Source organism: Tachypleus tridentatus, chromosome 13, assembly GCF_004210375.1.
Source record: "Tachypleus tridentatus isolate NWPU-2018 chromosome 13, ASM421037v1, whole genome shotgun sequence".
Taxonomy (NCBI): Eukaryota; Metazoa; Arthropoda; class Merostomata; order Xiphosura; family Limulidae; genus Tachypleus; species Tachypleus tridentatus.
In genome coordinates, this window is record NC_134837.1 from 165,344,493 (window position 1) to 165,488,671 (window position 144,179).

Below are 144,179 nucleotides of genomic sequence, written 5' to 3' on the forward strand. Positions count from 1 at the left end.
TTTTTAACAGATGAATAAATGTTCAGATTTATTTTATAACAATCGTCAACAATGAAGTATAACTAGAGATCGGTACAAGTTAGGGGCTGTATCTCGTTCAGCGGTTTTACTGGTTTGTACAACAGTGATGACACCTTAACTGCTGACAGGTGAAAGCAAATTCTGGTTTCTTCTGCTATTTACTGAGGAAAACGACTCATCGGGTGGGGATTCATCTCTTAGCAAGGCAATCATATCAAGTACACAGCATCTGTAGTGAAACGAAATGTTACTGGTAAGAAGAACAACGAACACTGACAACTATGGTTTGACCTGCATAAGATCCTCATATGAACATTATTAAGGTTGTAAGGGTTATGAGAAAACTGAGAAGGTCAAAAGGTGACCAAACATCTTAACTGTAATACAGGACGTTTGTAACAATATTCCACAACCCTCAGTACAAATTGTTTGCCTTTTTTGTTGTAATTTCTGTAGTAATGTTTTGTACAACTAAATTCGCTCTTTGCTTCTAATGCGTGCTTTTGTATCGCTTGTTTCCATAGTTATTTTCATTACTATAAATCCCAAATAAACAAGATGTGAATATATTGGAGTTAAAGTTAAGATTCATAATATCGGCTATTTAAAACACCTGACTGATTAGAAATAACCATCACTGCATTTTATCCATTAGTACAAAAAGAATTGGTATGTTCGAAAATCTTGGTTTTTAACCGCTGCAACAATCAACTGGAACTTGTGTGACTAAGTAACTGATTGGTGCTGATTGTTGTAACATATAGAACTGTTGTGACTGTGTATTTTAAATGGTAACTGCTGCAACACATATTACTGATATGGTTACACATTTTTAGATGCCATTCCTTGTTGGAGGTATAACTGATGTGACTGTATATTCGGAGTACTTATCATTACAACATACTGAACTGGCGTGACTATATATGTTAGGTGCTAATCACTACAGTACGTAGTACTGAAGTGATTTATACAATTTGGTTGCTAATCCTTGAAAGCGACAGAACTGACATAACTGTGTATTTAGTTACTAATTGCTACTAAGGGTAGAACTAAAGACTCTGTTACTTTGGTTTTTGACCATTTCTGCTGATATTGGCGTGACTATTTACGTACTAAGAGTTATCCACTGCAGCACATAGGAATTGTTTGTTTTTAATTTCGCGCAAAGCTACACGAGGGCTATCTGCGCTTGCCGTCCCTAATTTTGTAACGTAAGACGAGAGGGAAGGCAGCTAGTCATCACCACCCATCGCCAGCTCTTGGGCTACTTTTGTACCAACGAATAGTGAGATTGACCGTCACTTTATAACGCCCCCATGGTTAAAAGGACGAGCATGTTTGGTGCGACGGAGATTCGAACCCGCGATCCTCCGATTACGAGTCGAACGCCTTAACCACCTGGCCATGCCAAGCCCCAGCACATAGGATTAAAGTACTTTGAGTTTTGTCCATTACGAATATCATAACCGGAGTGACTGTACATAAACATACATATGTATTTGACGGTAACCACTTCAACACTGCTACACTTTGTTAGAAATTTGCTTGTGTATATATTACGTTTAACTACTTGTGTTAGAAGAATAACAAGCTTGGTTAATAATAAGGTAAGATATGAGCTAATAGTGTTCTAAAAAAATTGTGTGACGTCGATAGAAAATACAATATCTGACGAATAAACCATATCAAAGTCAAATATCTTATTGAGATCATATTTGTTTGTTTTTTTTAATTTTGCACAAAGCTACTCGAGGGCTATCTGTGCTAGCCATCCCTAATTTAGCAGTGTAAGGCTATAGGGAAGGCAGCTAGTCATCACTGTCCACCGCCAACTCTTGGGCTACTCTTTTACCAACGAATAGTGGGACTGACCATCACATTATAACGCCCCCAAGGATAGCTAGCCATTCCTAATTTAGCAGTGTAAGACTAGAGGGAAGGCAGCTAGTCATCACCATCCACCGCCAACTCTTGGGCTACTCTTTTACCAACGAATAGTGGGACTGACCATCACATTATAACGCCCCCAAGGATAGGGAGGGCGAGCATTTTTGACGCGATTGAGATCATATGAATCATATATACTGAAGATAATGTATATAAACGTATCAAAATAATTCGTTCAATTCGTGGAAGCTATTTACTAAGAGGTAAGAATGGTACATACTTTCAGAATAAGTATGTTTCTTTGTTGCTAAGCCCAAAGCTAGACAATGGGTTATCTGTGCAGTGCCATATTTATTGAAGTCTGATTTTTAGCGTTATAAGTCCTGAGACTTACTGTTGAATCACCGGGAGGTATTTCAGAATAAAAGTTTTTGTACAATGAAAATATTATTTATTTTCCATTCAAAATGCCAGTGTGTTAACATTTCTTATATGCTGAAAATGATATTTCTATTTCTGTTATGTAGGATTACAAGGGAATATTTGTTGGTTTTGTTTTTGAATTTCGCGAAGAGCTACAAGAGGGCTATCTGCGCTAGTAGTACCTAATTTAGCAATGTAAGACTACAGAAAAGGCAGCTAGTCATCATCATGCACCGCTAACTCTTGGGCTACTTTTTTACCAATGAATAGTGCGATTGAAAGTCACATATAACACCCTCACGGCTGAAAGAGCAAGCATGTTTGGTGTGATGGAAATTCGAATCCGGGACCAATACATTATGATTCAAGCTCCCTAATCACCTGGCCATACCTGGCATACAAGGGAATATTAAATCCTATCCTTTTAAATGAAGTTATAGAAAAAGTATATAGCTTCAACCCGTCAAAGAATACTGTGTGTAAAATGCAAAGCCAAGGCCTGCCAAAAATAAAAAATAAGGAAGAAAGACAAAAGACAAAGGTAAAACCATAACGTTCACTGACTGAAATAGGCATTGGTTAAATAAACAGAGCTGAAAAGGAAATGGTATAAAGTTCTCTGCCAAACGAGGTGATGCCTAACATTGCTTCCTTCAATAAAAAATACAAAATTACGGTCCGAAATTATGTGTAGCATGTAACAAATATGAATAAATTATACTTATGAAAAGACATTATTATGAGGTCAGTTAAACTTTTTGAACATTGCATTATTTATCTGGCCAGGATAGCATTGAAAGTCCCCTTTTAACGGTAATAACTTAATCAGAACATAAAAAGTAATGGGATCACATCGCAAACAAAAGCTAAGTTTTGGGGCCGTAAGAGGTTTCAGCTTCAATTAGATAATTAAACACGGTTTCGTGTGAGAATTTGTTTCAATGTGTTATTTTTTTCACATTTGAGTGTCTAAACAAATTAAGTGTGAAAACTTAATCTTCGGTTCTGAGCTGTAAAATTTAATCAGTTTTAGTTATATATATATATATATATACAATGAAAAAAAGGAAAACAGCGTCATATTTGTTTGTTTTTTTAATTTCACGTAAAGCTGCACAAGGGTTGTATGCCCATGGCCGTCCTTAGTTTAGCAGTGTAAAACTAGAGAGGAGGTAGCTAGTCATCACCACCCACCGCCAACTCTTGGGTTATTCTTTTACAAGCAAATAATGGGATTGACCATACATTATAACGCCCCCACGGCTGAAAGAACGAGAATGTTAGGGGTGATAGAGATTCTAACTCGCGGCCCTTACATTACAAGTCGAGCGCCCAAACTACCAGATCATGCCACGCAATTAAACATCAATTTGCTCTATCTCCTAAACTCAAAAGCTTGTGTGTAAGAATCATAAGATTCAGAAATAATCTTTCCAAATTTAGATTTGCTGAGCAGAAGAAGGGCGATTATTCAATTGTACCTCCATTTACGGCCCGACACGGCCAAGCGCGTTGATGCGTTCGACTCGTAATCCGAGAGTCGCGGGTTCACAGATAGCCCTCGAGTAGCTTTGCGCGTAATTCATAAACAAAAACAAAACCTCAATTTACATATCGACTCTAATAGCCAATCTAAGATTACCCCGCTGGTACAGTGGTAAGTCTGTGGAATTATAACGATAAATGTAGGGTTTAGTTCTCCTCGGTAGATTCGCAGATATCCCGATATAGATTTACTAAGAGAAAAAACACCCACAATAGTTCTTTTTTAAAGAGATAATCAGAGAATATTACGAAATAAATAACTTCTATAGTTCACAAAATAGTAGTTATAGTTCGAATCTAACAAGAAGTTAATTTAATAATTATCATTAAGGTGTTTTATTTTATGAGCTTATAATTATAGTGACAAAACTAATCGAATTGTTGTTTTTTTAAGAGATGGATATCTTCCCACGGTTTTGTTCACTTGTTATCGAGTAAAATCCAATATTATTTGGAAACCCTCAAATGACTTTGTTTCTGTAAGAAAAATTATTCCAAAAAAATGTTAGTTTTAAATAGAAATGCATAACGATTTTTTAAAAAATTCTTTTTTAGAATAATTTAAAAAATAACTTTTGATGCGACAAAACTCAGGTAGTTATAGAAGTTGTAAGGCTGAGTGTGGCGTAGTGGTTAGTGTGGCAGGTTTAAGGTCCAAAGCTCAAAACGCAATAACGCTAAATACGTTCTCTTGCTTTCAGTTGTGAGCGCGTTGAATCGAAACCTTCGAAACATGTTAACACACAAAAAATATTTTTCACTATTTTCTAAATATCTTCTTCTCAGTATTTCACTAGAAACTCTTTTCCGCCTTACGCATTTTTATAACATGCATCTCGTGTGCATATTTTACATGTGAAATAAATTTAACTTTAATACAAGGCTTATTTGAAGATAGTATTTTTTGAAGACAAGAAATCTCTCCTCGGCAAGACTGGAGATTTATAATGCTAAAAATCGGATCTCGATACTTGTAATGGGCACAGCATAGATTTCATGCACGAAACCAGGAAGAACGGGAGTTTTTTGTTTTTTTTTTCTTTTAGCAAAGCCACATCGAGCTATCTGCTGAGCCCATCCAAGGGAATCAAATCCATGATTTTAGCGTTGTATATCCGTAGACTTACGACTGCACTAGCGGGATCAGAAAGGACGGTTCAGCTGAAACCCACATTTTTGTTAAGACAAAAATTCATGCCTATATACTTACTGCGTAAATGCCAACAGTATTTAACGTTTCAGGTGTTTGTTGATTTTATATGGACAGCCATGCAATTGTTCAAGCCATATTTCATATAAACGTGGATCCAGGTTTCATCTCATGGTACCTACTTTTTACAAATTTTTCTGGTGGTGGTTTTGGGAAATGCCTCTAGTACACCCTAGCATTAGCATGCAAAGTATACTAGTTGTACTTTGTACTTCACAAGTTAATTCTAAATTATTTTAAACCAACTAAATCGTTTGTGCACACATGCATAGTTGACGTCTACAAAGTTATAAATAGGCAGGTGCAAAACAAAGTACTAATGCAGGTGTGCGAGAATAAAAAAGAAAACCTATATAACTCTTGGAGTCTATAAATGGAAATAACAGGCTGTGTTGTTTAATGGTCACAATCTCATACAACAATGCACGCTTCGCAAGGCCTGTCGATAAAACAAACATAGCGTGCACATAGTGACGTTTGGTAGCCACGTGACAAAGATTTCATACATCCAATTAAAATGACTTACAAGTGCTTAATACACAGTTCCGTGTATTTCGTATATTTTGGTTTACTTGGAAATAACTATTTCGATTTCTTACTTCTTGTAGTGTTTGCTCGGAAATCAATTTATAAAGTTAGAAGAACTGATAACTTTCTTTTAAGGCAACTCAACAAGTGACCGATGAAAAACTCACGGTAAAACGAGAGGATAATTCAATCGCAAATTATTGATCAAACTACTACATACCCGCAACCGACTCTAGAATTTCAGTGTAAATAAAAACCTGAGACCAAACATTCAAACCGTGAAGAACTATGATAAGAATTTACTTTATACGAATAGTGCATTAACTCTAGCCTAACAACTGACTCTGAAACGCAAAACGCAACTGAGCCTGCGCAACTGAAGACATATATAGTTTATACGTCACTAGAGTACAAGCAACCTAAATCAACAAACTAGTACCCATTTAGTGAATACTAACATGCCTAGTCAGTGAGAGAGCACAAGCATCTGTCAGTATTCATATTCCTCAAAAATCTGGGTGGAGGAATCAGCACATGCTTGTATAGATCATTCACTGTTATAAGAAATAGTACGTCTATGAACTACAAAGAAATAGTACGTTTATGAACTACAAAGAAATAGTACGTTTATGAACTACAAAGAAATAGTACGTTTATGAACTACAAAGAAATAGTATGTCTATGAACTATAAAGAAATAGTATGTCTATGAACTATAAAGAAATAGTATGTCTATGAACTACAAAGAAATAGTATGTCTATGAACTATAAAGAAATAGTATGTCTATGAACTACAAAGAAATAGTACGTCTATGAACTACAAAGAAATAGTATATCTATGAACTATAAAGAGCAGCTTGTTGTCCAGAGATCAGTATCTGACTGAAGAATGGTCTTTAAAATTTGCAGATTCCGAAGACTGCTTATAAAAAGGTCTTTCTTTACGTTTCTAGTGTTGGTTTTAGTTTATTTTTTTGTTTCAGTGGGAGTTCTGTTGACTCGCAGCCTCACGCCAAAACCACCACTAGCCTATCAACTTTCGACAGGACGTCAAATTACTAAACTACGAAAGAATTACAAACTGTTGTTGAATGTGCAATCGGGATTTCAATACAATCCATTATTTCGTTCTTTTCAGAATTTACATCCATGTAAAATACCCAAATTGAGGTATCCTCCTGGACCAATCACAGCACTAGCATCCTTTCCAGGATCTGGAAACACTTGGATCCGATATCTAGTTCAACAGTCCACTGGTAAGTTAGTTTGGTTGTTTCTTGTTTTTAATACAATGTTTGCAGCATTCGGTCTCAAATTTGTTTCAGCAAGCTTACGGTCATTACCTTTTAACATACGATTACCAAGTTTCAAATAAAAAGCTATTGAAACGACAGTAGACAGTTAGAAGATACGTTACGAAACCTTGTTTACAACTTTCATAGATTAATAATTGACGTCATCGAGTTATTACTGTTATTAATATTAAAATGGATAATAATCTAATTAGAATCGCGATATTAAAGACGAGAGTACATGTTTCATTAGATTAGTTTCTATTATGGCTTACAACATGTCATTACGTGATGACGAGAAACCCACTTGAAGTAAAAATGTATCCCAGGACGGCTAGTATGGGTATTAACACTTTTATTAATGAAGCTTTATTAGTAAAAGTATTAATGTCCCCCAGTGGCTCAGCGCTATGTTTGCGGACTTACAACGCTAAAAACTGGGTTTCGATACCCGTGATGGGCAGAGCACAGATAGCCCATTGTGCACCTTTGTGCTTAATTCAAAACAACAACAAAATTGTTAATACCCATGCCTGCCGTTCTGAGATACAACATGTTATTCCATTGCGCAAACTGTATCAATAATTTGGTTATTAAATGTACGTTACACATATATTAGTTTATTTGAAAAATATACACGGTTCACATATTTATAGTCATGATATTAGTGCTATAAATCAGTTATATACTAAAACAATTTCTTATTGAAAAGGAAGTAACGGAATATATATTAATATTAAAGTAGTTAGTTAGTAATTACTAATAGCAGTTTGAGATTATATCACTTCATCGCTGTTTGTTTGGTTCTAAAAACAAGAAGAAAGCAGACGAATAAAGGTAAAAGTAAATTCAGACCTAACTCAGTAATATATGTATGTTCGTACACACTTATGTGTAATATATACATAATGATGTACTTAGTTTGGGTAAATAATTAACACATCCGACATAATTAGGCGAAGTTATATACAAAACGAAATATCAAGATGTGTATATATATATATATTATTATTTTTTTTATTTCAAGCAACTTTATATGTAGTGTGGTTTTCTTAAACATAGTTACCGTATATTTTGTCACCCGGGCAACGTAATGTTGACGTCAATTAGTCAATGAACTCATTTAAATATAGGGGAAGCAAAACAATCCAGTGATTTCTAATAGTTACATAATGAAACATTATTTTAGATGTTTAGAATATTCAATATACAACATAAGTACATAAACACACGTGACTAATTTATTACGTGTAATACTGGATCCTAATGATTAAGTTGTTAAATAAGCCGCTGTTTTCTCTGTGATATCATTTTTGTTGTAAGTTTAAGGTTTAAGTTAATTAAACACCTGCAAGGATGTTTTAAAAGTATATGTTCAATGATATGGATATGAATTTTCGTTCTTTACGACTTTCACTCTGTGAACCAAAGGCTTGTTTATCTGTTTCAACGAAAATCTACACGAATTCAATATCTGCAATATCGAACCAACAACTTTTACGTTATAGGCCTTCAAGCTAAGCCACCAATGAACGGAATGAAAAGAATAACCATATGACGAAATATGTCGTGCCTTCTTTACAAGAATGTACCGGAACAGGTAGGGTAAATTGCCTCGTGTAGGGGCTCAATTGCACAACTCAGGTCAACCTCAAACTTATAACTACCCGCCTTTGCGTTCAAAGCCACTGGACCACTCTGCCCCAAAGAAATATGAGTCTTATTTCAAATTCATGTAAGCTGTTTTAGTGGAACTTTGGTATCTTCAGTTGTTTAATTTTTCGTTGTATACTTTATAGCCCATTAACAAGTTTGTATTTTCTCAAGAAAAAATAGCTGTTCTAACACCACATTTAGAATTAAGCACGTTTTTACACAAACATAACATATTAAATGGCTCGTCATTTTTAATTGAATGTTTTTTAATTTTATTTTTCTATTCAATCCTTCAGGATACTTTACTGGTAGTATTTATGGTGATTCAGCTTTAGCTATGACTGGTTTCCATGCAGAACGAATAAGTAATGGTTCTGTCATCTTGGTAAAAACTCATGAGTGGGGTGAAACCGGGCGAAGAAAATTCCATAAAGCAATACTACTCGTTCGGGAACCGAGTAGGGCTTTATTAGCAGAGTTTAACAGAAGATTTGGAGGCCATCTTGGCTATGCTCCCCAAAGAATGTTTTTTAAAAGTCAGAAAAAAGGTAAGCTTGAAGATTATTTTAAAATCTTGTAAAAACACAAATAAAAGTATTTTTAGACAAGTATTTTTTGACGCATGTTGGATTAGTCACTTGTGAGACAAAATATTAATCGATAATCACATTATTTTATTTCGCATTTTCGTTTAAAAAAACAAGAACTAATTGCTAATCAGTTTTTGTCTTTAGGTAAAGTGTTCAACTGAATGCAAACTTTAAATAGCTGATTACCTGGTTGAAAATTAAGATGCAAAAAATATCTATATTACAATTTTACTAAATTATAACATATTATAACGATTATAGGAAAAGACATTCACTTAGAGATGAAAGAAAATAAGTATTTATACGTTTTTGTGTGTATCATTGTATGAAAACTGAAGTAATCTCAGGATCACTGACTTCTTTCAGCAAGAAACACTAACTCTCTAACAAAATGTTAGCTACAACATGTTGACATGATTGAATTGAGGGGAAAGATGAACACAAGTTTCACAAAAAAAACCTGTATCTCAGAATGGCTGATATGGGTATTAACACTTTTATTAATAAGCAGAGAACAACATTTCGACCTTGCTAGGCCATCTTTAGCTGAAAAAAGAGAGTTCGCAACTCACAGTTGCTGGACTCATGTTTTAGGGACGAGAGTATAAACGGGTAAGGGACTGTAGAAGGCGTTGCAGTTGGATGTTAGGTTATTAGAAATTCGCAGAAAAATCACCCATACTGGATTATACATTCCCTGGGACTCAACACATGAAACAAAACAAAAATTAAACATATTAAGAAACCAAATAAACACAGCCACAAAACTATGTTCACCTGATATAATTAACGATGAAATCAACAAAATAAAACAACACTTCATCAACATCAACAAACTTCCTCAAACAAACCGTGGAAAAAATTATACACGCACACCTAGACCAACAACAAACAAACAATAATAAATTCCAAGATACAACAAACTACAAAACCTTATACTGCTGCATACAATATTTTCCCGACATCAGAGAAAAAATAACCAACATTTGAAATAAACTTATAACAGAACACAACATTCCAATAAACACCAAATTTATTCAAAAACCAAATATAAAACTAAAGCCCATACTATGTAGAAACTACGCTGACAAACACAACATCAACATAATTTGTAAAATACAATGCAACAACTGCCAAAACTTCTATATTGGAGAAACAAGCAGAAAAATTGAAACTAGATTCAAAGAACACAAAAACACTTTCACGTGTTTTTGAACACTGCAAATCAAATAAACACAACATAACCATAGAAAACTCCCAGCTATTAAGTAGGGAAAGAAATATAAACAAACGCAAAATCAAAGAAGCCGTACTTATACAGCAACTAAAACCAAAATTAAGCCAATATAAAGGAAGATCTTTATACCTATACTAATTAATAACCTGACATCCAACTGCAACGCCCCTTACAGTCCCGTACCTATTTATACTTTCGTCTCTAAGACAAGCGTCCGGCAACGGTCAATTGCAAACTCTTTTTGACAATCTGAAGATGATGCAGGAAGGTCAAAACGTTGTTCTCTGCTTATGAATAAATGTGTTAACACCCATACCAGCCTTCTGAGGTATATTTTTATTTCAAGTGGGTTTCTCGCCATCAAGAAAAACAAAACCTTCAACTGCTCTTAAAACACACCACACACACAAAACAACACAAACGATTCATCTTAGTTAGATGTGCGCACAAAGACGAAAATCAGCTGTATAACTCTCTGAACAGAGAAATGTCTGTGTAAGATGAGGATCTGCTTAAGATTCGCCAAAGAATGTTCAAGGATTGAAATCCCCGTTCATTTACCATAGAGATGTATTTGATGAGAGAGTGGTAAGAATTGGAGAGATCGTGAGGAGTAATGGTAGAAAAAGTAACTGGTAATAGGATAATAACATTTACACCAGTGGGAGAGAAGTTGGAAAGCATTGAGAGCAAAGTGAGAGATAAGAAATGTGAAAGAACTGATACATGTTGATGGTTACTGGAGTATATTTTGTTTTGTTTTTGTTTTAGTTTGAATTGTTTTGAATTTAGCGCAAAGGTACACTTGGGCTATCTTCACTAGCCGTTCTTAATTTAGCAGTGTAAGACTAGAGGGAAGGTAGCTAGTCATCACCAACTACCCTCTACTCTTGGATTACTCTTTTACCAACGAATAATGGGATTGGCCATCACATTATAACGTCCCCCGACTGTTTGGTGTGACGGGGATTCGAACTCGCGACCCTCAGATTACGAGTGGAGCGCCTTAACCACCTGGCCATGCCGGGCCTTCTTTTGTTTAGATCTTGGCTTTTTAGTTTATTGGAGTTACTTGATTGTGGAGGATCCTCATCTATGATGACTAACTTGATAAGTTTCTAAGCCTAACTTCAATAGTCTTAAGTGGGGAAGCTGCTTCGGATTAAGTACTTTTCCGCTTTTAAAGGTCACTAAACCTGAGAAAAACAATTACTATATATATATTTAGATAGGATCAAATCTGTCTGAGCTTTTGCCAACCACATCACCTGGTCACCCTATTAACAAAAACAGGAAATACCAATGTGACCAGAGAATTAATTAGAAGAAATTTAAAGAAATTCTCCAATGAAAACTTCCTTTGGTTAGTTCAGGAAAATCAAAAGAAATGATGCTGGAGAAAAATACGATTTACCCAATAATAAGGTGAAATCGGTCTAAAGCCAATAATATGCACCATATTTGTTTGTTTAAAGTTAAACGCAGACCTATACAATGGGCTATCTGTGTTCTGCCCACTAGCAGTATTAAAACTCGATTTATAGCGTTATAAGCCCGTAAACATATTGCTGTGTCACTGTGGAGGCCATTCATTGTAAGTTCAATATGTGCTGCTCTTCAGCGACACAGCAGTATATCTGCGAACTCTCACCGCTATAAAGTGGGTTTCGATACCCTTGTCAGGCAGAGAACATATAGCCCATTGTGTAGCTCTGTGCTTAATTTAAAACAAAAAAATTAATATGTGTACCAAATGCATATAATTGCAAAACATTTGAAATATTTTTGTGAAACAGGAAATCTTCGCTCTTCTAAACCAAATCGGAAAATAAACACCTAATTTATTTTATCATGCTGCATCATTAGTTTTATGTTGCTTATTTGAAGCTTTAGATACAGATATAAATATTTTCTTTTGTTATAAATCGTATTACAAATACAGCATCTTGCTAAATACATTCATCTGAATATATGCATTTCTCAAGTACCTTCAGTAAAGTGGAAGTAATACTATTATTAATCCGTGATGACGAGAAAACTCCATTTGTAGAGAAAAATATATCAGCCCATAGCAGCCGTTTTTACACATATAATACTATTATTATTTCATGAGTAAAGTAAACGTACCTTAAAATTAATTATTCATGCAAGCTCCATCTAGTGAGTATTTAACGGTTTCAATGTTGAATAGAAGTACATCATTTGATATCAATATTATAATGCAAAATTTAAAGAGTTACAGACTGGCAAGCTCATGCTATGTAGTTGCAAATAAATGCACATATGCAGATTTTTTTAGAAGCGTGTGGGTCTGTTATCATTATTATATTGTTTTTCTGAGGTATATATATCCAGAATATCAGTCCAATGTTTCAGTCACGCACATAATGGTGCCATAGCTTCCTAGTTACAGTAAGAACTTATTACGAATAAACATGAAATTAATGGCCTCTGTATAAGGCTAGTTTCGCTATAACATCAATAAGTTTTTAAACCACCTAACTTAAATTTACGCTTATCTTTTATTAAGGACTAGTGTAGCGTTCTCCAGTTGTTCTGATTCCGTTAGAATAGTGTGTAGTTAGTGTAAAAACAGGAGTATTCGTCAGATAGTAAATTAGAAAGCAGTGCCTATTTTCTCTGCCTTTAACTGAGTCTTTACAAAAGCAAGAAACTGTATATAAGCTTGTAAACAATCACAACCTATATTAAACAACAACTAGAGTAGAGTTAGATTAAAACATCACTCACGCACGCACTCGTGTGTGAGAGACACTTATTCGTGCTCTCTCACCAATACAGTTTAACTGACAAATACTCAACCAGTATCGTGAAACACTAATACTACGGGAGTCAGTGGTACCTTTGACCAATATTCTGTAATTAATCAAGCACAAGCCACAAGCAACCAGGTGAGTAGACGACGAATGAAATGAATGGCATATCGCCATTCCAACTCCAGTTGAAATTATGGCTTACATTACATTTAGAATTTAGTCTCACTAATTTGTACTTATAATTATGAATATAATCAACATAATAAGTTCATGATTTCTTGTCCGTGATAACGAGAAACCCACTTGAAGTAAAAATGTATCCGTTAGACAGCTGGTATGGGTATTAGCACCTTAATTAAAATAAAGTACAGAACAACGTCTCAACCTGAAGATGACCTACGAAAATTGAAACGTTGTTCTGTATTTTATTTTAATACCCATACCAGCCGTCCAATGGATACCTGATCGTTTCCTGATTGCCATTTAAAATCACTCTTTAAATCAGATGGCTAATCTAATTTATTGCTTGGGAATTATAAGCTTCAAAACCAAATCTCTGATTTTGTAATATGATCTGGGATTAGGTCAGATAAATAAACTATTATTAATATTTACTAAATCCACTTGTGTTCAGAAATATGCAATCGACTAATTATTTATATAAACAGTTATACTAAATCTTATATATAAGAAAATTGATTAAATAATTCCAGATCAACCAAAACGAGACAACTGTAAATTTATTTTATATACAAATATTTTAATATATATGTTATATTACTGACGAATTATTTTACATGTTATGCAGATTAACCTTTTTCTCGTATTCTTCTAGAAATTATTTTAGTTTTTCCTGCTTTTTTACGCAGAATGGCAGACGTTTTTGGAAAAACAGATAAAAGTGTGGAAGGAACTCACGCTTGACTGGTTGAAGTTTAATGGGCCACTCCATATAGTAAGATATGAGGAACTGGTAGAACACGTGAAAGACAATCTGTTAAAACTTATCGAATTCTTAAACGTCACTGTATCCAACGCTACTTTAAGTTGTGTTTTGGAAAACAAAGAGGGATTCTTCAAACGTAAGGAACGGATGCAAAAACTGGAAATATTTGATACGTCATTAAAGAGAATGATAGATAAAAACGAAGATATAGTGGAAAAGGCGATATGGCTCTATCGCCACGGGCTACAGGAGGATGTAGACAAGTTAGATGCAGAAGTAACCAAGTAACTAATTTCATATTCAAAAACAGAGTAGAAGTTGGAAAATTAAACACAGTGTGACTTAGTTGATTTTATTTAGCAGTTTGTTTAGAATTAAGCACAAAACAAAGCTACACAATGGGCTATCTGTGCTCTGCCCACCACAGGTATCGAAACCCGGTTTCTAGTGGTGTGACTCGGCAGACATATCGCTGTGCCACTGAGGGGAGGAAAAGGCAGTCAAAACGCAGGACTGCTATTTACGGTTCATTCTGTAGTATTGTTTATAAGAAATACCTTATACTAGAATTAGCAGGTGTTACTCAAAGAACTGATTACCTATCTATTACTATTGTCAATGTAAAATTCGTCTCCAACTTATCTTGAATAAACTAAAAGTCATCAACAGTTATAAAGAAAGAATATAACTATGTAAATAGATAGACATGGAGATGATTAAAAGCTTGAATTTATTTACCACAATATTGTGCTAAACGTCAGTGCAACTTTATCATCGTATTAAAAAACGTATGAAATATGAAAAATATTACATCTCTGTTATTTGTGCAAATTAATGCGATCCAACAGATATAAATACAAACTGACTTAATGTAAATGCTGCTAACTGGTAACTTTACATCATTGAAACTCTACAAACATCGAATACAAGACAAAACAGATGGGTAACAAGGAAAAAATAAATGGATTAAAAAGTTAGAAATATATCCAAAATTACTCCTTTGTAACTTAAAATACTAATTTTCTTAGGAAGCAGATTCATGAATTTCTCCTGCCAACCATTCGCAATATTTGTTCAAAAACTAACTTTTAAGAATAAAAATAGATAAAAGAAAGAAGGAGTTATCTACATCTGGTATCATGTCTGAAGCTTAAACCAATTACATACGTCTGCAATGGTTTTATTGTCTTGAAAATTTTATATTTTTTTACTGTAATTTCTGCATGCTGAATCCGAAAATGATATCCATTTTTCTGCAACACATACAGACTATTCACAAAGCGTAATAGGTACTTTTATGTAAATGAATCATTTTTATTGAAATCGGGACACATTTTATTATGGTTAAAATGTTGGCAACCACTGACGATAGATTTTTTTTAACCAATCGCGAGAGTCCTATTGATCGTTCTAGAACCAACGAGAAATACACCGCAATCTGTAAACGGTTAACAGGCTGCATGATGTGTCGTTTCTGGAAAGTATTTGTTTGTGCGCGCACTTTGACATTATTGTTTGATTTTCAATAGTATTTATATCCGTCGCTATAACAACAAGAAATCGTGTAAATAACCCAAACATATTTTGTTATATTTGTGGTAAATTTCTTGTAAAAAAACAAAGGCAAAACATTCCAAAATTCGACCAAGTCACAGACAGTCTTGAGGTCTAGAAAAAGCACTTCGAAGATTAAAAATCAGTTATGGTAATCGTGTGACTCGATGATTTGCATATTCAAAATCTTTATAACATAACGCACTCCCCATTGTTTGTCAATACATATTTTGATTAGTTATTCTCGCTACGAATGTGAAGTTTTGACATTCACGAAATTTCATAGCATATACCTAAATATTGATCACAGAAAAAAAGAAATATATTTCGCAAATCTCCTATATACACTGCTGCCCAAAATCTTAAGGCCAATGAACATAAAGAAAAAATATGCATTTTGTGTTGTTAGACTCAACCACTTATTTGAGTAGAGCTTTGAAAGATGAAAATAACAAAAGGGAAAATAAAAATAAAAAAAACTTCTAAGCATTTAATAGGGAAAATGTGAACACTATGAAATTAGCCTAAATAACAGCTGGTCAAAAGTTTAAGACCATACCAAAAAGAACTCCTAAACAGGGTAGGTATGCCCAACAAGAGGTATCAGTAGTGAGTTGCACGGCCGTCATTGTGAATAACTGCAAACATTCGCTTTGGCACGGTCGATATAAGCCTTTGCAGAAGGCTAGCTGGAATGTTATTCCAAGTGGTGAAGATGGCTTCACGAAGATCATGCACTGTTTGGAATTGACGTCCATTTCTATAAACTTCCCTTGCCATCCACCCCCAAATATTTTCAATGGGGTTCAGTTTGGGGGAATACGCTGGATGGTCCAAAAGAATCACGTTATTCGCCATGAAAAAGTCCTTTGTCCTGCGGACATTGTGGATTGCAGCGTTGTCCTGCTGAAAGATCCAATCATTTCCGCACATGCGAGGGCCTTCAGTCAATAAGGTTGCTCTCTCCAACATGCCAATGTAGCCAGCTGCTGTTTGACGCCCCTGTGTAGCCTGAAACTCCATTGTTCCATGGAAGGACAAATCACCCTAGATCATGATGAAACCTTCTCCACTGTGTCGTATAGAAAATGTCTCCGGTGGGATATTCTTATCGTGCCAGTAACGTTGGAAGCCATCTGGACCATCCAGGTTAAATTTTTTTTCATCAGAGAACGAAACCTTCTTCCACATTTTACGTATCATGTTTGGTGCTTCTCAGCAAAGTTTAACTGAGCTGTTTCGTGGTGTGGAAGGAGGCGTGGCCTTTGAAGACGTTTACGGTTTTTAAAGCCTTTTTCTCGTTGATGCCGTCTTAATGTTTTTGAGCTGCATTCTGCGTCCGTAACGGCCTTAATCTGGTTCGACGATCGGCTGGTGTCTTGCCAGACAACTCGTCGAATCCTTCTGCTCAACGCCGGCGAATTTTTCTTGGGCCGACCACTTGAAATTCTCGTTCCGTATCCCTAAGGGTCTTTTAAGAAATTTGCAACAGTTTTACTCTGCTAAATCTCACCAGCGATGGTACGTTGTGAGAGATCTTGCTTTTGCAGCTCGACAATTCTGCCACGTTCAAACTCTGTCAACTTTTAAGCCTTTGCCATGTTTTTACCCAATGTAACACAGGAGATGTCAGTGGGAGATGTTGACAACGCTAATGTTTGAACACAAATGACTAAATTTCGTTACGTGTTTGCCGGGTAACGCTTCGTTTCAGTATGGTCTTAAACTTTTGACCAGCTAGTATTTAGGCGAATTTCATAGTGTTCACATTTTCCCTGATAAATACTGAAAAGTTTTTTATTTTTATTTTCCATTTTCTTATTTTCATCGTTCGAAGCTCTACTTAAATAAGTGGTTGAGTCTAAGAACGCAAAATGCATATTTTTTCTTTATGTTCATTGGCCTTAAGATTTTGGCCGGCAGTGTATGTGGAGGAAATATATATAAGTGACAGCAGGTGCTTATTTTATTGATATATATATATACATATACACACACACACACCAGGTTATGTGTTTTTTTTTTAATAACCGTTATCACAGAGGGTTATTCAATATGAAATTCACATCTTAATGTTGCTTTTGTTGTTGTTTCGTAAATTTTACCTGCAGATTGTGAAGTGAAAGCGATCTGACGATAAATATAAAGTGTATTTTTGGTAGGTGATAATTTTGTATTTTATTAATTATTATGTAAAGTATTACATATTATAATTTATCTCGAACGAGTCTCCGATTTATTATGTTACGTATGTTAACGTATTAAGATTTCAAATAGACGAAAATTTTAATTTTAATTTTGAAGTTAATTGAATGTCAGTTTGTAGCAAATTTATGGTATCTGCCAACAAGATTGAGGCCCGGCATGGCCAAGCGTGTTAAGGCGTGGGACTCGTAATCTGAGGGTCGCGAGTTCGCATCCCGGTCGCGCCAAACATGCTCGTCCTTTCAGCCGTGGGGGCGTTATAATGTAACGGTCAATCCCATTTACTATTCGTTGGTAAAAGAGTAGCCCAAGAGTTGGCGGTGGGTGGTGATGACTAGCTGCCTTCCCTCTAGTCTTACACTCCTAAATTAGGGACGGCTAGAACAGATAACCCTCGAGTAGCTTTGTGCGAAATTCAAAAACAAACAAACAAAAAAACAAATTTTCTTAATACAAATATATTGTGAAATGCAACCCACAACACAACTTATAAAAACAATTATTGTAAATAGTTATTACAAATAATAATTTATATACAAAAATATCCAGTCTTTTAACTAGTCTGCAACTGAAAAGTCCCCCCCTAGTACAGCGGTAAGTCTACGGATTTACAACGTTAAAATCAGGGGTTCGATTCCCCTCGGTGGACTCAGCAGATAGCCCCATGTGGCTTTGCTATATGAAAACACGCAACTGAACATTTTATCGACGGTCCAGGTCTACGCAAGCAAATGAATTCTGAGTTGATATTGTTACACTTCGCTTAAGCTAGCGAGATGTCTATTCTTGCTGGCCTCACGCCGCTTACAAGCTAACCAACTTTTTACTGACGAAGATATTTAATGTCCTCGTAGAATTACTAACGTTCGAAGTTAATTCACTAAAGCTAAACGGTGTGTAATATTCGAAATCTATACACGTTCACGGTCAAATATACATCTTTAGTTTTTTGATTAATAAACGTTTATCACAATCACAATTATAGCTTTCGAGGATTATAGTATACTTACTGTAAGAACCCAACAGTATTATTCAAACTGTCTTTGGTGTGTAGATTTATAAACTTTAAGACGATTTTCTCGAAAGTTCACTTGGGAACAATACTGGCAATCACTAGTATTACATACACACCTAGTACATTGCAATACTTCTTGTCATTGTTGGGATTTTGATCTTATAAACAAGGGAGGATGAGGTTCACTTGGGCCTCTTCCTCCTTTCTGTACTATTGTTTTGTTTCCTGTTTAATGTTCTTGATGATGTTATATAAGGGTCGAAATAAACGGCACTTGCTCTGACCCCTTTCAGGGCTAATATCCATGTAGGTGTCTTCATTAGCACTCTTGTGTTGCGTATAACATTTTTAATTTTCGATTTTGAAATGTCTTTTACTTAAATGTTGTTGTTGTTGATTGGAATTAAGCAGAAAGCTACGCAATGGGCTATTTGTTCTCTGCTCACCACAGGTATAGAAACCCGGTTTTTAGCGTTGTAAGTCCGCAGACATACCGCTGAGCCACTGGGGGGTTTTACTTAACGAACAGTTCGGTATATACAGATACCACATTTTACTAGTTCTCGACTGACACAAAAACATTTTACATATAAAAACGTATTTGAAATGTTATGATGTTAGTCCAAAACATGTGGGTTTTATTGTCTAGTAATAGTTAGCCTTATTAGATGACTATTTTTAAAATATATATTAACAGGAGAGAGGTACTTAGGTCTACTTTCATCATGTATGTAGTAGCGATCAAGTTCACATAGTAGTTCGTTTTTTTGCCAATTTTTTGAAAGTAATTTAGAGAATTACGCAAGAGTCTATTGGCTACGGTTTGTATATTTCGTATAAGCTTTAATGATGTACTGCGAGAGACGTTTTAAACTGCAATAATTATTGAGTTTGTGTTCATTGTATTTTAATTATGTGTTTAGGTGCTATTTTTCACCAGGCTGGATATGCTTATTCTATGATGTGTCGTATGTATGTTCTGTAGAGTTTTGTTATATTGTCTCGTGTATCCAGAATTGTTTTGAGTCGATTTTGTTGAAGTTGTGAATAAAAACTGTCCCAGCTGTCTTGTTTTAGTTGTCGTACTTCATTTCTTAGTGCGTTTATTTGTGTTTTTAAAGCGAGTTCTCTACTTTGTATGAATTGTCTGGGTAGCCTTTCTCTATCTTTTATCATTTATATTATTTCTGTATGAGGTTGCCATTATGTTGGGTATGGTATAATTAGCTGCATTTTTTAGGCACTCAATGATTGTATAACAATAAGTATCTGTTATGCGTTGTTTACTGTTTCTTTCAGTAGAATGTTGTCTAGGATATTTGTGTGGGGATGAGACTGAAGAAACACCAAACAGGTAAATGGTCACTGTAAGTATCTTGACCTACTTGAAAATTTATAAATGTTCGACTCATTGTACTATTTGTTTGTTTTTGTATTTTGCGAAAAGCTACACGAGGGCTATCTGTGCTAGCCGTCCCTAATTTAGTACTGTAAGACTAGAGGGTAGGAAACTAGTCATCACCACCCACTACCAACTCCTGGACTACTCTTTTACCAACGAACAGTGGGATTGTCCGTCACATATAACGCCCACATGGCTGAAAGGGTGAGCACGTTCAGTGTGACGGGAATCGAATCTGCGACCTTCAGACTAACTACAAGTCGAGCACCCTAACCACCTGGCCGTGCAAGGCCCCCATATTGTATGATTATATTCTACGAACATCGATGTAGATCGAATATATCACTGATGCCATATGTGTGTGAAATATGTGTCGAAGTGGCTTCGTTAAATAACACATTGTTTGTATCTAATACGTGTTTGTATATAATTCTACCATTCGCATTTCTTGATTTACAGTTAAAGATATGACGCTTACTGTTAAAATCACCAGTTATTATTATATTGTGGTTATGATTACTTATAAAAAGATTTTAATGTCTAGCTTTTTATTGAGCAGTATAATTTTGCTACCGTAACAATGGTTGAATTTTCGGTTTGTACATCTATGATAATACATTCATTCGAGGAAGTTTTTGAATCATTTCAGATCTTTATAACGTAATAGTGAATTTATTGAGGTCATTATTATTTGTTCGACCTCTATTAATCATTGAGTAGCTTTTTATTTTAAATCTATGTATTACATATAAACATGTTTTACTAATTACAAATACATTTGGTTTAAAGCTTTTGGTTGTATCTTCAATCTCGTGTTTCTTGGAATCAATTGCACCCTGGATATTAAATTTATTTATTTTGTAAGCTAGTAATTGATGAAATCATGAGTGGGAGTTATTATTTTTATTAGTATTTCTATGCTATTCTTTGTTTTATTTGATTTTGTGTATTCTGTAACTATGCTTGTTAGAGAGTTTTGAATTTTCTCTTCATTTGGTTGTATTATTTTAGTTGGTTTTTCTATAGTTGTTGTGGGGTTTTCCATCCATGTTGGGGCCCGGCATGGCCTAGTGCGTAAGGCGTGCGACTCGTAATCCGAGGGTCGCGGGTTCGCGCCCGCGTCGCGCTAAACATGCTCGCCCTCCCAGCCGTGGGGGTGTATAATGTGACGGTCAATCCCACTATTCGTTGGTAAAGAGTAGCCCAAGAGTTGGCGGTGGGTGGTGATGACTAGCTGCCTTCCTTCAAGTCTTACACTGCTAAATTAGGGACGGCTAGCACAGATAGCCCTCGAGTAGCTTTGTGCGAAATTTCCAAACAAACAAACAAACCATCTCTGTTTTTTGTGTGCATTCGTCCTTTTCAATTGTTGTAGTGTTCTTGACTGCTATGGCGTAGACGGTTGTTTTTCGAAGCTGTGGTGTTGGTAGTAGTGGTTTGTTTTGTTTGTTTGTGGTGTTCGTGATTGTTTTCCGTGTTCTGATTTTTTTTTATTTCATATATTCTAGATCTAATGGTGTTATGTTTTTGACATTCCTCATAGTTTGCTGTGTGTTATTCGCCACAGTTCCAGCATTTAGGTTCAGGGTGCTCTTTTTTTACATCTTGTGGCAATACTCACACATCGCAGTAGTGCCTGGCAAACTGCTGAGACATGCGGAAATCTTTCACAATGGTAACACTGGGCTACCACAATGGAGGGTGTTTTAGTTTTTTCAACTGCATATTGTTGATACCACATAATGATACCAATAATAATAATAACAAATTCTTGTCTTGTGTATTGTCAGATTCTACTATTACTAAATTTGAGGGATTTTGTTATGTGTGATATAATTCTCTCTATTTTGGTAAACTTGATTCCTTGTTGTATTAGTGTTTTTTTTGTTGTTGTCTGTGTCTATGGAGTAGTGCACTCTCTTGATCACAAAAGATCAGAGGCTGTAACCTTGCTCCTGAGAAATGTATTGCAATCTGACCAGTTTTAAAAGCATCTGCAGGCGATGTTTTAGTAATCTGTTGAGGTAAGCGAACTAGCAGGCTGCCCCTGAGTAGACGTTTGATGCCCATTATAGATGCATTTGGTTTACAAATGTGGATTGTCTTTACTATTTGTGGTTACTTGCATGTGGTTGGTACTACTGTTATATTTTATTGTTCCTTGCTTGGTTTTCAAGTCTTTTTTGTTTGTTTTTTGGATTTAAATCATGTTAATTCTTCAGTGTCATCGGGCTGTGATGGTTTTTCAACATCGTTTTGTGTGTCTGTGCTTGGTTGAATGTTCAGAGTTTCTAATATTACCAGCTTCTTTTGGTGTTTTTTCCGGGAATTCTTGTTCATCGACATGCATGGCCCCAGCCGCGTTGTCGATGATTACGTTTGGATTCGGCGGGAGTTTACAATTGTTTTTTCTTTTGTTGTCTTTTCCATAGGTACTAGTTTTATCTTAGTGGTTAAGTCTTCTTTTACAAGGAGCAAAAGGGCCCGGCGTAGCTAGGTGGTTAAGCCGTGCGACTCGTAAACTGAGGGTCGCGAGTTCGCATCCCGGTCGCGCCAAACATGCTCGTCATTTCAGCCGTGGGGGCGTTATAATGTAACGGTCAATCCCACTATTCGTTGGTAAAAGAGTAGCCCAAGAGTTGGCGGTGGGTGGTGATGACTAGCTGCCTTCCCTCTAGTCTTACACTCCTAAATTAGGGACGGCTAGCACAGATAGCCCTCTAGTAGCTTTGTGCGAAATTCAAAAACAAACAAACAAGGAGCAAAAGAGTTCTTAATTGATTACAACTTTACGGGTTTGATTACCTAAACTAGGCTTACTTTTTCCCGAGGGTGTAGCAAAACACGTCGTGTCGTGAGTTGGTTGTTTTGTTGGGCATGTTGTTAAGGCTGATGAATCCTTTCTTTTTTTCATCCTTTGACAGTAGATATTCCCACAAAGGAAAGTCGACTCAATATGATTCAACTTTTGGATTTATGTTGTTGCTGATTTAGTTGTGCGTGAAATTTGGTTGACGCCGTATATGGGTAAGTCCAGCGAGGATGAGTAGCTTTTGCGGGAAGTCTGCAGTTGTCGTTAGCTGTTCCATCGTCGACATGGAAAGCGAACTAATACGCTCGATAATCTACAAATTTAGAGAACAGGTGGGACTTTCGCAATACACATTTAACAGTATAAGCCACACACATTTCTAAAAATATACGTATAACTAAAATAAACATCAATATTAAAATAAATACATAGTAGTAAATCCGTTACGAGAGATAACTCTGCAATGTATGCAACTCGTTTTGTTTTATAAAATAAACTGTATAAAAAAAATTCTCTTAAATAATATGTATATACAAGTTTTGCATTTAGCATTCGATTTGCTCTAACCCAGCGTGGCCCATTAATTAGTGTGCTGGACTGTTGATCTGAGGGTCTAAAATTCGTCTTTCGTTGCCGCAAAATAATAGATCTCCAAATTTCAGAGACGTAGTTGCATCATAAGAGTAGCAGTAAAATCCCAAATTTTGTGCTTTATGCAGTGTATCAACCCTAAATCAAAGACGTCCAGTGCAGATAAACCTTTGAAAGATATCAGATCAATCAATTTATCTAATTATAGATACTATGACAAAAAAATGAAAAGAAAAAATAATGTTGAACACAAGTACTAAAGAACAGACACTGATAAATATAGCGTAACTGGTCAACTGATTTGACTCTATAAAACAAATGAAAAAGCATGTCTGTGTATAAACTTATCTTCGACAACTAAGAAATTAAAACTTTTCTTAATGACAAGAAACCCACTTGAAATAAAAATGTATCTCAGAACGGCTGGTATGTGTATTTACACTTTTGTTGATAAGGAGAGAACAACGTTTCGACCTTCGTAGGTCATCTTCAGGTTAAGAAAGAGAGAGTTTGCAACTGACCGTTGCCGGACACATGTCTTAGGGACGAGAGTATAAAAGGGTACAGGATTGTAGGGGCGTTGCAGTTGAATGTTAGATTATTAATTAGTATGGATATAAAGATGTTCCTTTATATTGGTTTAATTTTGGTTTTAATTGCTGTATAAGTAGGTCTTCTTTGACTTTGCGTTTGTTTATATTTGTTTCCCTACTTAGTATCTTGGAGTTTACTGTGGTTATGTTGTGTTTATTTGATTTGCATGTTCAAAAACGTCTGAAGATGTTTTTTGTGTTTTTTTTAATCTAGTTTCCATTTTTCTGCTTATTTCTCCCACATAGTAGTTGTGGCAGTTGTTGCATTGTATTTTGTAAATTATGTTGATGTTGTGTTTGTCAGTGTAATTTTTACAGAGTATGAACTTTAGTTTTGTACCTAGTTTTTGAATAAATTTGGTGTTTACTGGAATGTTGTGTTTTGTTAAATTTTTTCGCTGATGTCAGGAACATATGGTATGCGGTAGTATGTAGTTTGTTTGTTGTTGGTCTAGGTGCGTGCTTATAATGTTTTCACGGTTTTTTGAGGAAATTTGTTGAAGTTAATGAAGTGTTGTTTCATTTTGTTGATTTTATAATTAATTTTATCAGGTGAACATAGTTTTGTGGCTGTGTTCATTTAGTTTCTTAATATGTTGAATTTTTGTTTTGTTTCATGTATAATGAACGTATAATCAAGTGTGGGTGATTCTTTTGCGGATTTCTGTTTTGAATTGTGTTTCATTGATACACATCACCAGCAACCAATTACCAACCTTTATAGAATTCACTACCACGAAAACTCACTTTATATTCAATAACCTAAACTACCTACACATAAATGGCCTTAGTATGGGGAATCCTGTGTCACCAGTTCTAGCCAGCATTTTTGTGACACAGGCTGAATCTCAAGCAATCAATTCAGCCTTACACCCACCACTATACTGATGCAGGTATATTGATGATACAGTTGCTGTATTCACATCTACAGAACACGCACTTAGTTTTTTTCAGTCAGATTAACTCGATACACCCCAACATTAAGTTCACCTGTGAACAGGAGAAAACTAACCAACTAGCATTTCTTAACCTTAAGATCATTAAAACTGATACACAGTTCTAGGACCCTCCCTATTTTCTTGCTACAGATCAAAGGGAAGGCAGTAAGTCGACAGAGTCTACCGCCAATACTTGGCTACTCTTTTACCAACATGTATGGCGCTGAGTTTTAATTATATGATTTAAGCGTGGTAATTTTTAACAACGTTTAAAAAATACAGCAAATGTTCCAAAAAAATGATGCTAAAGAAGGTTTACAGAAACAGTCAGAAGAAGTCAAAGAGAAAAACAACATTTATTGTGGTTGCCATAAGTTACGAAATTCTTGATTTGGCGTTTATCGTGTATCAAAGTTAACACATCACAACTGCGTTAGAAAATATATGTGGTTACTTGAAACCACACGTACAACTGAGCGTACACTGATTACATAATGAGAAGAACGTATTATGACTTTGTGAGATTTGGAATGAAGGCAAACTTTATTTTTACTTTTCTGATAAAAGCAGTAATTATTAATATATAAATCTTATATTTCATTATGCTGTCCACCCAACTATTAGAAGAACTCACATATCAGTTGGTAGGCAAAAGATTTACTTTTGAGAATCAGCTTCTTTTTATTTTCATTTTTATCTGTTTTTGTATTTGGTGAAAAACGACTACCTGTGGCTGAGTGCAGATAAAGAATGTGATAGTTTCAGTTGTGGTCTTGAGAACTCAGATACGCAACTATTTTTTTAAAGTATTAATTTTAATTTATAAGTAAATGTTTCGAATAGAAGTCAAGTATGATAAGCAGTGAAAACTCACTGTTCGCTCTTTTGTATATTTCTATTTATAGCAACGTTATCTTTCTGCCTTCATCCCTAATTTTGAATTACTGACGAGTTGAAAAGCAGCAGTCAACCTACCAAGAACGTTAAGGGATTGAATGTCACCCAAAGCCTAAAGTTCAGATATGTTTGTGGATTACCGCACGGATTCGAATTGGGCTTGTTAACTCCGGAATCCAGATCTCTACGATGGGCTAACCGGGGTTCAATTTCTGAATGAATCTTATTTCTCAAGATACTTTTCACACTGAGGTGATTTTACATTTCATATTTTGTGTTGTACCCTAAGTGTCGTTCTCTATACACACACAATTTCGTTTCGCAAAGAAAAGTTAATAGAAATAAGTAATATTTAATACTGTTTTTCAGCACCAGTTTTTAAACAGAATGATACTTCAAATAAAAAATTAAAAACATATTTACTTGTTCATGTTTACTGAATTACTTTGGCAGTTTTTTTCTTTGAATGTATCGGTAATGAATTCTCCAGGCAGCTGTGCAACTCATTAAAAACAGTTCTTTTCTGCATCATTTATATCCATTGTACTTACAAGTCGAGAGCAATTTAACAAAAGATATATCGTAAATCGCTGTGTTGTTAGAACGCGTGTTTAGAAGTTGAACTAAAACAGGTGTTTAAACACCGCGACATCTATTAGTTATTTTCTGAGATATTCTTAATGGCATACGGCGATTTCCAACTGCGTGATTTTGTTTTGAATTTCTCGCAAAGCTACAGGAGGGCTATCTACGCTACCCGTCCCTAATTTAGCAGTGTAAGACTTGAAGGAAGGCAGCTAGTCATCACCACCCACCGCCAACTCTTGGGCTACTCTTTTACCAACGAATAATTGCATTGACCGTCACATTATAACGCTCTCACAGCTAAAAGAGCGAACATGTTTGGTGTGACAGAGATTTGAACCCGCCACCCTCAGATTATGAGTCGAGGGGCTTAACCACCTGGCCTTGAACTTTGGAAGCAAAACTTAACAAAATCAGAAAGACCAGCATTCACAAATGCATCCTTATCCTCGTAATACAGTATATTTCAAGAAAGAATGTTATTAAGGTGAGTGAAATGGAATATAAAGTATAACACATATACATTTCACAATATCAGCATCAGACTTCCACATGAAAAAGATGTACTGGAGCATTCTACATTGAAACTTGCTAATGTCCAAGAGAGTAATTTTCTGTATTAATAGATTTATTTAAAATGACAAACACTTTACAGGGAATTTTTGGGCATATCAGAACCACTTCTTGGAGCGTTTACATTTACAGAAAATGTCTGTAGGCTCATGGATCATTATTATAAACAGTATGAATCTTTTTTTATCTTTGACCCTTGTAAATTAAAAAGAAAGACATGAACATTAAGTCTATTTCGTTTGTTTTGTTGTCGTTGTTGTCACAAGGTGTCATTGAGAAAAATGCCATCGTAATAGAAAGGATTTTCAGGCTAATAACTCCAATTATATGAAAAAAATTAAGTTTTTATCAGTATCAAATTAGAAAAAAAGAACGAATCCTAAATCTATCTGTGGAGAATTTTTGCAAGGTATCATTGTACAAAAATTCTCATTTGAATTGACGGGAACATGAGGGAACTTCAGAATAAAATATAAATTTTTCTAATGTTCAGGTTTTGATCTTACGAAATCGAAAATTGAAACGAAGATATAAGTAAAAAAAAAAGAAAGAAATATATCCTGAGCTTATTGACAAGATATAAAGGACAGACACTACTGTAGATGTCGCTGTTGTTCAGTCTTTACAAATTTCATTACCTTCTCTACAAACAAGACCAAGTCTTTCATTAATCTAGTTTTTTCTGCTATTATTTTAACATTTTATCAGCTTTCACCAATTTATCTATATTATATATAATCGTAATTGTGCTATTATAATTATTATCGTTAATAATTTTATTGATTTAAATGTAATTAAAAGTCTATATATTAACACTGTGTTTCATTTGCCATCATTGTTACTTTTCAAAACGTTTTCAGACAATTCTTATTATTATACGTAAAATACGATACGTGTTGTTAAGACATTTTCCAAATAGACAGGGTCTCATCATGTAGTGAGATACCACAACTTCATTTCTGGCAGGATGGACACTATCTATTACAGAGAACAAAGTAGCGAGAATAAGCCAATGAATGACTTTGTAGACCACATTTTTATGCTAAAATTGTATAAAACATATTAAACGAAAAATTTATATGTTAAGAAAAGCGCAAAATAATTGATATACCTTCATGTTTTATACACAATCACTATCTGGCTTTCTTGGAGCTTCAGGGAGGTTGCGAGCACCGAAGTAAGGGGGTGGTGCAGGACGAAGCCCTCAAACCAATAGAAAATGCTTGGTTGTCCTCAGTAGAAAGAAGGTGCGCCGAGGTTCTTCGTTGATTTTAGATAGGTAAATGTGGTAACTCATGTTGATGCCGTTTCTTTAGTGTAAAAAGATGAATGTTTGGAGGCAGTAGTAGGTTTCTGTTGGTAAAATGCCGTGAATCTGGTATCTGAATACTGGAAAGTCAAGCTGGATAAAGAGAGCATGATTAAAACTACATTTAGCACAAGCGGTTGTGTGAATTTTGCATCATGTCATTTGTTTTGTGTAATGCACCAGCTGCTTACTAGCAGCTAATGAAGCATCCACTCAAGAGATCACAATGAAGAAACACCTGGTCGACGTCGATGGGGTTTAATACTGGTCCACTTTCAAGTTCACATCTGAAAACCTGAATGTACTGTTATAGATTTGAAGCTTAAACCAGGAAAATGTTTGCTTACGTGCAAAGATGTGGAGTTTATCAGTATCACTGGGGGAAGAAATAAAGTCTTAATGGATCTAACTAAATTAACCACAGTGACTAGATTGGGCTCGACCTGTGATAAAGCAAGAAGTCATCAGTTTTCTTGAATTCATGTCAAATTACTAATAATGTGTGATCCACATCTCAAAGACAGCGGGAATACGATCAAGCATTCTTATCTCTTATATTTATTTTGATGGATGCTCCACTGCTGGTATATTCAAGTGAAGACTGGGTTTTTATTGTACGCTGACACTAGCTACAATGGAGTAAGAGTCGTGTTATCTCAGTTTTCGGATAGAGTAGAACAAGAGATTGCATTCCAACGTTGTACACTTATGGCTCCCGAATGCAGATACTGTATAATGAATAAAAAGCTGTTTGCATCAGTTATTTTCACAAAACACTATTGTCACTACTTGAAATGATATTACAAGAATACTATTGATCAGCAGGGGTAACAGAGACCAACATAGTCATTAGGTAACTAGTTAAGTGTCCAGTTTCTCTGAACACGTTCTTTGGGTGAAGTTCAAAGTGATTACATATTTAGCCTGCAGATTTAAGGTGTCACTTGAGCATAATGACTCATTTATCCTATGCACTCAGCTGAACTTTTGCCCAGTTAGAACACAGTCAGCCATTATGTTTGTATTAAGACATTCAGCATTTAAAATAAATTTCCAGCCATGATTAGCCTCACTTTCAACCTTAAGCTACGTCATCACTTGTGCTATGCTGATGTTTTATAGTTTTCTTCATTTGTGACCTTGTGAGAGATACATTTCTATTTAACGTATAAAGCTTTCCATCTGCTACAGGATACCCAAGATTTTATTCACTGAAACTATTGAGAAGATGGAATATGCTGGTATACACTGATGTTTAATGCCACTAAACCCATGAATGAGGAAACATGACTGCTGAAGCTTCTAATATGAATTAGCTTTCAAAGTCATTGACTGGGTTAGTAATGATGTCTTTTAAAGCCACAGATTTCACACTGACTGATGATGACCTTGAAGGCACTGGGAGGACTAGAAAAATTTTCTAGTTAGGATTGGTGGATGTGACACCATCAAATCTGGAGGTACTTTGAATAGTTGTAAAATCTGTGATAAGCTGCAAATATTTTATTCTTAATGTTGAAATACTGATGCAAAAGTTAATATTTAATGAATTTAATAAAGAAAATCTAAATAAAATTATTAAAATATTCTGTGATAAATATAAAAAAGTAAAAATTAAGAAAACTTTACTAAAAGTTTCTGGTATTTCTCGTTGTTAATATGATCAAACTTAACAACTTAGCACTCTTTTTGTGTGAATAAACACTTTATCGCATATAAAGGCTTGTTTAGCGCCTGATAATTGGTAGTTACAATGGATTTAATGAGTGGTGGGCGGGAGTTCAATTTGTTAGTTCAGGTAACTGGTTAGAACTCTCTATACTAGTGTAATTTGTCTATTGGGCTACTAAATAGTGCCTTACCACCATAATGGGGACTGGACTGCCAACTTCAGGAAGTAAGTTTATCTTATTTACCCCCAAGTGGTGGTACCTTATTATCTTCTTCTTCTTTACTTTGGAGAACAGTCACCCTCCCCTAACTGTCTGAGGTAGTGAAGGGTGATGTAGATGTGGAACGTTGTGGTCTTTAGTACCCACGTTTCACTCTCACAATTTCTGTTTCTTTTATTTTTTTTTATTATTCATGAATTTCTTCACGAGATTGGGGAACAGAAGTTAAAAGTGTTAGACGGTGTATCCCCACCATTATGCGAGTCCTACTTCCTACGTCACCTCCAAAACCTTATATGCATTTTATACCCCATATAACAGGCTGCACCCTTCGGATCCTTTTGATTGGTGCAGCATTTTTTAATTTTAGTTGGGCTTGTTTTTGTTTATAATAAATTATTATTAGTCAGAGGTTTGAATTTGCTGTTTTTAACGCAGTTCTTCCTTTCCATTTTGTTTTATTTTACTTAAACTGTTGAGTATTACTGTTCTCTACAGATGTACCTATGTATATACATGCACATTTTAAATGCGCCTTTTTTCCTGTTTTGTTGTTACTAGTAGAACAAATTGGTATACATCGTCCATACTTTATATATTTAACAGGACACTGCTTGCCTATACACACGAACTAATCACAATTATTTATTTTTTTATATTTTAATGCATTGATAAATACACGATTTTTCTTTAAAAGGAAACGTTTTATTCATTTATTTATTTTCCAAGTATATTGTCTCATTTATATCTCATATATATAAAAAAAATTATACGTCAATGTTCTGATGTAACTTTTAAAATACTCCTTTCTAGAGAAAGCAATTTTATTATTGTTAAATAATATTATTTTAAGAGTTTTTAAAATTTGGTTTTCTTTCCTATTTACGTTTCATTATTAATTAGTATTTATTTTAGTACCCTTTCTCAAAGAGAACAGCGTGCCTCTGTATTTTTTATTTTTCTACGTTAATATGTATTGATACGTTATCTATTAAAGGGTTCTCTTTTTTATTATTTGTTAAAAGAATTGTTTTTTTTTTTATGTTTCACAAAGCTACAAGAGGGATATCTGCGCTAGCCGTCCCTAATTTTGTAACGTAAAAATCAAGGGAAGGCAGCTAGTCATCACCACTCATCGCCAACTCTTGCACCAACGAATAATGGGATTGACCTTCATATTGCAAGGTTACCACGGCTAAAATGGCGAGCATGTTTGGTGTGACAGGTATTCGAACCCGCGCTCCTCAGATTACGAGTCGAGCGGCTTAACCACCTGGCCATGCCGGGTCTTTTTAAAGATAGGTTATTTCCATGTAATGTTTTACTGTTAATATTGTATAATGTGTGTTTGTTTGGAATTTTGCACAAAGCTACTCGAAGGCTATCTAAACACGTGGCCAAGAAAGTAATTTAGATTGCTTTGTCTTATTTATTTGTTCTGAAAAGGAAATAGTATTTATTCTGCCCAAGAGAATATTAGAGCAACAAGTCGCTTCCACGTTTAGAACAATAGTGAGCGTAATATCCTTTTCTCGAAGATTCAACACTGTCTGTATGTTACAATCGAACAAAGATCACAAGGTGGCGTTATTGACTGTATAAAGAATCTGAACTAACTGAAAGTTCACAAATTATTATAATCCAACTGCGTTTTCTTAATTCAGCATTTTATCTGGACTTCTTTAAATGTAAACATACCTTAAAATCACTTTTAGTTCAAAGTCGATCCAGAAAGAAGGAAATCAGTAGACCTAATCACAATCCAGTAAACATGATTACATTTTCAAGGGCACAAATACATAATCAGAGATTTGATTTTCCGTTGTTACTAGCGGGTATAAATAATTAATTCCTCTTGGAAAAGCAGCTTCTAGTAAATAGTATATTTTCTATAAGTAAATTGTTCAGTAAACCCGAAGTTGTTGTTTTTTTTTTATATCAGGTTTTCTATGTGTAAACATTTGAGCATGTTCAAACGTTTACAGTTCTCAGGATGTTTTCAAGATGTGTCTTCACTTACTCACATACAAAAACATCTGGCAAGAGTTACTACTAATTAGGACAATGTTCTTGGTGCTTGAGACAAGTTCTTCAAATCACCGGTTACTTCAGACCCCCATCTTTTTGAATACTTAGCAATTACTATGTCATTAAAACCTATTTTTGCAGACTTCTCAGAGATTTCCAACTTCTTTATAATACAGCCACGTACATATTATAGCTTAATATTAAATGCGTGCAAGAATACCAAACGTGTAAGACTAGAGGGAAGGAAGCTAGTCGTCACCACCCACTGTCAACTCTTTGGCTGCTCTTTTACTCTACTCTTTAATCTTTTTACCCATCCATTGAACGTTTACTCACAGTCACGATCAATTAATTATTTTAAAAGAGCAAGTGGAAGGTAAAGAGAAAATACAAAATGTTCTTGTTATTCCCCTATATATTTCCGATATTCTTATAAACTGGCTATAGTTATTTCTTAACGTTTAACGCGAGCGAATCACCAGAAATCATACGTCTAAAATATCAGATAAATTATCCTGAATTGTATATTTTTCCTCCCATCCATATTATTTTTAATATGTCCATTTCGGCCTCAAAATCACATTTATAAAAATATAAAATAATAATAACAATTCAAATCTATCTTTTGTCTCCTACAAGTCACTAGCTATAAAGTATTTAATACTAGAAGTCGTTGGTTGATCTATCGTTGGATAATGAGAAGCAAAAATTTTACTTTTTGTTTGTTGTTTAGCGCAAAGCTTTATAATTGGCTGTTTGTGCCGTTTTCACCACAGGTATGGAAACCTGAGTTTTTAGTACTATGAGCCTTTCAGACTTACCGCTGAACCACTGAGTGGCAGCTACTTGTACGTACAGTATAATAAGTGACATGGTTTGAACTACGAAAACCGGTGAAACACAAGAACCCAATAGGTCTAAAATTTGGCCTTTTAAATGCAAGTTTCAAACTAATGTAGTTATTACTTTCTGAATTTGAATTTCAAAAAGTATAACGAGTCAAAGCCGTCTTTCTCTATTAAAATTGAATGTTAATTTTTGTCTTGATACTTGTTGCATTTGAGGACTGTTTGCTATTTATTAATCATAAAGCTATGCAATGGTCTCTTCTCACCACGGCTATAGAATCCTGATATTTAGCGTTACATGCCCTCAGAACAACTGGAGGAAGTGAATTATTTTAGGACTAACTGTGGCACGTTTTTAACTACAAGAGTTACAATCATATATTATTTCGACCATTAGTTACTCATTATAAATATTATATTCTGTCTTTTTCTCCATTTTATTTAAACAAAAGGGGCAAGCATGGCTTCTCATTTTGGATTCGTTGTCAGTGAGTTGCGTTCAAAGCTTGCCCGCGTCATGCTGTCGTGTCCTTGAGCTTTACCCTACTTCTAGTCTGCTCAGCTATATGATGGGTACCAGCTGGTAGCAGTTAGGGGGTTAACTTGAGCTAGACTGCCATGCCGTCGAAGTGGAATGGCTCACCATTCTCATCCACTTGTGACACTAGCCTTATAAAGGAGCTGCCAGTATTTAACTTTTAACTAATTTTATCGAAAGAGTAACCAGTTTATTACTTTAGATCGGTTATATGTTAAGAAAAATTTGCTCATTTATAATTTATTTATATAAATATATATTTAATGATTGAAAATTTTTATAATTTTCTATATGCTGATTAAAGGAGCAAATGTAATGAAATTTTATACATTATTTATTAATTAAAACAGCTTAGTAAGAAATCATAGTATATACTTTAAATACGACTTTTCGTTCTCGAAAATAAATAAGAGGCAGACGTAGTACATAGAACTCGGGGGATGTCTCAAAATTTTAGAATGAAAAAATGTTGCTTGTTTATTAGTAACGAGAACCTACACACAATGTACTATCTGAAGTATTTATATAAAATCTGGTTTATGAGCGTATCTAGAGGCATTTATATTCAGTACCACGTGGACATCCGAAACTATTGTATGGATCTTTCATATTATAGAGTAAAGTGTCAAAACCTTGCTTCTAAGCTGAGAGCCCGATAAATGATAGAAATAACTATCAGATTTCCAACTTCTTTACAATACAGCCACATAAATATTATAGCTTAATATCAAAGGCGTGTACGAATATCAGACGTTTAGAATGTTACTCCGCACGTGCACGGAAAGCAAGCACTGCACTTTAAGAATAAAATACACAAATTCAGATACAATTAATATATTATGGTTATGTAACCATAAACATTTGGAAACAAGCCTAAAAACACATAATATAAACAGCAAAGTTACTTAAAAGTTATTTAGAAACCGAGCACTAAAATCGAAGGTCATCTAAGGTTTATTCTGACAACTTTAACGGAAGCATATACAAATATTAACGTGAACGATGCGATAGCACTTAGATAGGTGAAGAGAGACTCAAACATTAGTTGTTGTTTTTTGTCAAACCTTACTTCTAAGCTGAGAGCCCGATAAATGATAGAAGTAACTGACATATTATATATGCAAAGGCACTAAACATACTAAGTTTACTGGGTGGAGGTAATCGTTTTACCCTTTTATCGAACATTTACTCACGGTCACGGTCAATGTATTATTTTGAAAGAGCAAGTGGAACGTAAAGTGAAAATATAACATATTGTTGTCATTTTCCTATATATTTTCAACTCTAGGTCAACCTAATAAAGCATCTATGTTCCAGTGACAGTCTTTATACATCATAACATTCACCAGCAGACATGAGTCACAACTGACTCGACACAAGTATAGTTACAAGTATCACCCACTCGCGCATTAAAAAAAATGAACACAATTCATTGACAAGCTTAATTAATACACGGACATTAACACGAAGAACAGTATATTTTTTACTTTAAAATATCATCAAACAGGGCAGGAAAACGGGTGTATGTTTTGCTAATAGAAAGCCACATGGGGTTATCTGTTGTGTCCACTGAGGGATATCGAACGCCTGACTTTAGCAGCGTAAATTCGAAGACTTGGCTCTGTCCCAGCAGGGTACCCTGCGGGAGAGACATCGCAGTAGTAATACTGTATACCATCAAGTAAAAACTACGTGTGTGCGTGTTTTTTTAAATACAAACTCACTTCCACACATAATTTACTGTTTAACTTAAAGTACTGACGTTCCTAATGCCAATATTATTAAATAAAGACTTAATGCCATTGAAAGTTGCAGCTAAAAATGTTAACTGTTAATTTCACATTTTGATTGTAACTTATTAAAAGTATTTAGTCACTATTGATGTTTATAAACTACTTTATGCTTAAAACGCTGAAGGAAAAGGGCGTTTTCTAAAACCCAACATACGACCCAATGTTTCTGTGTAACTCAAGATTGCTGTGTTCCAGGAATTTGTTTTACTTTGTAAGCCATATACATAACTGCTTTTTGCGAACTTGTAGTTCGCTTTGAATAATATAATCAAACTGTTAAAAGAACATCCAGTAATAAAAATAAATAAAGATCATTTTTGAGTTAGACAAGCACAACTTCTTTTAGAAACCGCCAGAAATATGCGGCATTATTTTACACTGAATTGTGTATGGTTTAAATCTACCTGGCGTTTACATAACGTAAACAGGCGCTTAGCTTTGTAAAGTTTGGAAATCAATTTCATATAAAACAGTTCGACAAGGTTTTTATAATTAATTAAATATTAAAACATTTGAATTCTACATAAGAAATTTTGAAACTTGTTCCACTTTACACTAAAAACATGTTTAACCTATCAAGATGAAACTTATGAAAAAATAGAAGTCCTGTGTTACCTGGATTATTTGGAATGTTTATCAACAAAATAGAAAGTCGGGCCATTAAAACAGTTTTACATTCTTCCATATACTGGTTTGGCCCGGCATGGCCAGGTAGTTAAAGCATTCGAATCCCCGTCGCACCAAACATGCTCGCCCTTTCAGCCGTGGGGACATTATAATGTTACGGTCAATCCCACTATTCGTTAGCAAAAGAGTAGCCCAAGAGTTGGCGGTGGGTGGCGATGGCTATCTGCCTTCCCTCTGGTCTTACACTGCTAAATTAGGGACGGCTAGCGCAGCTACCTCTTATGTAGCTTTGCGCAAACATCAAACCAAACCACACACTGGTTTAGATACATCGATGATGTATTTTATGAACCTGAAGACAACAACCATCAACAGTCATTTAAACAACATTCACTCTAACATCAAAATCACTCATGAAGAAGAAAATGAAAACCAGGTTTTAAATTAAGTAAACATAACATAAAGAAACTTCAACATTTTAAACAAGAAAACCTTCCACAAATCCAGTAATGATAACGATATAAAGTTGGACTCAACTCATTCAAGTCGTCAGAAGTTGACATATTATTATGTCAACACAGCATTCAACTTGTGCACTATCGGTAATTTTCAACATGAAGTAAAATAAATATCAGATACATTTACTAACAAATATCACTTCCCTTCACATATTGTCGCTGAAACCTTAACAAAAAATAAAAATATACTCAATAATAGAGAAAGAAAGGGAAAATACCATACATTCTATAAAGAAAACAAACTACACAAATTCAGATACACATACAATATCATGGTTATGTAACCATAATCATTTGGAAACAAGCATAAAAAACAGCAAAAATACTTAAAAGTTATTCAGAAACAGGGCATTAAAGTCAAAGGTCATTTAAGGTTTATTCCGACAACTTTAACGGGAAGAATCTACAAATATTAACGTGATCGATGCGATAGCACTTAGATAGGTGAAGAGAGACTCGAACATTGGGTTTGTCTGTTTTCGAATTTCGCGCTAGCCGTCCCTAATTTAGTAATGTAAGACAAGAGTGAAACAGCTTGTCATCACCACCCTCCACCGACTCTTGTGCTACTCTTTTACCAACGAATAGTGGAATTGACCGTCACTTTATAACGCCCCACGGCTGAAAGGGCGAGCATGTTTGGTGCGACGGGGAATCGAACCCGCAACCCTCGGATTACGAGTCGAGTGCCTTAACCACCTCACCATGCCAGGCTCTCGAAAAAAGGTCACACAAGCCATACGTGCATGAGTTGCTACCACGACATATTGTTCAAACACAACGTGTCTCAAACAGCGGTAGAATGACACGAGTATTTACACTATCTCTTACAATGACAAAGTATTGAAATCGGTAAACATAAAGCCTATGGATTTCTATTGTAATGTTGAAGTGGGTGCTGGAAAACTGTTGTATTCGTACACTAGATAGATTATGGAAACATCAAAAAGAATCGTGTGCTTTATATATGATATACTTATTGACAGAACCTTTTACGATGTAAACTGTGCTTCAGAAATATTGTCAAGACGCGTTGTAAGGTAGCGTTATAAAATCGTTTTAATACAATGCACTTAAGTCGAGCGCCCTAACCACCTGATAACCTATAGGGCCTGCAAACATTGAGACCAAAGAACATAACAATCCTCATCACACAACGAAATAATAAGCAATTAATAACTTTAAAATCTTATGCAATGAAAACAACTTTATTAGTAGAGAAGTAAAAGAAGCGTTAATTATCCGTGCCCTACAACATAATTAAACCAAAACACAAGTGTCACGCTGTATGCCTTCTAAACTTGAATAAATTTCTCGCTCAGTATGTTTTTACTATTTCACACATTAGACAACAGTTACCCGACTGATCGAAACCTTGTAAGTTAAACAAAAAATAAAACAATCCACTCAAAAACTGGTGTTTATATATATATTTTTCATTGTTTACAAATAAAAGTTATTCCCCCCTACAACTTTTATAATATGACACCGACAAACCTTACGCGCGAATAACGTTTTGTCATAATGGCATAACCAAGAAATCTTAATTGCATGTAGAAAGGTTGTATACAAATTAACCTTAAATTATATAGGTACAGTATTCCATTACTCTATTTACTAAAAATCTACAGTATTTTACTATTTCTTACACTTTATACATATTTGAAGTAAAAGGCTAGATCAGTGACTTTTTAGATTCAGACATAGCTCTTCCTAATTAATGGTGACATTTAATTGAAGGGACGGTAACTGCCTCTTGTAGAAACACAACTATATAGGGCGAGGTTTCAAAAGTCTTCCGTCTTCACGTTACTGTATGTCTGGTATTGTCGGTTTTCATAGTATTTTGTGTGGATTGTAGGGGAACGTTATCCAATCAAAGAATTGGCATTCCTAATTTAGAATTGCTGGTCAGCGAAGGGAAAAACCAATCAGTAACACTCGCCGCCTGATATGCGAATTCTCTTGAACAAATATTAAGATTGCTAAGAATTAACAAACCCCAATGGGTAGAAGTGTGGAGCGTGGTCAGCGATATGTCATGGGTTGAACTTTGACTATCTAACAAGTTAATATACACTCATACGTTATACTTTAATAATAAAACGTAACTATAAGTTGTGTACTCTTCGTTTTGCTTTGCTTATTAACGATGATGACTAACCACTAGATTTTACTCAGAGTCCATCTTAGTGACAAACCGCTAGAATATATCCAGGGACAATCTTAGACGCTAATTAGTTCAGTCTTTGTCGTGCCTTTTCAAGGAACATAGGGTCAATGTTTTCAAACTCCAGTAAGAAGTGGTACAGTTAGATGAGAATGTTGATACATTTCGACCTGGAAGGCATGCTAGTCCTGAGCAGTTAAAGTGGTACAAATGGGAGTGTTTTGACAAGGGAATAAGGCGGGTCAACCTTAAACTTGCAACTACTCTGTTTTTGAATTTCACGCAAAGCAACACGAGAACCATTCGATTATGAGTCGTAAACACCAAGCCACAATTTTTTACAGTTATCCATCAGACTCTGGTTTACGATTTAGTTCTTTTCTTCTTCCTCAGTTCAGTAATTTATCCACCATATTTTCTTTTGCTTTATCTGCCTGTGTTTTCTTCATCAAGGTGTTTTTCATACCATACACTTTGGTTGACAGCAACAGTTCCATTAGTTCAACACTGAAAATTCTCAACACTTTTCAGATAGTAACGACCAATTATATGACCAACTAGGACCTATAATTCATATTTTCCAATTCTTTGTTAATACTAAAGTCTCTTTCTACTGCAGTCTCGTCATGTGAGAGTATCAATAATTGTTTCACAGCTTAAGAAACTTTCCATTCTGTTCTCTACTTACAGGCGTACATTCAGTACTTTTACTGACTCTTGTTGAAATTGACAGATACGTCTTTTACAAACACAGGGACACCGTCAAGGAACAGCACACTGCTGCAAAAAAGTATCACAGCCCTTTTATTCAACCTTTAGGGCATTAACATATTTTCAACTCGGTAGAATAGCGGTATATTTGGACTTACAATGCTGGAAACCGGGTATCGATAATCGTCGAGGACAGAGTAAAGATAGTCTACTGTATAGTTTTTTTGCTTAATTGCAAACAAACAAGTTCAGTAAATTCTTAAATGTATCCATGCAGCTCTCAAATACGCTCGCCCTTCCAGCCGTGGGGGCGTTATAATGTGACGGTCAATCCCACTATTCGTTGGTAAAAGAGTAGCCCAAAAGTTGGCGGTGAGTGGTGATGAGTAGCTGCCTTCCCTCTAGTCTTACATTGCTAACTTAGGGACGGCTAGCACAGATAGCCCTTGAGTAACTTTGCGCGAAATTCAAAAACAAAACAAACTATTTTTCAGAAGTAATAGTTACTAGATTTAAGCATGGTGTGTTTTACTAAGAAGTACTAAAATGGACACTTGGCTTTCTGTATTTCATTGCAATATCAATTATTTTCTCTTTAAAATATTATTTGTTATATTTATTCTTGTCAGCCTTTTATTATTTGACTGTTTCAGTAGAATCTTTATAAACCTTCTCTTCTCACGAAAGGACTTAAGAATATGTATAGTTCATCACTTAAAAAACAGACATTTAATTTGCTGAGAAAAATAACTGCAATTATAATGAAATGTACTTAAAAAGGTGCAACTTTGTCGCAAAGAATGTCTCTGTAACACATGCTTTGCCCACTTCACGTAATTTGCTACCTGTATCATTAACTTTTTTAGTGTTCATCACCTGCAGATAACTCGGGACAGAAGATATTGATACCTCTAATACCACAAGTTTTTTTTTGCAGTTAATATACTTCAGAGGTATCAAAGAAATGTCAGTTATCGCCATTTAAAAGTCCTCTTTAAACTTGACAAGAGGTTATTTTCTAACCAGTAGCTCTTAGCTCATATGATCTAGCGTTAATGTGTTCTATGGTCAGTTAAGATTTGTTGTTTTACAGTTTCGTTGAATTTCCAATTGACGTTTAGACCATCTATACTTGTCACGCAACCTGTCATTTCTGTACAAAGAAAACCGTTGAAAGGTTACTGTACCTGTAGGCTGCAGAAACGTTTCCTGTAAGGAAAGACACATAGGATAAGAATAAATTAAATCCTTAATGTCATCTATATTCGCATGGAAACCTTAACAGTTCCATTGTATCATGGTAGCCATTTTTATTTAGATGGAGAACATTTCGCCTTACAACCACTCTGTTTTTCTTTATTAGGAGGTCTTTTGACTTTCATAAATTAAGTAGAGTCCAGTGATTTAGGTCAAGAACAAATAATAGTTCGACATTCTGGGGCTGAAGAAAGTGAACCTGAGCAGTCACTGGAAGAATTGGTGGGTCCAGAGATTGAAGTAGACCTTGACTTAATCTACTCTCTTACCCACAAAGGGCAAAAGATTTCATATAGTTGGAGAACGATTCTGTTGGAGGCAGGGAAACATCTGTCTGCACTTCCACTGTAGTAGAGAAATGGAGTGCAGCAATATATGCCCAAGATGGAGTGGAGGGCAATAACTTCCAAGCCTTGGAGTAAGAAATATTGTTTGCAATTTTAAACATTGCATCTCTTTTCTCTTCCATGCATTTGGGGCAAGATTGAAAGTAGGAGTTGAATCACTATAGTATAGTTAACAGCGTGTTTCCAATTTGCCTTACAACCGCTCTGTTTTTTTTTTTTTTTTTATTAGGAGGTCTTTGCCACCACAACGAGCATACGTTAAAGATCCACGACAAAAGGTTTTTGAATGTCTAAAGCACTGGCACTGAAAACATTGGATAAGTTTGGGAATATATTGCCGTACCTTACAATTTACGTATCCTGCCTTGATAGTGGCAATGTAAACACCACAATAAGTACATTTCTAGGTAGCATTACTCAGTCCTTCCGAGTGGAGATATGGCGCACTGCAGAAGCCCCGTGAGGATTTCAGACTCAGAAACATTCTTTAAAATCTCTTGCTACTATAACTCCTCTGAAATAATTCATACTTGCATGTGGACTAATCCCAATGTGTATTTCACCCATGGCCTTCAACTTCAAGAGGAATTCGGTGTGCTGTGGTGAAGATGTTTCCACTAAGATGTCTCCTGAACATAGCTTCTTTACTGACTTGGGGGAGCCAGCAAACATCTGCAATTTCCTTTGAATGAAAAGAGGAACATCTGCCCTAAATATTTCTCAGACAATGAATGTAAAATCAGAAATCAGTGTTGAGTCTGACTTTGATGGTAACTATATAACAGTTGCCCTGTCTATACATGGCTGTTTTCCGTAATGCTTTTCTTCTTTTCTTTCATGAATGGGAGTATCTATAATAAAATAAGAACATTTAAGTGCCCACTGTCCTCACCCACAATGGAGCTCTACAAGGTGATGCAAAGCAATGCAAAACAAGGATACTGCAGCAATGCCAGGGTTTCATGTGCACCATACCCAAACACCAGCATCAGACACAATATTCACAACACCTGCTGAGAGCATCTAACATTGTTACTTTGTTGACCCTAGCCCAAGTGGACCAGCCAAATAAACCAGGGCAGGTCACCCCAAGGCCATCTATCTATGGGAATTCAAGGCCAAAGTGGTGCTTCAAGGTTGGACCCCTCAACTACAAGGATTCTTTTCTCCCTTCATGGGTTGCCAAGTAAAGCAAACGTGTATGGATGTTTAGATCTCAGGAGGTAAACTGAAAGTACAGAACCTTTTTGGGAAAGTCCTCTCACTACAAACAGGAATTCACCTTGAGGGGAAGAAATGGTTTGAAATGAGAGGGGGCCCAGAAACTCTGCATCAAAGAGGAAAAGTGCAATGTGGATCATAACTTGAAGCAGAGGACTCAAAGCAGATCTCACAATCCAATGGGATAAATAATAGACTGAAGAATCTAAGTAAAAACTTCAATTTTTGTTTCATTGTTCTTGTGTTAATTTTATGATAATTAAGAAATATTGAAAAATTCTTAAGAATATGAAAAAGTCAAAATTTATTGTTTGGAGACAATTCAAGGTTCAGACTGATTGAAGAAAAACAATTTTTTGTTCATAAAGGAAAATCACAGCAGATACTTCGTATATTAAACTTTGTGAGTTACCACTTTTAAGTTCTTCAACTTGAATGCAACCATTACTAATAACTAGCAATACACTGATAAAATATTCAACAGAAACCTGTTATGAAAGACATGAGACAATTGATAGTCTGTAAACTGTATATAATTTGTTCTTGTACATCTAGAGTTTAATTTAGTATCTTCATTAATTTGTATAAACTTCTTCTAAGCTGAAACAAATACTCTGAAGAATAACTTACCAAGACATTCATAGTTGAAGTACCTGGTTTCAACTTTTTGGATGTTATCACTCCAAACTCTTATGAGAATGTTCATTTGTTCTTCTTACATCCTTTTATTAAGACTCTCAACATAGAGTTTCACACATAGTACAAAAGTACTATTTCTTCAGAACAAAGAAATATATGTATGCTTTCTTCTTCCATATTCATCCTTGAAAGTCTGATGATATGATCCTTCTATTATTCTTGAAGGGTTCAACCAAGAATACTTACAGTACATATATCTCCCACTTTATATTACATACACTTTGATCTTTATTCATAACAAAAATCATTAAAAGGCATCCTGATTTTGGTAAAGCCCTGTTGACCTGGCCATGAACACCAATGCTTTATATCTTTTGATATAGTTTTAAAATACAAAGTATTCTGAATGACAATCAGTACGAGTTAAATGATGATGCATTTCTAATTTATTATATTATAACATTTGTTTCTATTAAACATTTATTTCTGACAAAAAACAATAGGCAAATAAACTACTTTCTTAGTAAAATTTAACTTTTGAAATGTCTTGTGTTCCTTTACTGTAATTTGAGGAGGGTTTTACCAAATTCAAAATGTTTTTAAAAATTTCAGGATAAAACACACTGTCAAAATAAATGAATTTCTGGGACCCAGCTAAGATTCAGATTTTTCCAGGCCTATGAAATTATAACAAATATTAAAATAAATTCCTGGTATTTTTGTTCTAAATCTTTATAAGCACCTGTTTTGATTAATAACTCAAATATTTCAAAGTGTGTAAATGAATGTTAAGGTTTTTCCCTTAACTATTCTCCCAACAAAAAGATTCACACAAAGGGATTGGTAAAGCAAGAGCTTTATTATTCAGTTTCTTCATAAAGCATAAGAAGACGTTAAAAATAAATGTTAAAGCACACTAGGTATGTGTTCTATCATAATACTTAGTGAATATGGGCTTCAAAACCACTGTCAAATATTATTCTTGTTGATTAAAAAATTCAGGTGTGAAATTGTTTTTTTTAATTCTGAGTAATCATGTAGGATTTTTCATTAGTTTATTCTTTGACAATTAGTAAGGAATTTTATACTGCAACAACAAAATAATAATAATCCAATTATATTCTTAAAATTACATGAACATTTATATCAGCTCAAGATATGTAAAAACACAAAAAGAATTTCTATATTAACCCACACAGTTTTGACTTGTGAGAAACATTTAAAAATTTATTGACCACTGTTGAAAAAACAACAAAAAACAACAACAAAGAAATAAAGTAACTTCCCATTCAATCTAAAAATGAAAAGATCACATTATAGTGAAAATGAATGTAAAGTATAATTTATGAACACATATTAAACCAAATCACTTGAAAGGATAAGCTGAACCACAAAAAATTTTTAGTCCAACAATAATTAAACACTTTTCTTCAATATAATTAACTGGATTTATGGTGAAGTACATTAACTAAATGTAAAGCGCAATGCTTAATAACAAATCACATGAAAGTACAAGTTAAACCACAGAAGTTTTTACTTTAAATGTTCATCAAACAGTTTTTCATTTCAATTATTAGGGCTTGTGGTGAAGTATGTTATTACACTATGCTTTGTAGGAACTAGCCAAGTAATTATTTGACACCAGAATATAAACAAACATTTGTGTCACACAAAAACTGATTATGAAAGCTAAATATCACAGATATATTTGCAGATATTATTCAAATGGATATGATAAAATCTGGTAATAACTTCATGTCAAAAATATTTAGATTACAGTATAATCAAATAATGTACAGAAGTTAAAGAATTCTTACCCTGTTCTAAGTAATTTTTAGTGCTGTGTATTAACAGTGTTCACAACTAGCATTAGTGTAACTTCAAATATTCTAACCACTGTAAAATACATTAACAAAATAGTTTAATATGTGATTAGAAATAATAACAAAAATTTATTAAAACCTGCATACCATATGCTTCACCATAAATACAATTTTGCTAACCTTAGCTCATAGGGCCCATGAGCAAGAAAACCAGTTACTATTTTTGTGAGGAGCTTGTAGAAATTGCAAAGACATTTTTAGTGTATAGAAAAAACAGAACACAAAAACAAGGGAAGAAGTGACTATAAAAGTTCTAAAATTTTTCAATAGGAACCACTCAAAACAATAATGTTTTGCACAAAATAAAACATCTCTAGATAACAGAACAGAACACTGCTACTTTATATACATGTATAAGAAAATCTACTTACAGTGTAATTGTTAAGATTCCAATACAGATCCTTCTGATAAGAACACAACATCTGGATAATAAAACCTAAAATCTGCAACACTTAATTCTTGCAAGCTGTGTTAACCCTTTTTAACTAATCAAGCATGAAATAGAGATCCTTTTATTCTTATAATAAAAACCAATGGATATCAACATATAAGAGGAAATTACAATCAAAATTACATTCTCATGTGATTTGTGTATAGCTGTTAATACACTCAAGATTTCTTTTTTAACATGTTGATTACCAGTTCCTATTTATTTTCTTATAAGCTTATTATCCCTCTGCCTTTATTTCAAGTGGATTTTAACTATCTGTTTAATACCATAAAAACACAGAATGTAAATATTTAAAAATACATCATAAAATCTCAGTTTCATTTTGTACAGAGAAGTCAAGATTACAAACTGACAGCTTTTCCAGTACTATTAACTTCAGGGTTAACACTATCTTAAAACTATTCTAACAAACACTGTAACAGATATGTATATTTAATAAACAATTGCAATACAATAATATATATAGAACAAAGCAGAATAGCATATATCTTATAAAATTTACTAACAGTAAAAATGGCTTATTTGTATTTCTAAAAAAAAAAAAAAAAAAAAAAAAAAAACACTAAAAAATTCTGAACCCTGAACTACTACAAATGTAATCCATCTATTTTGCAGTCTATTTAAATAACCATTTTATAAAACATAATACAAAGATGCTAACCTTATCTGAAAATAGTTGCATACCTAATTACAAGCCACCCATGTTAATGAAACTCTTATAACATGCTACCTGTTTCTTGGACATGAACCACCAATTAGTAAAATTTATCATGAAACTTCATGACCTTAGTTGTACTTCTAGTTTTACAATACTAATAATAGTTTTTGCTACTCAACAGTGCATTTTTTTTATTCATGTAATATATCCAAGTTTTACTACAGCACTTACTTGTTCCAACTGCAAGAACAGTTTAAACAACAATCTATTTTCTCATAACATTTTCTCCATATAGAAAGCTTTTTTTCTTGTTGTTATTGTTGAAAACTGTCCTTTAATTAAATACTTAAAACTGTAAACAAATTAACTCACCATACATTTCTTTTATTATTCAAGTTTTTGAGAGCCATTTACTTTCATTTGAAACCAACTTCCATCAAGAGAGTAAAAAACATACATTTAAAGTATTGATAAATGCTACTTCTCCATCTAAACTATAAACAATCCTTTCTGTAAATGGGTTTAGGAACTTCTTTTAACAATGAAAGTTAAAATTTTTTTTTGTAAAAATGGAGACTTTCAAATGATGGCACAACTTTTAAAACCTAAATTAAAACTTGTTTTTACTAAAAGTATTTTTAAAAACTTCAACTTTAAAATTCAGTTCCAAGATATACTTGCATGTAAATGTAAAAACAAACAAGAAAAAAGCAGGAGCATATGGATGTTTTAACACTAGCTCCCACTATAGTAAAATACCTTCTGTCTACAGATAATTACTACTTATTAATTTATACACAGATTCTACTCTAAAATTCTGCTCAAATAGCAAAATATGTACAATGTGTGTGTGTGTATGTGCATATACATTATATACATACATAAACACACACACAATGGATGATAACCTTTTAACTGTATTCTACCAGTAAAATGTACAAGTACTACAATGATATTTCCTGGACTGAAATCCTTGTTTTCTCTTTCAGCTCATCAGGTATCAAACTATTTAAGGTTAGTTTCAAAATGTATTTCTAAATTCTTGTGAAGAAAGAAAAAAGAAACTACTTGTAGACAACTTCTGCATTACAATGGCAATAAGTATGTAGTACAGAACTGTGAGCACTACTATATGCATAATATTGGATACTTCATTAAGTTATCATTCACGTGATTTATTTCACACTATATCTGCAAACTGTACTTGGTTAACCTTCCCTTAAATCTAATAATCATATTTACAAATTTGTATACACGATCATTCCTAGACTAGGATACTTAAAACCACAGAAATGGAAATTTGCTAATAATTAATATTTAAGTATAAAATATTAACTGCCACATGAAGATTTCTGGAGAAAACACAATAAGGATAAAACTTGATTATTAAAATAATTAGTGTTGGCTTGGTTCTAACCTAAGAATATGTATAGTACATAAATATAATTAACATTTCAGAACTATATTAATTACAAGAACAAACATTTAAGCAAAGAAGCCAGAAAAGGAAATGAACTCCAATTACTCTTAACAAATTTTACTTATTAAGCCTATTTTTATAAAATATTATGATTTACTCTCAATTAAGTACATACAATCTAGTAATTGTACTCACATTCATGTTTCATTAATAAATCACTTAAAAATATTTCTACTGACAGGTACATAATGTAAACTTTTAACATGTACAAACTTCTTACATGAACAAATCTGAAGTAATTTATGTGATGTTTTTGGAATTTCATTCTACAACTTCATCAAGAAGTGATGATTCTTACCAATTTTAAGTTAACAATTCAGAGATGGAAATAAATGGTGTTGCATCACAATTAGAGGTAGAACACTGTATACAAGTGATGAATACTTAGATATATATGGCTGGCTACAAAATAGATTCAATTATGATTTCTTTCTGCTCTGAAACTCTTGTAAGTTGAATTATCATGTACAAAATATGCTACATCTCACAGGAAAGGAGATGTATCACTTATCTAATTCTACCAGTGATAGTACTTTGTGACTTAAGGACAAAATGTGATTGAATTGTGCTGCAACAAGATTTTCACCCATCATGCCATGAAAATTAACTAATATTTTATATTTTGTAATGGAAAAATGTCAGGCAGTGTTAATTGTTCCCATGAATATGGCTGAAGTACAGCAGCACTAATGGGAAGGATGTTGACTCTATATAGTGCCAACTTTGTTCAAAACAGAAAGAAATATTAAAATTGTGGGGCATAAAGAACTTCTAGGATTCATTCATTAAAGAAATACAAGGAGCTGCTTTAAAAAAGGACGGTGTTGTAAAGCACTCCAAACTAGAATGCCATATCTGAACACAGGAAATACAAAGCAGACCACAGCCTGTTAAAGATATTTTAAAAACACCACTACTAGGCAATGCATGGCACATTGGAGGGTAGCAGAACAGGCAATGTGTTTCTTATTTGACAGAAGTCTACAAATACTTGCAAAAGAAGAAACACCCTTTCCAAAGGTGTGAAAAATCTGTAAGTTTGTAAAAGAAACTGAGTAGATACAAGTACCATTTACAATAACAGACAAGGATGCAAAAATTTACAAAGACAATTGGTGAAATCCTGAAAGAGAATTTTATAAAAGAAACGTTTTTTCCTCTCCTCGATGGATCACCTGATGTTGCTACTCGTGATGTATCAATAGACAAGATTGTACTTTTTTAAAACAAACCAAAAAACAGCATACTGGGGTATGTTAATTTTTTGAACCTACATTATTTATTGACATGTGTATTTTTATTATCATTAGAGAAAAATATTATGTAGCATATTTTCAAAACTATACAACCTTTTAGTTCAGTACTGTACATCTGAGTAAACATACGTGTTTTTTTCAGATTATAGGACATGAAATCTGCTATCACAGAATGGTTACTACAAAGCAGTACTTGAAACTTGTAAGGAGCTAGAATTACAAAAGAAACAGATTGACTTGTTAGTTGATGGTGCTGCAGTGAATTTAAACACGAGAAAGAAGAATCCATTGCTTATAGCTATTCACTGACTTAATCACTGATAAGTTGTTCATTCAAGACAGACTTTAAAAATGGCAGCATTTCTTAATTTACAGTTATGTTTAAATTTCTGTTTTATAGTTTAGAGACTGCTGATAGAAGCACTCAAAGAGATATCCTCTGATGAAGTGATGGATGTTTTGACAGATTTTTTTTCTGTCTATACCAGAGGAGCCTCAAAACATTTTAAGAACTGACAGAATTAGGGGGCATTGTAGAAAAAAAAAAGAGTAGAAAATCTGTTATGTTCATGGCATATGATAGTTGGAACACAAACACAATGCAACTGAAGTTAACTTCTGATCTCACAATGTCATAGTGCAGGACTTAGAAAAGACAGCTGAAACCAACTGCAGAGAGGAATGAGAGTAAAATGGGTTTTAAAGATGCTAACAACTTTAAAGCTTATTTTGCATTTAATGTTCTTTGATGAAATCCTCTTTCAACTGACAAGATTATTTCTAACCTTGCAAAGAAACTGTTGATTTCTCATATGCTTTGCTTTCTGTTGTAGTTACACTTGCAGAACTAAACTGTACAGTAAAGGTGGTAATTCTGCAGGCAAAGAACAGCAATTGTAGTCATAGGAAAATGTGGGAATGATAAAACAGGGGTGGAAGATACAGCACTTACTCTTACAAATGCCACAGGTGGCATCAAATTCTTTAAGTTGCCCAAAAATGTGTACGTCTAAAATGTTTTTGAAATGCATCACAAAAACTCAGACTTAATGAAAATTTGACATCCAGTTTTGAACTGTTTGAAAGGGATAGGACTCACAGCATGCATAATAATTCAGATGAATTATTGGTGTTTGGTAAAACTGAGCATTTTATGTGACCAATGTTCTTAACTTTCAAGCGTACATGTAAATGTTAAAAGTTTCTGAATGGAATGAAGTTAAGTAATTCAGCTGTAGGAGTCTTGAGGCATCTACTAAAAACCGAATTCTGGAAAATGGTAATTTACATGTACAAACTGCATTTTCCAAATTTAAATTTACTAGTACTTTTATTAATACTAGTACCAATAATAATACTGATGTTTATTGTAACTTTATAACAATCCTTCTCAGTCATGTAGCATGTTAAAATTAACTGGAAAATAGATTAGGGGAAATATCTATTCAGAATCAAACTGGAGGGCCTCTACCATAAGGTGATTAATTCTGATTCAGTCATAGATTTTTTGCTTTGTCATTTAAACAACCTTATAGAAAGAAAGAATTTTGGTTCTCAAAGAAATTCCTCAAAAGAGAAAATTAATAATTTTACATTTTCATATTAGTTCAGATTAAGAATACTACAAGAAGGGTTTCAAAAGTATAATTGTTGTATACTAATCATAATATTACACTTTTTTTCAGTCTTAATGCACCAGTTTTGTATATATTAAATGTTGGCAAAAAAACAAGAATTTGTAGCAATAAGAGATCATATTTTTGTAGAATATTATGCAGGTTTTTGTCATGAGACAGTTAAAATGAATAACTGAGAAAATCTATTTTCAAGAAGTACTCACTACAGATAATAGTCCTCCAATGACATGTTATCATGTAAAGAATGTGGTGACTACAAGCAATATATCATTTATAGTAGTAGTTAAATATCCAAGTAGCATTTAAAATTATCTTTAATCCTTTAATCACTGGAATGCATATGATAAGCCAATAGCAAAATGTTGCATTATTAACCTTACATATTTCAGAAAAGTAAAGGGTTTACATTTAAACATATACGAAAACCATAAGGGGAATGTTGGTGTTAATTTCATGTAGTATATTTCACAGTCATAAATGTTTTTTTCTTAAAATGGAGGACAACAATAGCATATTATTGTCCTCAGTGAATGACAGGCAGGTTATTTATCTGGAAAGAGTTTGCTGACATGTAGCAAATGTGCTGTTACACATATACATTTCAAAACAGTTTGATTTTAAGAATGTAAAGCAAGTGAATCTTTTTAGTTTGAGTTCAACTGTTTTGTACCTACAATAGCAGTGTGTATTTTTTGATTAACATTAAATTTAGCTGTTTTAAAAAACAGCAAGTGACATGAAATAATTATAACAAATGTCAAATATTGTTTTAGAAATAGATCTTCTAATGTTTGATGTACAAATTGCTTCATTTATGGAATTTGGTGATGCAAGATTTGATTAATGTAGAAAATACATACAGAAATTGCTATACGAAAAAAATCCATCCCTTTAATTTCAAAATAACAGGATCAAAATCAGAATTTTAGCTTATAAGTATGGCCACCAGTAATAGTTTGTCCTGATCTTATATCTAAACATGAATTCAGGACCAAGATATTAATTCCTTGGTATCTGAACTGATATTATAAAACCTTGCATAAATCTTACAGTCACAATAATGACTTTTACTTTGAAATAATTAGGAATATCAATGAAAAATCTCTCGTTTTAACCACAGGTGTCTACAAATATCATAACTGTCATTTTAGACACATACATTATAGAATATTTGCTAATTTTATACAACTAAAACTAATTCTTGTACTTCTAACAATCTGGGTTTATCCACAATTCCAATATAGTACCTTTCGATCACATACTAATATTGTACAAGTAAGCAAGTATTTAATGCATTAAAAACAGAAATTCTCTCAGTATTAACAAATCCACAAAGATTTTACATTTATGTACTTTAAAACTCGAGTCTTTCTAATAAAAACTGCATATCACGTGATGCCTCTTCTTAGTAATAAAATGCATATATGGAATCTTAAAACTTCCCTGAAATGTAAATTTTCACATTTCAAATGTGCATGTACATGGACAAGTACATAAAGTAATAATTTTTTTCTTTAATAAACATACGAAGTTAAAGACCTGAAATTATAAATCAGTTAGTAAACCATCTTTACTGTTTTGTTTTATTTGAAGACTAATAAAAACAAACTTGTAATTATTCACTTTACAGTTTAGGAAGCTGGAAGCACCAACTTTAGTATCATTCAGTAAAGAGAATCACATAAAATAAATCCCTGTAATAATGTAACACATCTGTCTATGTGCATCCTTAAACTTTATTATTATTTTTAATCACTCTGACAGGAATTCTAAAAATTTCTTTTTCAAACTTGTGCATTTTTTTAAAGTAGTAAGTAACAAGAGCTTCTTTGTAGTTTTATAAAACATGAAATTTGTATTTACAGGAAATTTGAACTAAATGCTGCAACTGAACAAAATGCATGTTTAATAGCAAGTAACATAAATAAAGATGATGCAACAATTGCAAATGTTCTCTCAATTCTTATACTAATATCTTTTAATTCCAAAACATACTTCATATACACATATTTCTCATTATTAATGTAGCTGATAAATTTCTAACTTTAAAACATGCTACATTTCATAATTTTTACCAATACCAAGTAGAATCTCCAGCAAAAGAGGGGAAAAAAATTGTATCTTCTAAAAACATTATTACTACCAAATAAAACACTGGGTGATGTTTTAATCTGAATCCAACACTTCAACAACAAACATTTATGAGATTCAAATAACTTTTAACTATATTCCATAACAACAATTTTCAAAAACAAAACCTTCTGGGCGATGATAATCTTACATACAGGTTTTCATTGTCATTTCCTTTAAAAGGAACCATAATCAAATCCATATATAGCATCATAACAAACTTTTGTATGTATACAAAAAGCTAGTACAATACAAACTGCATTCTCCACATACATTCAATTTTCTATGATGTATTAAACATACCTCTGATTTTAAAAGAGCAAATAACATCAAAAAGCTGCCTTGTTTACTCAAAAAGATTATCAGAGAAACTAAAATAATTATATATACTGTACATACAAAGTTACTGTATAGAAAGTCCACCATAAACATGCACACACACACACACACATATATATATACATACATACATAAAATTCTGACACTGGCTTTTTCTCACCGGTTTTCACGTATCACTTGTATCAACCTTGCTGTAGTACAACAGTTTTTCACTGTTTCAATTTTAAAACGTTGCCAGTACCAACCTGGATGATACTACACACCTGAACTTCCAGTTTAAGGTGTTATCACAGTTCCCACAAAAGCACCAATACCTGTAACTAACATTTTCAAACAAAATCTAACTTGTCCAAGCCAATGTACAAACAAATTTTATTAATATGTTTTTCACCAACATAAAATACAAAGTAACAAAAAGCCAGTAAACACATTCAATATGTACTGTAGAAATGAAGATTCAGAATTTCCACAATGAAAAATAATGTTGTTCTGATCACAACTATAACCTAAACTGCAGTCTACATTATGAGAACACCATAAAGTATGAGCAGGTTGAGTGAGAAATAACTATGCTACCCTTATATTTCAGTTTTTCCAAACTATCAACTTGCATATTAAACCAATAGTCAATTAAAATATAATTATAAAACACTGAGATTTCTATTTAATTAGTAATTTAGAAAAGATGTTACCAGGTTTAAGGTAAGTGTTCTGCATTCAAACTCACCAGTACATTGTTGAATATGTAACATCAACTTTGTTATTTTCTTCAATCAAGTAGCTGTGAAAAGTCTGGGCTAGTTGATGGGTGGAAATGATCTTCTGACAAGTGCTGACTTGACATCCCAGGTGTGTCAGTGTTTCGTTTGTCATCTGAGAGAGGACTTCCCAAGCTGTTATGAAGGGTCATCATATTTGAGCTGAAAAGAGCAAGACGTGAAAGGGGTGTGTGGTGTTGAGAGACAGGATTATAAGAACCTACTGCTGATGTGACCTGGAAGTTACCATAGTGTCTCTGATACCCATGTGAGAGCCACCTTGAGGAATGAGCAAGTGGGGCTGGAACTGGAGTAGGTGGAGCAGAATTAAAGGGCCGGCAGTCCTGTTCAGAGAACTGCATCTGGCCAGATGTGTCACAAGGAGATGAGCTCTTGATGCGCATCATTTGAGAATTATTGATTGGAGGGCTGTGCATCATAGGATTGATCATATATTCTGAGTGGGGTACAACTGATGGAGAAGACTGGTGGGAATACACAGATGGAGGATGGCTTAACACATCAGGAGGTGAAGGACTTGCCAAGGAAGGGAGATGAATTGATGATGTTCCATTCACCATTCCCACAGCAGAAGAATTTACCGATGCTTGAGAGAGAGATGAGCTTCGAGAAGGAATAGATTGGGAATGCGATTCTGGTGTTTCTTTGGAGATGGCCTGAAGAGGGCTAGGAGATGGTCTTGGTGGACAAGTCTGTGTTTGAGAAGACTTACCAAGATCAATGGGATTTACAGAAGAGGACTGAGTTTGAGGAGATCCAGGAACTGGAGGAGCAGGAGAATCGTGGAAAGAATAAGAAGACAATTGGTTTTGGTTTGTCTCAGAGCACTGAAGAACAGGGCGAGGTCCATTAGAGCAAGAACGTGAACCTCCACGAGAACTATAACGACGTGATGGCAGTTGACCTGTATGACGTTGCACATGTGTCTTCAAGTTTCCTTTTTGTGAAAAAGTCTTTCCACATATAGTGCAAGGAAAGTGGTCATCCTTGTTATGTGTTCTCATGTGGGTATGCATATTCCCACGTTGTGAGAAACATTTCCCACAAACTCTACAAGAAAAAGGCTTTTCTTTAGTGTGTACACTTCGTACATGCGTCTTCAGGTTTCCTTTCTGGGTAAATGATTTACCACAGGAAACACAAGAGTAATCTTTTTCTCCTGTGTGAATTTTCATGTGTGTATCCACATTGCCTTTCTGGGTGAATTTTTTCCCACAGACCTGGCAGGTATAAGGTTTTTCTCCTGTATGGATCATCATGTGAGTCTTTAAATTCCCTTTCTGGGTAAAGTACTTGTGGCAGACAGGACACACAAACTGTTTAGTTGGGAGATGTCGAGGTCGGCTGGGTTGTTGTAAGTGGGTAGAGGAGTTGACTTGGCTTTCCCGAGACCCTTCAAGCAAGGATGGTGGAGAAAGAAGGGTAACAGGAGCTTGCTGGGGAAGGCTGGAGCTCTGTATAGCAGAATTAGGTGATTGTGGTGTTGATGACAGTTGAGAAAGCTGTTTTCGTTCAGATGGAGCACTTAATGGTCGGCTGATGCCGGGGTCATTAGTTATGTTGCATGAACTGTTACTGCTACAAGCCCCATCAGATTTCAGACTACTGTATAGAGAAAAATACTGCTGGCAAATCTCGCAAGGATAGGGTTTATCCTTTGCATCTGGATGAGGGCACTTTGGAAAATTCTCATTAAATGATGAAATTTTTTCTATATAGCTAGATGCTGCAGCTAACTGAGAAATACCTGTCCCAAAATGAAGAGGATTTTTCTTAAGGAAAAGATCAGTTAGACTTGCTTGGTATCCTGGAGGCCAACTTTTGTGACCAAGTGAAGCAGAGGTCACCCAAGGGTAAGTACTATTTTCCATTGTGCTGGAAGGATGATCGTTATTCATGAACAAAAAAAAGTTTGTAACTATTGTGTGAGGTGTGTTGAATAAATGAGGAGTCTTTATGTTTGTTCCGTTGAATTTTCAGTACTTACTTTGTAATTGGGTGAAGGTTTGTAATAACTTAATGGTACCAAGAAGTCCACCATGGTCAAGAGATCAGAATCTAGAGAGAATAAATGCATGGGAAATATTTTAGAAAAAAAGAAATTCTGAAATAATAAAAGTAAAATTAGTAGATCATTGTATACAATCATTTATATTGTTTTAAATAAATGTTAAAATTTGTGACCAATTTGTATGTTCTCATGTAAAAAAGAAACAAGTCATTTTAAGTTTAACACAACTGTATTTTTAAATTCTTGATTTTTTTACTGAAAACTTCAATTAAAAAAATTATCTCCATCTTTTCTATTAGCCAACCCAAACAAACAATTTTCAGTCAAGCACATGCAACTAATGATTTAAATCACTTACATATTTTTGTCGCTGGCAAAAACAAAACAAAAAAGCCAAAATTCAGAGTAGATTATTTAACATATTCTTAAGATATGACAACTTGTATAGGATGACACAGGATATAGGATGTTGTACAGCACTAAAATTTTAAGTCCTGTGTCCATGTTTTTGAAACATGAAATATATGATCATATTCAAACAATATCACAACACTTCCTAACAAGATTAGTGAAATTCTATCAAATTAGTAAAACATGATTTAGAAACACCATTCTGGGAATGGGACTTGAAAACATCACACACATACAATTATGGCAGATATTTAGGAATAAGATTAATATTTCTAATGAAACATTAATCCCCTGGGGTGCTCAAAGACTAAACAGTCCTCCTTCAATCCTGCACATGGTAGGAACTGAAAAAAAGAATCATAACTGAATGATTAGACATTAGGGTCATGGTTTAATGAGTATAATTTTAGTCTGGGAGGCATGGCAGATGACAGAGTAGGTGAAGCGAATCCCCGACTGAAGTGGAAACAAGACAACACTAGAAGAGGCGACGAGAAGCAGGCTGTATAAAATATGAACGATACATCAAACTCAAACAGGCCTATTCAGGGCTGGTCATGGATCGAAGTGCCCTAGTAGGGATATATAAATCTAATGCCTAAGATTTAGGTGTGGGGAAAAGGTGAATACCCCGAGAAAACCCACTTTCACTAGATGGTACTGAATAAAGCCTGCCTAGTGCCCTTGAGATGAGCTAGTCCTGGGAAGTGAATTATACCTGAAACGAGACTGAAAAAGACAGATTGCAAGAGTTATGATGTGTTGGACTGATTCAAAATAAAGTTGTATGGGGATAAGTATTTACACCAAAATTTAGGAGTTGCTGCTATGTTCTTCAAGTCAGAGGTGAGTGAGTTGCAATGAGTGGATTTTTTTGTAAATATATAATATGGTTTTAGATCTGCATCTGTGGGTATAGTGACTAATTTTACAAAGGTATGAGATTCTGGTTAAGACTTTCTTCATAATATTATTGAAATGAGAATTCCAAGTAAGTTTTATGTTGATTGTTAGTCCAAGGAATTTAGTGGTATTAGAGAAGAAGATAGGGGTGTTATAAAGACTGAGTTTGGCAAGTTTTATGCATTTTAATCTCTTGTCTGTGGTAGAGGATTATAGCTTGGGTTTTAGAGGAATTAAGTGTAACTTTCCATTTATTGCACCAGTGAATGATCGTATCTAATGCTTCTTGTACTTTCTTAACTGCTAGTAGGGGGTCCCATGAAGTGCACCATAAAACAATGTCATCGGCATACTGTGAAGCGTGAGATAGTGATGTATTCGGCTGTGGTAGGTCATTAACAAAGAGCGTATAGAGTAGGGGACTGAGGACTGCTCCCTGTGGGACACCTGCATTAAAGGTGAATAACTGAGATAGGTTTGAAATGATTCTGACTTTGGCCGTACAGTTTTCTAGAAAGTTGGAAATCCATCTGATGAAAGTGGGAGGTATTTTGAACTTTATGAGTTTGTATTTTAAACCGTTGTGTCAGACTGTGTTGAAAACTTTTTGTACATCTAAGAATATAGTGAGTGTAGCTTGAGTTTGTTGAACCCCATAAAACTTGTTTCTATAAGCTGTACAAGGTGATGTGTAGTCTGTGTTCTGAATATTGGATAGAATATTTTCGTTTTCTAATTTCCAAAGCAATCTTGTTGTGATAATTTTTCCCAATAATTTGCCAATACAGTTTAATAAACTAATTGGTCTGAAATCACTAGGGTGTTGCAAGTGAGACCCTTTCTTGGGGATTAGGGTAATGATAGCTGATTTCCATGCGCTTGGTAAATAACCAGAGAGGAAGGAGAGGTTAAACAGGTTAGTAAGGTGAAGAGAAGTTCATTGGATGCATTTTTTAGTATTATGTTTGGGATGCAATCTTCCCCTGGGGTTTTGTTTTTAAATTTTCTTATATTTGTCTTGATCTCTGTCGTAGAGATTAGGGTTGTTATACCATTAGTGGTGTGGATATGAGTAAGGTCGACTGGGAAGTTGAGTAAAAAAAGTTTGCTATTGTCTGTGATGATTGTGTTTACTTTGGTCTCGTGGTGTTCGTTAAAGTTTGTGTGTAATGGAGTACAAAATGTGTGCTGCAAGTATTTGGCAAATACGTCAATTTTTTCCTTGTCACTGTTAGTGGTAGCGTTATCATATGTAATTTTGCCAGTGTCAGAGTTTTCGCAGCATATATTCTTAGATGTTTTTCAGAAGGCAGCTGAGTTAGGTTTGAGATAATCAAGTTTATTACAGAAGTTGTTCCAGTTTTATTTTTGCTGTATTCTTATAAAATGTTCTATATGGTTTTTGACATGGTTTATTTGTGGTTTAAGTAATGGATTGCGTGTAGCGATGTATTCACAACAAAGATTTCTTCTTGTAATAATAAGAAAGTGAATTTCGGGGGTTAGATTCCAGATGTTAGGTGTGTTTTGTGTTGGGATTACGTGCTATATTGAGTTTGTTATGAAGTTTGAAATTTTTTAATGATAACATTCTATTTCGTCTTTAGTGTTTGGGAAACATCACTGTGATATGTGGCTTATATATCATCCTCTAAGTTTGCTTTATAATAAGACAATCTGGGGCAACAGCATCACACCTATGTACACTGTAGACTGATTTAACAAAGTTCACAAATAAACTTTAAACCAACAGAAAGACACTTTGTGCTCCACATTGGCAGCTGCCACATGACCAGGACAAGTGAAAGCCTCACATAGACAAGTACATGCAATTACAAACCTTCAAATAAAGATAAGAAGACACATTATATAATTTTGTTAAACTATCATTTGACAAGCACACATTAAAATTGAAAACATAAAATGGCACCTGATTATCCTTCAGAACAAGTTATCTTAACTTTTGTGATGTATCCATACTGGTACCATCACTTCAAACATGTTCCATTATTTCATATAGAAGTTCTTTTTAATTTTATATTAAACTATTTTATGATGTAGTGAAGCATTATGTGATGAAAGAAACTGTAAAAATGTACAGCAAAATTGGTTCTCATAGAACCAATGGTGTGAAATATCAATAAAAATATATTTCAAATATAACACTAATCAGGATTCACACCTCAATGCTTGGAGTTTGTCATCAGAAGTACTTACAAAAGAAGTCAGTGTGTACGAAAAATATTAACAAAAGCACATTTTTAATATAGCCGTAACCTTTCTGTACAGTTGCTTTCTGACCAACAGGTAAAGTCACTCCCTCTCTGAGAACACTTTTATTCCACTGTTCATAGTTAACTTCTTTTATGTTTGCATGTTGTTGTTTTTTAAAAGGTATATACAAGTACATCATTACTTACATTATCATTCATAAAATGCTTTATTTAATAAAACGCAAATTTTAGTTTTATTAGTTATGGATAAACAAGTAAAAATGTTTGTAAATCTCTTCTTTTTAAATATGTTTTACTAGGTTTACCTAGCAACATCAGGTGGAAGGAGGTTTTAAACATTTTTACTTATTTACAAATAAACAAAGAAAAATTTTGTTTTCCAACTTTTTCCTATAAATTATAATTTAACAGTTATAAATCTGTGGAAAATTAGCAATAGTTATACTCTTATTTACCTGTTTCACATTGTGAATACCTTAGGAGTTTTTTCAAGGTTTGTTTAAAACGTGTTTGTAGTTGAATATAAGTGTCATTTTTTCTGATGAGGGTGAAATATATCATCATCAAAAAACTGGAATAAATTTTTTCCTCATTTATAACTGTGATGTCAGATAAAAGTACACCCCCTTTCAAATAAATACAACTGAAGTACTTCTCAACTGGCAACTTATCCTGGTATAATGGTACTAATTTCTTAAATAGCCAGTAACTGTGAAATACATAGCCATTAGAAATATTATGTTTTTCAAATTTTAGTTGTCAAAAACATACAAGATGTTGTGTATTTTAAATTCATATTTATGTACATAACATACACTGTTAAATATGTATTGCAAAAATCCCTCATTTGCTGAAGCTGTAGAAATTTCTTGTGTATGAGAATCAACACGTTTACATAAATACTGGTGTATTCTCTGTACTGTTGTGAAAGCTTAAATTTCTAGAAACTCTCTTCATACCTATAAATATAACCATCACACACCAAGAGAGAGTATATATTGGTTTGCTATAGTTGATGTACTATAAACCTTGGAAGCTACAACTCTGATTATTGCTTATTAGGATCATTAGATATTTGACTAGAAATGTATATAAATTTTGAACATTAAAAACTGTTTAACTTCAGAGGATTCACACTGGATGCCAACATACTTACGAAGATGTTATATAGCTTCAGTGGCAAGGAACTCGATGTGTGATAGGCAAAAAAATACAAAGAGAGCTAGTTAGCTGTCTGTTAAGTGACTTATACCTAAACTAACTCAAAATTAACAAGCTCCTCGTGACCACTCGATAAGACAAAAGAAGTTCCAGACCGGAATAAAGACTCAGTGTTGTTTTCACATTTGTACACCTTTTGTATATGGAACATTATTTGTAATAACTGTTATTGTAAATTGTACTACTATTTGTATAGTAAAATATATTTGTATTAAAAAAACTGTATATATCAATCTTGTTGGCAAGTATCATAAAATAGTTATATATCATCATTTATTTAGCTTCTAAATTTAAACTACCATCTAAAATTATCCTATTACACCATTAAGCAAAGATCAAATACTTGAAGAGTATCATGTGCAAGAAAAGATTAGAGGAAACTAGTTGATTTTATCCTGACAAAAGGCAGGCACCGAGTTTCACTGGTTGCCTTGGTAACACCACTTCTGAACATGCATTGATCTTTCTGAACATGCATTGATCTGTATACTAAGATTGGAAAATGGCTTTGATCTATGTGTCAATGAACTACTGTTTATTCTAAGAATTCTCACAACATTGTTAGATTACTTGGGTACCTATCAGTATATTTTAATGTGGGAAACACTTTCATTTCTGTAAATACAGTGCAATTTTAATGTAATTTTGTTCATCATAAAGCATTGTGGACTCCACTTGTCTTATTTGGATTCTTGACGAGTCCTTTCAGCAATGAAAAATTTCAACACATTTCACAAACAATCAATTATTTCATCTACTCAAATAAATAAGACAGCTAAGAATGTAATATTCTAACATAAAAGCAACTTAGCTGGTAAAGGATTACCCAACAGGTAAAGGCAGAAGTTAGTTTTTAGGTGAAAATTTGCTACTTATCTGAAAACTTTGTAGTAAAATAATCTTATCAGACATTTACATGGGCAATTTAAAATGAGCAAAAAAATCCCTCATTCTAGTGTAATATGATTATATTTAAAACAATTCTGTGTTGTACTAAAGCTATACATGCTTATAGAGGCCTGCAAAGCAGTCATTAGTCACATAACTTGAAATTTAATTAAGCTAAAAATACTACAACATTATTTTAACATCTTTACTTGCCTTTTCATCCTTTTCAAATAATTATTTCAAAATTTCCAAACATTTTAACCAGGTAAAATTTTAAGGAGATGTACTAATGGAATTTTCAGTGTCAAGTAAGAAATATTAGTCAAACATGGGAATTTAAAGAAAGTTAAAAACAACAATGAATACTTTGATTTGATAAAATATACTGTGTGTTATAAGATGCTTGAAAATACATTACACTGTCTGAATTGTTCTTCCTAAAAGTGCATTACATTTTATAAACATTGTAAACACCTATCATAGTGTAATACGAGAGAGAACAAAACAACAACAGAGAAGTCAATTTATTTCTCAATTAATACTTCTGTATATGTATTTCAGTTGGATCATGATACAGCTAGCTGCAATATCTGCTTCAACATATATTTTTGTCTGTAGTACAAACTATGATAATGTAATGTCTAGTTATTCAGTAAATGCACATTCACATTTAGTATCAATAGAAGAAAGTAACCTTCACACGTTGAAATTTTACTTACATTATCATTGAACTACAAATGTGGGCCTTTCCAGGTGTCTCTATAATACAATACCAAGTTTTAACTTATTGCTTACTACTGAAGAAACTATCAGCAATAACTTCTGCTATTGGAAAAAAATGTTATACTTGCATTTAAAAAAACTTAAAGTATGCATTCACAAATGTTTCATCTAAGCTATTGGATGAAACACTTGCAGCATTTCTGAGCATTTCAAATGCTTCAAGTATTGAAGAAATATGTGTGGTAAGGAAAAGTGCAACATTCTCACAGAAGTGTAAATAAAATATAAAATGACCCTTGAACAAGAAAATATATGTGCTGAGAAATGTTTTTTTTTTTATTTTTTTATGCTATCTACAAATTATGTTACTGAGATCATGAAAGCCTCATTAGAAAGACCAGAATCAGATCATTATCTAGACTGGTACTGCTACAGCAGTGAGAAGGCTACAGGATATATTTACATTATTAAACACAAAATTGCCACAAAAGGAATAAGTTGGAACTTTGATGCAGTCTACATATCAAAAGTGTGTGTAAGGATACTAGGAGAAACACTGCTGATTTACCTACTTTATCTATAACCAATTAATAAGTGGTTTTGGTTCTGGTTTTGTGAATTACAAAATGATCAGAGAAAACAACCAATTAAATGTCAGGTCAACTTGAGGGTAGTTGTGTACACCATATGGAAGATCGTAAGCATACCAGAAAGTTTGTATAAAAATCCATGTTTGATGTTAGAAAGGCAGAATGAAGAAAAAAAAACAGATCGATCAAGAAGCAGTTGAGTACCAGCAACTGAAGATATTCTGAGGCCTTCAAGAAGAAAAACCAAGACTACCCTTATGATAAACCTGCACAACGTTTCTGGCCAAAGCTCTCTACATAATTTACCGACATCTTTCCTAGAACTGAATAACATGGTTGAGATTTGGTCAAATCAATATAGTGTAACTGATGAGTAAATGTTATTTCAAGTATAATTAAGGCATGTATTGTCAGTTATATCAAGGGAGTTTGTTAGTTTATTTCTAGATATTTGACAAGTTAATTTTATAAAATATTGCAATAAAATATACAAGTATTTCAATGTTTGAATTTTAGTCTCAGAGTCAGATTCTTTCACTGTAACTATAAATTTCCTTGAGTTGTGTGCTTCACTGCATTTTTCAACTTAGTACCAAGTAAAATGCTAGTGCATTGAATAACTAGTAGCAACATAATATTTCACAGTAAAAAGTTACCAGATAAAGTAAAAAGTTAAATCCTGTTACAAAAAAATGGTCATCAATTATATGTTGTCTTAACACCTAGTTTTATAAAACATTTCCAACCTTGTTATTCAATTAGTTTGGTATTGTAACCACTTAATATGCTAATCACAGTACAATTCCATTGTTAGTTTAATCCAGAGAGTATCAAGCATTTTGTGAACTAAATGATATTTCTGGATATTACTAGAATTTGTGATACATCTCTTACACAAGACCAAAAGAATAGCAAAATCACTATTTAAAAAAGCCTTCAGAAGTTGATTGATTTTACCAAAAATTTCTATCTTTGTTAGATAGAAAATGGTATACAATTTTTAAGAAAACAATATGCATTTGTTTCACTATTAAGATGAGAATGAAGGAAAAATTTTCTTCAAAAACTCTGTAAAGTCAAAATAATTAAAAATTATTTAAAGCAGTCAGCATATATTAATCTTATGCACAATTTCTAGAAAGAAATTAAAAATATTACGTAATAAAGCATTTATAAATACCTGAAAGTTTTTTGTTATTTGTCAATTTTGATGGCAAAAAAACCCAAATGTTATGACAGATAAAAAAAAGTTATCATGACTACAGTTAGATAAATTTTGATACTTCAATCCATTTGGTAGAGCTATTGTACTTTTCTGAACTGTACAGGTTACTTTAGTATTATGAGAAAAAAATTTAGTGTAATAAATCAATATCTGTTTTTTGAAATAGAAACATTTTAGCTATGAAAAGAGAAAGAAATAAAGAGCCCCTTAACAAAGTATGTATTCCTATAACACTAAGTAAAGAAACCTTTTCCATAGAATTTGACATAATATTTGCATGTTCCAACTGGCTAACAAATCAACCAGGATTAGCACTTAAAATTTGAGCCCAAATTCTATGTAACCAATTCCTCCAGCTCTTTGAAATTTATGTTTAAACGTAGCTAAATATTACAAAAACTTTATGTCCTAGATGACAACACAATTCAGGTTTTGGTTGTTGCTGGTTGTGAAAAGGATTGCTACTGTTTGACAAAAAGAGTTGGATTATTTATGCAAATAAATGGCAATGCTGTTGATAGTGGCAAGTAAAATAAAATATTAGGTTGAACCTACAAAAATACTGAAAGTTTAAAGTGGTTATAATTTCCTTATACATGTCATTGGTGAGGCCATATTTGGAGTATTGTGTTTAGTCTTGGGCTCCTTTACTTTAGGAGTTATGGAAAATGTTCAGAAGAAGGCTACTTGACTAATACCTGGAAGAGAAAATCATATGGAAATTGGTTAAGACCTCTGGAATAATTTTCACTCGTAAAAAGAAGAGTAAGAGGGGATTTAATTCAGGTGTTTAAGAATGTTAGGGGTATAGACAGTGTTGTTGCATCTTTTTTTTTTCAGGACTAAGAAACATAAGAATATATGTTGTCAGAATTGAAGTCAGCTTTACTTTTCTGATAGGGTGGTTATCTTTGGAATGGGCTGTCTTTAGATGTGGTGGATGCAACTGATATACATGCTAACGATAATTGCTGGCCTTGACTGTTATATTTTTATGTTTACTTTATTGGACTGAAAGGACTACATGGACCAACAGGTCCCTTGTTGTTTTTAACTTGTATTAAAAATATCCTTAAAAAACAAACTTTAATTAAATATATTTCAAAATAATTATCTTTAAGTTCAAAGGGAAAATAAGGATAACTTAAAAATGTTATATCATCACATTATATGCAAGTTCGAAAAATCTGGAAATCATTTGTACAAAATTTGTTGCACATCCACAATTAAGTCAACATACAAACACAGAGTTAAAAATAGCAAACAGTTCTCTCTCTCTTTCTCTCTCTTTGATTTACTTGTACCTAAATTAGTACACGTATGTTACATATGTTAAATTATGCATACCATTTAACAGATAAAACTTAACTTGCATGATTACTGGTGGGCAACATTAACTGATTGATAATTCATTTTATGAACAAAATCATTCCATATTATCACTTTTCCCAGTTCATCATATGTTGGAAGATTTCATACAGTTTATAGAATGTAAAGCTGTAATTATCATAACTCAATGGCATCATTCTAAGCACACCCATTTTAATTACTGTGGAGATGTAAGCAGCCTTTCTGAAAAATTATTTAAGATGTATCTTATTCTACTCCAACTTTTAACATGTGAAAATTTACTGTATATTAATTTGGCATATGTAAAGAAAAATAAAATGGGTAACAAACAAGACACCTTTCTCACATGATAAACTTTTTTCATACTACTATTATTATTTAGTTGAGAAACATTATTTAAAACAGACTCCTTTTACAAACCTTTAGCATCCATATATCATGAGGAGAACCAAAGATCTTTATACACATCACTGTTTTATTTACTATTGGGAGTATGAATTATAATACATATTTTAAAATTAAAGTTAAAATGAAATTTGTTTTATTTAATATGACTGAAAGTATTTTTCTTACTACCAGAAAGCATGAGCAATGTAGAGAGTCAAAGTTTAAAGGTCTGTGTCCTAAAGATTTTGATGATTATGCACACATGCATTTATATAAATGAACGTACTTTCATGTTCCAATAAAGTTTTGATACAAGAATGTGTTTGTTTATTATAAGATTCAAAACATTTGACACTCGATGAATCACGTGAAGTAAAAAATCAGAGGAAGCTTATATCAAAACGGCCTCTTTTGTGTTTTTATACGTCCCTTAAAGACTGAGATGATTACTGATGATTGGGACAGCATTTAGTTAGGTAAGTTTGTTTTGTTAAAGCAAAGCAACGTGTTGAACTACTTGTTGTGTCCGCTATAGGGACTTGAACCCTGGATTCAAACATTGCAAATCCATAAACTCACCCCTGTCCTATAAGGGGACTGAAAAGCCAACATACTGAAAGAAGATGGAGAAAAATGAAATCTAAACTCACTCCAGGACATCAAGGATCACCGACACAGCTCACAGAATCAAGCACATCTCCCCAACTCACTATGAATAATATCACTGACAGGGACCTCTAACTTTTGTGCAAAGCTAGACATCAGAGGCGAGATAGAAAAGCCATGATTTGCTTCAATGCTGGAAGTAATAATCCAAGAATTCATACCATAAATGGGCTTACCAATTATAATTATTATTATTTATTTACTTTTATGAAAACCAACTCGGTGAAATGGAGAACATTCACAGTATTTCTGAATGATTGTAGTAAAGGAAAAACTTGTAGTCATGCTCTTTTGAGAAAAAGTGATAACATTACCTGAATGATGTGCTTAAACACAGTACAGTACAAGAATAGAGAGCAGACTGAGATAGGTGGAAAGCATCTCAAGAGAAATATTGCCAAGGGCAATTAAGTTGGGTACAAAAGATTGGAACAAACAAGAAAGAATCAGGTGCTTAAATGGACTAAAAATAAACTGATATTGAATAAACAGTTACGAATGTAATGAGAGGTGTGTTTTGGAAGCACTAGCTTTCAATTAGTCTATTACTTTCATACCTTGTAATACTAAATGGTTAAGCTTAACCTTGAATTAATACAAAATAATGAAGAAAAATCATATTTGTAATGCTTCACTTACTTGGATAAATAAAATAACATAAAACAAGAATAATTGGAACATTCACATTTCCTAACCTGAAAAGCATTTCCAAAAATATATCAACTGACACTGTCAATATTTCTATTTCTTTGCCCATCTAAATATCCGTTTGTTCCAGCATTTTATACTCCACTTGAATATCCTTGGCAAACTCTAACTTGCAAAATTATCCACTAATGTTAATGATCCCTTTAAGTATTGTATACAAGTTCCTTATTCGTATAAGAATCGCTTTTTTGAGACTTACACCAACTCTTAGCAGAGAAAGAGAGAGTATCAGCTGAGGTAAATATTAGAAATACATCTTTAGTTTAAGAAAAGGTTAACTTCTAAAACATACTACCTGCCAACATTATAGCCAAAACCTCACATTCAGAAGGTGGAGGGTGTGGTGCAGACTTCCATACAGAGAGCTTATCACTGAACCATGGTAAGAATGGTACACAAGAGGAGAAACCACATTACATCAATAACAAGTACACTCTTCACCTTGAAATTGGTTTCTCTAACAACAGTAGAATAAAATCTGAGTAATCAACATTATAGACCAGCCCCAACCAGATATCCAAGGTTCACAACTTGGAGATGGAATTAAGGGGTCTTGGTCCCTATATCCCACTTTGGTAGCTGTGGCAACTGGACTGCAATGTTTATATATATATATATATATATATATATATTATACACATACAATTTTGATTGGATTCCATTTTTTAGCCAGATTGGTGTGTTTCAAACCACTGAAACAACAATGAGAAAGTAAGTGAAAGGCAACACCTCAGGCTTGGAATAATAGGATCATGTATGCCTCACTCAACCAAAGGAACAGAACTCATCTGGTCTAGAATTATGAACATTCATTCTTACTCTCCAACTGGAAAAGAACTCCTCCTGGAATTATGGAGAGGACTTGGTTCACTTCTCAACCTTCACCTTAGATGGACCATTTCACATTTTGAATTACAAAGTGATAGTAGACCTTCTTCCATAAATATACTAAATCATCATAGAGCAAGAAGAAAAGCCAGGAACACCCCAAGTGAATAGTGTTAAATCTGAAAATATCAACATCTGGGAAAAACATAAAGGGACATTCATAGGAGGGTCCCCAACTTTGCTCTCTTCTCCAAGAGCGGAGAAACACAGTGAAGAAAATGTCGCTGTCCACTCTCCCAGTGACTGTAAACCAGGTATGGTAAAGATTCCCTAGCTCTACTTCTAGAATATGGGGGGTTAAGCACATTGGGAAGTCTTGAGGAACAGTAAAACAGATGAACCAAGTTTCCTAAATTTTTCAAAGCAAACGTACCTGATTTATTCAATATAATGATTGGCATGGAGGGACATGGTCCTATTTAGCTTTACAAGTGGCAGTCCATGAAAATACCATCAAAAGGTGCCTGTGTGGTCTTATGGAACACCCCATTTCTACAAAGCCTGTTGCAGCCTGTAGTAGTTGTAATGAAAGTGGTTACTAGTGCAGAATTAGTATGACATAGCATATCTGTCTGGGCAAAACTTATCACAGAAGGATAACATGAGAAGTAAAGAGATCATATGATGGAGAAAGTTATCCCATGTTAAAATCTAACAATGTGGTCAAAATAACTACATTGCATAGCTGAAATTCATCAGGAGAGGAAAGTGCCAGATCATGCAAGCTGTTGTTGTCATCTGGCATTTTACAATGCAAAGCAACCAGGCAATCTGCACCAAACACTAGCAAAAACAAATAACAGTGAAAATATTATAAAATGTAAAGGGAAATTAAATTAAAATAAAAACAGTGGCCCAATGTCAGATAAAATTTTAAATACAATTAAAAAGGCTACTGGTTCTTAAAAATTAAGAATATTTGTAAGGTGGACAGTGTCACCATCCCCAATAATATTTTACAATGTCAGGGGCAAGCCTATGGTAAAAACATGTCTAATGTGGTCTCATTACAACCATGAGCAATGGGACCACATTAGACATGTTTTTACCATAGGCTTGCCCCTGACATTGTAAAATATTATTGGGGATGGTGACACTGTCCACCTTACAAATATTCTTAATTTTTAAGAACCAGTAGCCTTTGTGATTTGAGTGTCACAAAGACCACACATTAGTGTATCAGTCCCAGATAAAAGAAAACAATGAGTTAAAAAACTATGACAAATGCATAGCCTAGCCAAGAAAACTTCCTCCTTCCAATCCTTACTGAAGCAAGATAGAAAAAGAGTAAAAAAAAAGGTTTTATCTGGAAAAGCTTGTTATCGCGTTGCTCACTTCAAGTCAATCGCCAACTGGCATAGAGCCAAACACTGAATATAGGACTGTAGTCCATGTATGGGACAGGCACAGTTGTGATTGCATCTGAGCAGACAGACTCAGTGCAGTGTCAGTGAACTTGTTCCCATGAATACCAGCATGGCTTGGTATCAAGAAAAACTGGATAGAAATAGATGAGAAAGAGAAATAAGCCAGTCAGTTCTGAATATTGATGAGAATGAGGCAAGAACTGATGTGAAGAGATTCCAGGACCAGTAGAAAGCTAAGAGAGTTGGTGCAAATAGTACAGTTCGTATACTGCATAACTTCAATGTGATCCAGAGAAAAAAAAAAGGTGTAATATTCACCAGTGAACACAAAAACTGTAGAGGAGATCCTGTGTGCAACAACCAAATCACAACAAACCATGGCAGAGCCCAGAGAGTCACGTGATTTTAAACCATCTATATAAATGCAAATGGAAGGATGGTTCGAAAGATGTTTGACAAGTAGAAGATGGCACTTTCAATTGGGAATATCTGCTTTCTTCATATGGCTCAAAGAAAAAAGTCACAGTTAGGGATGGTAATAACCCATGGTGAGATGGGCTGACCTGTGGACACAACAACATCCAAGGACAGACCAAATTCAGCCAACTGATATGAAGGCCAAAAGGAACAATGACAGACTGTCTATTCTAAGAAAGCATGGCCAATGGAGGAAGGAAAACACAACCCCAGGTTGGATGTTGTGGTATGGATCAAAGTCTTGAAGCATACAATAAAGACAACTGCAAATGGTTGAGGTGTGAGGTTCATGAGATTGTGTACAAACTCTGGACTGGAGAAGTGCAGAAAGCCCCCTGATGATAAACTAGGTCCCGCATCTTCAAGGCTGAGGTCCTGGCAGAACCATAGACCAGAGACCCACAGTCCAGTTTCGATGAAATAAGAGTGTGATATATTTTTAGTACAGAATATTCATCCACTCCTCAAGAAGTGAAAGAGAGAACATGGAGAATGTTCAGTGCTCTTGTATATTTGACTCGTAGCTGCTTAATTTGTGGTATAAAGGTCAGTTTATGATTGAAGATAAGCCCCAAGAACTTTGCCTCAGGATCCATGGGAAGCACAACTTCACTGACACAGAGGTCAGATCAGGGTGAATACCTCTTGGTGGCAAAAGTGCATGAAAATGGTTTTAGAGAGAGAAGTTAAAACCATTTGCTGTGGTCCACTTCAAAAATTGATTGAGGGTAGTCTGTCGCTGCTGCTCAATAAATCTCATGTTCGACAATTGACACAAGATGTAGAAGTCATTAACATAAAATACTCAGGATACAGCCCTAAGGGAGTCTAAATTCCTGCAGGAAAGAATGGGAAAGTATTGAACCCACATGAACTTGGAATTGCCTGCCCATTAAAAACTTTTTGATAATAATGGGCAAATGACCACACAACCCAAATCAGTGGAGGTCTTGGAAAATGCCATACCTCCACATAGTATCATAAGCCTTCTCAAAGTTAAAGAATAATGACAAAAGATGTTGCCTGAGAAAGGCTTCTCTGATCAATGTTTCAATTCAAATCAGATGGTATATGGTGGAGCACTGTTGTCGAAACTCATGCTGGGTGTAAGAGAGGAGGTTATTTGATTTGAAGAAACAAGATGAGCATTAACTATCTACTAAGATCTTACATAGACAGCTCATCAAAGCAACTGGACAACAGTTTGAAGGAATCTTGGGATCCCTTCATGGGCTTGGAAAAAGGAAAGACAATAGTCAAATGCCAAACATCAGGAAAAGCATTCTCCTGCCAGATCTAGTTAAAAACAACCAGAAGAGAAACAGAGAGAAGGCACGGCATCTCAAAGTGAATATCAGGTCTGACTGATGTACTGTCAAATTGTTGAAGAGCAAGTTTGAGTTCCATCAGAGTAAAGAGGTTATTAAAGTCATAGAGACAATCAGCCCAAAAGGATAGAGGCAATCACTTTGCCTGAGACTTCACGGCTAAAAAAGGTGGGGGTGAAGTAGAAATGATAGATGCATGAGAAAAGCTTTTACCAAGAGTACTGGCAATGCTCTAGGCCTCAGCAACTTCGTGACCGTCAGAGAGCAAGATTGAAAGGGGAGCAGAAGTATACTGCTCACTGACCTTTCCAATCTTGTCCCATGTGACTTTGGAATTGGTGGAGTCAACTGAGCCCTACTTAGGTATGTGTTGAAAAAAACCAGATTGACATGGTATTGAGTTGGTGATGAAATAGATTTTCCCACCTTCAGAGAAGAATTTGGGCATATTGCCTTGCTATGTGACAAGATGATGCCAGTTGTCCACACAATGATGTGTGCAAAGGCTCCAGGGATGCAGGTGATGAGACAAACCTTGAACAACTCTGCAGAAGACATAAGGTGTTGAAGAAATCTGCAGGATGATTCTGTTATTGAAACGTGGAGATACTGTCAGTAATATCAAACATGGCCATACAAAGCCCTGGTGAAAGTGCTATCTTAGGTTGAGAAAAGATTCCTTCATAAAATGAGGATCAAAAAATTGATTGAGCCAGGAAAGATCAACTGGATGCCACTCTTTTGTGTTATTTGGTACAATGAATGAATTGGAATAAAATTCAAGAATAATGGGATCAAACCTCTTTACTGCACTTTTGGTCAAGGATTCTTTTATGGGCTCAGAAAGAAACTCTACTCACAAAGGATCTGTTTAAGGAATAAAAAGCAACAGCTGACAAGGAAAATGGAGGAGGCAGAAGAAAATGAATGACAAATCCTGATGCCAGAACATGGAGTGCCCATGGATCCATGATGAAAGAACTCACAATGTTCAGAAAATGATGTAATCATGCTACCACCACTGCCCCAGGAATACCAATATTGGCAGTTCATCCTAGCAAATGATCCTTGAAGATAAAGAAGGACAAAAACATCAAAGGACTAAAGTCAGGTGGTCAGGAAACATAACATGATGGGTAAACACTCAAACTACTAGCAGGAGCTAAAGAAATGCAAGAGTCCAACAACAATAATGAGGAATATAAACTGGTGGCATCAATCTGTGATTCCAATGTCCCTGAAACTCCAGCAAACAACACGGGACAGAGTAATAGGAGCCTCCCATAATTCCTTGAAGCCAACAGAAGTAAAAGAACACCCTCCAATAAGGTATCTCTACCCAATATATCCCAGTAACAGATAAGACAGAAAATCAAAGAACTGAAGAAAATGCTCTGACCAATGAGGAAATCAGCAAGATCTATCTTATTATCAAATTACTGTGAGGAGCAAAGATAGGCTTCAGACAAAATCTGGATTGAAGATAAACACTTACAAAAAGTCTTGAGAGTAGAAGACATATGTTTAAAGTGCTCACAGGTTCCATTCTGGAACCCCAAAAGTCCAATACAGGGTTCAGTTGTTGGGAATCTAAATATAACACTTCTTGATAGTGATAAGCTAAGGCATGCTGTTCAGATAAACATGGAGGACAAGATATGGCTATTCTAGCATGTAACCAAGCAGAAAAATCTCCCAGCATTAACAGCACTAGGAGAAAGAACTAAGTAGTCACTTGCTGTCCTTTCTACCAAGAAGAAAGGAGTCAAAGGTAACCATGAAAATGCACAAAACCTCACAAACCCTATTAACAACTGAAGAAAAAGAGCTGGAGGTGGGTGATTGAAACTGTCCTCTTTCAAGGCCGACCTGTAAAGGAAGGAGCCAGAAGAAGCAAGTCTAAAGTTCTCCCCAGCTAATCCTGGGTCATTTGCAAAAGTTACCTCAGAGCCTCAAGGATAGACATCCTGTGACACATGCCTTTACTTCACAATGGATCATATCTGGGATAGCCTCAACTGAGAGTGGCCCCTCCCTAGCTGCTGAGAAATGACAGATAACAGATGTAGAATAGGTTAGGTATGGTTAGACTCCATAGTAGAAACATTTGCTCTAGAATTCAAGACAGGTGAAGAAATACACATTTTTTCAAGCAAATAATAAATATAAATGAAAATATAACTGCAGAAAAAAATGTTAACAATCACAACACTTATAAAAAACCTGTGCCAAACATTTATTCAAAGAGAAATTATGTTCTCTGAATAAAGTGCTTACATACAGCATTTAGATAAAAGGTGCATTGATGATGGTCAAGAATTTTGATAAATTATGCATATGGCATTCAAGGGGGATAAAAAGGCTAGAACAAAAGCATGTTTAATACTTAGATAGGCATAGTAGTAGAAACGCTGAAGATCAAGAAATAGCTATAGTATGTTTTCGAAAACTAATTTTAATTAGTTTATTATTTTCATGACATTACTTAATTTAATTATAATTTTGATTAACCAAATATTTTACCTGACACAAGTCAATGTAATTGATGCTCACAGCAGTCAGTTAATTTAATAATGGAGTTAACTACCCAGCTTTACTTTCATGCTCTGACATCAGCTATATCAACTGTCTAGTTCCCCCATAAGGTCAAAATCTGCAATGAAATGTCAACACATTTTCAGTCTTGAGGCACTCATCTCCTAAACATTCCAAATTTTTCAACACTGAAATGCTTAGAGTCATTACCAAAGTTGCAACAGAAGTCCATAGTCCACTTATTCCAACCATCAACTTTCTTGAAATACTTAAGGAATAGTAACATGAAGTATTTCATATCTTTTACTTGTGGCTTCTAGACTTATTGCCAGTAGTTTCTTTTTATGAAAATTTCATCAGGATTTAGGAATTTGAAATATCCAAGGATTTTTACCTCAGTCATTTTCCTTACCAAGAAGACCAAAGATAATGGTATTCTGAGAAATCTCACCAAAATCTTATTCAAAGAGAATATTAATCCCTTTAAATTACAAATACCTACAGAAATATAGCTCCTCTTCTTATTGCTAACTTTAATCTTAATAAAGAATTATTCACTAAAACATCATCAAATTTTAAATCTGGTCTTCTATATCCAAATACAGTTCCAACAAACACAAGAACTACATGTACCATGAAACCAAGCAAGCTACATTAGTATCACAATTACAATTAGACAAGATTTCACATGCAACATTTAAGCATAAACACCACTACCACTTGATCTAACTAATATTTCAAAATTTATCAGTGGACAATCTTGCCATAAGATATGCCCTTTATTAGAATCAGCAAACTAACAAATTACACATACAAGTAAAATAACAAGACTAAATATTCAAATATTAAAAAAATATATTTGATTACAGAAGTTTACTTTCACTGCTCCTAACTATACAACTATCCCAATCAGTTACTTCCTTTGGTAAAATTTTTGTGACTTTCATCACATTATATTCAATTCAAATTTCTTTTCAGTCAAAATTTCTTTGTTATAATTTTCTACATGAGGTGGTATGCATACTGTTGGATTGAATTCAAACTGTTTTTGATGTATTAGTAGATGGAGATATAGGGCAGTAACTAAATTTCATCATATTCAATGATAATTTTAAGAATGAAGGTGTGACCTTTAATGACTAAATGGCTTTTTTTTCTTGTTCATAAACTTGTATGAAAATATTTTCATCCACAAATAATCATAAGCAGTTTCTAAGACATAATCAAATGATAAATGAAATGTAATCATAGTAGCATACCAAGCAAAACTTATCATTAGAAAATATAAGTTGAAATCACATTTACCCTAATTATCATTTCTGGAAATTACACAAAAGTAAAAAACAAGAACCAATTTAAGTTTAACATATAAACATGTACTAAATATTTGAGATTACCACCTATGCCGTAAATGTAATGCTGATTTATAAGGTTTCATACTCTTAACTTTTATAGCCTGGGTAATTATAATAAGCACTGCTGGCAGTATTACTAAGTACACCCATAATAGAGGTAATAAATAATGGTATTGAAATTGATAGTAATATTTGTATTTTAAAATGAAGATTTCACTTTTTTTACAGTATCCTTAGATACAAATATATATATTTTTAGCTGATGTTTCTACGCTTTTACAAATAATAACTGACAAAAGTAATAAACTACAGTTATTGGTGTTAATACTACTGAGTACTAGTAATACTACTACTTGTAGCTCTGTTACTATCACTATTAGTAGCATTCAAATTAAAAACATTATTCATATCATCTTTGACGAAATAAGATTATACCTAAAGATAATTTGTATTCTAAAATCTCAGTCTGTGTAATGCAATGGAAAATTGCACAGTTTCATGTTATCGATATTTTCATTTTTACATTCAATTTATATTTGTTAAAGTTAAAAGTTAATTAATGTTAGGTTAGGCCTAATGATCATTTTTAAAACTAGGCCTAATGACAATCACAAACGATTAATTTAGTTCAAACCTGTCTTAAATTACATAAGATTATTCTTTTTTATTTAGAAAACATTTCGTACTCTTATGAGTTTTCTACAAACAAAAAACATCATAAAATTAACTCGAAATTAAAATAATAGCTATATTTCACATACTCACCAACCTACTCTTCCGTTGAGTTTATACACCCAGCCAAAACCACACACTCTCCCTAAATACGCAACTCGATAGTCTGAACCATCTCAAATTATGGCGCGTAACATTTTGTCTAATTTATTACCAAAAGCTATGATATATGTTAGTCGCTCTTCAGCTGCCACTAGTCTTACGTGGACTATCAAAACAAAATGCAATGAAATATCGCAAATACAAGAACAATGACAGTTTGAAAGCGTTCGAATAAAGTTAGGAGCATTCGAGCTTGCTTCATCCAATGAATACAACACCAAGTAAAAAAAAACTTTTCGAGACATGTAAAAAAAATAAAAAAACTGTCGTTGCTCTGGTGATATGTTCGGCCATAGGCTCGATGATCATTAAAAAAGTAACACCTTTTTCGATAAGATTTTCAAACACTTGTTTTTATGAAATATATGAATAATATTTAATTCCTCAGGCTTAACGTAGCTTATTATAATTATAACAGAAAGAAAACGTTTTTTGACTCCTCAATAAAATGTCGCTCCCTATTATAAGCTCCGCCTTCTTTACTTTTTCGTGCTGCCATCTTTCGTCATAGATAACATTTATAAAACCTTATCAGATTTTAAAGGAGTATGCTTTTTTCGAAAAACGGGTATTTGCTCTTTCTATCAAGTCTTCTTATATTAATAAATAACCACCATTTGTTTCGTAATCTGTAACGCGACATGAAGTGACGATTTTGAATTAGATAATTATTGAAAAGTAGTCATCGTAATTATGAAAACTATTTTGATGTAATTATATTTACATTGGAATTTACATAAATGAGAATTATTATCAAGTTCAAAATTCGATTGAATAATAATTGCAATTATATTTTGAACACTATGCTACCTATGCCATTACCTATATAGTTTATATTATTATTCATTTTTTAATTTAAAATAATAAATAATCTTATGGCGGTAAAAAGAAAGAAAAATAAATTAACTTGAACAATATCAAATATTGACAAGTTATGAACCATGTGTTTGTTTCTTCTTACAGCAAAGCTACATCAGGTTATCTGTAGTATTCATCGAGGGTAATCGAGCCTCTGATTTTAGCGTTTTGCATCCGAAAACGTACCGCTGTTCTACCGTGGGAAATTTATGAACTCCTAATAATATTTGCATTAAAAATGGGATAACAAACACTTATGTACAATAATATATTTTGGCAAAGAAAAACTTTAAACATTAACAAGAGAAGAACTTTGATAATTGATACATCTCCAAGCTAGTTCAATTCAAATATATTGTATAAAACTGTACTATATGGGATTGCTGAATCAGTCAATAATCCTAATGGTTTGGACGTCATTTGCAAAGGAGCACAAGCTTGTTCATTATTTATTTATTAGTTTTTATGCATCCAAAGATGCATGCACGAAGAACAAACGTATGATAAAAAACATCAAGATCGCTCCCTTAACCAAACCAGTTAAGATAAATGTTGCAAAGAACATTAACAGAAATATTATTAAAGGCGGTTCACACTGTGATTAATAAGATTTTCGTTGCTCACGATACTCTTATCGATATATCACTTTACACTTTTAAAACGTTTGATGAACAATATTTGCCCATAATATAATGATATTATAAGTTTTTCCAACGGTTCAGTGGTAAATCTGGGGCTCACATCGCTAAACACTATTACCACGGAACACATATCCAATTGTGTAGCTTTACACTTAACAACAGACAAACATTTGATAACCATGAGTAGTGTCGGTGCACGATGAAGTGCGGTTTAAGGAGTGGACGTTAAAAGCCACTTTGTTTGTTAACTAACAAAACTACACATTAGATTATTTGTAATCGCCCCCAAATTTACCACAGAGCCTCCAAGGGCAAATAGCTCTAACCGTTTTGTGCCAATGTTTCTGTAGATTAACTAAATGGGAACCTGAGAATTGCAAGGCTATATAAAACTATACTTTAAAATTACGTTTTGAGAGTAACGTTTTACAGTATATGTTTTAAGGTAAACATTCTATTACATTTTTAGCACTCATACATTCATTCGCATATATCTTTGTTAAAGCCAGAGGTCATATGATTTTAAAGCAGAACGTAAGTTGAAAATACTCCTTTCGTGAAGCATGTGAATATATTTTACAAATTCAGGAAATTTTTTGTAACATGTATTGAAAAGGTTTTAAAAGCAAACTAAGTTATCATACGTATGACAGAATTGTCTGTAAGAAAACTATTTTTAATTAAATACACTGTATGTACCTCTAAAGAATAAAGACGTCGTGAGGAAGTATTTTCAAACATTTCCATAGAGTATATATCAGGTTAATAATTCTGTAACCGCATGATTTGTCATCAGGTTTGCCGTTTTCTCATTTGTAGTAATAGTAGGATTGTACATTTGACCTATTGAAAAGAAAGAAGTCAATTAATTATTTATGTAATAATCAAATAGTATAAATATTAATTAATTAATACTATTGTCACAAAACATCAGCAGATTTTAAAAAAATAATTACATTTTGTGTTCTTCGTGTTTTGCTGTTTTCTAAAAATGTTTTAGTTATTTGTTCGGCTATTCTATAATTAACTATTTATGTAATAATCAAATAGTATAAATATTAATTAATTAATACTATTGTCACAAAACATCAGCAGATTTTAAAAAATAATTACATTTTGTGTTCTTCGTGTTTTGCTGTTTTCTAAAAATGTTTTAGTTATTTGTTCGGCTATTCTATAATTGAAATCAATATTTAGAAATGAATCATTTATTCTAACTTTTACTTAAGACCTTGTTCGAACTAAACACAGTAAAGCTCTTTATTTGTATCCTATCGATAGATAGTTTTTTTTTGTTCCAGAATATGAAATGTGTCATAATTATTGTAATGTGACTGTAAGTTACAAACGATCGAGAGTGTAAAGTAATTAACAACAGTGTGATAAGACATTTAAGTGAGACATTCAAAGCTTTGCTTTTTCCTCATGAATTTTGCAATCATTGCCAGGCTAGACTGGCTTTGATGTCAATGTACTGGGCTAATATTCAAAAGGTATAAGATCTGAACAGTACTATAAATTTTAGTATGTTGTAACTGCAGTAATCAATCTCGCTTTTCAGTTAATAGTACCTATATTTTAAACGGGTGGCGCTGCTGATTGGTTGGCCTCTTTCTGCTCAGCTTCTGTAAAGTAAGAATGGCAATGTATTTAAATTATTGTTATTTTTCATTCGCCTCACCCAGATTATGTCATTGATTCTTTTTTGTGTGATCTGCTCATTGATGCTTTCCAGGATGAATATATGTGGCATTCGACTGAAGGAAAGTAGAAACACTTTATTTATAGAAGCTGTGCAATTCACAGCGGAGATGATATTCATCAAAACTGTAAGTAGACAGATCAGAATACTTGTCTGAAGCGTTGCCAGTGAAAGCTATTGTTGTTCGGTGCTGTTGTGATAGTCAAACTATTGTGTCTGTAACCTTTTCATATCACAAAACTATGCCTATTCTTATTCAGGTGCATTCAGAAAAAAATATTTCAAATTCCAGAACAGGGACCCGCACTTATACTTATTACCTCTATGTTGCCCTTAAGGTTTGTCTCCTCTCCTGTTTGTTTGTTGTCAAGCGCAAAACTACACAATGAACTACCTGTGCTCTACTCTACCCATCACGGGCATCTAAACCAAGTTTCTTATGTTGTAAGTCCACAGATATACCACTGTGCCACTGGTGAGCTCCACTCTTCGACATGTCAAAGCTTGAAACTTGTTTGTCATGGTGCCTGACAATAAGTCATGATGTAAGCTATCTATACACTTTAATAACCTTTGTTACTTATATTCAAGTACTTCCTATAGAATTTCTAAATGATCACCAACTAGTTACTTAAACATGTCTTGAAATTATCTGGCAACTGCAAAACTAAAGAGAGATATCTGTATCCATTGTAAATGATTTAATTTGCTTGTTAAACTAATTAATTTTCTGAAGTTTATGGATGCTACGAAGAGAAGCTGAACAGTTTCTTGAAGTACTTCAAGCAATGAATTGACTCATATGATTATACTCAGAATTGGACAATGCCATTCTTGGTGTTGGGTCTCGATTGTCTAATGCTCTGTTCTGTCGATTACTTAAATTACGAAAAACAATTATTGACTGGTGCACAATCTCAATGAGGTATACTGTATGATTCTATGAAGAATAGAGATAACCGTATTAAAGAGCATTCTCTATCCCTGAATAGCATGCGGTCTTTATTTTAATTGCACATTTTAAAAATATGTAGAACAATACTGATGCTCTCCCATTTTTATATTGTCTTCTTCTGCTCTTTCTCACAGACATTTTAGTTTAATTATTATTATATGTAGTAATGTAGCAATGTAATTTTAATGATGTCTGAAGATTGATTTAAATTACCTATATCGGCTTTAAATATTGAAGATGGAATTGGAGTCTGTAGAACCACAAAACCTTTATGTGTGTATCGTTTCAAATAACTAAACAGTATTGTTTATTAGAAGTTTTCTAATCCTTTTTATCACCAAAATGTATTTTCCTTTGTACACATCGATTGCTAATAATTGCAGTTGTTGTTGAGTTTCGTGCAAAGCTACTCGAAAGCCACATGCACTCTCCGTCCATAATTTTGAAGTGATAATCATAATATAATGTCTAGAGACGACAAGGGGCATCTTACTTTACCTCGGCTGTTCTACCCCTTAAGCCAAACTAAAAATATTAAATAAATAGTACTAAGTTTAAAGCCAGCCTTTATCATTCATACATCTGTCAAGCTTTCTTTTACTCTCACTCAGATGTACTGCCTCTATAACATTCGAAGGCAACTCATTTCATAAGCTAACCACTTTATTTGAAACATGAAAATGTCAGCTGAAGACGGCTTCCAGCTTGTCTAAATCTATATTTCTATTTCCTAGTTCTATAATTCTTGCTGTTAAGTATGAAAAATGTTGATCCATCAGGATTATCAGCTCCTTTTATAATTTTAAACATGTTGATCCATCAGGATTATCAGCTCCTTTTATAATTTTAAACACTTCAATCAAATCCCCTCTGACACTTACTTTCTCAAGGAAAACGATCTTAATCGCGCCTCATATGACAACCCCTCTACTCCAGGTACCCCGCCTCATATGACAACCCCTCTACTCCAGGTACCATTTTAGTAGCCCTTCTCTGAATCCCTTTGTAACAATTTGACATCTTTCCAAAGATAAGAAGCTGAGGACTGAATACACTATTACAAATGTGCTCTAACCAGCGTTATATACAATGATATTATAATATCATTAGGCTTATTTTCAATATTTCCGTAGTTACAACCTAAAATCCAATTTGCTCTACTACTAGCAATAGCAAACTGTTTGCATGGTTTAAGAGACTGACTAAACATTATATAAAGATCCTTTTCTTTCATGATACTCTCAAGGTTAGTCTCATTAAAAGTATACTGACGATTTAAATTATGACAACCCACATGCAACATCATGCATTTATCATAATTAAAACCCATATGTCATTTATTTGTCCAATTCTCTAAATGATATAAACCCTTTTGTAAAGCAGCAACATCCCCTTTATAGCCAGTAACATCCAAGACCTTGACATCACCAGCAAATATAAGTAATTTATTGGCCATTTCTTCATGTATGTCATTAATGTAAATCAAAATGAGCAATGGTCCGAAGACTGACCCTTGATGAACACCACTTAGAGTATTAATCTAGCATCACTAAGGACAATGTACTGTGTACATCAGCTTGTATATTATGGCTCTGCATTATACTTTACATCTGATATCCAGGTTTTCGATTTTGAATGTGAGGAAAAAATCTTTATGTGTTGTTGCTACCCTATTGTCTAGATAAGTGTTACGGGATCTGCCCAGATTTAAGATAGGGGGTTTTGTTGCATCAAAGGTGGGTCACAGTTTTAATTTAGTTTTTAAAGTTAAAAGTAGTGTTGGACAAAGAATTGCTATGCTCCGAAGGAGAGTGGATTTGTGACAGGCAAGTATCATGACTACGTATAACCTGCTTGTGTCTTACACGGCCCAGTAATTAGGGCGCTCTTCTCACAGTCAGCAATTTTGTAGAAGAAGCCACCATTCATTTTTTAGCCTTTTCGGGTCGAGAGTCTTTAGTTGACAATTTAGTCAGTTTTTCAATACGTTTTCTTTAGTGATAGTACTCATAATATATTGTATTACAACACATTCGAATGATTCTTCTCACATTTCTTTAGACAGAAATAGGACATGCCGATGAGTGAGAACTTCAGTTTATGTGCAACAGATTTATTTGTTTGTTGACGTTTTGTCAGAACTTACCACGGATAAAATAAGATGTAAGTTAATAGGTGTTTCTTTAATTTAAAATATTAAATTTAATTGACCGAAATTATATTTTATTTATTTCAGTAACAGATTTACAGCTCTTAACGGCTCTGCGGTATGTCTTCTTGTGGGAAAGCACAGATAACCCATTTTCTAACTTTGTGCTTAACTGCAAATAAAGAAATATATTTGATATATAATATTAAATTTCTTCAACATTTGTAGTTAAGTTGGTCAACTGTGATAAAAATGGTACAGGAAGCTTTGCACGTGACATTTCTGCTTCGTTCTTTAGTAGTTTCGCTTAGTAGGCTTAATCTACTCAATTGTTTTTTAGTTAAAGACCGAAAGTACTACTAAGAGCGAGGGTATCCAACCCGTAAAGTGATGCTGTCTAAACCCAAGCAACTGTTTCTTTTTACATAGAGGCTTCGCGTTCTTTTCGATATGTTTCCCGGGGAATCAGTGGTAAGTAAACGGACTTAAAACACTAAAACCCGGATTTTAATACACAGAGTTTGCACTTCTTTAATATGTTGATAGATCTACTTGCAGTAACGTATTTGATGCAAAACACTGTGATACACTTTATTGTGTTCACCAAGTATGTATAGTTTGAGGTATTTTCTCTGCGAAGCTTATCCAATTTTTCCTTCTGTTATTGTGGGAATTTATTTGCTGGTGTGTGTGTTTTCTTATAGCAATGCCACATCAGGCTATCTGCTGAGTCCACCGATAGGAATCGATTCCCTGATTTTAGCGTTGTAAATGCGTAAACTTACAGCTATACCAGCGGGGGATTTGCTTGTTGGTCATAAATACAAGAATACAACAAATGTATGTGTGCCATTACTACGTGCAAGTAAAAGACTGTTTGCGTTGAAAGTGAACTACGAACTACATATATAAGAATAATGTTATTTACATATTCACACAAGATGCGTCTGAATAAGGCCTGTAGATCAAAACGTCAAATGAGAGAAAGTTTCTTTCCGGCAACATTTCACTTTTTTGTTTATGGCTGTTCTTGTTGTCTAAGTGGCCCCATTTAACTTTTAAACTGTGAAACATTAAAACAGCTGATGTTGACTCATTTCCTGATCAAAAATCGAACTACACCCTTGTGCAAATTAATTGAAACAAGATGGAAAATTACAATTTTCAATTTTTTGCGTTTTATTTCTGAGAATCCAAAAATTACAAATTAATACATGATATGACCACCTTTATTTTTCAGAAGATCATTAATCCACATTGGCATCGAGTCCACGAGGTGACTGCAATCTTTACTAATTTTTGGATTGCGGTACCACACCTCAATTATGGCCTCAATTAGCTTATCTTTCGTAGTACAGTCTTTACCCCGAAGTCTTTCTTTACAAATCACCCAAAGATTTTCAATAGGATTTAAGTCCGGAGAGTTTTCAGAAGTGTTTCAAGAACTTGATTCATGAGTAACGTAATGAGTTTATTCGAATAACGAAGTTTTCACGCGTGCTGGGTCGATTAATCATGTATATGAAACCTTCACCTGCTGAAACTGTTCCCGGACATAGTCGTGATTACTTGAAGTCATCCAATAACAATAAGAACAGGTATGTGATGTAAATGCTGACAAGTTCGTGTTAAGTATTTTGATATGGTATGCCAATCCAAGCTAAAGAGGAAATGTGTCAAAAGAACGTGTGCATAGCCAGAAATAATTCATTGTTACAACTTGTTGGTATACCATGACATATAATTATCTGATTGCTTATATTTACAAATGACTAGTCTGGACGCGATTTCTTTAAAGAAGAAATTGGCTGAAAGTAGGTCTAATTTTTATAGCATCCCTGATGTTATGACAAAAATAAAAATTTTAGTATTTCAGTTTAAAACCACAAGGAAACAGATCAAAGTAGAAAAGACACTTAAAAGAGAAGGATATTGGAGACATCATCCAGAGCTGATAACAATTTCGAAAAGTACAAAGTTTTCCCACAAGAAAAATTTTTGGTTGACATGAGCGATGAAAAATATGAATATTTTTGAACGTGCCTTACAATCTATATGGGCCCGGCATGGCCAAGTGGGCTAAGGCGTGCGACTCGTAATCTGACGGTCGCGGGTTCGCATCCCCGTCGCACCAAATATGCTCGCCTTTTCAGCCGTGATGGGTTATAATATGACAATCAATTCCATTATTGGTTGGTAAAAGAATAGCCCAAGAGTTGGCGGTGGGTGGTGATGACTAGTTGCCTTCCCTCTAGTCTTACACTACTAAATTAGGGACGGCTAGCGCAGATAGCCCTCGTGTAGCTTTGCGCGAAATTCAAAAATAAACAATACAATCTATATGAAAGTTCTGTGCTTTGAAGAGCAGATTCTCTGTTGAACATGAAGTGAAACTTACTTAAAACTAATGTTTCCATAAGGGCCTCGCATGGCCAAGTGGTTAGGGGCACTCAACTCATAATCTGAGAGTCACAGGTTCGAATCCCCGTCATATCAAACATACTCGCTCTTTCAGCCGTGGGAGCGTTAAAATGTGACGGTCAATCATACCAAATTCAAAACAAATCAAACCAAGATGTAAATACTTTGTTTGTACTTTCGCATTAATGACGAATTGCCACCCAACGGAATGTTGTTGACAGCCTTTCTTTTCTTATGCAAGATATAATTTCTATTAAATATTTTGCTTCATACGCTCACGTAAAGGAAGAAGCGTTCACCCGCCGCGACCTTGCTAACTGAAGGAATAAATAACCTTGTGTCTTCGTGTAATAATCTTTAAAGAAAGTACTTAAATGAACTTGAGACTTAAATGTAAACCGAAAACACATATCACCTTAAGCAGACTATAGAGCCATCTCTATTTTATAATTTGAACGAAAAACATGATATCCAACAGAAGACAACACAGTCATAGAAAATTTCAAGACTAAAACTTTCAACAGTATGGGTGTTAGCTTACGAAAGGTAGTTTTCAACCACACTGATTATCAGAAAATCGGGCAACAATTCTGCCATAACCTTCGAGGATTATAGCTTTAAAATGTGGTTATAATGTTTGTGGGTGTTTTCTTATAGCAAAGCTACATCGGGCTATCTGCTGAGTCCACCGAGGGGAATCAAATCCCTGATTTTAGCGGTGTAAATCCGTAGACTTACCGCTGTACCAGCCAGGAACAATGCACTTAAGCTTATAGCTTATTAAGAAGACACAGTCCATGAACAAGGAGAATGATCGAATTTCTTTTTAAGACAATCGGAATGTGAATTACAAATTGAAGTAGAACTGTGTAATGATAATAAAAGTTTAATTATTTGCCCATGTTAACAGACCTTAGGTCAATTATGAGCAAAGGTTTCTTTTCAGAGTGCCCCTTTCTAAACATTTGTTTTATTGCATTTCTCCACATCTCTTACAAAAATAAGACGTCTTAAAATGGTACATAGCATAATGCAAAGTTTCAATTTACTCACTAATTTAATGTGAATGTCCCACCCCAGTGGCGCAGCTGTACATCTGTGTATTTACAACGTAGAAATCGGGTTTAGATACCTGTGGTGAAAAAAACACAGATAGTGCATTGTGTAGTTATGTCCGTAACTTCATAAACCAAACAAACCTGCGAGCGATATTGCTGTTTTGTTCAACTCGGTTTGTTTTGAATTGCGTGCAAGGCTAGTCGATTACTACCTGCGCTAGCTGTCCCTAATTTAGTAGTGATATACTAGGGGGAAGGCAACGAGTTAACACCACACACGACCAACCCTTAGACGACTCTTTTGCCAATGAATGGTGGAATTGACGCATTATATTGTAAAGCCCTCAAGACTATAGGAGGATCATGTTTTATGAGGGGGATTCGACCCCGCAACCCGTAGATTACGAGTTAAATGCTCTAACTATCAGGCCATGCCAGGCCTACTGTTTGGGTTTGATTGTTTTCACAGCAAAGAAACGTTGACTCGCACTGGTATGTTAAAGTGAAAAGCACGTCCATCTCTTTTTAATAGGTCATTGCATTCTTTATGAACTATCGTTCAGTAGTTCCTAAGAGGTTTTTACTTGATTTCTCCCTGAAGAGTTTTATTACAGGATAGTTCTATAAGGTTTTCTTGAGCTGCCATTGGCAGATAAGAAGTCATGCTACAATTAAACACATTCCAGATCCAATAGTTTTATTCGGTTGTGCGGTTTCGAGATTAATAGAAACAACGCCTCGAATAAAATAGTTTTTTTACTCATTTTGTTTGCAAGAATTCATTGAGATAAGGATATATTTTACAGTTTCCATTCTCAAATTAGTTTTTCAACAACAGAAATTTTTATCACTCAGTTGCAAAATATTGTTATTCAGACGTTGTAGTTTCAGTGAAAAGTTCTAAGAGTAACCTTTCTTCCAAAAATATAGTGCTAGTAGAAGTTTCATGTCTAACAAGAAACATGAAGTTTATTTTCAACTGAACAATGCGACTTAATATCTTTGGGCGAGACAATCAACACATCTCTGTATGGAGCAACAACTTGTGGCACATAGATCCCTTTTCTACACAAGGAACGAAAATAGCCTGCTTTTGAAAGCTCTTGATATCACAACTTCAAATAAATTGCAAGTTAATGCTTCCTGGTATATGATGCAATGTATAAACGTTACTCCTGAGACAACAGTACTTACTTTTGCTCTGAATTATTTCTTGTTCTCCGTAAATACAATTGCTCCATTCAGTACATATCTTAGTACAAATAAACCAAAATGATTGTTTCATTGATTTATTGGAATTAAGCAAAAAGCTACACAATTTCCTACCTATGCTCTGCCTGCCATGGGTATTGAAACCAGATTTGTAATGGTGTGGTTCTGCAGAAATACCGCTGTGCCACAAGGGGCTGTTTTTGGTGAAAACTTATCAACAATAGAGAAGACGATTATCGTTGTAACTCTTCATTGAAGTGATTGGCAAAACACAAAATCTCCACACATTTCGTGTTTATAACAGTGTCGTATAACTACTAGAAACTAAACTATATTTGCATGGTTCAAAGGGCAATAAAACAATAAAATTTATGTAGAAACAGATATATACTGTTACTAGTTTTTAGTTAATTACGATAAGCAAATGTAGTTTTATGTTATAATTCGAAGTCATTTAAGAAAGAAGAAAAAGGTAATTTTGATATATTTCTTATTATTTGTGGTGGTTACGAGGTTGGTCAAATTGACCTACCTCATTTAGAATTAATTAGAGAAAATAAAACATAAAATATAAAGTATCATTTTAAAACGTTTGAAATTTACTTAAGGGATTCTAAAAGATTATCAGAAGAAAATTGGCAATTTTCATATGAAGAAGGTGTTTTAATCTTAACATGAAAATCACTATGCTCTCGGAACAGTTAACACTTTGACTGTATATATTAACAGATAAATTTTTAGTAAAATATTTTATTAGAAATTGCGATTTATTTTTTGTCTACTAAAACCTTGCGAAATGTCGTTAAGATATGCAAAATATATTTGAAGTTATGGTATTGAAACTATGAAGTTCAATTTGGGATCACAAACTCGTTTGACTCAACCGAGCCCGTAGCAAAAGTGATTATGCCAATTATTTAGAAAGCTATGTTAAAACTGTGCAACTTGGCAAGTCCTCAAAATTATCAAAACTTTTAATAATATGATTTGTTATTTTCAACAAATTTAGGCAGCTCTCTTCTTACACCTTTAATACGCAGTTAATCGTTTCCTGAAATTAAAATTTTTCATTTCTTCAATAATGTTTTGAACCCTCAAATTATTAGATAGCAAAATAACAGTTTCTTTCTAATTAACAGTAAAGTCGAGATGCATGCTGTATTTTCAATAATAATAAATTGTTCCCTACGAAAGAAATTTTTTACAGAAGAGAAGTTATACTAACATTAAATTCACAAATAAATGCAGTAAATACAATCATACACTTATTTCATCATCGTAATAATATTCATATTTTTAAAAGCGCTTAAATATTTAAGTAATTACAAATTACTTTATTAACGCATCTATGCAGTCACTGCCATGTGTTTCTGGTTGGTTTGTTTTTCGTACACTATATCTATTATTCTTTTCTTATAGTTATTGGTAAAGTAAAAATTATATGTTGTTACACAAACACAAAACTGTCACTGAACAATTGTACGAATCAATGTCAAGAAATTACTAACCCTAACTAGATAAACAGATGTGGATAACAGAGCTTGGGATTTCTTGTTTACACAGACTAACAATTAGAAAACAAACAAAACACATACATATACAAGTGCTATTACATGTGAATTGCTGCTGATATTTACAGGTTTAATGCCATATAAATTATTATCCTGCCCACCCACCCCCCAGTGGCTCAGCGGTATGTCTGCGGACTTACAACGCTGAAAACCGCGTTTCGATACCCGTGGTGAGCAGAGCACAGACAGCTCCTTGTGTAGCCTTGTGCTTAATTCAAAATACACAAAAGACATATATTATTATCCACATTTTATATTAAACGCCACCGATGAAGGTATATTAAATTTTATTTGATTTGACAGTTTTCTAATTATCATAGATCTTGCAAATAACTTGATGCTTCTATTATTACCTTAACTACATTAGCGTTTTCAAACCGATTGTATATCGAACACAGTATTAAACAGTGCCATGTAGTTGTCAAAATTACAACAGGCAGTTATAAAGAAACCCCCAACAAATATTTATATTGCATACGTATGACATCTTGCTGTGTAATAATATTATATCGCTAAATAATGATCTCATAAATCAATTAACTTGTTATTATTATTTTAAAATTCTAAAATTTCTCCATAAGCCATAGTATGGGTATCGTTAAAACTGAAATGGTCTACCACATCTCCAAACAATTAGTCTCCCGCTGGTACAGCGGTAAGTCTATGGATTTACAACGCTAAAATTAGAGGTTCGATTCCTCTCGGTGGTATCAGCAGATAGCCCGACGTGGCTTTGCTACAAGAAAACACAGACACCGATCAAATGAGATGAAGATCTGGTTTTGGGTGTTTTTGAACAAATTGTTGTTAATAAACAACAGTAAAAAGTGTTCTTGTACAAAGATTTGAAAACGTAATATTAAAACGATATTGAATATGCAAACCGCCAAGTCACGTGACAGCCAGAACAGCATTGGAACGATATGTATAACAAATACATTTTGGTATTGATATTTGGTAGGTAATGGTGGCCTGGCATGGCCAAGCGCGTAAGGCGTACGACTCGTAATCCGAGGGTCGCGGGTTCGAGCCCGCGTCGCGCGACAATTAATTCCATTATTGGTTGGTAAAAGAATAGCCCAAGAGTTGGCGGTGGGTGGTGATGACTAGCTGCCTTCCCTCTAGTCTTACACTGCTAAATTAGGGACGGCTAGCGCAGATAGCCCTCGAGGAGCTTTGTGCGAAATTCAAAACAAACAAACAAAAATCGTAGGTAATATGATGTCAATAAGGTTTATAACTCTTGGGGAAGATATGTGGCAGGAATTTAGGATATACGAAAACAGAATATACTTTGTATTTAATGGTATTCGAAAACAAAGGAATATGGATCAGCTAAAAACACCAACACCACAAAAAAAGAGAACCTGAACAAGTCATACCACGGCTGTTGTAAGCAAAGTGTAGTGTCTCGTAACAGGTAAGAAGCTTCAGTTGTAAATGACAGTGACAAAAACCATTCATTTACTTCCCGCTACAGTACACAACACAATCAAGAAGGACCTTCGTCTGGAAAGGTGATAAAAGTCACGTGTACACAAGCTGTTTCCGTAACATAACGGTTTCAACTATAGCATACCACAGGCAGATGAGAATAAAAAGATATTCGTGTTCTTCCATACAAATGCATAATGATCAAGTCAACATTTAGATTTCTGTGCAGTCGGATAATTCGTACACTATTTAAATCATACAAAGCAGCATGAATAAGTAAGATGTTTTAGACATGACGGGACCTTTTGCAGCAGAAATTGCGGAACTGTTATCAAGACGCACCGTAGTCAGATAGAATATGACTACTGTATTATATGAATAATACGGCATAACTTGTAATGACATAGCATGGTTCCAAATTTATCTGAAATAAATGTACTCAGCCTCCATACAAGCCATATTGATAGGTAATGTGCTTCAAACCCGAAAACTTTACACTGCTAAACATCATATTACCGTATAAAATATTCGTGTTCCACCTTTTGAAGCTGTGGATGCTTTATAAAGATAAAAGTAAAAATCCCACTATCTGATCATATAAAATTATATCAAGAATTTACGTGATGGAGGGTACTGTCGACTAGCTTCCTTTACTCTGGTTTATCTGTTTAAAAGTAGGGACGTCCAGCTAAAGTAGGTCTTAAGTAGCTTTTCAGGAATATTTTCTCTCTTTTTTTTTAAATCCCTACAAACTAGGCCCGGCATGGCTAGGTGGTTAAGGCACTCGACTCGTAATCCGAGGATCACGAGTTTTAATCCCCGTTACACCAAACATGCTCGCCATTTTGCTGTGGGGGCGTTATTATGTGACGGTCAATCCCACTATTCGCTGGTAAAATAGTAGCCCAAGAGTTGGCGGTAGGCGGTGATGACTAGCTGCCTTTCCTCTAGTCTTACACTGCTAAATTAGGGACGGCTATCACAGATAGCCCTCGAGTAGCTTTGTGCGGAATTCATAAAACAAACAAACCATACAAACTGCAACTTCTTCCCCATGTCAACAAAGGAGATATTTACCCTAAAAGTGTGTGTGTGTGTTTTCGTATACCAAAGCCACATCGGGCTATCTGCTGAGCCCACCGAAAGGAATCGATCGCCTGATTGTAGCGTTGTAAATCCGTAGAGTTACTGCTGTACTAGCGGGAGGCAAAGATGTGTGTGTGTTTTCTTATAGCAAAGCCATATCGAGTTATTTGCCGTGTCCACCGAGGGGAATTGAACCCCTGAATTTTAGCGTTGTAAATCCGTAGAATTACGGCTGTCCCTGTGGCATTTTATTTTTGCTACAAAGTTTTAACTACAGCTACATCTAAAATAATAACATTATTAAAATAATTGTTTCGGTTTTATCAGAATATTGGAGTTTGTAATGTATTAATAGAAGAGTAGAAACTCATTGATGAAGATAAAATATAGTTATGTTAATATTGATAAATATATAACTTTTGGTTAGTTTTAATTAGCAATATATATATATATATATATATAACAAGCTCCCCGCTAGTACAGCGGTAAGTCTACGAATTTACAACGCTAAAATCAGCGGTTCGATTCCCCTAATTGGGCTCCGCAGATAGCCCGATGAGGCTTTTTAAAAGTAAAAAACACATACATATATAAATAACTATCGAGGATAATATAAGAAACTAAATTGCCAGGGTAGGAAAGGTTTTCATGGATCTTCCAGTAATCTAGAAGGTTGCATTTTTTAGGAATGTAAGAACCACCGAGACAGATGTTGATTTCTGCATTCTCTTAAGATGAGATAATTGGTTTCTTGGAGGAGGCAAAAACACAAACTTACTTCTTTAGCAAAAATGGTAATTTACAGTTTAGTTTTGGTTCTATGACCGTATGGTTATTTGTTGAGAAAACTCTTTGGACTTCTCGTTGAAAGAGCATTTGATTGGATTCATAGACCATAAGTCTAGTGAAACACCAGTCAAGTTTAAATCTTGGATCCAATGCCTCAGGCAAGGAGACGCTTCATTGCTCATACTGAGTCAGTTATAAGTGAATTGATTACTTCGGTGCAGAGATCGTAAATGAAATATGTTGTCTCTTCATAATATGTCAGTATTGTCACCAAATCTGTAAGCACAGTTCGATCATGAAAAGTAAGTTTTGATGTACCAACATCTGGATTTTCTAACTTCTTCTGGGGTATCTTCAAAAAATACTTAATCACCTTAATTTCTAAGGTTTATAATGTTGGAGCTACTGGCTGAATTCTGGCTCTTTTTTCAAATAAATCAGTTGCTTGAACTGATTTTCGAATACATACACGATGGCTGATGAATTGGAATTTACTTTCAGCAATAGCCCAGCTCTCTTCATAAAAAACAAACACATTGGTTTGTCTCAAATGTGTTAGCGGGTTAAAAGTTGTCTCTCCTGAAGTATAAATAATCCACTCACAATATTTACACTTTTACTTGATGTGACCAGATATAGCAGTAGGAGGTACAAAGTGTTCATGTATCACTAAGGCCAGTTTAGTAGTCATGTCGAATTCTCTCAACTGACTTGAATAGCTTAATAACTACATAATATAATAACTTTTAAGGTGGTTGGAGAGTACTGATCTGATTTAAACAACCCATAACCATGAACTTCGAAAAAAATCCTGTTATCAAAATTGTTTACATTTTATTAGGTTTCAAAAATGTGTTTCCACTATATCAAAATCCTATTATCCGACAAGTTCTCTGAAGTCTTATACAATCAATATTACAATATCAGCAGTGTAGCCTACTATTAAAACTATTGCATTTAAAGCTAGAAATACGATAAACTGAAAAGAGGTCTGAGTTTCTATGAAAAATCAAGTTCCTAATTCATGAATGAATATAAGGGATTTTTGATGAGTCACCATTGGTACCATGATAAGTAAATTTAATTTAGTCAAAAATTTACTTGCTACGAGAAAAATTCCGGATGATTCTTTATCAATTTTTGTTCGTTGCTTCTTCAGAACACCAAGAAACCCGCAAGATGATCTAAGGCCTTTTTTTTGGAACAATCAATTTACACGTAAAGTAAAAAAGTTTTGAAACAAACACCAGATTTACACCATAGATTTGATGGAGTTCGTTGTAAAGAATATTGTCTTGGCCTTCGTTGTCGTAGAAATGTTTTCATATTTTTTGTTCCATCCAAAGCTTTTACATCCAAAAGAAATTTCAAGATGAATTGCATTAAAGCATCATGTCAATCAATCCATCTTGTTTCGCGCATTCCAATGGACTGACTTTTAAGATATTTCCTTAACATGTAATTTCGATTATCTGATGAATTAGGAAATAAAACAACTTCCCTCATTATTACAATGGCATTTCTGACACTCTGAACACACAAAGCCTCAAACAACAAAAGATTTAAGCCATGGTTAAAGCAGGGACATTTGGCAGCATTTCTAACCACTTTCTTTATCTTTTCTACCGCATCAAACTAGTGTGAAATCATCATAATACTTCTGTCAGTTCCATTTCCAACGAAATTTATGCAACTCCAATTCCAAGTCTATCAAAACCCTCAAACTTTCAAACTTCTTCTCTGCCAGTGGGTTCAAAGTTTGGATATTTTCTACTAACTTCGGTATCATGAACAACGATAAATCCTACAAAATCCATTTGTCTTTCCCTTTTGTGGTAGTAGAAAAATACCACAGATATCGAAAATAATGCTGTAATAATTAACTATTTTTATTCCTTCAAGATCTTCCAAGTGGTGTGTCTACCGTAACATTGATTCTGAGCTAGTTTACTGATGTATGTGTCATATAAAACACCAATGCTTAATTGGTTGCTACAAAATGGTATTAACTCTGTTTAGTCTTTAAGCCATTCCTTAGCATTTCTTTCGTTCATTAAATGCTATTTTTAAACTTTCAGCATTAAACTATTCTCGATTACTTATTTCATTTACTGTTCTTATTATTTATGTTTTCTTGGGAAGAATGATAGGTAACGAGGAAGTTTTTCCCTATTTTAACGCCATACATACATGGGGTATCAGTACTCGAATACAGCGTTGATAGTCTTCATACTTGTATTTGAATACATTGGTGGAGAAAATTAAAGTATTCGTATTCAATGACATGGTATTCGTACTTGCTGTATGTGATAGTACGTATTTAATATTGTAAGAATGAACATTGGCTTTTTTAGCTATTAAATTGTTAGTGTCATTGTTACATCCGTAGTCTGTTAATACCCCTTTCAGTTAAAGCTTTGTTCAAACAAAAAACTAAGTTTGAACTGAAAGAGAAATCAATAGTTTTCGATACCTAAAGTTAACGTCATGATATAGCATACCGTTTGATAGATGAACACTTTGGTCCTTTCTTGTTTATAAATAATAGAGAATTGAACATCAGAGAGAACCATTGACAAAACTTGAAAGAAAGTATGTGACAGATGGGTATATCAAGAGGGGTCTCATTTCTTTTTTGATGGTGATGTAACCAATCAAAATTGAAGACTTTGAGAATTATGCTTCGTCTGAGCAATGAAAATATTATAATGATTAGCCTACGTTAAATTTCCTACTTCTTGGGAGAAGTACTTCTTAGAGTAGAGAGAATGTCTAAAGAAAAAAGTCATATTTCTCACACTAGATAAAATACAGGATATGTGAAGCATTCACTTATAAAATTAAGACTTAAAACTTATATAGTGTCAAAATATGGATTATTAGCTACGACTTTATGCTTTATTACTTAGTATAATATGATCAACAAGTAGTTTTAGTTACATTTTGAATGTTACTTACTAAAAACATTGTGACATGCGCAGTTAAGAATGCCTGTGGCGAGAGAGTGTGTTTGTTTGTGTGAAGTTAAACACAAAACAAAAATGGGTTATTTGTGCTTCCCGCTGCGGATATCGAACCCCAATTTGTAACGTTGTAAGTTCGCAGATATATTGCTCTAATACTGTGGGGCTGGCAAGAGAGTTAGTAGATATAATAAACGCATTAAAAAGTGCGAGGAGTGGTTTTATATGTCTAATGTGAATTACATGCTCTTCAAGTTGAGGTTATCAGAGTTAGTACTAATGAGATTGTATCTGTTTGGGTTTATGTTCGTCTGTATAAGAGTAGAAGGCTTTCAACTGAAATTTGTCACAGACCACTAGCTGAAAATGATGAAGTTAATGAGAAACGCTACAGTGAGAAAAATAATTCAACTGTTATTGAGGTTATGGGTATGGGAGATTTTAATTTTAGACATATAGATTGGTAAATGCTACAACCAAACTATGAAGGAATGAATAAAAAAAAATGGTCAGGATAGTTTTCTTCAACAATTGGTTAAGGAACTTGTTAGGAACAAAGCTACTTTTGATTTATTAGTAATTTCTACTAAAGAAATAAATGGCAAGATAGAGATTTGTAAAATATCTGGGTGCGAGTGACATTACTCAATTATATTTGATATTATGATGCACATGGAGGTAAGGAATAATTATATTTTATTCCAAAAATGGAACATTTGAAGAGAAGGAACAAGAATTACATGTTGTGAATTTGGCAACTGAATTAATTGGAGATAAATGTGGAAAATTATTAGAAATAAATAGAATATTCAAGATAGGCATGTTCCTTTAAACAGTAAAGGTGGATGCAACAAAAAACAAGGTTCCTTCATAAAGGGTATGAAGGATAAATTTAAAGAAAAGCGTTATAAAATATAAAATGTTTAAATTGACTGAATTATGAGATTACTCGGAGGATTATAGAAAATCAACAGAGCTGGTAAAATGGGAAATAAAAGATTATGTGAAAAAGGCTGCAAATGTCAACATTTCGTCAGATACATTATTGTTGAACAAAATATTAAGATAGAAGTAGAGCCATTGTCGGATGACACAAGAAAGCTAATATCTGATGATTATAGGATGGCTGGATTATTAAATTCAACTTTTTAGAATTAAAGATTTAACCAATATTTCGCATCCTGAACAGTTGCTAGATGGAAAAACGATTGGACAAAATCATTATGCTAATTTTGAGTTTCTTAAGAAAACTTTGTGAAATTTAAAGAATGATGAAGCTTTAACGCCAGGCAATATTTTCCTAAGAGTTTTGAAAAAGGTTAAGGACTAGCTATATGTGGATTTTTCTTGTAGCAAAGCCACATCGGGCTATCTGCTGAGCTCACCGAGGTGAATCGAACGCCTGATTTTAGTGTTGTAAATCCGGAGACTTACCGCTATACTAACGGGGGGAGGGGCTGGCTATATGAACCATTTGCTAGTATTTTTTAAATCCTTAAATATTGGTTAAGAGTCAGAAGGTTGAAAGATGAAATAATTGTCCCAGTTTGACATCAGTGGTGAGAATCGTTTGTGAAAATATAATAAATGATGCTTCATGAAGTCCGTTAACAAAGTTTAAAATTTTGTTGGATAAGCAGCCTGGTTTCATTAAGAGAAATCTTGTTTTATTAATCTTTTAAGATTTTTTGAGGAGGTTACTGCTTATATAGATTAGGTTACGGGTGTATATTTGATTTTACAAGGTACCATATAAAACTGTTGTTAAAAGTTATCTCTGTAGATGTTGGGGATAGGTTGTCTCACGAGACAGAAAATTCGCTAAATGGAAGAAAGCAAAGTGTTGTTGTAAATTGAGTTCAATGAAACTGGATTAATGTTACGAATAGTATACTTTACGGTTCAGTGTCAGGACTTTTGATCTTTTTGACATATGACATAGATTAAGAGATGATCAATAGATTATTTAACTTTGTTGACATCATTAAAGTTCGTGGTGTTGCTGGTTGTGAGAAGGACGATACAGCTTTACAAAAGGATCTGGATTATTTGGTGAGTTAGACGAATAAGTGGATGATGAAGTTAAATATAACAAATGCAAAGTATATTACGCTCCCCGCTAGTATAGCGGTGAGTCTACGGATTTAAAACGCTAAAATCAGGGGTTCGATTCCCTTCGGTGGGCTCAGCAGATAGCTATAAGAAACGGACACACCAAAGGTATCTAACGTGAAATATAATAATTTTAATTATGAGTATATTTTGATGTGAATAATATTAATTGTGCTATGAGAAAAAAAGGTATTGATGTTCTGGTTCCTCAGTTTCTTAAATGATACAATGTGCTATTGCTAGTGGTAGGGCAAATAGGATTTTAGGTTTATCTACAGAAATATTGAATACAAGTCTAAAGAGATTATAATTTCAGTGTATAGGTCACTGGTTAGGACACACTTGAAATATTGTATTTAGTCTTGGTATTCTTACTTTAGTATAATAGTTATGAAATAATTATAAAGGGATACAAGTTAATATCTCTGAAAATGTTTTAATATGAAATGAAAAGAGATACAGAGATTTGACTGAGATATTTAATGTATGTAATACTATTACTTAAAATGTTTCTAAAGTGTCTATAAGGTGAATTATGTGTTGAGCTCATTGTTTGTCATATAGCTAACAAGCCCTTGTATGCTACTTGTTTGGGTCTATAGTCTTTACCAAAGTAGTTTGAAAAAATGGAGAATATACGTGTTTATTTGACTTAGCACTAATGCACAAGTATAGGAGTGTGACTACAGAAAATATAAATATTGACATGCCCAAAAAAAATTCTCAGATTATTTCATACGGTTAGATGAAACTGTATTTCTACTCGAAGTTATTACGAAAGCTTTAACCTAATTTAATAAAAAAACAGTTATATTTTATTGAGTTTTAAGTAAGTTCTAGCTAATTCCGGAGAAAATAGTATAATGTAAAAATACGCTAACCGTAAGACTATCCGTTTATGTCTTATGAGATTCATGAATGTAAAATTAATATTTTTAAATAAATAGTGACGTCAAAATGTCCAGTTGAACGCTATAAGTGGAAGAACACATTGCATAATCACTTTTTCATTACTAAAGTTAAACAGTTCTATAATATTCCTGTCAAGTTTCGCTCCTACGTATTCAGTAGTTTCTAGTATGTAACAAACTGGTGGCGGTAAACAATGATCACAACCTATTTATGAAAGCATATAATCAGTTTGTAGTATATATTCTAATATAGGAACCTGTATCACCTGTCAAAAAACACAGTTAAGGTACTCCAAAATGTAAGGTTTCAATAATACATGTTTTTTATTTCATAGAAATAACTAACTTGCACGCTATAAAGTTTTTACTTCTATAAATAAGAAAATGTTGCTTATTTACATGTGAAAACAATCTAGTAATACAAACACTTGTTATTTGAATGAAAAACAGACTCACGCACTAGCATTTTGATCTTTTCTCGTGCTTAACATATAAAACTAAAATAACTGATTTGTTTCATATTTCATTGTTCCAAACTTTTACTTTCTAACCACGATTCTTTATTCTGTAACAAAAATATGATTTCTATTATTGTCACCATGTAACAGATTTTGTTGGACGTAATCTTTGCACAGGTATAGCACAAAAGGTCTACGAGGATTATAAACATAATTTGTATATACTTAGGTTTTTACTTCGGTAAAATAACAAACGTTATTGACATAAACTTTTTAAAATGTCACTGCTTTTAGAAGCTGATTATTGTCTCAATTTAATGCTAATATTGTTACGGTGTTTAGTATGGTTATAGCTTTTGCCATTCATATAGTCAATCCATTGTATTGTATCATATTGTGTGTTGGAATTGTTCAATAATCTTTTCCAAACAAACACTCTTCAGTAGGTATTTTAAAAAGGGACACTTCATTTGTAATTTGCAATATGATTCTCTATTAATATCAAAAATGTATTTCCCACATTAGCTTTATATTTCTTTTGTATAAGCTGGGCTTATTTCTTATTTCATGAACTTGACGGCTGAATTAGAACTTCAGGGTAAAGGGACAATAGCATCCATCCATACATGTTTGATTTTCTCTCGTTTGTTGTGTTTCAGTTATCATCCTCTTCGTCTGGAAGTATTCCGATCCTCCGGCCTATACACTTAACAGACTTGGTGACTTCCTCTTGAACTAAATTAAAGGACATAGCCAACAGAGCCATGCCAAACAATAAGTAAAGTGCGCACAAACCCAAGGTCAGTTGTGCATCTTCTGATAACACAGCTGTACCAGGGACCAAGTCTCCAAATCCAATAGTTGTCAAGGTAACAAAGCAGAAGTAAGAGCTATCCAAGAAATTCCAGTCCTCCCAAATAGTGAAAAGAAAAGCACCGCCACAGATGTAACCAATCACGATTGCAGAACACAACCAGATAGGCACACTCACTTCTTCTTCTTTGTCGCTTCCTTCAGATCCAGACTCATCTTCCTCTTCTAGGTTGAGATCCAATATATCATCCTGTTGAGGAGTTCCCAAATTAAGTTGATCAGATCGACGGATTTTTCCTAGCGGTAGGCTGTAAGAGTAGGAAAGTCCAGGACGTTCCACAGACAGTCGAGAAAAGTTATCAGGAACACTTTCTTCTCTTTCACAAACGTACTTGTTAGAAATAACAGGAATCCGACCAGACTTCAAATTATTTGCACTGTCAGTCTTTTGTGTGGCACTATTTCCAGGAGTAAAATATTGAGGTGATCTTGAGGTGGCAGATGATGTCGAGACGGTAATTATAGGGGAACTTAGGAGTGGGGTCGGACAATGGTTTTCACTGTCTGACAACGCGGTACCCGATGCAGTGTAGTAGCTGCTCTTATTTATGTTGCTCACATGAATCTCCTGTGTGATCTTCCTTCCATATTCCGTGGTTTGGCCTGATGAGTAACGTTCAATATGGCGGGTAGACGACCGCGCTCTACGGGACTTTTTGTGCGGCTTGATGCAGAGATAGCAACATACCTTCCAGTAAATAAACTTGAAGGACTGAGCCATAGCATCCCCGATGTTAGATAGACACAGCAGCATCAGTGGAATACCCACGATAGCGTAGAGAAGAGTTACTAACTTTCCCCATGGAGTTTTTGGAGCGATGTTTCCATAGCCTATACGAAAAAATAAAAGGAATTTTCCAGTTTATTTTGTAACCTGTAACAAATATAACGAACCACAAATTTAGCTATAGATTAAAACTTAATCTGAGGTTTCTTTTTCTCTTCTTTTTAAATATTTGTATATAAGGATCAGAGGTTATGTTATTACTACATGCTCTTAACTCTTTTTATTCAGTGCCATGTACGGTTTGTTTGTTTGTCTTTGAATTTTGCGCGAAGCTACACAAAGACTGTTTGCGCTAGCCGTACCTAATTTTGCAGCGTAAGACTAGAGGGAAGGCAGCTAGTCATCACCACCCACTACCAACTCTTGGGCTACTCTTTTACCAATGAATAGTGGGATTGCCCGTAACATTATAACGCTACCATGGCTGAAAGGGCGAGCATGTCTGGTGTGACGGGGATTCGAACCCGGAACCCGCAGATTACGAGTCGAATTCCTTAACCATCTGGCTGTACTGGGCCATGCCAAGTATGATAATCAAGGGATATTCGATAAGAAAACACACTTTCTCTTCATTTGTTTTGCTCGAAAGATCCACACATCGTGAACATTAATAAAACTGATTGTTTTTATTTTGAATTTTGAGCATAGTTGCAAGAAGGGTATCTGCAATAGTTATCCATAATCTAGAAATGATAGGTTATACATCACCAACTCTTGGACTTCTCTTTCATTCATTTATAGTATTCATTGGTAAAAGAGCAACCTCAGAGTTGGTAGTGGGTGGTGATGACCAGTTGGCTTCCTTCTAGTTTTACACTGCTAAATTAGGGACGGCTAGTACGGATAGCCCTTATGTAGCTTTGCGCGAAATTCAAAACAAACAAACAATCTTTGTATATATAAGTTTCTTTCGTTTGTTCTTGCGTTACAGAATCCAAAGTTGCATAACATTTTACCATGCTCATCGATATCTATTTGTAGAAATATTTATTACGAGTCAAATTTGGTAATTATCGCTTCATAAAAATCACTATTTAAGCTTAGTTTGGATCCTTGTATACTGTCTTGGGCTTCTTATCTGATGTTCACTTTTTGGATAGGGCTCAGAGGAGGAAATGTGAAGATCTTGTAAATTATTTTTATCTTGAGAATAAATATTAGTTTAAAAAGGTGCGATTTCAATAAACACCCCTATTCTTAATGAAAGACAAAATTATCATCCTAAAGGTTTAAGTTTGTTTGTGTGTTTGAAATTAAGTACAAACCTACACAATGAGATACCTGTGCTTTGCCTTCCACGGTTATCAAAAGCCCGGTTTGGAGTGTTTAAGTCCGAAAATGTACCACAAGGCCACAAGACAAATAAGTTAGTTTAGATTCAATAATTGATAAGTTTAGATTCAATAATAGTTCTGACTTCTTCCATATGTGTAAAAGTATAAATTTCTAAAAAGAATGGAAAATTATGTTAGTGATATGTGAAACCAATATCAAATATCTTTTAAGAAAATTATCTTAATAAAAGTGATTTATAAGTATACAATTTTATAAATTTAAAATTCTAAAAGACAGGAACATTGCAAAATGGACACATTTACAAGTAAGCTCATTTGTATGACGCCTTTGAAATATTCCTATTTAGTATTTCAGAATTCTATCGTGGATAAAGGGCGCAAATTAATTCTTTTCGGGGTGTTTAGTTACTCTGTTAGTACTATAAGAGCATCTGAATAGTCAATAAGATAAAATCTGATTTATTTTTTACTGAAGATGACAAAACAAAAGAACATAAGTCTAAGATTATCAAAGGAAAATGCTAGGCTCCGGTTAAGGCAGTTTTATCCTTCTAACAGGCTGATGGGCCTGTGTGATAGCATACGTAGCAGTCGGCAACAGTGGAAGCAAGTGATTTATAAACGTTTAAGAAGGGAATCAATCATTTCTTGAAAAATAAATAGTGAGTTTATATTTTCACTTTTCTTTAGTGCTGATCTGTAAGGACAGTCTTGCAGGTTGAAATGGTGGTCCACTGTTTGTATTATATAGCACTTCAACTTTATAAGAAATATTAGATATAAAAAGAGTTAATTAGTTATCGCTACTAACTTACGTTCGAACAGTGGTACGATCACTGTTTAGTTGTTAACATGCTTTGACGGTGAATATGAGAATTCGTGGTTCGTGTTCTGTTGACGCAAAAACGCAGTGCACGATTAGGAATCGTGAGTGCATTATAAAAGCGACGGTCAAATCAAACTATTTTGTCAGACAATAGAGTTGGCGGCGGGTAGTGTTACCTTTTATCTAGTGATACGAGAAACTGTTGCCCATAACTTTATTCTAAAGCAAGCCGGAGTTTATTATTAGATATTTCTGTTAACGTAAACAAACAATGGTCTATATCTGCAGAATAGCTTTTTATCAGCTTACCATTTCGCTACTACTATACTACATTTTCTTGAGGAGTGGATGACCTACAAATTCGCTATTTCAGTCTAAACTAAATTGGAGTATTTCCATCGGTTAATTAGTAGAACGTTAATACACGTGTCAGAAAGGTTCCAGATAAGATTGAAAATAGATTCATAATGAAATTGAACTTTCAAAGAACTCTGAAAATAGCGTAAATTAACCATCAGAAATAATTAGAAAGAACTGATGTACAGAGCAAAAACTTTCATTTATATCATGTACACCAGGTTTAATCATCAGGTGAAATACAATAATTAAAACTAACAAAAATTAATTTCAACTACGATAATCACTTGATTATCTACAATAATAATAATTCAGCAAATAGACATTTAATAAAGTATTTAGCAATGAATCAGCAAATATATAGGTTTAAAAATAAAGCTTTAAAGCTGAGCCTCAGTGTTGAAATTTGTTATATATAGAAGAGAAAGAGATAACGATGGATACAAATGAACATTTCTATGTTTGTTAAGAATAGTTTATTATTATTATTATCAGTAGTAGATCTTCTATCATTTTTCGTCTGTTAATATTGTTTTATTTGCTGAGGATTTTTACTTCAGAAGAATCAAAAGAATGATTGTTCTTGGAAATTCGTTCAAAGACAGGTGGAGATTTTAACTGTTCTCGCAAACGAACAGAAGGTTGTCTATTGGTTTCACCGATATAACAGCTTTTGCAATCGGTAAATTCTGTTGTATACACATTTCCTGCATTGTCGTTGTCTCTATAATGTTTTGGATAACAGTTCATCTCGTTTTTATTTCGGGTAGAAATGTAGACTATACGTTAATGTAATTCTTATACTCTCTGACAGTTTTACTGAGATTTTTTAATGCTTGAGGGAAATGTGAAGTAAGCGGTAAAACCGTAGAGTTAGGCCAGCATCAAAAAATGGACATTCCCACCACATAATTTTATTATTTCATATGAGATAATTTATGAAAAACACCCAAAATATTTCCGAAGCTATGTTATTAAGAATTTTAACTCGCTATCTTTGTGTTAGAAGAAAAATCGTTTGTTTTTTTAAAGTTATTTAAGTGGAAAAGAAAGTAATTTCAGATGTAACATCAGTTAGGGTACGGATTCTTGAATCTGTCCTGGTAATCCCCTCTGTAATTATCCATTGCCGTGTATATTTTGCTGATCTTGGCAGGTTGGGCATCACCACTCTTTGTACTCTTCTGATGCTTGTGGGCATGAACTGGAACGGCCGCGCGTGCTAGTGAGCCCGTAGAAACCATACGCTCGAGGCGATAAAGTGACACGAGAACTTGTTATCACGAAATTACTGTAAACCACGAACTGGTGAGACTTTTTGATCTACATATTTTCTTCATGGAAGTCAACTGCGATGCCTTTGAACAAGTAGTATCGTTTCCTATTTCTTCTGCTTTCCCAAAATACACTTTCTGCCAGCTGTGTCATAATAAACGGGGTGTTTGAAAAGTTGGGAAAGCGGTAGATCACATTTACATTTGAAGAATGCCGACTCTCGATAGAAATACGTCTAATTGGCACGTCTCATGTATGTGACTATGAACTGAGTTGTTGTTGTTTTTTATAGCAACACACCACATTATTGGATCGATTTTTAGTAAGTTGTGATATTAGTTGAATACTTAAATGCTCGATTATTTTCAGTATTTTCCACTTTAACTCAATAATTTCTTCTTTTTTCGGTAAAATTATATTTGCTTTTTATGTAATATATGTTTTCTTTTTTTTATGGAAGTTATAAATACACGCATTAATAAATTGCTTCTCGGTAATTGACGTAACCCTAACAAAATACATGGCCTTGTGGTTAAGGCACTCGACTCGTAGTCTGATGGTCACGGGTTCGAATCCCCGTCGCAACAAACATGTTCGCTCTTTTAGCCCTGGGGGCGTTATAATGTTACAGCCAATACCACAATTAATTGGTAAAAAAGTATCCCAAGAGTTGGTGGTGGGTGTTGATGACTAGCTGCCTATCATCTAGTCTTACACTGCTAAATTAGGGACGGCTAACGCAGATAGCCCTCGTATAGCTTTGCGCAAGATTTAAAACAAACCGAACTGATAATATAATTGGAAATCATATGTTACGTTGTTTCCAGGAAATAAATATATTTCTGTGAGACTAAGGTTTTGTTAAGCTTTCTTTGCAAACATTACTACTCACCGTGGCCCAACGGTACATCTGCGGACTTATAACACTAAAAACTGGATCTCGATATTCATGGTGGACAGAGCACAGAAATCTCTTTGTGTAGCTTTGTGCTTAGTTATAAATAAATATAATGTGAACTTTAGATATTGCCCGGCATGGCCAGGTGGGTTAAGGCGTTCGACTCGTAATCCGAGGGCCGCGGGTTCGAATTCCGGTCGCACCAAACATGCTCGCCCTTTCAGCCGTGGGGGCGTTATAATGTTTCAGTCAATCCCACTATTCGTTGGAAAAAGAGTAGCCCAGGAGTTGGCGGTGGGTGGTGATGACTAGCTGTCTTCCCTCTAGTCTTACACTACTAAATCAGGGACGGCTAGCGCAGATAGCCCTCTAGTAGCTTTGCTCGAAATTGAAAAACAAACAAACAAACTTTAGATTACGAGTCAATTGCCCTAAATAATTAGCCTTGCTGGTCCCATGTTATAAAACGTAATGCAATACGAAGATGAAATACCAATATCAAAAATTAATATCATATAACCATAACCTTGTCTAGTACGTAACATTTAACTTCACTGTATCATATAAAAAATAACAAGACATATTTAATTTTATTACAATAAGATATTAGAAAAGTTTTAACGTGATATTTTATTTTCCTGCAGTAAAATAAGTGTCTCCTTATAAATATAATCCAATTTGATCATTCCGTTTATCTCTAGGCACGCTACAGTGTGACTTTTTCTAACATAATTTTCTTGTATTTTCACTTCTGACAAGAGAGAAATATAAATTCACGACATTTTCTTACCCAATATGTCCAGCTATTTTTCTTACCAAAGAGATATAAATTCATCAGGGTAAAAAGGCGTTTTCTAGACAATAATTAACATTCAAAAAATCAGAGGGCCTGCATGGCCATGCGTGTTAAGGCGTTTGACTCATAATCCGACGGTCGTGGGTACGAAACTGGGTCGCACCAAACATGCTCGCCCTCCCAGCCGTTGGGGGCGTTATAATGTGACGATCAATCCCACTATTCGTTGGTAAGAGTAGCCCAACAGTTGGCGGTGATGCCTTCCCTCTAGACTTACACTACTAAATTAGGGACGGCTAGCGCAGATAGACCTCGTGTAGCTTTGCGCGAAATTCAAAAATAAGCAAACAAAACAAAAATCAGTCAGACAAAATCATTTTATTTTTGTTTTTTCAAATAACTTGTCAAGTGGTTAATTATAAAATTGTGAATTTTGCTTTTTCTATTTACCTAGCTAGCAATTTGCGTAACGTTTTGTTATATATTAATATTTACGAGTAATTTTACCTCTCAGCCTTCTAGGAACCTATTCTAAAGTAGAACAAAAAAGCTGCCACATAAATCATAAAGATGTCTCAGAGCTCGATACATTTATTTATAGTTATGTCGCCTATCTGACGGGTGTAAGTCACAAAACCTAGCAATGCCAACAATATATTTAAAACAACAATTAGGCTTGCGTCGTTCAAAAACCATTACAAATATAAATTCGACAACAAAGGAAAATTCTCTCAAAATGTTTTAGCGGCTATTACTCTTAACTGTTCTGTTGAAAAAACTCTGACTTTAAATAGATTCATATGATATTTAAAAGAAAATCTACACTGTTAATAGAAAAAGAAGAGAAATCGTACATTGCAAATTGCAACATTATGGGAGTAAGTCTGCAAACAGGGTTAATAGTTCAGTATTAGATAACACGATAGATTAGGTGGGGCTAGCCTGGAAGACTACAGATTATAGAATAATCCATAAGAAAGTGCTTATTTTTAACTTGAACAAATGAGTGACTGTTTTATTATTTAGATGTCACTCTTTAAGCATGTTAAATGTGTTAAAAATAGAGTTGGTTCAATGTGTTTATTATTCAGGTTATGAATTCAGTGAGAAAGTAGCGTTGTTTTAAGCAACCATACTATATGTTTTCTAACCTCATTATTTAATACACAAGGTAGTGCAGTAGTGATAATTTAGTTGTTTCATACAAAACACTGTATACTTTTCTAACTATTGCTTGGAAAGAAACAACAGTTAAATCGGTTTCATTAATTTTCATAATATTTTATTTAGTACCAATTAGGTAATATTAACTGCACAAGCTTTACAGTGGCACAACGTAATGTCTGCGAATTTACAACGCTAGAATTTGGTTTACGATACCCGTGGTGAGAAGAGCACAGATAGCCCATTGTGTAACTTTGCGCTTAACTCCAAAGTAACTAACTATACAAACCACCAACTATATAGCAAGTTTTACCCCGCCCTGTATAATTTTAACAGTTGATAAATTGAGCACTTAGTCTTAATACAGAGGTCCTCGTTCAAGTTACTCAAAGAGATAGATCGGTCAGTTAGTGTATCACATTTACTTTCTCATGAGAAAGGCTGCTGTGACGTAGAACATACTGTATAGAAGTGACAGTGATCTTTTCCACTGGAAAGGTAATGCTTCAGGGATACAACATTCTTTGTTTTAAAGTGAGAGTAGCTGTATCCTAAGAAGAAAGACGTTGTTTTTCATGTATAATATCATGATTTCTCAGTCTGGAATAACTTACAACAAAACTCAGCTTAACTTGAAAGACCTTATAACAAAACTCAGCTTAACTTGAAACAACTTAACTTAGAATTAAACAGAACTTTTTTTAATGGTGATATCTCTCTTCAATAAATACACCATATTTATGATTGTATTTAACTTTGAATGTGTTCAAGTACTTGAAATACATATTTTTTTAGTATATGTGTCTTATGTCCAGTAACTTTTGTCCAAACTCAGTTAAGACTAGAAGAGAGATTTTTGTACCTCATATACAATTTCTGATGACTTTTCGAATATTCCGCGGTTTTTTACCCAAGTACTCGACAGAAAGCCTCTGAACCTAGCAATACCACAGCGTAAGCGTCAAGTAAGCTGTTTTAATAAATCATATGTTTTTATTCCTCAACAAACATGTGTGCCACGTGTAATTCTCAAGAGGATTTAGTTGACAGGTAGATGAGTAACATTTGGTGTCACAACTAAGTAGAACTGGCAGTTGAAAATTTGTTTTATGTATGCGAAGTCATACAGAAATAGAAAATAATTTTGAAAATCTGCCACGATTTAATTTCAAGAAACAGATAAAACAGAAGAATGTGACATAAAAATGATAGAGTACAACGGAAAAATGAAGAAATTTGACCAAACATTTAAACAAATGACGAATATGCATATGCATGGCACGGCCAGGTGAATAAGGCACTCGATTTGTAATCTGAGTGTCGCAGATTCGAATCCCCGTCACACCAAACATGCTCGCCCTTTCAGTCGTGGGGGCGTTATAATGTGACGGTTAATCCCAGTATTCCTTGGTGAAAGAGCAACCTCAAAGTTGGCAGTGGGTGGTGATGACTAGTTGTCTTCCTTCTAGTCTTACACTGCTAATTTAGGGAATTGCTTTGTGCGAAATTAAACACAAACAAACAGATGAAATTAATTTCATAAGGCAATATAAAATAGTGCGTAAGAAAATGTTACAACTAAGTTGTTTATAAAGCTATTAATATCACCCAGAGTGTGATTACAACACAGAAAGGCTTGTATTAAAAGAAAATACGAGATGAAGTAAAACCAACTTTGACATTTATTACAGGAAAATATTGTGTGAAAGATATATGTTTGTTTATTTAGAATTAAGTACAAAGCTGCACAATGGGCTGTCTGTGCTCTATCGAAACCCTAATTTTAGCGGTGGAAGTCGACAGAAATACTGCTATGCCACTTGGGGGGGCGAAATATATGTTATGCCACAGTTTAAATTACATTTCAAAAGTAATGAAGAGTAAACTATTTATGATAGTGTTCTTCTTGGAACCGCTTAGGGTAAAAAATGAGTAACTTTTTCATAGGTTGTTAAGGATGTGAAATGACTCGTTCAGTTGTCTTCATGATACACATCATTTTTAATGAGTTAAGAAGGCTTTCGATACTTTATCATTGCTAATGTCAGAACTGTCAGAATTATTACATAGAAATATTTCACATTACGGAAAGATACCATTAAAAGCCGTAAGCAACATTTAAAAATTCTACAACTGTTAGTTTATCATAACTAAAATATCGCTGTAAAACTACTTTTTTTTTGGCGGAATACCATCATTACGTGTGTAGTAAAGGTACACTGACAGCAGGGTCCTTATATACTCAATACACATCATATTCCAATAAGTAAGACAAAATAGATGTTTAAAATTGTATTTCTTTACTTTATACGACAAAGTACCTTTTTAGTTCTTTACTTTTCAATAGTTTCTAAGTATTTAAAAAAATCAATAATTTCAGGTTCGTTGGTGTCAGTTCTTAATGTAGTGAATTTAAACAATTTTCGAGAATTATGTGTTTGTTTTAAATTTCGTGCAGTGGAAGATTAGAGGAAAGAAACTAACCAACTCTTGGGTTACTCTTTTACCAACAAATAGTGGGAATAATTATAACATTATAACACTCCCACCCTATAAGGGGCGCGAATATTTGGTGTGAAAGGGATTCAAATTCGCGACTCTCAGATTAGAAGTCGAATCCCCCTAACCATTTGGCCATTCTGGACCAATCTAGAGAACTAAAAAATGTTATAATCTTTCGGTAGACAATAGTCTTTATCAATAGTTAATTGTTTCGAAATTTTTAGTTCAGATTTTTGTTGTTTGTATAATAAAGCTACATTGGTCTATCTGCTTTACCCATAGCAGGGAACCCGGCATAACCAGGTGGTTAAAACACTCGACTCGTAATCCAAGGGTCGAATCTCCGTCACATCAAAATGCTCGCCCTTACAGCCATGGGGGCGTTATAATGTGTTGGTCAATTCCACTATTCAAGTTGGTACAAGAGTAGCCCAAGATTTGGCGCTGGGTGGTGATGACTAGCTGCCTTCCCTCTAGTCTTACACTGCTAAAGTAGGAAAGACTATCGCAGATAGCCCTCGGGTAGCTTTGCGCGAAATTCAAAAACCAAACAAACCATTGCAGGGAATCGAGTCTCCGATTTCAGCGTTATAAGTCTGAAAATTTACAACTGATCCAACAGGGAGTATTAGCTGAGATATCAAATCTCCCTTTTACTTCTATAAATAACAGAATAAATAATTATATGTAACTTTAAATACTGCACACCATTTCGTCTTTGTTTTTAAATATATCAGAAGTATAACTTATAATTTAGTATCGAGTATGAATAACTTAAGGCTCCATGTCATAATTATACGGATTTATAACCTAATGTAAGCTCTTTGGTTATTTACGTTCACAATAACAATGGAAACAGCCTTATCAGAAAATGGTTTCCTTATTGAATGAAGCAATGTTCTGTACTAGAACAACTAACTACTTATGTAGACAGCGACAAAGATTCCTGTTAATAACCCATAGATTCTCAGCAGTTGGTTAACTAAAACATATTTAACGTTTTTATCAGACCCAAAGGAGCTACTAGACCACAAGTTTGTCCCTTGGAAGCTTAAATCAGTCAATGCTCTGATCTAATTCAGTATGATGTTAGTGTTGACCACTCATAAGGCACAACTGATAGAGGGAAAAAAGGCCATATGTCCAAACGTGTGTAAACTTTTAGAGGACACATATTTTCTGACAAAGAAGATCAGGGTTAAATGTTATCAAAAGAAGGTGCCCAATACTAAAAATGACAATTCCAGTGATGAAAGCCAATCGACCTAAACGACTTCCCCAATCTCTTGGGGAAAGCGAAAAAGATTGCTATATACTTCGATTCCTGACATGTTGAAAACTATGAAATACAATAATCTTGAAACAGACTAGAATTAACTTATTTTGAATCGAATTTATTCTAAATACATATAAAAATATATTCTTATGTTCCTCACAATTTCAACTAACAAGTGTGTAGAAAATGACGGAGAACGTAGTCTACCCATATTACGATGTCGTTTTGTTTTAATCTCACTTGAAAATAATGGTATTTAACGATTTATATATGTTTTCCTAATCTCTACTTTTTTCTGTTCTCAAACTACGAAGTGAAAGTATGACAGCTTACAATACACGTCACGGAAGCAGAATAAAGACAGATGCACTCTAATTATCTACTTGATTAATGAGATAATAAGCAGACTATAATATCTGTTATTTTGATGATCTTTATATTGCAGTCCAAACATATGACCACATTATTTATTTCACGTAGAGATACAACCCACAGCGCACAAAAGCACATACGAAATCACTATTTAAAACTATGGGGTCCTCACTAATAGGATGAATAAACATGTTTTAAAATAACAGTTTCACATTGTAACGTCTGAACAATGTGATGACAAGATATCAATTAATCTTGTAAGAAATTTGTCTTCCCGAAGATCATAGGTTTCCATTCAGGTTTTTCCACCTTTCATCTGTGTGATTGAGCAATAGTTTGGTTTATTTTGAATTTCATGCAAAGCTACACGAAGGCTATCTGCGCTAGACGTCCCTAATTTAGCAGTGTAAGACTAGAGGGTAGGCAGCTAGTCATCACCACCCACCGCCAACTCTTGGGCTACTCTTTTACCATCGAATAGTGGGACTGACCGTCACATTATAACGCTCCCACGGCTGAAAAGGCGAGCATTTTGACGTGACTGGGATTCGAACCCACAACTCTCGGATTATGAGTCGAGTGCTTTAATCAACTGACCATGTTGGGCCTGAAGCAAATAGAATATATCCCACTCTAGCTACTTTGTATATGGTTAACTCGTTCTGGCAGTCCTACAAACTTTATCACATTGACTCGGTTACCTAACAAAAAAGATTCGTTTTAGTTCTGTAAAAATAACGGTTGTTATATTTTGAATTAAGCACAAAGCTACACAATGGGCTGTCTGTGCTCTGCCCATCACGGGTATCGAAACTCGTGTTTTAGCGTTGTAAGTCCGCAGATGTACCGCTGAGTCACTGGGGGCAAAAAATAATGGTATATATATATATATATATTGCACAGTGTAAGGTTTATTCTTTCATTCATCAAGAAACGTAAATGTTTGAAATGAACTAATTAATCTGAGAGGTGTCGGATGTTTGATCAGGTAAAATTATTTTCTTAATAGATGAAATCTCAGGCAAAACATTCACTTTTTGAAGAAGTGAAACAATTTTTAAATTGAAAATTCTATTTATTTCTTGTTGTTCAGTTTCATGCAAAGCTTTTCGAGGATCATCTGCGCTAGCCACCCATAACTTGAAGTAGCCCAAATACTGGGATTGGCCGTTACATTATGAAGCCCCTGCGGTTGAAATGGCGAGAATGTTCGTTGACGAGGTTCGATCCCGCGAGTAGCATATTATGAGTCGAATCTCCTAACCACTAGAACATGTAAGAACAGGTAGAATTAACTCTACTTTTGTTTTTAACATTCCCTCTGAGACTGGATCACCACTACACTGTGACAATTAGATTACGTTCATAAATCAGTATAAGATGTTTTATTATTGTTTTTTTCTGTGGTACAGTTTGTGTTTTAGAACAAAGCATTTTAAGCTATTTGCTAAGTCTATCATATGGAATCGAACCCAGGATTTTAGTTTTACAAGTCTGTAAACTTACCATTGACTCATCGGGGTGAGTTATTGTTTTGTAAAATGATATTAACTAACAGAAAAGGAAAACAAAAACTACAACGTTTACACTTCAGTAATGTCATTACAATCGATAAATTTGGTAGCTCAAACTATTTGTTGGTAAATATTACCCTTAAGTAACCTTACACGAAACTTCAGGAAATAAAACATTGCACGAATATTTAATCAATATTTGTAAGAAAGTAAGATATATCTGCCTTCTTCCTGCATGGTTACATTAAACTAGCATTCATTAAAAAATAAATATCACAAACTAGTGTTTTGATGTGGGTATTCTTGTCCTTAACGTTACTTTATGCGATGCACGGATTTAACTAAGTTTCGACCATATCCACTCCTGAATAGAATGATGGGAAATACTCAGCATAACTCAATGCTTATGCGAGTACTATTAATCATTGACAAGACTGACTAACGTTGACATAACGCTCCAACAGCTGAAAGTGAGGAACGTATTTTTACGAAAGTATCATGTCTCGAATCTCGAACCTTTCAGCAATATAACTAGTAACCCAAGTCAGTCAGTCTAATGTCACGCAAAAATAAAACACCTGTACAGTAGGATCCTAGTTGAACATTCGTTTGTTCTTCGTCTTTATGTACTTAACAAAATACGCAATGCCGACTTTATTAGATGCTTGCATATTAAGTGACACAATTATATGTACTAGTATAAACTACCAGATCCTTTGAAAGGTTATTGGACCTGCTGCCTTTTCTGGAATTATCTGATAGTTCTGTAACAATGTACTCTTACTTGACATTCAATAATGCTCACCATCCCTGAGAAAAAGGGTTTTATTGAAATTTTAGTATAACAATGAGCTACCATTACAGCATTGCATCACGGAATATGTTTTATTCAAGTATTTTCCGTAGACACAGTTACTAATGTAGATGTCTTGCTTTTCTGCTGCAATACCCATGAGATTTTTAACAAATAAATTTGTTATTGTATTACATTTGAATCTTAATGTTTTCTCGTTTGTAATTTTTATTAGTTAAAACTAAAACAATGTAAATTATAAAAATATCAACCAGCTATGATTGGAGATGATCGGAACGATAGCTTCCGAGATCGAATTTTTGGAAATATATATAGCAAATTCCATTATAATAAGATAGTAGTGTTTTTGCAAGTATAATATATCCTTACCACGCCGTCAATAGATCTACATTATGATAAAGGAATATATACGTTCGTAGTTCCGACACCATCTTCTGTTGTTTGTGGATCCTACTCGTTTATCATGCAGAACGACGGTATATTTGAGAACGCGCATAAGTACCCGTCCCCAGTGATGAGAAAGTACAAATTAATATATAGATTTAAACTATTTTATAGACTGTAAAAAACTTAATTGTGTTGCACTCTTGTTTTCATTTATAGCCAAAGTTGCGAACTAGTTATACTGCCCATATTTTAGTCATGCCACGAGCCATTCAGTAATAACATACGGTAAATCTACATTTTAATTCTTTAAGTTACACCACATTTTGAAACGTGATAACGTGATTAATTCTTAATAATTTATTGTAAAATATCCTGCTTCCGAAATAAAATGTGCTATCAATATTATTCATGTCTGTTCTACTGTCGTATTGAAAGTGAATATTGGGTTTTAACTAGGTGTCCATCTTTTCAACGACCCGGCATGTCCAAGTGGTTAAGGCACTCGACTCGTAATCTGAGGGTTCCGGGTTCGAATCCTTGTCACACCAAACCTTTCAGCCGTGGGGGTGTTGTATTATTTCGGTCAATCCCACTATTCGTTGGTAAAAGAGTAGCCCAAGAGTTGGCGGTGGGTGGTGTTGACGAGCTGCCTTCTCTCTAGTCTTACATTGAAAAATTAGGGACGGCTAGCGCAGATAGTCCTCGTGTAGCTAAAAAACAAACAAACCATCTTTTCAAGCTTAAGACAGACGAATGTTCGAAGAGACACAACAGAAACATATATAAGATACCAAAGTTCAGCCAGCAAAAATAAATCACCTATCGGCCCGCGCAGACTCTCTATTATGAACTGAATTTGTACACATATATGGGCAAGATTTTGTGGTTAAAGCGCTCGACTAGCAATCTCATGGCCGCAGATTCAAATCCCCTTTATCGAACACGCTCGCGTTTTCAGCCGTGGGGGCGTTATAAAGTGAAGGTCAGTCCCACTATTCGTTGGTAGAAGAGTAGCCCAAGAGTTGGCAGTGGGTGGTAATGACTAGCTGCCCTCCCTCTAGTTTTACGCTGCTAAATTAGGGACTGCTAGCACAGATAGCCCTCGTGTAGCTTTGTGCGAAATTTAAAACAAACCAAAACCCTGCCCTCGGTGGAAAATATTAGTCACTGTGTATCTTTAAGTAATGTATGCTACATTACAATAGTATTTCCCACAAGACAGGGCATATGAGACCTTACAGAAATGACCCAGAATGAAAGAAGTAGAACGAAAGGAATTATAAATCTTTCTTGACCCATAACCTATTAGAACTACACAATATGGTTAGTAAAGCGTACGTCTGAAGATATTTATATAGTGTTTGTTCTAGTAAAAACCGAGAGTGTTGTTGAACCCACTCTCAAGTTACTCAATCAAGTAATGATTTAGATTTGTAGTTTTATAGGTAGACTAACACATGATAAACATAAAAATTTGCTGAAACCGATTACACGATAATTATCGAAGTTACAGTTGTGCCTTCTATGCACTAAACTCTACAGATTTCTTTTTTTTTTTTCATTCATGTTGATCATGTAGGAGTAGGATCTTTTCGACCCCACCCCTAGTTATTAAGATGACAATGTTTCAATCTCATAACATCTATTCTGTCCAAAATTGCAATAAAATGAAGGTTCGTATAGATCAAGAGCCGGGAAGACTTCTCAGCAAATTATGTAACAGATCCTCAAAAACTTCTATTTTGTGTTTTGTCTTGTGTCATTGAAAGGATTGTTTCCCTTTATGTATCGTTTTGTGAGCACATGCTACTTTCTTTATAAACGACTATCAGATTTTGAATGTTTGTGTATAACCATAAATAAAGCGTTTTTCTAGCTGTTCTTATCCATCAGTGGAGTTTAGACGAGTTTTAATTTATTACAGACGGTTTGGAACTGGAAAAGGTATTTGTATGTGACTCATATAATAACAAAACAACATTACAGACCATCATACTTTGAATACATGGAACATCTAATGATAACTACTTTAAATATTTTCACAACCAGGTCAGTGGAATGCCATAAAGCTGTTTTCGTTTTTACAAAACACATCTTTCATTTTATAAACGGACGGATTTGCTTTATAAAAGTTTATTGCATTTAGAATGTAGAAGAAAGCGTAGTTTAAGTAAAGTGAGCTCATATAAGAAATTAGAAAACAACCTCTTAGTCTATTGTGTTTAATGTTGCAAAACATACGTTCAGTGTTCTGCTATTCGCGCATCAACAAAGACACCTTCTATCTCTACGGGTATTACTGTACTTTTCCTGGCACAAAGCCATCACACATAAAACTGAGCACATGTGTGGCAGTCGGCGAACTTGTCACAAGAGCAACAATGCGTGCGACATACCACGTCCGTCCTCATGCGGTGTAAACCACGCAGTAACGGACGATGAAAGAAACGAAGTTATAGCAAGCATTCACAGTACAGGTCCGACAAAAATTTGAAGAACTAAAGTCTGTTGTAAACGTCTGGGCTAACACTGCAGTCAGGCGCGCTGTGGTTTTCATGTCACCAACAATGAACCTTTGCTTGACGGTAGGCGTGTAAAGGGAAAAAGATACCGATATTTCACTTGTGTCGTCTGTATATCAAATACAGTGACTCCTTATTATCCAATTCTTGAAGAAGTTATAATTTATAACTTAAATATTCTGATCCCGTAATTTTCAACGTTATTTTATGCTTACCTTGGACTGGCCTGCTTACAAATCTTTAATAAGTTAGAACTTTTCCTAAGTCAAATAAAACACGTCAGCTTGCACTTTTTTCCGGAGATGACTTTTGTTGTTGTTGTTGTTGTTTTAGAATTAAACAGAAAGCTACACAATGGGCTATCTGTGCTCTCACCACTACGGGTATCAAAACCCGAATTTTAGCGTTGTAAGTCCGCGGACACACCGTTGAGCCACTGGGGGAGGGGCGAAATGACTTTTAATGTATTAATAGGTTCCTTAATACACTAAGATATTACTTGATTTCTAAATGGATTGAATGAGAAGTAAATATGAGAAAATAATAAATAACTATGTTTTTTAACATACTGAATATTAAAAGCGTGATACAAAACATATAAATGTACCAATATTGAAGAGAAAACACTATTTTGAAGAATTCTAATAATATGAGATTAGATGGGGAACCAACCCCCTCATGATCTTCCATATGTCACCCTGTATTACTGTATCGTATTAGGTGTTTATTGATCTAAAAACGTATATAAAACAGATACACAAACACATATTAACATTTATTTATATAGAAGGTGGGTTCCAACCATCAACCACTTCATGGTCTTCCTCATGTCCTTCTACATCACCATGTCAAGTATGGTGCTGACTGATTAAGGTATGTGGAAATATATAAAATATATGGCTGAAAGGTGCGAACAAACTTAACCTTATGTATTATATCACAGGTTGCGAACCATAAATCCTCGGATCAACCATATTGACGCATTAACCATAGGCTACACCCGGCCCACTTATTAAACAAATAATGGTAAAACAAAAATATCTTCTTTAAATAATGTAAGTATTTTTAAACTCTTCGGAAGTAGCCCCTTCTTCCAGTGGATCAGTGTATCTCAGTGGCTCCTCCAGTGTAATAGAGCTAATAATTGGGTTTCGATGCTTATGATGAGCACAGCACAGATAGCTCATTATGGTTACCAAATAAATTTTGGAGATATTTACAATTTACTGTATTTTGTTAATTTTGAGCAAACCTACACGAGAGCTATTTGCTCTAGCCATCTCCAATTTAGTAGTATAAGACTAAGGGAAGGCAACTAATCATCGCCATCCACCGCCAACTCTTGGGTTACTTTTTTACCAACGAGTAGTGGGATTGACCATGAATCGTAACTCACCCATAGATGAAAGGGGGAATATTTGGTGTGAAGAAAATCCGAATAAGTGACCCTCAGATTACGCGTCGACGGTCCTAACCATCTTCTCATGCCGGGTATTTACAACTTAAATTGGACTGAAAAGAATAAACATTGTTAGATTTTTCCACAATTTGAATCTATGTGTACGTATTTGACCCTCGATGGTTCAATGGTAAACTTTAGGGTTTATATCTCTAGAATTCGGGGTTTGATATCAAAGGTGAACACTATTCAGATAGTTCATTGTATATCTTTATATTAATAATACATAATAAACTTTATTAGTTAGTTAGTTTTGAATTTCGCTCAAAGCTACTCGAGGGCTATCTGCTCTAGCCGTCCGTAATTTAGCAGTGTAAGACTAGAGGGAAGGCAGCTAATCATCACCACCCAGCGCCAACTCTTGGGCTACTCTTTTGCCAACAAATAATGGAACTGGCCGTAACATACTAATGCCCTCACGGCTGAGAGAACAAGCATGTTTGGTGACAAGTATTCGAACTTGCTACCCATAGTTTGGAAGTCGAACGCCCAAGCTAACACGTCATGACAATTCTATAAACCGTAACAATACGGAGTGTGCTTGTAGATTAATAAGTTTGTGGAAATTTGCGTGCGTGATTTTGGTTAAAAGACAAAAGAGGGGTATATATGTCTGTTTTTCTGCTGTGTCCACTGAGGGGAATCGAACCCCTGGTTTTAGCGTTGTAAATGGGGATCAGGCACAAGAAGAAGGAAGAATTAGTCTTCTTAAATATATCAATAACGTCTGATTAATGTAGGCAGCCTAATTTAATATAAGTGTACAATAATGTTGTCAGAAAAAACACGGAGGTCCAAGAAGTCTTAATATAAAAGAGCAAAGTTTCTATAATCCGAGCGTTTTAGAAAGGTAAATCTGTCTTCTTTCAGGACAAATTAGAAATGGTGATGTAAGTTATGTTTAAAGAAAGTTTAATGATGTCATGATGGTCATTTGGACTTTCAATAAGTGTTTTTGAGCATTTTCAATCGACTGTTGTAAGCGTACCTCATTTCCAGTGCAACACAGCTGTAACTAGAGCATTAGGTAAAAATATTTCACAGTTGCTTTGCTCCAGAAAAGTTTCTTTGTGGATAGTGCAGTGCATGAGTGCTTTTTTTTAGTACCTGTGTTACGTTAGTATCTGTTACTTCAATTAAAAATAAGTAGGAAATTTTGTAAGTAGTGGGATTCTAGTTTTAATTTATTATATCTGAGGGAAATATTTTTAAACAATAAAATAGAGGAAAAAGTAAATTTAGGAAAGTTAAACAATAAACTGGCTAAGCCAGAAATAAGAAAATCGGAAGAGACGATAAAGTGGAACTTGAATACAGTACACCGTCTGATCTTGAAACTAACACTGACACGAAGACAAAGATTTAACTGTAATTAAGAAAAACAAAATTAAAGGATCACCATTTAATGAAGAGAAAAAGTAAATTTAGGAAAGTTAAACAATAAACTGGCTAAGCCAGAAATAAGAAAATCGGAAGAGACGATAAAGTGGAACTTGAATACAGTACACCGTCTGATCTTGAAACTAACACTGACACTTGAATACAGTACACCGTCTGATCTTGAAACTAACACTGACACGAAGACAAAGATTTAACTGTAATTAAGAAAAACAAAATTAAATGATCACCATTTAATGAAGAGAAACTTGAAGAAAGTAACGAGATAAGAATAGAACAAGGCATAACTCCAAATCCCTCTCCAATAATATTAGAAAATGTTTCCAAAAAACTCGGTGGTGTTGAAGTGGTTAAGAAATGAAAAAAATGTTTTACAGATTTAAAGATTAAAATGAAATATTAATAAATGGTAATATTTTTGTCAAAATAAAAGATTAAGAAATTTATCCCAAATTGTTGGGAAAATGGCTAAATGACACTATTTTCAAAACCAGTATTACAGTAAATTGCCTTTCAGAATGTAGGGACTAAGATTATAGTAGTTAAAGGTGTAAATTATGTGATACAGCCCGAACATATTATCGAGGAATTAAAAATTCAAGGCGTAGAAAGTAATAAAGTAGAAAGAATATTAAGCAGAAGAACAGGCGCGGTAACAAGACCAGTAGAAGATTTTTTAACAAACGAGAAAAATTTAAGTAATTTATTGAAAATTGTTTACATATTAAGTACTTACGCTTTAAAATGGAAGAATATAAGGATTCTCTCTCTATAATATAACACTTGAGTCGCGAAAAATCTGGACACGAAACAAGTGACTACCTTAAAACCGATACATTTACACATATAAGGTGTTCGATGAACATGATAGCCATGAACTTAAAGAGTGTAAAAAAATTACATAATACTAAATGTGCAAATTGTGAAAAGGATCATCAGGCAAGTTCTAAGCTATGTAAAATATATAAATTGTGTAAAATACATAAAATACCCCTGGACTATTTATAACACAAACTTTTACTATGGCTACTAAAAAGGAATTCAAAAACAAGCTGTTACATAAAACCATATGTGACCTCAAATATAAGATTTTAATGGATATAACATTGATTTTAGCTGATTAATTAACTAAAATTAAAGACCCTAAAACTACAATAAGTTATATTGTTAAATATTTATGTAAGACAATATTAAACCATGTAGAATTAAATCTGGGTCCAAATTTTTTTATGAAAAGGTTGTTACAACATCAAATATAAATAATGAGGATTCGGCCAAAATTACTGAAGGGAATGAACAAAAATACGTTTGGTATTGTATCTATAAATATTCAAGGTGGCTTATCTGGAAAATTGGAGGAGTTGTGTCGTTTTGTTAATGAAAATAGTATTCATATTGTATGTACTTCTTAAATTAGACTGACAAAGTAAAGGTTTTTAAACCTAATGGTTTCACAATTTATAGTTTGTTTGTTTGTTTTTGGAATTTCGCACAAAGCTACTCGAGGGCTATCTATGCTAGCCGTCCCTAATTTAGCAGTGTAAGACTAGAGGGAAGGTCATCACCACCCACCGCCAACTCTTGGGCTACTCTTTTACCAACGAATAGTGGGATTGACTGTAACATTATAACGCCCCCACGGCTGGGAGGGCGAGCATGTTTGGCGCGACGTGGGCGCGAACCCACGACCCTCGGATTACGAATCGCACGCCTTACACGCTTCGCCATGCCAGGCCCCACAATTTATAGAGAAGAACTATAGCAAATGTATATATATGTTTCTAAATAAACATCCTCATAACAATGTACTTCAGAAATGAATAGATTATAACACAAATATAATAACTGTGGGAGATGTGAATAGTAAAAATGTAGCTTGGGGCAGTTAAATGGTTAATATTAATGGGAATTATTTAATACATTATTAAATCATTTCGATTTAATTTTATTTGATGAAATATGTACTCACATAAGTAATATAACGTGTGAATAAGATAGATTACATTATTACTATTAAGAAGTATTATAAACATTCTGAACAATTTTATAAGAGTGACGATAGCTGTCATTTACAAATAGAAATTTATATTAATGTACATAGAAAAGAAAATGATTTGAAAGGAAACGAAAAGAAAAGATGAAATATAATTTTTAAAATAAATTGGGATATATATTAAATTGCATTATAATAGAAAACTTAGATCACTATGTTCATGTTATAAATTATAGTTTCAATAATGCTATTGAAATAAATATCCCGAAATATACTCTCAAGAAACGCACTTGGACCTTTACAAAAAAGTTAAATATGTCATTAAAGTTAAAAAGAAGATTAAGTAAACTATATATGGATAAAAGTAGTTATTTAAAAAAACTTTTACATAGAAACAAAAAATAGTAAAATGGTTAATGAAAAATGATGACATAAATATTTTTTTGTTTTTTTTTGTAAAGATTTGGATAAGGAAAGGATACTGCAAGTTATTGAAAAAAATAATAAATGAAGATAAAAATGAATGTGCATGTAACTAGCCGAATTTAAATTTCAATAATAAAATAGTCAAGTGTGATGAAATTAAAAAAAAACTTTTAAAGATTATGTATAATATAACCAAACACAATGAGTGTAATATTTCTAATCATATGATTATGTAAATAATAAAATAATGAATGATCAAAGATGAAAAGAAAGATTTTATATTAATATTAAATATGTTTATGAAATAATGATTTTAATAATCCTTTGATTTTTAATTATAGAAATACCAGTATTGATGAGGTTATTTATACTTCGAAAACTGTATATAAAAATGCAGCTTCTAACGTTGATGGCATACATTATATTATGATTTTAAAATGTAATGAAATAATCATTAAATAATTTATTTAATCTGTCACTGATGTCAGGATACATTCCAATTAATGAATAATAATAAGTAATATAATCATAATTCCAAAGTCAAATATATTTGTTTGTTTGCTTGGAATTAAGCACAAAGCTACACAATGGTCTATTTGTGCTTTGCTCACCACAAGTATTAAAACCCAGTTTCTAGTAGTGTGAGTCCGCTGAGTAGGATTAAAAATGATCCACATAATTATAGACTCATAAATCTGATTAGATATTTATTTAAAGTATTTGAGAGGATAATTAATAATACACTATTAAATTTTTATAAAATAATAAAATGTCAAGTAACTATCTGACATTCTAAGAAAACCAAAAACAATAGTTAACATCAGAACAATTGGTTAGGCTTACGGAATCTAAAGTGGATAGGTTTAATCGGCAAAATCCAACTGGTAATATATTATTGAATGTGGAGAAAGCAGTTGATTAAATATGGTTTATTTTAGAAATCAATTTTTGATTTTAAATTTTCTTTCTTTTTTTATGGTAAATTGACTAAATAATTCTGTTAAAAATAGATTAAATGGTATTGAAGTAAACAATATTGAATCTGACGTTCATACTCCTAGTGTGGGAGTACCTCAAGACATTGTGCTAAGCTCTTTACTTTTCTGTACGCACACAAATGATAATTCATGTCAAATAGTGATATCACACATTGGGAAACAAGTTTTTCAGATCCATTTATTGTTAAAAGTTTACAGCTAGCTATAGTGGATTTGGAATTATGGTGCAGTTTATGGAGGGTATATTTTACTCGGGATAAAACACAGTTTGGGCCCGGCATGGCCATGTGTGTTAAGGCGTTCGACTCGTAATCCGAGGGTTGCGGGTTCGAATCCAGGTCGCACCAAACATGCTCGCCCTTTCAGCCGTGGGGGCGTTATAATGTGACGGTCAATCCCACTATTCGTTGGTAAAAGAGTAGCTCAACAGTTGGCGGTGGATGGTTATAACTAGCTGCCTTCCCTCAAGTCTTACACTGCTAAATTAGGGACGGCTAGCGCAGATAGCCCTCGTGTAGCTTTGCGCAAAATTCAAAATAACAAAACACAGTTTATAATATTCCATCAAACAATGATATTTATAAAAGTAACTTAAGAGGTATAATGAATGTTAAACTGGAAGTATATAATACAGCAATAAATAATGTATTGAAATGCTAAATATTTAGGGATCATTTATAATAGAACATTAGATTGAGAAAGCCACATTGAATATTTAGTTTTAAAATGTTGACCTAGTTAAACACGCTTAAGAAAACAATTCATGAACAAAATGGTTGTACAAGTATCATAATTATTAAATTTAGTAAAGTCTATATAAGATCATTAATATATTATGCTAGAATGGTCTGGTATAATACAAATAATTAATTAGTTTTATAGGCTCTACAAAATAGTGTGTTGAGGTCCTCCATTGAATTTTTACATCAACAATTTTCCATGGCTATAATTAAAGAAAGACTTGAAAGTATCACTAAAAATATTATAAAAAAGAAAATATTTGTTAATCTAAAATTCAGTGAAAAAGAAATGTTAAATGTATAATTCTTCTTTTTGCTTATTAAACTTATAGATACGTTAATTGCATGATGTTAGTTTGTTTGGAATTTCGCGCAAAGCTGCACAAAAGCTATCTTCGTTAGCCGGCCCTAATTTAGCAAAGAAGACTAGAATAAAGCCAGATAGTCATCACCACCCACCGCCAACTCTTCGGCTACTCTTTTACCAATGAATAGGGGCATTGACCGTCACATTATACTCCCCCCCCCACGGCTGAAAGGTGTGACAAGATTGGTGTAACAGGGATTCGAAACCACGACCCTCGGATTACGAGTCGAGTGCCTTAACCACCTGGCCATGCAGGGCCAGTGTTGATCTTAACAACTGTCATTACGTACGACTATAATAACAGTGTCTTAAGTGTTTGTGATTTAATCCTGTTTTCAACGACAAGTAAATATTAAAGATTATTTCTATGTCTCATGACGGAAACAATGATAAAGTTAGAGCAAAATAATTCTGAATCTTTACATTTATTTCTGATTTTATTGAATAAATTATGTTATGTATAGTTTAATTCTGATCTCGTGTTTTTGTCTTCAGAGTTCACTGGTAATAACATGTTAAGTGATCAGTTAGTTTCAGGCTAACTTACGAAATATTTTCACACATAATTCAGCTTATGCAGTTTAAATAGCTGGTAAACTTCAATTTTGTTACTATATATACATATATTCATATCTAACAGTAAATGATAAGTTTTACGACTACTTTTACTGATATTGTGTAATTTCATTGAAAATTACGTTCTTTGTTTCAACTCTGCTTTAAGTAAAATACAACTGTTAACACTTCGACTTGTGTTTATTTTCACTAAACGTAACATTTAACACGTCATCAAGTAACTTATTACTGAAACGTCCTCTTGTGATACAGCAGTATATCTGCGGACTTACAACTCTTAAAACGGGGTTTTGATACCCGTGGTGAGCAGAGCACAGACAGCCCGTTGTGCAGCTATGTGCTTAACTACAAACAAATTCACTGAAAAGTAAATAGTATCATATGTTCTTTACGATTTCAGTGTCAAGTAACTGTTAACACTTCGGCTTGTGTTTATTTTCACTAAAAGGTAACATTTAACACTTTACCTTATAATTGGTTTACTGAAAGGTAAATAGTACCATATGTTCTTTACGATTTCAGTGTCAAGTAACTGTTAACACTTCGGCTTGTGTTTATTTTCACTAAAAGGTAACATTTAACACTTCATCTTGTAACTTCTTTCACTGAGTAATAATTGGCACCATCTGTTCTTCTTTACGATTTCAATGACAAGTAGTTGTTGTTATCCATTTTTGAGCCTACTTTCATTACCAAGTAGCTATTAAACAGATGCTGTATCTGATTTTTCAAAGAAGTTAGTCTTAATTATTTAACTTATATCTCATTTCACTGGCAAGTACTTATATCTTGGTCTTGTAACTTACTTTATGATAACTAATTTCTAATACTTGATCTTGTGTCTGATTCTCCTGACAATTTAACGCTAAACCTTGAGTCTTACTGCACCGTGTAGTAACTCTTTACTCTGGATTTTGTGTTTGATTTCACTAAGTAATTGTTAATACTTGGACTAGTGTCTGAATTTAATTGCAAATAACTGTTAACACCTGGTATTCTGTCTAATTTCACTGAATACCAACTGTTTACACCAGTCTTAACGTCTTATTTTATTGATAAGTGAGTGTTATAATTAATCTTATTAAGCATTTCACCAATAGGTAATTAGCAGCACTTATTCTCGAACATGATTTTACTAATAGATAAATGTTAACAGTCGTTCTTGGCACGAGTCTCTTTAGAAACAAGTATTAATACACGAACATTGTGTCCGATTTCACTGACAAGTAGTGTTAATAGTTGTTCTTAGAGTGAGTTCATTTAGAATTAAATGTTAATGCATAGTCTTTGTGTCTGATTTCAGAAACTGATGAATTAGTATTGAAGATACGACTAAATGTATATAGTTTCAAGTAAGAGTGCTCAATTGCTAATTTAGTGCATTTTAGTCACTATATTTTTTTATTGTCTATTGTTTTATGTCTTCTTGTTCTTCTCTGTCTTTATACAAAATTACTTTATAAATTTACTGTTATGTTTCAGTTCTGACCTGTACTTTCAGATTACTGTTTGTTTTGAATTTTGCGCAAAGCTACTCGAGGGATATCTGCGCTAGCTGTCCTTAATTTAGCAGTGTAACACTAAAGGGAGAGCAGCTAGTCATCACCACCAAGTTTTGGGCTACTCTTTTCAACGAATAGTGGGATTGAATGTCACATTATAACGCCTCCACGGCTGAAAGGGCGAGCATGCTTGGCGCGACCAGGATTGCAACCCGCGACCCTCGGATTACGAGTCGAACGCCTTAACACGCTTGGCCATGCCATTCAGATTACTCTTGACCATAAGTTATTGATAAGTAACAGTTAATACTGGTTATTCATCGATTAATATCTGATAATACTGTTATTTTATTGACACATAACTTTTAATGCTACTTTTTGCGATTATCACACATATTGATTGGTAAATATTTAGTGTTAATGGTTTAATTTGGTTTATTATAAACTATTAAATATCAATAATATTTATATTAAGATTTGTTGAATACGAGGTATTTAGATACTCTCAAAAACCCTTCAAAAAAGGCAAAACCAAAAGGACGTCTTTTGTACTATTTACGTGGATAATGATGGAAGGTTGTTATATTAGATAGTAGCACAATTTCAACGGTACTCAACTAACCGGAAATATCTCATAATCGCCATAGGCGTAGCTGCTACTGATAGTAAATAGATTCATACGTGACTGAAAATTGTTTAACATAATTTCTTGCTATTGCCCTTATGAAATCTATCTAAAAATGCCAGCAAAAATGAAAGAAAGAAATGAGAAAAAAAAACAAAAACGTTCCGTTGAAACTCTGAGATTATAAGTTATTAAAAGCCAGAACTCGTACTTCCTAATGCACCCAGCTTCGAGAGTTGCAGTTGTGAATAGTTTTTTTAGTTAGTTTTCATCAATTTGTTGTAAACTGGTATTTGGGTAATGATTGCTACTTGATGTGTGTGTAAACTATCCGTCAAATGTCATGTTACTCTGAGTTATTTTTAATCCTATTAAAATAAATAAATAGTCTCTCTTTTAGAGTTTCTGATCTTTTTAACTCACCCACACATTATCCTTGATAGAGTTCGGTCACAGGCACATTTCATCAGTTCTGTACGGATGTAAGATTTTCAAGTGTCTTCTATGTTCTGTTGGCACTGTCTAAAAAATATTTTAACTTATATATTATGTAAATATTTAAAGTTTCTGGTGGCCATCTAGTGGACTTCATCTGCTTTAACATATGCATCTCATAAGTCTTCTCAAGTATGGGTTATTAATATATGAATGTGCAATTATAAACGCATGAAAATTTTGGTAAATTGAATTATTAGTTGTTTTTATGAGAAATTTGTGCAGAATAAAAGTTTTGATTAGGGTGATAACATTCATCGAACAAAATAATGCGTTTGTAATGTTTTGTAATGAAGAATATTATTATTAGATAGTTTTGTTTTGTTTTTACATAGCAAGCTTTGAAACACAAGTATGACTGTTAAAAAGTCATATTTTTTATCATTTGCTTTGACTTTTCATTATTTACTCTTCCATAACCCCTTGAAAACCTGACTTGCGTATTTTTTGCCGTACAGAAAGAGTTAACTGGAATTTCCTTCCTTTTACTCCGATCACTTTTTCCAGTTACAAAACTTAGATCATTTGTTTAGTTAACTCGGTCAAACACGTTTTAATAAGTAACAAGAAACAACTGCGTTTTTACTAGACACGCAAATGAAAAAACGTAAATCTTTAATTACAGACATTATAATGGCGACTCTTTCTGCTCAGTTTTCTTTCATTTTACAAGATCTACAAATACTGTGAAATAACAGAGCAAAAGTGTAAAACAAAAATTGAAAATATGAAAATAGTGTGGTATTCTTTATAAAAGTTAAAAAGTGAGAAAAGAAAAAGCAAACATATAATAAGAAAGGGTTAAAGAGGGAAGTCCATGATTGTTATAAAAAGAGTAATCAATAAGAGGGAAACAGGAGAAAGAATCCAGGAAGTCGAAGGAACTGGAGGAACATGACAGCGATAAAAGAAAACGCATACAGGAAGAAACCTATGAAGAATATAATAACATAAAAATGATGAGGAAATAAGGAGGATAGAGAAGAAGAAGGAACGAGTGAATAAAGAAGATGAATGACAAACATGGTCGAAAGAAGACAAAAAACAAGGATAGAAGAAAGACGTGGTATAAATTGAAGAGACAGTAACTGCCATGAAAAAGAGCAAATGAAAGAAAAGCAAAGAATGAGACAGATAAAGAAAACTTTAGAAAAGTAAAATACAGGTAAAACATAAAGCAAGGAACGGGGCAAATGAAATAAACTGGAATTACGTAATAATGAAGGGAAAGAAGAAAAGATAGGTCGAACAAACAGATGTAAGAGAGGAAACAACTAACGTATGTAGAGTGTAGGTATAAAACATAAATATAAAGATGAGATATGAGATAGGCTTAATGAACGAGGTAGAGAAAATGAAGACGGGTAGAACAGTTACAGAGTGACCAAGATGAATAGAAATGTGAGAAATAATAAATCACAGATCAAGAGAAAATGAAGACGGGTAAAACAGTTACAGAGTGACCAAGATGAATAGAAATGTGAGAAATAATAAAACATAGATCAAGAGAAAATGAAGACGGGTAGAACAGTTACAGAGTGACCAAGGTGAATAGAAATGTGAGAAATAATAAATCACAGATCAAGAGAAAATGAAGACGGGTAAAACAGTTACAGAGTGATCAAGATGAATAGAAATGTGAGAAATAATAAAACATAGATCAAGAGAAAATGAAGACGGGTAGAACAGTTACAGAGTGACCAAGGTGAATAGAAATGTGAGAAATAATAAATCATAGATCAAGAGAAAATGAACACGGGTAGAACAGTTACAGAGTGATCAAGATGAATAGAAATGTGAGAAATAATAAAACATAGATCAAGAGAAAATGAAGACGGGTAGAACAGTTACAGAGTGACTAAGGTGAATAGAAATGTGAGAAATAATAAAACATAGATCAAGAGAAAATGAAGACGGGTAGAACAGTTACAGAGTGATCAAAATGAATAGAAATGTGAGAAATAATAAAATATAGATCAAGAGACAGAATAACTTAGCAAAGTTATGTAAATTAAAAAAGATAAACGGGAAAAATAAGTAGGCAAGAGTAGACTAATAAACTAAGATGGAGGTATAACAGAAAAACTGTGTTAAGGAGAGTAAATAAAACTTTAAAAATTAAACAGAAGGAAAATCAAAATTTCAATAATATTTACCGTAGAAAGACTATTGACAGAAAATGCGTTCTTTTAAGAGCACCAGTGGTAAGAAACAGAAAGGACGGTCTGTTGGTTACAAGAACAAAGACATTTTCAGTAACAGGCCTGAACTTTCAATACAACAGATGAGCATAAATAGCCAAAGACGGAGCCCACCTGCTGGCATTTATCATAGCAAGATCCACAGTATACTCCTAAGTAAGCTCGCTTTGCTGCGTAGCATAAGTAGTGTGGCAGACATACATCAATCTTTCTGTTTCACTCGTATACTTTTGCTGACGCATTACACTAAAGCTCCCAGAAACTAAGGTTTTTGGCTATCTTTATCAACGATTTGTAGGAAACCTGTTGTTTGAAGCTAGAACACCAGAAAAAGAACTACAAACACCACAGCTCGTGTTCAGTAAACTATAAACCACACAAATAAAGGCTGAATTAAGACTAAGCTGTCACTACCATGAATTATTCTAGTAACTATACTAATATATATTTTTATCTTATGGATTAGGTACGATATGTTAATTTTATGATAATATCTGATCTGATACTGAGCTATCCAAACAGTCGTGTTTGTACAACATGCTTCGCTTACGCTAGAGGCTGGGTACCAACCATCCTAAGTAAGTTCCCAGCACAACAGCAGTATTTATAAGAGTCGTTCAACAGGCCTGACATCAAAAAGAATGTGAACAATCATATAAATTAATAACGGTTTTCAAAAGTAAGTAATGGTAATCCACTGCCCTGAAGAACAAATTCAAGGAATGACGTTCAGAGATTTTTCAGGTTTCAGAAACAGTTCTGCGAATATATATATACTAGCGAACCCTAGGGTTTATGGCCCGCATTTACAGAGCCTCTGTAATGCAACTTTAATGTTTAAACTATTATTTGCCCTCCAGAAGCACAGCGGCATGTCTGCGGACTTACAACGCTAAAACTGGGTTTCGATACCCGTGATGAGCAGAGAACAGGTAGCCTATTTTGTAGCTTTATGCATAATTACAAGCAACAACGAACTACTATTTTACACTTTTTCAGCTTAATGATCATTGCCACTATAATGCAAAAGTTAGGCCTACTTGCCTACGTGCTCTAATGTAAGTCATTGCCATATTTGGGGTCCGCTTTTGGGGAACCCCCGTAAAAGTGTTTTCCATAAGTATCAGATTCCCCAGAGGATATGTGAAAACCTTTACTTTTAGGAAAACTTCACGACCGAGACAGATCGTTTGGTACGACTTAGAAGTCGGTGCAGCCAGCAGTTTAGGAAAAGTTACGTGAAACACATACACACACACACATAAACACTATATCTTTTATAAGGATGTGAGACACAAAATTAAAAGTATATATAAAATAAATGTTATCTTCCTTATTTTATATTTGTTAAAAAGAAAACAAACTTTCTGATAGAACTTTTATAATAGTTTTCAAATGTTCCAATCTAGAGAAAAAACTTTCAACAGAATTTGGTGCAAAATGGTTTTTATAGCGTAAATAAAACGGATGCTAAGTTATTGCATTATTCTGCAGACTTGTAGCGTTCGTTAACAATGTCTGATAAGGGTGAGGCTTAAAATAAGATATTCATAAGCTTCAGTTATGACCCGTTTTATAGTTGGTGTATTACCGTCATCTTCAGGTTATCGATACCAGACACCACACACTCACAGATATATAGTGTACAAAATAAATAAAGAATAATCGTCAATTGTAATAACTTAGATATGAGAAAGTAAAAACAGCAGATCATAAACAGTTTACATCGTAGCGCTTAGCATAATAGTATACAGCTGTATACCACAAGCAGTAAAAAATAAGGACGACATAGGGATGACAAGGTCAAAAAGTACAGAAACAAGGTAGGAATGTATGCACAAACATGTACAGAAGTCCATACACATGCAGCCACGGAAGCAGTGTTACATGCATATGGGAATTAGCTATTGTAAGATATTATAGCATTATTCAGTTTAAATGTGTTTATTCAAATATGGATTGATGCAAATGAAAAGAATTCGACATTTAGTTATAAATAAAAGTAGAAAGTAGCAGCATACAAACAATTACATAATACGTGTGAAAGTAGCAGCATACAAACAGTTTACATAATACGTGTGAAAGTAGCAGCATACAAACAGTATACATAATACGTGTGAAAGTAGCAGCATACAAACAGTTTACATAATACGTGTGAAAGTAGCAGCATACAAACAGTATACATAATACGTGTGAAAGTAGCAGCATACAAACAGTATACATAATACGTGTGAAAGTAGCAGCATACAAACAGTTTACATAACACGATGTGAAAGCAGCAGCATACAAACAGTATACATAATACGTGTGAAAGCAGCAGCATACAAACAGTTTACATAATACGTGTGAAAGTAGCAGCATACAAACAGTATACATAATACGTGTGAAAGTAGCAGCATACAAACAGTTTACATAATACGTGTGAAAGCAGCAGCATACAAACAGTTTACATAATACGTGTTAAAAGCAGCAGCATTCAAACAGTTTACATAATACGTGTGAAAGTAGCAGCATACAAACAGTTTACATAATACGATGTGAAAGTAGCAGCATACAAACAGTTTACATAATACGACGCGTGAAAGTAGCAGCATACAAACAGTATACATCATAACGCGTGGAAGAAAGCAACATAGAAACAGTTTACAGAATACGTGTGGAAGTAGCAGCATAGAAACAGTTTACATAATACGTGTGAAAGTAGCAGCATTCAAACAGTTTACATAATACGTGTGAAAGTAGCAGCATACAAACAGTATACATAATACTGTGAAAGTAGCAGCATACAAACAGTTTACATAATACGTGTGAAAGTAGCAGCATACAGTTTACATAATACGTGTTAAACTAGCAGCATACAAACAGTTTACATAATACATGTGAAAGTAGCAGCATACAAACAGTTTACATAATACGTGTTAAAGTAGCAGCATTCAAACAGTTTACATAATACGTGTTAAAGTAGCAGCATTCAAACAGTTTACATAATACGTGTGAAAGTAGCAGCATACAAACAGTATACATAATACGTGTGAAAGTAGCAGCATACAAACAGTTTACATAATACGTGTGAAAGTAGCAGCATACAAACAGATTACATAATACGTGTGAAAGTGGCAGCATACAAACAGTATACATAATGTGAAACAGCAGCATACAAACAGTTTACATAATACGTGTGAAAGTATACAAACAGTTTACATAATACGTGTTAAAGTAGCAGCATTCAAACAGTTTACATAATACGTGTGAAAGCAGCAGCATACAAACAGTTTACATAATACGTGTGAAAGTAGCAGCATACAAACAGTTTACATGATACGTGTGAAAGTAGCAGCATACAAACAGTTTACATAATACGTGTGAAAGTAGCAGCATACAAACAGTTTACATAATACGTGTTAAAGTAGCAGCATTCAAACAGTTTACATAATACGTGTGAAAGTAGCAGCATACAAACAGCTTACATAATACATCTGAAATTAGCAGTATTCAATCAGTAATCGAAACCAATTTCTATAAAAGAGATAAAAATAACAATATATAATTGTATAGCATTAAAAGTTTACATAAAAGTGATAAAAATGATGATATTCAATCACATATCAGAAATACTTTACAGATTAGTGCTAAAAGTAGCTTATATAACCGTATATCACACATACTTTTCATATTAGTGCTAGAAGTAACTGTATATAACGGTATATCACATATACTTTACATACAAGTGCTAAAAGTAGCTGTATATAACCGTGTATAACAAATAACCACATAATAGTAATGAAAGTAACAGTACACAGTCAAATAGTATATAGAATTTACATTGTAGTACTGTTAGTACGAGTATACAACCATATGCCACAAACCGACCACAAAATAGTGCTGAAAATAATAGTAGACAATCTTAAGCTACAAACAGTTAACACATTTACTATTATACTACTAAAATCAGAGTATAAAATATATCAAAGAAACAACTTACATAAAACTGTTGAAAGCGACTGTGTACAACAATATATCACAAACAGCTAACTCGAAAATAGCTAATGTTTACAATTTTCCGTTTATCCCAATAACGTATTTATTATAAAACCAAACATTTAACTAATATCTGTAGCACATTAAGGTACTGCACTGGAGCTGACTGTGGCGTTTTATCACAGCCATTCAATAAGTACCAAGTTTTCAAGTGCATTAACGTATTAATAACTGAATATAGAACCTTACAATGCATAACAATGGAACATATTGTCGAAATAAAATACACATCTATAACCGCGATAATATAGCAACTCTTACAAAAAATTAAAGTCAATTATAACTGAACGCACGTTTGTACAACTATTTAGAGCTGATAATGTTTTGAAGTTTAAATAACATGTTCAGGAAAACTTAGAAGTAAACTTAATTCTTCTGTAAGTAAAGATCGGACTGAGAAATCAGACAATTAGAAATCCCTGAAGAGTTTTCGCTCACCCCTCTTCCCAAATCGAATAACAGCAAAAAACAAACTTTTATCAGTAGTGAAAGCAATTGGACAGGACTTTATAACAAGTACGACTGAATATAATCGTAAAAAAACATGCGACTTACCAATAGTAGTGATTACAATTATCGAATATAACAAGGCACCAGAAAATGACCATTGAAGTGAAGAGTCATCTTTACCGTCATAACCTTCTTTTCTGACCGCTTGGACAATGGTCACTTCAAAGTTTCTGAGGGTTGCTGCTGCCAGTTGCGTCCAGTTTACCTCGTGCAACACGCTGCTTTTGGCTGTAATGTCCCATAAGGCTTCAACTATCGCTGTCCGTTCGTTCTGCATTTCTTCACGTTTTGCACGTTCATTATAGGCTTCCAGAGCTTCAAAGGTAAATGCCCCCATAATAGTATAACCAACAACAAGACCGCACAGGCCTATATGGGAAAAAAGAAAGGTGGTGCCTGCACGACAATAATAGAGGCACTTAGCACAGCGTGGACTCTCTTCCCGCATCCTCACTACAGGCTCTTTGCCGTTAGATACTCGTACATGTAAGAAGTTTGGCACAAAAGACGCAGTAGGTGTCGTAAAGTTCTGAGCTAAGTCCTATATAAATATATATAAACTTCTAGTAATGTAGTTGTCAGGTGTAGATAGCATAATTAAATGTTTTGGTTTCTTAACTGTACTATAAACCTCAGTACCAGCAGTAAATCTAGCAATAAAAGTTCCATCCTTTTGGCTTCAATTTTTAACAGACAAGTCAAGTGTTTGAACTACAGAACATAATTACAGGTGTCTCCTAGCTCGGCGCAATTTAATGAAAATATTTAACGACTTCAGGAAAACTCAGTTAATATGTCGTAACAAACCAAGCTCTGAGCCACCCTCATCCTTACTTTAGGTATACATTCGGACTAGAATGTATACGCATGCGAACGTCATCACGTGTTGCTCTCATAATGAAGTTATGAATAGCGCTCATTGCGTGGCTTAATTACTGTTAATGCCGTGAAAGAATTTTCGCGGTATAATGCCGCGGTCATAATAGCAAACAATATTTGGGATTCAAAGAGGAGAAAATAAAATCTATTGATGACGACATCTATACGTATGCATAAAACGTATAGCCTGGAAAAATGTATTTTAAATATCACACACATGAGGTATGAATGTTATTGAGCCACTCTTTCAGTATAATTACTATATATATATCCATGGAACAACTTCGCAGGGTGTGGATGAATCTTTAGCAAATTTGGCATTAGTGAAAGTAATAAATAGGTTCATTGGGTCCATGGGAATTTTTTTTTTTTTAATTTCGCACAAAGCTACTCGAGGGGTATCTGCGCTAGCCGTCCCTAATTTAGCAGTGTAAGACTAGAGGGAAGGCAATGATGGAAGTTTTATTGTGCACGTAAGGACTAACGATCTAGAAAAGGGTAGGTCAGAGAAGCTAATTGATAGGCAAAAAGAGTTGATAAAAGTATTTAAAGAAACGGGCCATAACTTAATTGTGTTAGGGTTACTAGAAAGAATAAGTTGTGAGGATGACATTATAAATTGGTTACTAGGGCTGATCGTAAAGCTTAGATTAAAATGTAAATATGAATAGATTGGCTGGTTGGACTTGCAGGGTCAATTTAATGAGAGAAGGGTGCTTTTTGGAATGTATGGTTTATTTTTAAGTAGGGTACAGGCTGGCTTGTTTGCAAGGGCTATTAACTCAGCTGTAAGGGAAGTTTTAAACTTGGACAAGACAGGAGTGAGGACCAGGATAAATTAAATTCAAGTGCAAAATGGCATAAGAAAAAGTTTAGCACAGGAAATATAAGCAATAAAATAGCTGATTTATAACGCTGGTAGGAATGGAGGATTTCGATATAACAGGAATAACTAAACATCGTTAAATGTAGACAGTTCTTATAACAGAAATTTCTTGGAAATACAGGGTTTATAAACTATTTAACAGGGATGAAGTATTAAAGAGAGGGGAGGAGTGGTTTTATGTGTAAAATGTGTTAAACTCTGTTAAGATTTATAAAATATAATAGCAAAAAGAATGAACGAATTTTGGCTTCTATTAGCAGATTTGTAATGGAAATTTGTCACAGACCACAAAATGGTACTGATTAAATTAATCAGTAACTTTTCACGGGATTAATATTTCAGGTGTTAACAATGTCATAATTATAGACTATTTTAATGTGAGGCACATTGTTTGAGAAATGTTAGAACCAAATCATGAGGGAGAAAGAAGGTTGGAAGCTGTTAAAGATGGTTTTCTTCACCAATCTCTCAAAAAACCTACTAGAAACAATGCTATTTTAAATTGATTGTTAACTGTAATATAGAAATCGTTGAGAGAGTGGAAACTGGAAAATATCTTGTTGCAAGTGATCATTTCTCCATTAAGTATGATGTTTTGCTGCATATGGAAATAAAGAATAATGATATTTTAGTTACAAATTTCAAAAAACAAATTTTGAAGGGATGCGACAAGGATTGTCTATTGGGAATAGGGCAATTCAACAGTTTGGATACGTTGATAAGATGTGGGAAATATTTATAATAACTTTTTAGATAAATGTATTTCTTACAGAAAGAAAAGGAAAAAATCAGGTTGGCTCACAAAATGTATAAGAGGTAAAATTAAAGAAAAGTATCACAAAGAAATTTAAATTAACTTGTCTAACGGGATATTTAGAAGGTTATACAATATCAAGAAACTTAGTCAAATATAAATTCAGAAAATAAAAAATGATGCATGAAGAAAAGGTTGGCTGAAAAGGAAAAAAAAAGTAAAGATTTCTTTAAATATTTTAAGTGTAAGCAAAATGATAAAATGGGGATAGGAAAGTTGAGGGATAATACATGAAGGATAATTTCTGATGATCACGAGATGACTAGATTATTAAATCGTGTCTTTTCTTCAGTTTTAACTGATGAAAATTTAAGTCATTATTTACTCACCTTGTATAATTGATAGATGTAAGCAAGATCACATAAAATTGACAGAATAATTGAGTTTATTAAGAAGAAACTGGGAAGTGTAAAGAACTATTAAGCTCTCAGACGAGATAATATTTCCCTTAAAGGTTTTGATAGAGGTTAAGGTTTGAATATGTGAGCCACTTGCTATTATTTGTTGTGAATCCTTGAATAACGGCTAGGTACCAGAGGATTGAAAGTTGGCTAAAGTTACTTTTTTTATTAAGGGAGATGATAAAAACTGTCCTAGTAATTATAGGCCTATTACTCTTAAATTAGTTTTGAGAGAAATTTGAGAACGTCCGGTAACACATTATTTGCAAAGCCATATAACGAATGTTTGAATTCTACTGGATAATCAACATGATTTAATTAACGGAAAATCTTGTCTTACAAATCTTCTGGCATTCTTTGAAAAGGTTACTGCTTATGTAGGTGAGGGTGCAGGTGTAGGTTTGATACATCTGGATTTTCAAAAAGCATATACCAAGATGCTATGTAGAAAGCTTGTAAAAACATCTCTATGTGTGTTAGCTGAGAATTGATTGTTAAAAACAGGATTCAGTCAAATTGGATTAATGTCACAAGTGGGGTACCTCAGGAATAAGCCTTATGACCTTTGCTCTTTTTAATTTACATCAATGAAGGAATGATCAACAAATTACTTTGCTTATGATTTCAAGGTCTTAAGTGTTGCTGTGAGGATGCTGTTGCAGATTTACAAAAGGATTTAGATCATTTAGTGAATTGAACAAATAAATAGCAGACAAATTTTAAGTATAATAAATGCAAGATACTTCACGTAGGTCGTCATAATTCGAAGTATAATTTGGATGGAAATAATCTGAACAGTATTATGAAAGACAAAGGTCTTGGTGTAGTGGTTGATCAGTCTCTTAAGCTATCCAAGTAACGTGCTCGTGGTAGGGCAAATAGCATTTTAGATAAAATCTACAGAAATAGTTAATACGTGTCTAAAGAGGTTAGAATTTCATTATATTTTACTGCCTTCTGTTATATAATGATTTTAGTGATGATGCTAAATGTCTTTTTATAACACGGAAACATTTAGCATCATCACTGCTATACTATACAATAGTGTTCTACTGTTGGCAAACTGTAATTAATTATTGAAAATAATATGCACTGTTTTACTGATTCATAATTGCCTTTTTTCACTTAAATTGATATTTGATACATATAGTTGGCTGGAAAAATTCTCGATGTGCCTAGTAGGCTATATAAGTTGTTGAAACAGCGGTTGTAACAAGAGATAAATAAGTTTTTACACGAATGGTTAATTCTTAAATCATAATTTTGAACTGGCATTAAATAGACAATCTAAAATAAAAAAAAAAGTCTCGACTCAAAATCCATGTTGCTGAACTGGATCATATTCGGAAAGTTTGACATAAACTAGGGTTATTTGCTCCGATTGTTTCTTATTTCATTTGATAATCACTCAAATACTGCAAACTACATATTTTACGTATATTTTTTAAACCATCAAGTGTTACACCCCACACTAACGGGCGCCCCTGATGATTCCAAGAAAATAAAATGACCAATGCACTAATATGTAATGTTTGAAGCATTGTAGTTTGAAACTGTTCTTCCTCGTAGAAAGTATATTACAAATACTGAATTGTACTGGAAGAAAAAAAAATACACACACATACATACATATACGTAATGGCCCGACATGGCCAGGTGGGTTAAGGCGTTCGACTCGTAATCTAAGGGTCGCGGGTTCGAATCCCGGTCGAGCCAAACATGCTCGCCCTTTCAGCCGTGAGGGCGTTACAATATTACAGTCAATCCCACTATTCATTTGTAAAAGAGTAGCCCAAGAGTTGGCGGTGGGTGGTGATGACTAGCTGCCTTCCCTCTTGTCTTACACTGCTGAATTAGGGACGGCTAGCGCAGATAGCCCTCGAGTGACTTTGCACGAAATTCAAAAACAAACATATACGTAAAATCAACACGCCTTACAACTACTAAAAACACTTCTATTTGAACTTTGATAAATATATTTTTCGTATATTTGTTATAGGTCCCAAACAAAAGTCACACCTCTGATATTTCTAGCCCATAGAGAACATATAAACAATGATATCTTTAATAAGGATGAAATGTTCACGAGTCAGAAAGTGTTTATCTGTAGCGTGATCTTCTTTAGGTTCAGTACGTAAACTAAGTAGCGGTACGAGTCATGGCTTTGGTACACTTGATTTTCACAGCTTTTGATTATCCATTCTTGAGGATGACGTGATTGTACGTCGAAACCTGTCTGGTTTTAGTCTGTTGACAGTCTCAGAATAACATTTTAAAGCAGTTTGCTTAGAAATGTTGATATTTAACAATATATCTTGAATTTTAGTCCCTTAATCAGTTTTGTTTCTATTAACACGGGCTGCAGACAAATAATTATAACCTCAAAATACGTATCAAAGAATTTATCAAACTACTGAGGCTAGCAAAATCATTTTTTGGTTTTTTCACCCTGATGCTTGTGTTGATAGTTATAAAATTTTTCATACTTTTCAGCTAGACACTACACATAAAAAAGGGGTTGAGTAAATATAGAAATACATGAAACATTAATTATTCGTGTTTCTGCTGTGACAACGTTGGAAATGTGTTCTTATACATTTTGTGTCAAAACTTCCATACTGACTTTACAAACAGACTTTCATCTATCAAGAAAATCACGTCTTCATGTAGAGCTTTCGATTAATTGTTCCAAGACTGATGTGGATAGAATATGCTTTTCCAATACGAAGCGAGGTTTTATGAGTTTGTTTTAAATATAATCTCAAGTTATTTGTTTGTTTTCCTAACTTAGCAGAGTAAGATTAGAGATCAGGCAGCTAGTCATCACCACCCACTGCCAACTCTTGGGCTATTCTTTTACCAACGAATAGTGGGATTGACTATAACATTATAACGCCCCCACGATTAAAAGAGTGAGCATGTTTGGTTTGACTGGGACTCAAACGCGCGGCCCTCAGATTACGGGTCGAGCACACTAACGACTAGCCATTTTGGGCAACTCTCTTCAAGTTGTACTCTTCTTCGTGATGACGAGAAACCCACTTGAAGTAAAAATATATCTCAAGGCGGCTGATACGGATATTAAAACTTTTATTAACATAATGTACAGAACAACGTTTTGATCTTCTTAAGTCATCTTCAGGTCGAAACGTTGTTCTCCACTTAATTTTAATAAAAGTTTTAATACTCATACCAGAAGTCTTGAGATTCACTTGTACTTTGCTTATTTTAAAGAAATAATGATTATTAATGAATTATGATGGACAAAATTTGAAATCTAAGTGTTTGTAAAAAAAAAAGGCCATTTTCAGTAGAATATCTAAAATAATTATATGAATACATATTAAATACTTACAACAAAGTATAAAAGACGCAAGTCAACAGATCTCTTTTATTATGCTAATAAAGCCACTCTTAAAATAAAAAGAATGAATTTAGGAACAACCATGAAAATATATGTCTACAACAGATGAAAGAATATATATACATATAACATATACATTCCAGAAAAAAAATATAAAACTTTCTTAATGCACTTATTTAAAAGTTCTTGTTCGTTATTTAAAAAAAAACAACGTCTTTTCTAAAAATATTATGTCTTTCTTCCCTTAGAAATCTTTTTTTTACCAAATATTTTATTATCTACTAATATCACATAGGCACATAGAAGAGTTAAAAGTTAAATATTGATATTATTCTGGGATTATTCCATCTGTCAAACAGTAAAACATAAGAAAAAGATACACAAAAACAGTATCTCAAAACTACCCTTGCAAACAATACTACTTTTTAGATCAGTAGCAGTAGAAAATGTAAATCTTTTAAATCGTAAAAGATTTAATTTAAACTTTTACATTTTAGATTTTCACACTTTAGATTTCTAGCAAGCCTAATAACCAGAAGTTATGCATTTTGGATTTGACACACAATATATTTTTACTCTGTTTCTTTTTGGCAATACTTACCAGGTTAAAACATCAACTCATTCAGACAGGCCCACACGTCTTTTATAATTTCATCCTTAATATATATGATGTATCTCTGATTTTGCCCTCCTTTACTGTATTGATTATAAATAACAATTCATATGTCTAAGAATTTCTTTTTTTTTTGTTAATCCAAATTTATTATACTATGATTATATTATTATTATATTGAATCTTCATGAGACATTTTGCTAATAAATACACGAAATCCTTCACAAAATGAAGGTTTAAAATAAAATTGTATTAAATTACCAAATTTGCAATTGTTCCTTCAAATGATTTCTAATGATGTATATATAGTAACACTGACAGGCTAACAGGTGACAGATCTTTAGTAACACCAATGCTTCAGTAACTTCAACAAAGATATAATCTGAACAGTTAAAGTTTTTGTATCAGCACAACATTAAGATAAATCCAAAGTAAATATGTCTGTTGGGTTTCTTAAACAACCCAAAATAAAATGAAAGTCATCTGCAGTGGCTGTAGGATTTTAGAAAGAGGTTCTGTCTCCTGGATGGGCACCATATAATTTCAGCATACATTATTTATATCAATGCAGCTAAATGATTCAGCAGACTTAAATATTATGTTATAAATTATTGGTCTGCAGCTAGGAAAAACAGGAAATTAATTATTATTAAAATGTATGCACTTTAAAGTGCAAGGGCACAAAATTATAATAAAGAGAGAGCACTTGCACCCTATACACCAGCTAGTGAAAATCATATAAAAGTTAATATTTTGCACTAAATTCTTCTTCTGGGAGGTGTTGGTTTGTTTGTTTTTTGAAATTTTGCAAAAATTACACAAGGGCTATCTGCACTAGCTATCCCTAATTAGCAGTATAAGGCAGCTGGTCATCACCACCTACTGCCAACTCTTGGGCTACTCTTACCAACGAATAGTGGAATTGACTGTAAAATTATAATGTCCCCATGACTGAAAAGATGAGCATGTTTGGTGCAATGGGGAATCAAACCCATGACCCTCAGTTAATGAGTCAAGCTCCTTAACCACCCGGCCACTGCTGGAATGTGAAGAAATATACTTGTAACACACAAGCTTACTTTGTTATAATTCACTGTGTAACTGCTATATCTGTAAATACTACATATACATTTATTCTGGCTATTGTTGTTATAGTGCACATATGTATATTGTTAAGGATACTGTTTCTACAACCCAAATGCATATATTTTAAAACCACTGTTTTTATAAAAGTGGCTCAAATACTACTCAGATTTATATATAAATGGTGTTTAAAACATGTAGAATGGTACTGTTTCTCAAAAGGATTTAAAACTGGTGTATGCACTAATCAAGCTACTGCTTCTAATAAAGCTATGATTATTTTACTGAGGCCAATGTTTCTGTAAATGACATGCACATTAATTTGGCTTCAGTATCTGAAAAAGATGTGAGCATATTATTCAGACCTACTATGCACATATTGTATCCAACCATTCAGAATCCAATTTTTCTGCAAGTATTGTGAACAGTATTGAGATATCTGTTTCTCTACATTTTGTGTATCTGCTGCCATATAAACTACTCAAGTTACAGTTATGCTGAAAGTGTTGTGAATATACTCAGACAGATATTTCTATAAGTGATACGACTATACTACTAAGATTACTTCATGATGTTATGAAAACATGTAGGTTCCAAAAATCACTTCAATACATTACCACAACCTGAGACTTTAACAAGGTAGACCTTTGTTCATCAGGGCCAACCTGGCAAGAAAGGTCTATTGAGAGTACTATTAGTACTCTTAGGTGCTTTCTATACACTTTCTATATGTATGTACTACTTGGCTGTTGTTTCTTTCAGTGCTTTGTATACGATGTTTTGACTATTATTTGGGACAGCATTTATGTAGATACAATATTCAAGATACCATTTTTGTTTTTATTGTTTTGTGTATACAATATAAAAAGGCTGATAAACATAGTGATGTGTTTATGCACCAATAGCACTATTATTATTATGTCTGTCTTAAATGAAATAACAGCATGATCTTTTATCAATTTGTAGATTAAGTCGAAATGTTAGCTGCTAAGGATTTAAAAAGCAGTTTTCATCAAAGGGACACTACTTTAACACTTGAAGTCAAATAAGTTCACTTGAAAATTAAAATTAAGATTACAGTACTAATAAAGTTTTAATAAAACTTCTGTATATAAAGGAATCCTTATATGCAGAGATTCAATTAACATGAAATATGAATATTTGAGTATTAGAACTAAAGTCATTTTCTTGAGAAAATCAAATGACAACACAAAGCACTAGAATACTACACATTCTTTTTCTGTAAGTAAACTAATAAATACTAATGAAGATTATCTTACAGCAATGATAGTAAAAAATCAAGTTTGATATATCAGCTGTTTAGTATCTTATTTCTAAGTACAAAATATACAACAGATCCAAATAATATCAAATACCAAATAATTTATTTTATCTCATACATGAAAACTATAATGCGTCAGAATGAAAATTATATTTTCTGAAAATATTCTTTGGATGCCCAGTTTCCCATAAATATATGTTTCTGGTCCTATAGCTGTACGTAAGAAGCTAACAAACAATAATAGCTCCTCATACAAGTTTTTAGGCTTAAGCAACGTTAAAATATTTGTTGTCTTAAACATAACCTAGTACATTATCCAACAGAAATAAAGCTTAGTACACATTTACCAAGCAGATCAAATTTCTATATGGCTCTGTCTACTATCACAAGGCAATATCTTCACTCATCTATCAACACTTGTGAATAATTACTAATCTAAAGCAACAGGGATAGCAAATGGTTTGTTGAAGACTAGGATGGTTGAAATATTTCAATCTGAATAGTCAACTGACTGTCCTGTTTATTCAACACTTTGAGGCAATCCTATCGACAGTTTTGACAGATATGTTACCTCTGGACAGTATTTCTAATTATGTCAGTTTATACTGACCACTAATATCAGCTATTTTTTCACAGTGAAATTCACACTGGTTGTGTAGTCTATTATTATCTCTGGAACTATGTTTCACTTCCAGTCTATACTATACTGACCACTTATATAAGCTATATTTTCACTGGCTCACAGTGACTGTATATGTTATTACTGAAAATATGTTCCACTCCCAGAATTTATACTGACCATTCATATCAGCTATATTTACACATTCAGGTTCATCTGATTGTGCAATATGTTGTCATCTCTCAAAATATATACCATTTCCAAAGTATATGCCGACCACTTGTACATATCAGCTACAGTTTCACACTCAGTTTCATAGTCACTACATATGTTACCATCATACCAAGAGTTTATAAATTACCACTTATATGAGCTAGATTTTTGCTCTCAGTTTTTCATTGATTGTGTATATTGTTATTAAATGGAATATGTTGCACTTCCAACTGTAATGACTACTTATATCAGCAAAGTTTTCACAAGTTTTGGACTAATTGCATATATTTTCATTACTGGAAACATGTTCCACTTTAAAAATTTATACTGACCACTTAAAACAAACATATAAAATTAACTTTTCATATCAGCCTACTTTATCTACAGTTATATTTGAATTTGGCCATTTCTTCTATGTGTAGATTTTACATTTTTAATGTACAGATGCATTAAACAACTAATATCTCATAAATCTTGCAGTATAGTACATAACATTTATAGCAGCTGTACTTTAGCTATGATCTTTAAGCTTTCTGAGGTCCATAATTCACTTCACTGGAGATCCAACTCAAATAAAAGTCTCACAATTTTAAATCTTAAGAAGTACAAATTTCTCATACATTTTGCATCTCAAAAATCAGAGTCTCTGAAGGTCTACTGTCCCATGCTCACGGTACAACTGCTCGCTGTTAGTAATTTAAGAATGACTTATCCTCTAAGTGCTATAGATGTGAAGCAGGTTTTAAGTCTCAAAATGTTTGTATAAAGATGTAACATAAGTCATAATGGACTGCCAATCTGGTCTTTCAAGTGATATCAGTTCATTAGTGT

The 144,179-nt window shown here is 33.9% G+C and overlaps 4 protein-coding genes and 1 long non-coding RNA gene across 7 annotated transcripts in view; 1 reads left to right on the plus strand and 4 right to left on the minus strand.

The window, feature by feature from the left end:
* The first annotated feature begins 5,927 nt into the window (after nt 1-5,927).
* On the plus strand, nt 5,928-26,527 carry LOC143239543 (WSCD family member GA21586-like). Its single transcript, XM_076480715.1, has 4 exons — nt 5,928-6,869; nt 8,858-9,109; nt 14,035-14,395; nt 26,127-26,527. The coding sequence occupies exons 1-4, from the start codon at nt 6,503-6,505 to the stop codon at nt 26,167-26,169; spliced, it is 1,023 nt and encodes a 340-aa protein (XP_076336830.1). The 5' UTR covers nt 5,928-6,502; the 3' UTR covers nt 26,170-26,527.
* A 1,556-nt stretch (nt 26,528-28,083) lies between these two features.
* On the minus strand, nt 28,084-76,200 carry LOC143240874 (uncharacterized). Of its 3 annotated transcripts, XR_013022011.1 has the most exons (5): nt 75,820-76,200; nt 73,688-73,817; nt 53,736-55,845; nt 35,379-35,530; nt 28,084-29,313 (listed from the first exon to the last, which is right to left on the minus strand). XR_013022011.1 is itself a non-coding variant. In XM_076484090.1 (3 exons), exon 3 carries the CDS (start codon nt 55,683-55,685, stop codon nt 53,778-53,780), a length of 1,908 nt encoding a protein of 635 aa, XP_076340205.1. In that variant the 5' UTR covers nt 55,686-55,845; nt 73,688-73,817; nt 75,820-76,199; the 3' UTR covers nt 44,015-53,777. The 3 variants fall into 3 exon arrangements, 2 of the variants coding, with proteins under 2 accessions (XP_076340205.1, XP_076340206.1); XM_076484090.1 differs by lacking the exons at nt 28,084-29,313; nt 35,379-35,530 and having other exon boundaries at nt 44,015-55,845; nt 75,820-76,199; XM_076484091.1 differs by lacking the exons at nt 28,084-29,313; nt 35,379-35,530; nt 73,688-73,817 and having other exon boundaries at nt 44,015-55,845.
* A 21,056-nt stretch (nt 76,201-97,256) lies between these two features.
* LOC143240875 (potassium channel subfamily K member 18-like) lies at nt 97,257-134,050 on the minus strand. Its single transcript, XM_076484092.1, has 2 exons — nt 133,240-134,050; nt 97,257-99,912 (listed from the first exon to the last, which is right to left on the minus strand). Exons 1-2 carry the CDS (start codon nt 133,640-133,642, stop codon nt 98,864-98,866), a joined length of 1,452 nt encoding a protein of 483 aa, XP_076340207.1. The 5' UTR covers nt 133,643-134,050; the 3' UTR covers nt 97,257-98,863.
* On the minus strand, nt 114,028-128,777 carry LOC143240876 (uncharacterized). Its single transcript, XR_013022013.1, has 3 exons — nt 128,602-128,777; nt 126,374-126,472; nt 114,028-114,054 (listed from the first exon to the last, which is right to left on the minus strand). It is a non-coding gene; the product is annotated as an uncharacterized LOC143240876 (long non-coding RNA).
* Nucleotides 134,051-139,551: 5,501 nt separating the features above from the next.
* Nucleotides 139,552-144,179, minus strand: part of LOC143236358 (cytospin-A-like) — an 88,573-nt gene continuing 83,945 nt past the window's right edge. The window contains exon 16 of the mRNA XM_076474628.1: nt 139,552-144,179. This exon is cut by the window's right edge and continues 1 nt beyond it. Within this exon, the coding sequence (XP_076330743.1) occupies nt 144,091-144,179 (89 nt within the window). The 3' untranslated portion in view covers nt 139,552-144,090.

Coding starts and splice junctions, on each gene's coding strand:
- LOC143240874 (XM_076484091.1), bottom strand. CDS start 55,685: ATGAATAACGATCATCCTTCCAGCACAATGGAAAATAGTACTTACCCT.
- LOC143239543 (XM_076480715.1), top strand. CDS start 6,503: ATGGTCTTTAAAATTTGCAGATTCCGAAGACTGCTTATAAAAAGGTCT. Junction 9,110..14,034: donor TTTTAAAAGTCAGAAAAAAG/GTAAGCTTGAAG, acceptor TTTTTTACGCAG/AATGGCAGACGTTTTTGGAA. Junction 14,396..26,126: donor TTAGATGCAGAAGTAACCAA/GTAACTAATTTC, acceptor TTCTATTTATAG/CAACGTTATCTTTCTGCCTT.
- LOC143240875 (XM_076484092.1), bottom strand. CDS start 133,642: ATGCGGGAAGAGAGTCCACGCTGTGCTAAGTGCCTCTATTATTGTCGT. Junction 99,913..133,239: donor AATTGTAATCACTACTATTG/GTAAGTCGCATG, acceptor TTTTTCGTATAG/GCTATGGAAACATCGCTCCA.